This window comes from Neomonachus schauinslandi, chromosome 3 (assembly GCF_002201575.2).
Source record: "Neomonachus schauinslandi chromosome 3, ASM220157v2, whole genome shotgun sequence".
NCBI lineage: Eukaryota > Metazoa > Chordata > Mammalia > Carnivora > Phocidae > Neomonachus > Neomonachus schauinslandi.
The window spans coordinates 160,610,389-160,754,567 of NC_058405.1; the positions used below are offsets into that span (position 1 = coordinate 160,610,389).

The 144,179-nt window shown below is 37.3% G+C and overlaps 3 protein-coding genes across 4 annotated transcripts in view; 1 reads left to right on the forward strand and 2 right to left on the reverse strand.

Moving 5' to 3' along the window:
* Window positions 1-16,107: 16,107 nt before the first annotated feature.
* On the reverse strand, window positions 16,108-60,045 carry ICA1L (islet cell autoantigen 1 like). The gene is made up of 12 exons (XM_021703089.1): window positions 59,884-60,045; window positions 57,392-57,464; window positions 55,995-56,118; window positions 54,013-54,211; window positions 52,133-52,258; window positions 50,655-50,753; window positions 49,089-49,171; window positions 46,372-46,415; window positions 34,487-34,561; window positions 28,787-29,041; window positions 25,686-25,775; window positions 16,108-16,223 (listed from the first exon to the last, which is right to left on the reverse strand). The coding sequence occupies exons 1-12, from the start codon at window positions 60,043-60,045 to the stop codon at window positions 16,108-16,110; spliced, it is 1,446 nt and encodes a 481-aa protein (XP_021558764.1).
* A 29,386-nt stretch (window positions 60,046-89,431) lies between these two features.
* On the reverse strand, window positions 89,432-111,435 carry WDR12 (WD repeat domain 12). 2 transcript variants are annotated; one of them, XM_044913382.1, is made up of 14 exons: window positions 111,399-111,435; window positions 110,703-110,768; window positions 103,988-104,082; window positions 100,171-100,265; window positions 99,227-99,333; window positions 98,018-98,133; window positions 97,443-97,597; window positions 96,090-96,135; window positions 94,195-94,280; window positions 93,184-93,324; window positions 92,976-93,081; window positions 92,680-92,812; window positions 91,031-91,103; window positions 89,432-90,240 (listed from the first exon to the last, which is right to left on the reverse strand). In XM_044913382.1, exons 2-14 carry the CDS (start codon window positions 110,741-110,743, stop codon window positions 90,163-90,165), a joined length of 1,272 nt encoding a protein of 423 aa, XP_044769317.1. In that variant the 5' UTR covers window positions 110,744-110,768; window positions 111,399-111,435; the 3' UTR covers window positions 89,432-90,162. The 2 variants fall into 2 exon arrangements, with proteins under 2 accessions (XP_044769317.1, XP_044769316.1); XM_044913381.1 differs by lacking the exon at window positions 111,399-111,435 and having other exon boundaries at window positions 110,703-110,988.
* A 124-nt stretch (window positions 111,436-111,559) lies between these two features.
* The window catches only part of CARF (calcium responsive transcription factor), a 61,413-nt gene continuing 28,793 nt past the window's right edge, over window positions 111,560-144,179 (forward strand). Inside the window, 6 exon segments of the mRNA XM_044913383.1 lie at window positions 111,560-111,589; window positions 127,041-127,158; window positions 135,671-135,898; window positions 137,881-138,001; window positions 139,092-139,221; window positions 140,900-140,984. Coding sequence (XP_044769318.1) covers window positions 127,081-127,158; window positions 135,671-135,898; window positions 137,881-138,001; window positions 139,092-139,221; window positions 140,900-140,984 — 642 coding nt within the window. The 5' untranslated portion in view covers window positions 111,560-111,589; window positions 127,041-127,080.

Genomic DNA, 144,179 nt, shown 5'->3' on the forward strand with positions numbered 1-144,179 from the left:
CCAAGAGTCAGTTTCTTAACCGACTGCGCCACCAAGTCACCCCAAGAGGAGAAAATTTAGGTCTCAAGTTGGGTGTTCCTCTCTTCTCCCATTTATTTGATTTTTCTTTGACTCATTAAATATACCACACACACAAAACTTTTTAGGTCTATAATCTTTTCTCCTTCAATTGCTTTTCAGTGGTTGGGTGTGAGATACAGTATCCTCTTCATAGCAGTTCCCTGCCAATATATCAATATCAGTTGTTTTCCTTGCTAAGATAAGATGTGCTTTTAAAATAAATTTATTTTAGGGCGCCTGGGTGGCTCAGTCGTTAAGCGTCTGCCTTCGGCTCAGGTCATGATCCTGGAGTCCCAGGATCGAGTCCCGCATCAGGCTCCCTGCTCGGCGGGAAGCCTGCTTCTCCCTCTCCCACTCCCCCTGCTTGTGTTCCCTCTCTCGCTGTGTCTCTGTCAAATAAATAAATAAAAATAAATAAAAATAAAATAAATTTATTTTAAACTTCTACTAGAGCATGGTGCGATAATACAAATAGCCTTTTTATCTCTTTGGTTTAGTGTTTTTCAAACTGGGTCTTGAAATGAATGTAATGGGTCTAGCCAATATTTTGTTTTTTAATGAAGCAGAATAGGAAAAAATAAGTATTCATACATAAGGAGAGTATTATTTGTGTGTAAAACTTTTGCTAGACATAGATACACATTAGGTTGTAGAGTAAAATCAATTTTGTATGGTGAGTCGGAATCAAAATGATTTGAAAATACTGCTTTAGATACAGCTTTTGTTTTGTTTTTTTAAGATTTTATTTGTCAGAGAGAGCACAAGCAGGGTGGGCAGCAGGGAGGGAGAAGCAGACTCCCCGCTGAGCAGGGAGCCCGATGCGAGACTCGATCCCAGGGCCCTGGGATCATGACCTGAGCCAAAGGCAGAGGCTTAACCAACTGAGCCACCCAGGCGTCCCAATACAGCTTTTGTTTATATGCCTTTGGGTTGGTCTGGTATCTTAACACAGATGAGACTAGAGTCTTTAAGGCATTGTTTCTAATTCCCTTTAGTAAGTATCTCCAAATTGCTGGTTTTGTAGAAATAAAATACTAGTCTTTTCTGCAGCTCGCATCTTCCTCAAACTGAGAATTCACCTCCATATACTACTCCTTATTTGATTTTGTGCACTAGTATGGATTAGTCTTGCTAAGTCATTATGTTTTATAGACAACTCTCATGGAGTCTTCTCCATGTTATTTTTCTCCAAAGTTATTTTTGAGATCATTGGGATAATTCAGAGGAGGTGCAGAAAAAGCCTTGAATTTAGGGCCACAGTTTGGGTACCAGTTCTGGCTCAGCAGCTCAGGTCATGGGATCTTGAGCAAAGAAGTCACCTTTCTGAGCTTCAGTTTTCTTATTGGTGAGATGAAGGGAATAGTGCCACCCGGTAAATGACGACTGAATGGAAACAGCTTAACTTAAAAAACTGGAAGCAAACACTTGTCATCTCCTTTATATTTTGTTAGGTAAGTTTATTCATGCCGTAAGAAAGCCAAAACTTTTCAATCTTAGGAAATGGTCCCATGTAATTCATTTTAGCTTATAAAGTTATAATACAATTAACCCTTGAACAACACAGGTTTTTTCAATAAATATTGGAAAAATTTTTAAAGGTTTTTGACAGTTTGAAAAACAGATGAACTGCATAGCTTAGAATTATAAAAAAAATTAAGAAAGGTATCTGATGAGGGCGCCTGGGTGGCTCAGTTGGTTAAGCGACTGCCTTCGGCTCAGGTCATGATCCCGGAGTCCTGGGATCGAGTCCCACATCGGGCTCCCGGCTCGGCGGAGAGCCTGCTTCTCCCTCTGACCCTATCCCCTCTCATGCTGTTTCTCTCTCTCTCTCTCTCTAATAAATAAATAAATAATTTAAAAAAAAGGTATCTGATGAATGCATAAAATATATGTAGATAGTCTATCTACCATCAAATATGCACAAATTTATTGTAAGTTAAAATTTATCAAAACTTAGTTGCACACACAACCATACATGGTGCCATTTGTAGTCAAGACAAATGTAAACAAATGTAAAGATGCAGTATAAAATCATAACTGCATAAAATTACTTTAGTACATAGTGTATTGCTTTAGTAATTTCATTTATACCTGTTGCTATTGCAGTAAGCTCGTGTTGAAAGTATCCTCTTAAAATGCTGTGTGACACTAATCACGAGCAGTTCATCTTTCCAGTAAATTGTGTATGGCAGTAAAAAGTGCTCTTGCGGGCTCCTGGGTGGCTCAGTCGTTAAGCGTCTGCCTTCGGCTCAGGTCATGATCCCAGGGTCCTGAGATCGAGCCCCACATCGGGCTCCCTGCTCGGCGGGAAGCCTGCTTCTCCCTCTCCCACTCCCCCTGCTTGTGTTCCTGCTCTCGCTATCTCTCTCTCTGTCAAAAAAAAAAAAAAAAAAGTGCTCTTGCAGTTCTCATGTATTTTTCATGTTTAGTGCAATACCATAAACCTTGAGTAACACCATGGGACGCATACAAAGTGCCACTAGATATGCTGGAATTTCTCCCAAGCAGCAGAGAAAAAAAGTAGAATTGCTTGGTAATGTATCAGATTGAGATCTGAAGCTGCAGTAGCAACCATTTCAAGATAAATTAATCCAGTATATGGACCATTGGGGAAAAAAAAAAAAAAAGATGTGAAGCCATTGTAGCTACATCAGCAGGCATGAAAACCTTGCAAAACACCTTTTCATCTTGTATTGAAAATGCAGCTTTTATGTGGGTGCAGAATTGCTGTAAGAAAGGCATACCTATGGACTACTATGAGAAAACCTGAAGTTATTTTATGACAAAGCAAAAAGAAAATGAAGGATCCAAAGCTGGAGAATTTAATGGCAGGAAAGGATGGTTTGATAATTTTAGGAAGTGGTTTGGCTTAAAAAATGTCAAGATAACAGAACACTTCTGATGACCAACAGGCAGCAGATGAGTTCCCAGACATCATTAAAAAAATAATTGATGAGAAAGGATATCTGCCTGAACAGGTTTTTAATGCAGATGAAAGTCCCCTATTCTTGGTGGGGGAAATGCCATTAAAAGACATTTAATAGGAAGAAAAGTGAGCACCAGGATTGAAGACAGGAAGAGAGAAGCTAATTCCACTTTTTTGTGCAAATGTAGTTGGATTTATGATCAGGATTGCCCTTCTCTATAAAGCTGCTAATCCCCAATCAAGGGAAAAGATAAATATCAGCAGCCAGTCTTCCGGTTGTGCAACAAGAAGGTTTGGACAATGAGAACTCTTTTTGGATTGGTTCCACTGATGCTTCGTCCCTGAAGTCAGGAAGTCCCTTGCCAATGAGGTACTGTGTTTTAAAGTTCTTTTGATATTGGACAATGCCCTCGCCACCATAAGACCCCATGAGTTCAGCACCAAAGACATAAAAGTGGTCTACTTGCCTCCAAACACAGTGTCTCTAATTCAGCCTGCAGGTCAGGAGTCATAGGGACATTTTTTGTTAAGATTTTATTTGTCAGCAAGAGCACAAGCAGGGAGGGCAGCAGAGAGAGAGAGGGAGAAGCAGGCTCCCCACTGAGCAAGGAGCACGATGTGGGGCTTGATCCCAGGACACTGAGATCATGACCTGAGCCGAAGGCAGACGCTTAACCGACTGAGCCACCTGGGTGTCCCAAGGGACTTTTAAGGCTCATTACACACTGTACTGAATGGAAAACATTGTCAACACCATGGAAGAGAACCCCGACAGAACATCATGAAAGGCTTGAAGGGTTATACCACTGAAGATGGATGGTGTCACTGTTACAGAAAAAGCTGTGAAAGCCAGGAAACCCAAAAGAATAAATTCCTACTGGAGAAAATTGTGTCTGCCTGTTGCATATGACTTCACAGGACTTAGGACAGTCAATCAAGGAAATAATGAGAGATTGTGGATGTGGCAAAAAAGGTGTGTGTGTGAAGAGTTTCCACAGATGGGTCCTGGAGAAATTCAAGAGCTAACGGACACCATGCAAGAGGAATTGACGAAAGATCTGAGGGAGATGAGTGCCTCCGAACCAGTGCCGGACCATGAGGAAGTAGATGTAGAAGCAGCAGCGCCAGAAGACAAATCGACATTCGACCATGTGGCAGAAGGGTTCCGTTTATTCAAGACGACCTTTTATGATACAAGCACTGAAACTAAAGCAGAGGGTGGAAGGAGCCTTGATACCAAATAGAAATATTTTTAGAGAAACGGAAAAGCAAAATCAGAAATGACAGTGTATTTTCATAAAGTTGGCACTGAGTGCACCTGCCCCCCTTGCCTCGTTGCCCCTCCTCTGCCGCCCCCGAGACCTGAGATCAGCTGCCCTGTCAACGTGAGGGTGAGGATGAAGACCTTTATGATGCTTCTGCTTAAGGAATAGTAACTAATCAGTAGGCCATGCTGTTAGTAAACTTAACTGTTGTGTATGTTGTATCTTCATGTGAAAACCTAGTAATTGTTTTTTTTTTTTTTAAAGATTTTATTTATTTATTTGAGAGAGAGAATGAGATAGAGACAGAGCATGAGATGGGGGACCGTCAGAGGGAGAAGCAGACTTCCTGCTGAGCAGGGAGCCCGATGCGGGACTCGATCCAGGGACTCCAGGATCATGACCTGAGCTGAAGGCAGTCGCTTAACCAACGGAGCCACTCAGGCGCCCCGAAAACCTAGTAACTGTATGGCAGGAACCGCACGGGACATTTTTGTGGCATCGTCATATTGCCTAAGTATTCATTGTGTAGAACGTCATGTGCAAGACTTCAAGTGGTTAGCCTGTCCGTACGGAGGCAGAAGGTGAGTGATCTTTAATATAAAATTAATGTGTTAGTTTTGTTTTTTAACATTGTTTTCAAGAATTACATTACCGTACAGTATGCGTCTCATATAATTGGAGCAACTGTATCAGCCTGTCATCACAGGGAAGTGGTATTTTTTAAAAAGTAGTTTCCAATGCCATATTATGAGTGACACTCTTACTTAACTGTGTGCCATAAAAATGGAACAATCTGCTCGTTAGTGTACGGGCCAGGCCACTGTGGGGCAATCGTATGGATTATACGAGGCTACTGTGGAGCAATCAGACTGATGCTGCTTCATTATCCGTGCACGAATTGTTATGCCTTTGGGTAAATATGAATTTCTTTTTCACATTATCTTCATTTTTGATGTCTGGTGTTAGTAATACAGAGCATCTACAGTGTCTTGTATAAGACTATTGATGTAGGTGCTGACAGTTGATTGAACTTGTAAACACATGACATCAATAAATTATAGCACAGTACTATAAATGTATCTTATCTCAATGTTTTCATTTCTCTAGCTTCATTCTAAGAATGCAGTATATAATATACATACAGAGTGTGTTACTGGTAAGCCTTCTGGTCAATAGTAGGCTATTAGTAATTCAGTTTTGGGGGAATCAGAAGTTACACGCGGACTTTCAACTGTGTGTTGGGGGGATTGGATAACCACCCTGCACTGTTTGAGGGACAACTCTGTAGTCGAGGATATTGAGCCGAAATCATAATAAAAATAGGTAACACTATTGATAGCTTACCAAGTACCAGGCACCTTATATGATAACTGTTTACTCTATAAAGCCAAACACTGCTACTTTTACTATCTTATGGATGACCAGATTGGAATTAGATGAGCTCTTCATGGCCATGCGGGAAACGTCAAAGTCTGACCGTAGGACTCAAACACAAAGCCTTCCTGCTACTTCCTCCATAACAGTGACATTAAATTAGGTGTTCAGTACACTGCAGATTATGTGCCACTCAGCCAGTGCCTTGTTTCCTTTGCCATCCTCTTCATGACTTCAGCTACTGGCAGCTTGGTTCAGACAGTGAAGAGAAAGTACGCTAGTTAGACACCAGTTCCTTACCAGAGAAGTTACTGACACACATCCTCAAGCTGTTAGTTTTATGTTGCATAGCTGCAGAAGTTCCAGAGAAATATTTTAACTTGGGGAGCACAACTTTTAGAGAGGCAGAGCTGACTTCAGTCACATTTTTGGTGGATTTTCTTTTAACCTGATCTTTGAGGAAAAAACTTATTTATTTAATCAATCACAATACATGTACTCCTTAATCCCCACGCCCTATTCCCCCATTCTTCCCACCCACATTCCTTCTGGTAACCATCAGTTCTCTATAGTTAAGACCCTGTTTCTTGGTTTGTCTTTTCTCCCTCTTGATCATTTGTTTTGTTTCTTAAATTCCACGTATAAGGGAGATCGTATGGTATTTGTCTTTCTCTTACTGACTTATTTCACTTAGAATTATACTCTCTAGCTCCACGCATTGTTGTTGCAAATGGCGATTTAATTCTTTTTTTTATGGCTGAATAATGTTCCATTGTGTATACACACACACACATATATACCACATCTTCTTTATCCATTCATCTATTGTTGAATACTTGGACTGTTTCCATAGTTTGGCTATTGTTAATAAAGCTTGCTATAAACATTGGGATGTATGTATCTCTTTGAATTAGTGTTTTTGTATTTTTAGGGTAAATACACAGTAGTGTGATTACTGGATCATATGGTAGTTCTATTTTTAATTTTTTTTTTTAAAGATTTTATTTATTTATTTGACAGAGCGAGAGCACAAGTAGGCAGAATGGCAGGCAGAGGGAGAGACTGCTGAGCAGGGAGCCAGATGTGGGGCTCGATCCCAGGACCCCAGGATCCAGGCCTGCATCGGGCTCCCTGCTCAGCCAGGAGCCTGCTTCTCTCTGTCTTCCTCTCCCCCTCTCCCTGCTCATGCTCTCTAATAAATAAAATCTTTAAAAAAAAGAAAAAAGAAAAAAAATGTCCATTATGTGTCTGCCCATTTTTAAATTGGATTATTTGTGGGTATTGAGTTTTATAAGTTCTTTATATATTTTGGATACTAACCCTTTATCGGATATGACATTTGCAAATATCTTCTCCCATTCAGTAGGTTGCCTTTTAATTTTGTTGACTGTGTCCTGTCCTGTGTAGAAACTTTCTATTTTGATATAGTCCCAATAGTTTTGTTTTTATTTCCCTTGCCTCAGGAGATATATCTAGAAAAATGTTGCTATGATCAATGTCCTTGAGATTACTGCCTGTGTTCTTTTCAAGTATTTTTATGGCTTCAGGTCTCACATTTAGGTCTTTAATCCATTTTTAGTTTATTTTTGTGTATGGTGTAGAAAGTAGTCCCGTTTCTTTTTTGCGTGTTGCTACAAGTTTCCCCAAAACCATTTGTTGAAGAGACTGTCTTTTTCCCATTGTATATTCATTCCTCCTTTGTCAAAGATTAACTGACCAAATAATTGTGGGTTTATTTCTGGGTTTTCTGTTCTATTCCATTTATTTTTTTTATGTGAGTACCATATTGTTTTAATTACTACCACTTTGTAATGTAACTTGAAATTTGGAATTGTGATACCTCCAGTTTTTTCTTTTTCCAGATTACTTTGGCTATTCAAGGTCTTTTGTGGTTCCATACAAATTATAGGATTATTTGTTAGTTCTTTGAAAAAATGCTGTTGGTATTTTGATAGGGATTGCATAAAATCCCTTAGATTGCTTTGGGTAGTATAGACATTTTAACAATATTTGTTCTTCCAACCCATGAACATGGAATTTCTTTCATTAGTGTTTCATAGTTTTTAGAGTACAGGTCATTCACCTCTTTGTTTAAGTTTATTCCTAGATATTTTGTTGTTTTCAGTGCAATTTTAAATGGGATTTTTTTTTTTTTTTTAGATTTTATTTATTTGAGAGAGAGAGACAGAGATAGTGAAAGAGAGAGCACAAGTGGGGAGGAGAGGGAGAAGCAGGCTCCCCACAGAGCAGGGAGCCCGATGCAGGACTAGATCCCAGGACCCTGGGATCATGACCTGAGCCGAAGGCAGACGCCCAACCGACTGAGCCACCCAGGCGCCCCCTGGGATTGTTTTCTTAATTTCACTTCTTACTGTTTCATTATTAGTGTGTAGAAATGCAACAGATTTCTGTACATTGATTTTGTATCCTATGACTTTACCAAATTCATTTATCAGTTCTAATAGTTTTTTGGTGAAGTCTTTAGGGTTTTATATATATATTTAGTATCATGTTATCTGCAAATAGTGAAAGTTTTACTTTCTTACCAATTTGGATGCCTTTTCTAAAATTGTTGTCTGATTGCTGTGGCTAGTACTATGTTGAATTAAAGTGGTGACAGTGGACATCTTCGTCTTGTTGCTGGGCTTAGGGAAAAGTTGTTTTTCACCATTAAGTATGATTTTAACTGGGTTTTTCATATATGGCCTTTATTATTTTGAAGTATGTTCCCTCTACACTTTGTTCAGGGTTTTTGTCATGAATGGATGTTGTACTTTGTCAAATGCTTTTTCCTGCATCTGTTGAAATGACTATATCATTTTTATTCTTTCTCTTGTGTATGTGATGTATCATGTTGAGTGATTTGCAAATATTGAAACACCCTTGCAACCCAAGAATGAAATCCCACTTGATTGTGGTGTATGATTTTTTTAATGTATTGTTGCATTTGATTTGCTACTATTTGGTTGAGCATTTTTGCAACTATAATTCATGAGTGATATTGTTCCATAGTTATCTTCTTTGTGGTGTCTTTATCTAGTTTTGGTATCAGGGTGATACTGTCCTCATAGAATGAATTTGGAAGTTTTCCTTCCTCTTGTATTTTTTGGAATAGTTTGAGAAGAATAAGTATTAACTCTTCTTTAAATGTTTGTTAGAATTTGCCAGGGAAGGTATCTCGTCCTGGACCTTTGTTTTTTGGGAGACTTCAAATTACTGATTCAGTTTCATTGCTGGTAATTGGTCTGTTCAAATTTTCTACTTCTTCCTGCTTTAGTTTGGTAAGTATATGTTTCTAGAATTTTTTTTTTTTTAATTTAAATTCAGTTAGCCAACATATAGTGCATCCTTAGTTTCAGATGTAGAGTTCAGTAATTCATCAGTTGCGTATAACACCCAGTGCTCATCACATTATGTGCCCTCCTTAATTGCCCATCACCAAGTCACCCCATCCCCCCCACTCACCTCCCCTCCAGCAACCCTCAATTTGTTTCCTATAGTTAAGAATCTCTCATAGTTTGTCTACCTCTCTGATTTCTTCCCAGTTTTCCCTCCCTTCCCCTATGATCCTCTGCACCATTTCTTATATTCCACATGAGTGAAACCATATGATAATTGTCTTTCTCTGATTGACTATGTCGCTCAGCATAATACCCTCCAGTTTCATCCACATCGAAGTAAATGGTAAGTATTCATCCTTTTTGATAGCTGAGTAATATTCCATTGTATATATGAACCACATCTTCTTTATTCATTCATCTGTTGATGGACATTTAGGCTCTTTCCATAGTTTGGCTTTTGGATATTGCTGCTATAAACATTGGGGTGCATGTACCCCTTTGGATCACTACATTTGTATCTTTGGGGTAAACACCCAGTAGTGCAATTGCTGGGTCGTAGGGTAGCTCTATTTTCAACTTTTTGAGGAACCTCCATACTTCTTTTCAGAGTGGCTGCACCAGCTTGCATTCCCACCAACAGTGTAGGAGGGTTCCCCTTTCTTTCTCCGCATCCTCGCCTACATCTGTTGTTTCCTGACTTGTTAATTTTAGCCATTCTGACTGGTGTGAGGTGTTATCTCATTGAGGTTTTGATTTGGATTTCCCTGATGCCAAGTGATGTTGAGCACTTTTTCATGTGTCTATTGGCCATTTGGATGCCTTCTTTGCAGAAATGTTTGTTCATGTCTTCTGCCCATTTCTTGATTGGTGTTGAGTTTGATAAGTTGTTTATAGATTTTGGATACTAGCCCTTTATCTGATATGTCATTTGCAAATATCTTCTCCCATTCTGTCTGTTGTCTTTTGGTTTTGTTGACTGTGTCCTTTGCTGTGCAGAAGCTTTTTATCTTGATGAAGTCCCAATAGTTCATTTTTGCCCTTGCTTCTCTTCCCTTGGTGATGTTTCTAGAAAGAAGTTGCTGTGGCTGAGGTCGAAGAGGTTGCTGCCTGTGTTCTCCTCAAGGATTTTGATGGATTCCTGTCTCACATTTAGGTCTTTCATCCATTTTGAGTCTATTTTTGTGTGTGGTGTAAGGAAGTGGTCCAGTTTCATTGTTTTGCATGTGCTGTCCAATTTTCCCAACACCATTTGTTGAAGAGACTTTTTTCCATTGGATATACTTTCCTGCTTTGTCAAAGATTAGTTGACCATAGAGTTGAGGTACATTTGTACCTTTATTTTTCTAGAATTATCCATTTCTTCTAGGTTGTCTAATTTGTTGGCATACAGGTTTTCATAATATTCTGTTACAGTTGTTTGCATTTCTCTGGTGTTTGTTGTTATTTCTCCTCTTAGTGATTTTTATTTGGGTCCTCTTTCTATTTCCATGAGTCCTCCTAGAGTTTATCAATTTTGTGATCTTTTCAAATAAATAGCTCCTGGTTTCATTGATCTGTTCTATTGTTTTTTTAGTTTTTTTTTTTTAAGATTTTATTTATTTGAGAGTGTGTGTGTGTGTGTGTGCACAAGCAGGATGAGTGGCAGGCAGAGGGAGAGGGAGAAGCAGACTCCCTGCTGAGCAGGGAGCCCAACGCAGGGCTCGATCCTAGGACCCTGGGATCATGACCTGAGCCAAAGGCAGACAGTTAACCAACTGAGCCACCCAGATGCCCCTGTTTTTTTAGTTTTTATATCATTTATTTCTCCTCTAATCTTTATTTCCTTGCTTTTGCTGGGTTTGGGTTTTATTCTTATTTTTCTAGCTCCTTTAAATGTAAGGTTAGGTCATTTGGAGATTTTTTTCTTGCTTCTTGAGGTAGGGCCTGTATTGCTCTAAACTTCCCTTTTAGAGCCACTTTTGCTGCATCCCAAATATTTTGGACCATTGTGTTATTTTCATTTGTTTCCATGTAATTTTTTATTTCTTCTCTGATTTCCTGGTTGACACATTCATTGTTTTAGTAGCATGTTATTTAATCTCCATGTATTTGTGCTCTTTCCATATTTTTCTTGTGGTTGATTTCTGGTTGATTTCATAGCATGTGGTCAGAAAAGATGCATGGTATGACTTTAATTTTTTTGAATTTGTTGAGACTTGTTTTGTGGCCCTATTTGTGATCTCTTCTGGAGAATGTTCCATGTGCACTTGAAAAGAATGTATTCTTCTGTTTAGTATGGAATGTTCTGAATGTCTGTTAAATCCATCTGGTCCAGTGTGTCATTCAAAGCTACTGTTTCCTTGTTGATTTTCTGTTCGGATGCTCTGTCCATCGATGTGAGTGGGGTGTTAAAGTATTACTATTGTATCAGTGCTATTGTATTACTGTCAGTTATTTCCTTCATGTTTGTTATTAACTGTTTTATGTATTTATGTGCTCCCATGTTGGGTGCATAAATATTTACAATTGTACCTTTTTTTTTTAAAGATTTTATTTATTTGAGAGCAAAGAGAGAGTGCACAAGCAGGGGCAGGGGCAGAGGGAGAAGCAGGCTCCCCACTGAGCAGGGAGCCCAACTCAGGGCTCAATCCCAGGACCCTGGGATCATGACCTGAGCCGAAGGCAGATGCTTAACTGACTGAGCCACCCAGGTGCCCCCACCATTGTTCTTCTTGTTGGATTTTCCCCTTTATTATTACATAGTGTCCTTCTTGGTCTTGTTACAGTCTTTGTTTTAAAGTCTAGTTTGTCTGGGGGAGCCTGGCTGGCTCAGTGGGAAGAGCAAGTGACTCTTGATCCTTGGGGTCGTGAGCTTGAGCCCCATGTTGGGTGTAGAAATTACTTAAATAAACTAACTCAAAAAAAATTAAGCCTAGATGTTTGATAGAAGTACTACTACCCCAGCTTTGACATTCAGTTGCATGATAAATATTTCTCCATCCCCTCACTTTCAAAATTAGGTGTCTTTTAGTCTGAAATGAGTCTTCTGTAGGCAGTATATAGATGGATCTGGTCAAAAGTAATTTTTTAATCTTAATTTGGTATGCTCATTTCAGACAGAAGACAAAATAAAATCACCTGAATCACAATTTAATTTATATGTGAGGCCAAAGGCACTATAAAATAACAATATATAATGTTAATAGTGGTTATTTTGGGTGGTAGGGTTGTGGATGATTTTTCTTAAACAAGAGAGTATTACTCTGAAATGGGAAAAAGGAAACTTTTTTTCTTTAATGTAAAAACATGCACTTCAAAATCTTACCTATGAAAACCACCCAGGGGCTCCTGGGTGCCTCAGCCAGTTAAGCATCTGCCTTTGGCTCAGCCATGATCCCAGGGTCCTAGGATTGAGTCCCACATCGGGCTCCCTGCTTGGTGGGGAGTCTGCTTCTCCCTCTGCCCACCCCATTTGTGCTCTCACTCTCTCTCATGGTCTCTCAAAAAAAAAAAAAAAAAAAAAACCCTCCACCCAGATCTCCTTTTTTGTATTTTACTCTTTGGATGTTGATTGGTTATTTATACCACTGAATGAAGAACCATGTTTCAACTTTAAATGCCAAAGACAGTTTTTAATTCAACTTTTTAGTGTCTTTAAATGGCACATAAAAAAGGAGGAGATATTTTATGGTTGGCATATTAAGGTTGACCCATCCTGTTCAGTAGGTTTTTATTGCCATATTTAAACACCTTACCATTGTATGTGTTTTATGTGCATTACTTTCAATACTGCTGAATTAATATTTAAGTTTGTATTTCCTTCCTAGTTTAATTTCAGTATCCCAAGATTCTGGGGCTACTTCATTGCTCAAGGTAAGAAAACACAGGGCCCTGCCAATACTATGGCAGAAGATATAAACTAGATTGATTCTGGCTTCTTTTTATTCCTGCCTTCAGTAAATCAGGTTAAATACTATGCTTATATTTCATTGGTTATTGTTTCTAGGCTCAAATTTTTAATATTTGATGGTTTTTATTTTGTTAGTGTATTTACACAAAGAACACATTCTGTTATTTCCCATATGACGTCCCTTCTGTATGAAGTTAAAAAAAATCAGTTTTACAAAGATATTAATTGCCTTGGTTTTATTTTCATTCTGTGTTATCTGGATCAATTCAGACTACCTTTTACTACTATGGTCCTGAGGTAAAACCCAAATTTTTGAATACGTTAACAATAATTGGATTTGTATTGAGTACTTTAAGAAATCAACTTTTTTGTTTTATGCCATCTTGTAATCTTTATTAAAAGAGGCTCAGAAAAAGAGAGCACGAACTTCCTTTGTTCTTATGCTGTAAGACCTCTACATTTCCAGATGGTCTATAGTTATGTGAAGTAAATATCCATAGTTGAAATACAAACACTGAATTTCATTGTGCAAATACAGAAACCTATTTTTTTTAAAAAAATACAGTTCATTTCTAACCATATCAGAGCTATGTTTTACAATTAATGAAATATTTCAAAAAATACAAAGTTACACCAGTCTGATCTTAATATGCCCTGGTATTCCTGTCTCACTTGTAAAGTGGTCGTAAGAAAGATTAGACAAATTTTAGTTCTTGGGCTTTTCTAAGGTTAAATGCATTCTTATTTGGTAATAAAAAGTAGGAGATATTATTTTCCCCCATTTAATATAAAAACATCCGTTTACTTTGAAAGAGTTCTCAGCCTACCTTTGGTTAAGGTTATTTCTTATTGAATGTTTGTTTGATCTAGATTTAGACAAATAGCAACTGATCACCTTTCTGTTCTATGATGTTTATCATATCTTTCCTTCACTCCCTACTGAATAAGTGGTTTGTTTCCTCTATTAGCAGTCTATTTTATAATATAGCCAGATTTCTGTTTCTGGCCTCTAAATGACTGAACTTCAAATAATTAATCTTGAAAAAATATGGTTACCTTCATTTTAATAACAAAGTTTTCAATGTGCTCTTCAAAAGTGGAGTTGTTAGATTTGTTGAAATTATAACTTAACTTGCTAAGACAGTTAATGTGCTTTTGGATTAAATAGGCAACTACATACTCAGAAGAAATGTTAAGAGAATCTAAGAACTGAATAATAATAATCTATTGTGTGTTTCTATTTTTTTTTTTTCCCCCCGGACTTTTGTTCTTTGGAAATTGAGGGCAATGTGAATACACTGATAGTCTGGGATTCTGGCTTCTGGCTTGGAAAGATCAGTGGTTTTCCTCTGTGTTCAGGTTTTATTTATTTGTTTATTCGAGATAACAGGGACTACTTTGCATGCATGTGAAGGAGATATAGAAATATTTTGTGAACTAATGTATTAGTGAAAAAATTAATGAAAGAAAAATGGCACAAACTCAAGATACAAAGTTAGTTAGCATTATTTTCGAAGTATTCAAAGTTGAGAGCACAGAGTCACCATAGGTACAGAATTTAGATTGTAATTACGAATCACAATCCTTGGTGATTGACTCTTCTGGAGAATTTCACTGAATAAAAAGGAAGAGGTAAAAAATGCTTCTGACTGAAAAGATAACTAAATAAAGAAATAAATAGGAATAAGCATGAAAAGACTACATAACCTTTTCCTGAGTCAATGCTTCTGATCCTCAGATAAGGTCTTGCCAGCCTAGGTGGTACTGCCCCCCCACCAGTGATTTCCTGGAGGGCTCGGGGGCAGTTCCAATTATAGCTAGGCCAGAGTGCTGTGCATGGAGGTGGACTGCACTTTACCCAACTCTGGTGTAGTCCCCAAAAATGTTCTATTTACAGTGACTCGGACATTACAAGCCATTCTCTTATAAACAATAAATAAGCCTGTTGAAAACTGGGAGCACATGGAAACTGCTGTGAACACCTCAGTTAAAATGTTCCCTTATGGAGATGTAATGGACTGGATGACAAAAATAAGACACCTGGAGAACTGCCTCAAATCTGAAGGATGGTCAAGAAAAAAGAACAGGAAATTGAGTGATATGTATATACAGTGGCTATGGGTTCACTGGCTTACACTAACCTCCCTCCAGTAAGGGTAACAATTTTTCCTCAGTCATCAAATAGAGCCTTAGATGATGTCACCCACAGAAAAGGAAAAGTGGAAAAGTAAGACCCTTTCTGTTTGATCATGCGGAGCCTTCTATGACTGCCAGAAAAGTAATCTGGATTAAATCGTGTCAAGAAATAGGTTATAAGTGTACAAATATGTACAAGGATAAGCTTAGAATTTTTCCCTCATTCAGATAGAAGTTTCTGGGTAATTTCAGGAATACTATTGCCAGGTCTTAGGGATTGTCCTCCCCTTGCTTTCTTTTCAGAAAGAATATGAATACTGTACATTATGGTAACAATGTGTGAAAAACCAGGCCTGAAGACACCTGTACAACGTCTTGAATATTACTGGACATTCTTGTGGTTTAGGAGATGGGTTTATGAGCTTCTGCAGAGGATAGATTTAGCAATGAATCCTCCTGCTATTTTCCCATGAAAACTCAATAATGGAATTGAGGGGTATCCATGATTTTCTGTGAAGGAAAAAAACTAAGTAATATTACATTTTAGCCTCCAAGTGGAGAAAAGCACCAAGTTTCTCTGGGATTTCATTAAAGCAAACTGAGTTCTCAAATCTTACTCTACTTTTCTAACTAAAGACAAAACTGTTCTGGTTCTAGTGTTATTTTCCACAACAGAAAACTCCCCCTGCTATGGTTTTATTTAAAAACCAACCCCAAATCACAACCAAATTTACATGCTATCTTTATCCACATACAGAATTCTCACAGCCAGCAAGGCAACTTACACATAAAAGGCTTTCCAAAGAAATAAGCCCAATTCCTTATTTACAGAAGTATTCCTAATTATTATTTTGAAATAAATTTTGGTATCTATTTCCGACTCAGTGGTTCATAGTATTTTCCACATATTATCAACAGCTGCAAATCCAAGATATTAAAGAAATACTTGATCTATTCAAATGTAGTCCTTACCATCTCTTTAAAGTTGGCTGAAAAGTGTTAGATTCACAAACACGATGCTTTTGTGTATGGGTTACAATATAAACTCCTTTCCACAAAGGCAATATGTTGTAAAATTGATGTTTCAAGGCCACTGAAGTGACGACATAGTTTCAGTCAAGCATTAAGTAGTTCATCATCTGAGTGTCCAATAGCATCTGGGTTTGAAAGTGGATCCAAGTCTGCAAATAGATTGAACCAGGCTGACATGTCTTGGTTACCATTGTTGAGAGCTATTAAAGAAGAAAAGACACATTGAAGAGTCTCAGGTTTTTAAAATCACATTACTGTACAATTTGTTTTTTTTTTAAATGCCAGATACTTCTATTTGTTCTCCTGGGATGCTAGCTTTTATTTTTATTTATTTATTTATAAGATTTTATTTATTTGAAAGAGCACAAGTGAGGGCAGGGGAGTGACAGGCACAGGGAGAAGGAAAAGCAGACTCCCCGTGGAGCAGGGAGCCCAATGCGGGGCTTGATCCCAGGGTCCTGGGATCATGACCGGAGCCGAAGGCAGACGCTTAATGACTGAGCCAGCCAGGCGCCCCTCCTTGATAATTTTGAAAAGCTAATAATGTAGATACCTTGTGCTTTGCTGAGGCCCTTCTATGTAAGTAATTTTATGTTGCTCTGAGAAATGATTAAAAGTGAACAGGCAGGCAGTAATAGTATTAGAAACACAGATAATTTATAGAAGTCTCTCAGGTAAGTTTCAAAAGTAAAAGTAACCTTTGTTCCTACAAAGTAGGAACATTACATTTATAAACTTGGTGCTTAAAAATCTATATTTATTATAAAATATTAAATATGGGGGAAGAAAATCCTTCTATCACATTAACATACCCAACAGTTCTCATTTCAGTTTACAGTTGTCTTTTCCATGTGCATTTTACAAATTTTTGATATATATTTTATGGAGTGGATTGTGTCTCAGATATAACTTCCTGTTAACCAACTCCCTCTCACCTCCCTGTGGAGACTGGAAAATCACATGTATCAATAGTCTACAGGTTGTACTGTGCCAGAGATTTCAAGGATATACATTTAGGCTGAAGGCTGAAACTAGTAAAAGAATGCACAATGGCACAGTGAGTCATCTCAGAAGGCTAGGCTCTTGAGGGTTGAGGGGTCCAGTGGCAGCACTGAGACCCAGGGGACAATCTAAAGACCTAGATATGATATGAGAGACACAAGGGGCAGAGAATGGAAGGCAGTCATACTCAGAAGAATCTAAGGCAACCCTCTTTGACAAACATGGTTTCCCACTTTCTGCAGGTCAGAGGGCTGTAGTTTGGACTGTGGGGATTCCAAGCCTTAAAGAGCAGGGAGAATGAAAGGCTTCTGTGTGTGTCCACTTCTATTTCTAGGAGCCCCAGATTAGTGATACCCACACAAGTTGTGGCCTTGAGTCCTCAGCACACTACCTATTAATAAGTAATAATGGGCAAATCATTTAACCTCACAGGCTCTTATTTCCTCATCTGTAAAGTAATAATCATTTAGCATTAAACCAGAATACCTGAGAGGGAACAGGAGGCCTATTAATAATTATGCTGGGGGTGCCTGTGTGGTTCAGTTGGGTAAGCATCTGACTCTTGATTTTGGCTCAGGTCATGATCTCAGGCTTGTGAGATCCAACCCTGCATCAGGCTCCATGCTCAGCAGGGAGTCTGCTTCTCTCCCTCTTCTCCTTCTGCCTCGCCCCCACCCCTCCACCATGCTCACTTGCTTTCTCTCTCAAAATAAATAAATAAAATCTTTTTTTTAAAAAATTATGCTGGAAGAAGCAAAAATCTCAAACAACCTTACACCTAAAGGAGCTGGAAAATGAACTAACAATATCCCAAGTCAGTAGAAGGAAATACTGAAGATTAGACTAGAAATTAACAAAACAGAATCCAAAAAAACAATAAAACAGGTCAATCAAACCAGGAGCTGGTTCTTTGAAAAGATCACAAAATTGATAAACCTTTGGCCAGACTTATCAAAGGACTCCAAATCAGAAATGAAAGAGAATAACAAACACCACAGAAAGGATTCTAAGAGAACATTATGAAAAATTATATGCCGACAAACTGGACAACCTAGAAGAAATGGATAAATTTATAGAAACATATAATCTCCCAAAACTGAATCAGGAAGAAATAGGAAATTTTGAACAGACCAATTCCTAGAGATGAAATTGAATCAGTAACTTAAAAAAAAATCCCAACAAACAAAAAGTCCAGGACCAGATGCCTTCACTGGCAAAGAGTTAATACCTATTCATCTCAAACTGTTCCAAAAAATACGAAAGGAAGGGAATCTTCCAAATTCATTCTATGAAGCCAGCATTACCCTGATACCAAAACCAATACATCACCAAAAAGAGACAACTATAGGCCATTATCCCTGATGAACACAGATGCAAAAATCCTCAACAGAATACTAGCAAATCAAATCCAACAATACATTAAAAAAAAAAAATCACCGGGCGCCTGGGTGGCTCAGTTGGTTAAGCGACTGCCTTCGGCTCAGGTCATGATCCTGGAGTCCCTAGATCGAGTCCCGCATCGGGCTCCCTGCTCGGCAGGGAGTCTGCTTCTCCCTCTGACCCTCCGGACCCTCCCCCGTCTCATGCTCTCTCTCTCTCAGTCTCTCTCTCAAATAAATAAATAAAATCTTTAAAAAAAAAAAAAAATCACCATGACCAAGTGGGATTTATTCCTGGGATGCAAGGGTGAGTCAATATTTGCAAATCAATCAACGAGATACATCAACAAGAGAAAGGATAAAAGTCTTATCATTTCAATGGATGCAGAAAAAACATTTGACAAAGTATAACATCCATTCAGAATAAAAACCCTCAATAAAGCAGGTCTAGATAGAGGGAACATACCTCAACATAATAAAGGCCTTAAATACAAAACCCACAACTAACATCATACTCAATGGGGAAAAACTGAGAGCTTTTCCCCTAAGGTCAGGAACAAGACAAGGATGTCTACTCTCACCACTTTTATTCAACACAGTACTAGAAGCCCTAGCCAGAGCAATCAGACAACAAAAAGAAATAAAAGGCATCCAAATCGTTAAGGAAGAAGTAAAATTTTCATTATTTGCAGATGACATGTACTATATATAGAAAATCTGAAAGACTCTACACCAAAAAAACTGCTAGAACTGATAAATTCAGTAAAGTTGAAGGATACAGTATCAATGTACAGAAATTTGTTGCATTTCTATAGCTAGTAATGAAGCAGCAAAAAGTGAAATTAAAACAATCCCATTTACATTTGCACTAAAAATAGTAAAATACTCAGGAATAAACTTAACCAAGGAGGTCAAAGACCTGTACTCTGAAAACTATAAAACACTGATAGAAGAAACTGAAGATGACACAAACAAATGATACTCCCATGCTCATGGGCTGGGAGACCAAATACTGTTAAATGTCCATACTACCCAAAGCAACCTACAGATTTAATGTGATCACTATCAAAATACCAACAACATTTTTCACAGAACTTTGAACAAATAATGCTAAAATTTGTATGGAATCACCAAAGACCCTGAATAACCAAAGCAATCTTGAAAAAGAACAAAACTGGAGGTATCACAATCCCAGATTTCAAGATATATTACAAAGCTAGTAATCAAAGTAATCAAAACAGTATGGTACAAAAAAAAAAAAAGAAGAAAAAACCAGTATGGTACTGGCACAATAAACACATAGATCAGTGGAACAGAATACAGAACCCAGAAATAAACCCACAATCATATGGTCCATTATAACAAAGGAGGCAAAAAATGCAATGGGAAAAATTCTCTTCAACAAATAGTGCTGGGAAAACTGGACCACTTTTTTATACCATACATAAAAATAAACTCAAAATAGATTAAAAACCTAAATGTGAGACCTAAAGCAATAAAAATCCTAGAAGAGAGCACAGGCAGTAATTTCCCTGACATTGGTCATAGCACCTTCTTTCTAGACAGGCCTCCTGAGGCAAGAGAAACAAAAGCAAATATAAACTATTGGGGCTACATAAAAATAAATCTTCTGCACAGCAAAGGAAACAATCAACAAAACAAAAAGCCTACTGAATGGGATAAGATATGTGTCAATGACATATCTGATAAAGGGTTCGTATCCAGAATATATAAAAAAACTTACACAAATCAACACCCAAAAAACAAAGAATCTAATTAAAAATGGTCAGAAGACATGAATGGACATTTCTCCAAAGAAGACATCCAGATGGCCAACAGACACAAGAAGAGATGCTCAACCTCACTCATCATCAGGGAAATGCAAATCAAAACCACAATGAGGTATTACCTCACACCTGGCTAAAATCAAAAACACAAGAAAGAAGTGTTGACGAGGCTGTAGAGAAAAAGGAACTCTTGTACACTGTTGGTGGGAATGCAAACTGTTACAGCCACTGTGGGAAACAGTGTGGAGGTTCCTCAAACAATTAGAAATAGAATTAGTATATGATCCAGTAATTCCACTACCAGAAATTATTAGCCCAAAGAGTATGAAAACACTAAACTGAAAAGATACATGCACCCCTATGTTTACTGCAGCATTATCTGCAATAGCCAATGTGCGGAAACAGTCCCAAGTGTCCAAAAATAGATGAATGGATAAAGAAGATGTGGTGTGTGTGTATATATATATATATATATATATATATATATATATATACACACAATGGACTATCAGTCGGCCATAAAGAAGAATGAAATCTTGGGGCGCCTGGGTGGCTCAGTTGGTTAAGCATCTGCCTTTGGCTCAGGTCATGATCCCAGGGTCCTGGGATCGAGCCCCCTGCTCAGTGGAGAGCCTGTTTCTCCTTCTCCCTCTGCCCACCCCCCCCCCGCCCCGCTCATGCTCTCTCGCTCTATCTCAAATAAATAAAATCTTTAAAACAAAAAAAGAATGAAATCTTGCCATTTGCAACAACATTGATGGATATAGAGGGCATAATTCTAAGTGAAGTCAAGTCAGTCAGAGAAAGGTAAATACCATATAATTTTACTCACTGTGGAATTTAAGAAATAAAACAAACGAGCAAAGGAAAAAAGGGAACGAGAAAATAACAGACTCTTAAATATAGAGAACTGGTGGTTACCAGAGGGAGCATGTAGGGAGGATGGGTGAAATAGGTGAAGGGGATTAAGAGCACACTTATCATGATGAGCACTGAATGTTGTATGGAAGTGCTGAGCCACTATATTGTACACCTGAAACTAGTAACACTGGATGTTGACTATACTAGAATTTTTTTTAAAAAGTAACTGAAAAAATAATACTTATACTGGAAGAATAGATGTCAATGAGGATATGTCATTCCTGTGGTCATTCCAGTAATACCTGACCTTCTTGGTGCAGCTGTGGAGAGGTTCTGATGAGTATATGAAAATTCTACAGCATTTTACAAATGTGGGATGGTTTTATATTCATCTGTCACAATGGAAAATGCAGGTCTTAGTTACATTATTTTCATGGGGCTCTCCTTGTGTATATTTTTCTTGCCTCCAGAAACTCTTATGAAACAAACAGCAAATGAATTATACTGAAATGTAATAAATGTATAGAAAAAAGAGCCTAAGTTAACTATTAATAGTTTTCATAAAGTACAAGCAACTGTAAACAGTATCAGTTCAAGAAACAGAAAAGCCTACTCCTTAGAAGCTACCCTTGTGAGACCCTTCCAGCCACTGTTCCCCCCCCCCCCCAGCCAACACAGAGATAAATCCCATCTCAGGCTATTAGCAACAGTGTGGTGACAACATTCTTGTGTATATGTTTTGGTCAGCAAATGGATGCATTTCTCTTGGTTATGCACTTAGGAGTGGAAATGCTTGGTCTTGTGTGTTATATGTATGGATGTTCAGTTTTAGTAGCAATTACTAAACAGTTTTCCAAGTGGTGATGTGACTCTGCACACCCACGAGCAGTGTCCACAAACTTGTCATCACGTGGGGTTTTCTATTTTTCATTTAAGCCATTTTGGTAGGTGGATAATGGAACTGCATATTGTTTGTTTGTTTGTTTTTTAAGATTTTATTTAGTTATTTGACAGAGACACAGCGAGAGAGGGAACACAAGCAGGGGGAGTGGAAGAGGGAGAAGCAGGCTCTCCACTGAGCAGGGAGCCCGATGCGGGGCTTGATCCCAGGACCCTGGGATCATGACCTGAGCTGAAGGCAGACGCTTACCGACTGAGTCACCCAGGCGCCCTCTGCATATTGGTTTTAAATTGCATTTCCTTAATGATTAATGAAGTGGGGTAATGAATTTGGGGGGTAATGAATTTTAAAGCTGTTAGAATTTCAATTTTTATTACATTGAAGCCTCAACGATCATAGGCAAATAGCAGCTTTCCCAATACTTCTATTTCCCCACACTTCTTTCCCAGTGTTCACTTATGAAATTTATTTTATAGTCTCTATTTTAACTGATTAAACACAACTTTAGTTTTAGTGGGTTTTAGAAAAGAAAATTATAAATAGGCTGAATCCCAAAGGGACGGCTGTATTCTGAATTGGCTAGTGTGAATCTGTCATTTGCTTGGAGTTGATGGATTTTCCAATTGATTTATCCCAAAGTACCGGAAAGAATAGAATTCCAAGAGTCTACAATGATACATAGCAACAAATAAATAAAAAAATGAGGAACAAGAGAAAGCTGTTCCATACAGTTAGAATGTCAACTAATAAATGTAGAAAGAATGAGGAAAGAGAAAACCACCATTTGGCAACAACCAGAGTAATAAGTATTTCATGCAAAGAATTATCGATGAATGCTAAATTAGTGGGTGAAACTTTGACAGAAACAAGCCATTTACACAGTTTCAAAATATTTTCCCACAAGATCTTACAAAGGGAAAAATATAATTTTATAGTGCAGTCACCCGGGAGACACCATCTTAACCAACGGATCAAAGTTAACATCACAAGCAATGGGACATTCAGACATCATGTGCCTCCTGATATTAAGAAGGCACAACATCACTTCTGTTATGCTATTCCTGCCAAAATCCCTAACCTGAATCTAATTATGAAAAAACATCAGATAAACCCAACTCGAGGAATATTCTACAAAATTAATGGCCTCTCTGCTATAGAGAAGTCAAGATGATGAAAGACAAAGATTTAGGAACTCTTCCAGATTAAAAGCAATTGAAGAGACATGATACTAAATGCAATGTGGGAATCTGGATTGGATCCTGCATTAGGAAAGGAAGAAAAAAGTTCTCTTTTGTTATAAAAAACACCGGGGTGCCTGGGTTGCTCAATTGGTTAAGCACCTGCCTTCGGCCCAGGCTCAGGTCATGATCCTGGAGTCCCCAGGATCGAGCCCCAGGTCGGGCTCCCTGCTCAGCGGGAAGTCTGCTTCTCCCTCTGCCCCTCACCTGGCTCATGCTCTCTCACAAATAAATGAATAAAATCTTTAAAAAAAAAATTAGTGGTGCAACTGGCAAATCTGAATAAGGTCTATAAATTAGATAATAGCATTATGATGATATTAATTTCCTGTCACATGCTACAACATGGATGAACCGTGAGGACATTAGACTAAATGAAATAAGCCAGTCATGAAAAGATAAATACTGTATGAGGTACCTAGAGTAGTCAAATTCATAGAAACAGAAACTATAACGGTGGTTAGCAGAGGAAGGGGAAAGAGGATTTGTTGTTTAATGTTTAATAAAGTTGCAGATTTGCAAAATGAAAAAGCTCTGGAAATCTGTTTCACAACACTATGCATATACATAACATTACTGAACTGTTCACTTAAAAATGGTTAAGGTGGTAAATTTCGTTATGCGTTTCCTACTATAATAAAAATGCGGAGGGAGTGCTGTGGTTAGAAAATCATCATTTTTTTACCACCCATCATAGTAAAGACTGAATCAGGCCAAAAGCAACACTGGATGCTAAATGTAAGTAGAAATTCTGATGACGAGCTGGACTTGTGCACAAAATGTCTCCTCACGGACTGCTTAGTAATTGCAAGAGGATAAAATAACATAAACTAGTAATTATTTAGGAGAAAAATTGGACAATGCTTTGGATGGGTGGTCAGAATTAACATCAACAATGAGGGAGAAATGGCCAGCATCAACTTTCAGATGTGAAACCCTGAGAGAGGAGTGTCGCTGGTGCAGTACTCCAGGCAAGAATGAAGAACCTGAATTTAATCACAATAAAATTCAGATAAAACTAAAATAAGGAATATTCCATTAAAAACAAAGAAAAATGGAGCAGAGGGACTATATTCTATTGAAATGCCCATGTTCAAAAAATCAAAGAAAAGCTGTGGAAATGTTTCAGATTAAAAGAGGCTAAAGAGACATGACAACTGAATACAAGACCCTAGACTCGCTGTCCAGAGGGAGAAAGTGCTATAAGGGATATGACTGGGTCAGCTCACGACACTGGAAGACAAATACATGGTAGATTATGGGAAAAGTATTATGTTAATATTAAGTTTCCTGAAGTTTACAACCATACTGTGGTTATGCAAGAGAATATACCAGTTCTTAGGAAATACACACTGAAGTATTTTGGGGTAAATGGTCATGATGTATGTAACTCACCCTCAAGTGGTTTGGAATAAAATAACACACGCATTACACACATACACACGTTTACATAAAGCAAAATATTAACCGTAGATGAATCTGGATAAAGGGTATACAGGTGTTCTTTGTGTTATTTTCACTTATGCAACACTTCTGTACATTTGAAGTTCTTTCCAATTAAAATTTTTAAAAATCAGTATCAGTGACTAAGATTATTATGTATCTAAAATCCTGACAGAATGTCTGTTTTCTATGCATTACCATTACAACATGAACCAGTTCTGCAGTTAACAATATGGTGAGTACTCAATGTTAGCAATCACTATGTGCCAGGCCCTTTGCTAAATGCCTGAATGCACTGTTTGTCAACAGGCATCCTGTAATCAAAGAATACCTTCTATCCCTAATGGTATTATCCATTACCAACAAACCTTAACAGAAAATATAAAAAATTAAAGTACACAATTTAGTTGACTATGACAAGCTCACAAGTTCTATTTAATTTTTTCTATGATGAGAGATAGCCAGGTATAACTTACATTTTATTTATTTAGTTAAAGACTTTATTTTTAAATTTTTTAAAAAATTTTATTTATTTATTTGTCAGAGAGAGAGCACAAGCAGGGGAGCGGCAGGCAGAGCAGGCAGAGGGAGAAGCAGACTCCCTGCTGAGCAAGGAGCCTGATGCGGAACTGGACCCCAGGACCCTGGGATCATGACCTGAGCCGAAGGCAGACGCTTAACTGACTGAGCCACCCATGCATCCTTATATATTTATTTGAGAGAGAGAGAGCACACAAGCGCGCGCTCACACAAGTGGGGGGAGGGGCAGAAGGAGAGAAGAGAATCTCCCGCAGACTCCCCACTGAGAGCAGAGCCTGATGTAGGGCTTGATCTCACAATGCTGAGATCACGACCTGAGCCAAAATCAAGAGTTGGACGCTTAACCAACTGAGCCACCCAGGTGCCCCTATAACTTTCATTTTAATTTATTATTAACAAAATATTTTTCTGGACAATATGAGGCAAACACTATAAAATGATCCTATTCTAAATTTATCTGCATTCAACTGATTGTTAATATAATGGCAAAGAATATAAATAAATAACTTACACTTTGTTAATTTCTTTGGACTCTGTGAAGGCACTGGCTGGTTATCAGTGTGTGAAAGAGGAACTTCTAATCCCCCTTGCAAGGCCCAGCCTGGGGGAGGGAAGGAATTATCCATTGTTAGTCAAGTAGGAAGCAGCATCAGAAAAAATAAGAAAAGGTAAAAATAACTAATGAGTCCTCAATTCTATCAGGGTGAGATTCTACAATGTAAGACATAGAAGACACTTAAAATGTATCTGCAATTATGTATTTTAGTCAAATCATCTAAGTTTAGTTCCAGCTAGAATTAGACTTCCTTACAGTTTTCAAAGTGGTTTTGAAATAAATACGTAAGTTTTCTTTTCAAACAACTGCAAATAGATAAGGTATAGAAAGAATTTCTAAGGAGTTGGGAGAGAGGAAATAGACCTGCCAATTAGAATCTTGAAACCTTTAAGTATGTTTATACCCCTGGACTCAGTAATCCTATTTCTAGAAATTTATCTTAAGGAAATAATTTAAGTGAAGAAAAAAAAGTACATGTATGATAATGTTTATTGCAGCATTATCTATAAAATGAAAAACTCGAAACAGTAAGGAAGGAATTACGGGAGATAAACGTGACAAAATATTATGCGGTCATTAAAAAGTATCATTATGAATACTCTTAGTAATACTGTTATCACTAAGACATGAAATGTTTGCCCGTAACATGAGAAGTTATTTAGGCTATAATTAAAATACAGCACTAGAAATGAACTTAGATTATCCTGCCTTCCACCTTCCTTGTACAGAAGAGATCATGTGAAGCCCAAGTTCTTACTTAGGGTTCCTAGAACATAGCTCTTTTAACTCAGGGCAGCTCACTTTCCTGTTTACATTGCAGGGGAATAAGAAGGCGAGTGAAGGAGGAAGAGTCCTGTAGTAGGAGGCAGAAGACCAGATTTTGGTTCCCTCTTAATTGTTGACTGCCTGGTGATCTTAAGCAAGACACTCATTAAACAAGTATCAACTGCCTCAGCCATTGCCTGGGAACATCTGTCAGCCTGCAGGCGGGGACCAGAACAGATGCTCTGAGTGGTGAAGAAATACTGTTGATAATGTACTGCCAGGAAAGAAGAAAAGAATCCAGTGCTGCTAGAGATGTGGCACGTTAAGGAGAAAGAGCAGTAGGATTTCACGTGGAGAATGAATCTGTTTGTAAATCTGTGTAACTATTAGGCCAGTGATAATGCATATGAGAGTAATTGTCTTCTAAAATTTTATAGTAAAACATCTGAATTATCCTAGATAAAGTGCCTCTTTATCAAATAATACTGTATTCTTACTTCTAGGCTATTTAACAAATTCTTACTGAGTGCTTACTGAACTATTTATTTTTTGAGCTAAGTTTATGCTGCTGTCACAGAAAGAACAAAGATAAATCACCCCACAGATCGTGCCCTTGAGGTGCTTACAGATTGGATAAAGTATGATAGTCTTGCAGATATAGTATGAACATAGGTATTTTAATACAAAGTACAATGCATTAAGATACTGTTAGGTGTTGTGAGCCATTTTCTCAGGGATAAAATCTACTAGGGGATGGAAGACCCCTGTCTGGGACAGAAGGCAAGATGAACTATGATTATAGCCATGAAAACAGATAGAGCACTATGGGAGGCCAGAGGCTGGAGAAACCACGCAATGGGCAGTACTGAAGAAATAGTCAAGTGTTGGCTGCCATGGAGAAAACACTGGACTGGGAATCTAACACACAGGCTCAAGTCCACGCTCCATTACTGAACATCATAAGTAAAAGCAGCAACACAAGCAATGATGTCTCAGAGGGATCTAAAAATAGTCAATATAGTTACAGAAAATGCTAAGTATTTTGAAGTAAGCTAAGAGATAAGACTGGAAATACAGGCACAAGTTTTATCCTAGAGCCCATGGTCCTTTTTTTTTTTCCCCTCCCAAAGTATTTATTTTAAATCCTCTGCATGTGAAGTCAATAATTCCACCTGCAACAATGCACAACTTCAGGGGCATCATGCATTTTGTGCAACTCAATGATTCTGTGAGATATTATGCTACACATAGGGGATATAAGGACATGCAATAAAGGACATTCTCTGCCTTCATGATTCTTAAAACCTAATGGAAGAGCATAGACATAAATAAGGTCGCTATCAAATAAATGAAACACTGTAAAGATATAACCGGAAATGATGAGTGAGCCAGAAACTGAAGGATGAGGGAAAGATAAAGAGTTGAATAAAGGAGGATAAAAAGTCATGTGGGCAAATGTCTTGGGGCACAAGCACTGTGAAGCATATTTGTCACTGAAAGCAGAGTGCTGACATCAGAATCTGCCTCTTGGAGAAAGAACTCTGGGGGAAGCACGAAGGTGACCTGGGATTTGGGCGGCCTGGTAGGAGGACTCCTGCAGCAGCCCAGGAAACCAAATAAGTCTCTAAATGCCTCTGGGAATAGAGGTAGAAAGGAGGAATGTGAAACTGGAGACATGTTTTAGAAATAGAATTGACAGTACTTAGCAACCAGTGTGGAAGTGGCGAACAAAAGAACTCTGAAGGTGCTGGGTTGGACACAGGCTGGTGGGGCAGGTCAGTAGAGGGAGTCCCTGACATATAAACAAAGCAGGTGACCCTTAGGAAAACACCCTGCCCAGCTTTCTACCACCATCCTCCAGTCCTGCTGCCTTGCCCAGGACGCTGCCGTGGAACTATCCTTGTCTACGCAGAACCCATGGGAAGAGAACACACCAAGCTTGGCTAGATGGAAGAAACGGTATTGCCTGCCCTATGCAGGGGTAACTTAGCAGGGCAAGAGTTTAAAATAAGACCCTGATTTTCTATGTAGAGAAGACTTCTGGGCAAGTCAATGTACTAAGTGTGGGGTTTGGCAGAGGGAGCAGGACAGCAGCTCTTGTTTCACACCTGTCGATATACTCCAGTGGTAATATTTGTTATTTTTTCAGTTGATGGGAGAGACACAGATTTCATCTAGTAGTACTGAAGTTAAATCAATATCTTTGTTGATTTTTGCATCCACATATACATAGTTTTGCTTCACAAAGATAAAGTAAGTCATGAGTGTCTACATGTTCCATAGGCACTTACTGTTAAAAGCTCCAGCAGCATGAAGGCCAAGGTCAAAGAGCTGTGAAGGAAGGAATCGTGAGGAATGAGCAAGAGGCTGAGACCCCACAGCAGGCTCCCGCAACATGAAGCTGGTGCCAGGGCTCCCAAAGGCGGTCTGGCATTCTTGGGTAAATTCACCAGTACCTGAAGAACCAGGACTTAGGAGGTTGTTGAGAAATGAGAATTCCTTCTCAAAATCATCTTCCAGTGAATCTATAGGTAAATCTTTTGCAACTGTTGAGTGAAAATAAAAAGAGAATGGCTTTTTTCTTTTTGAGGAAATGAGAGTAGGACATGGGGCAAATCAAATTTGTTTCATTGTTCTCATACATTAATGTAATTTTTGAAAGTTTTTAAAACAATTTATAATGAACAATTAAACTGATTGGAAGTTTATGAGAAATTATTTCTAATTGCGTAGGTTAGTCTCTAGAAATTGTTCCAAGGACACACATGAGGAAACATTTACTCAAGACAATCTATTAAAATTCAGACTATGGTATTTGAACTAAGAATCACTCCCTTCCTACCACCCTCGCAATTCAGCACAATGGAAATTCAACTCTAGACCTGTGCAGCCAAAAACATAAGGCTCCCTTCTCCCCCCAGTTGTGTTCCCAGGAGGGGCAGGATGTCAGCATTTCCCATCCTGTCCTGAGTAACTTGTTGGCTAAGTCTGGGCAGTGCAGTCAAGAGGTGCAAGCTCCCATTTCCCACCCAGATAACAAGACCACAGTCATAAGATGGAGATTCTGATTTGAGTCTCAAAAGGATGGGGGAGAGGGGCAGAATTTGAAGAAAAAATGGATAATATTTCCCAAATTTCTTGAAAACATCAGTGTACTCATTCAACAAGCTTAATAAAACCCAAGTAGAATCAATATAAAGAGATCCATATCTAGATACATCATAGGCAAACCACTAAAAGTCAAAGAGAAAATCCCCACATTTACAGATTGGAAGAATCAATATTGTCCAGATGGCAATTAACTCCAAATTGATGTATGAATTCAACATAATACCTATCAAAATCCCAGTAGGCTTTTTTGGATAGAAATTGACAAGATGATTGTAAAATTTTTATGGAAATGCAAAGGAGTTAGAATAGCCAAAACAATTTGGGGGGGGAAAAAAAGAATAATGCTATGGGACTTATGCCACCTAATTTCAAAATTTCCTATAAAGCCACAATAATCAAGATAATATGGTACTGGCCAAGGACAGATATACAGATCAGTGGAACAGAAAAGAGAATCCAGAAACACAACCTTACATTTTTTTTTGGTCACTGGATTTTAACAAAAATGCCAAGAAAATTCAATGGAGAAAGGACTGTCCTTTCAATAAATGGTACTGCAACAACTGGATGTGCATATGCAATAAACATAAACAAAAATTAAGGGGTGCCTGGGTGGCTCAGTCGTTAAGCGTCTGCCTTTGGCTCAGGTCATGATCCCAGGGTCCTGGGATCGAGCCCCGCGTCGGGCTCCCTGCTGAACTTCTCCCTCTCCCAGTCCCCCTGCTTGTGTTCCCTCTCTCACTGTCTATCAAATAAATAAATAAAATCTTTAAAAAAAATTAAAAGACTTAACTACCTCACACCATAAACACCAATTAACTCAAAATGATCACAGTCCTACATATAAGAACTAAAATTATAAAACTTCAAGAGGAATACATAAGAAAAAATCTTCGTGACTTTGGGTAGGGAGAGTTTCTAGATATGATACCAAAAGAACATACAAGAAAAAAAATAAGTTGAACTTGATAAAATTTTTAAAATTTTGTGTTTCAAGAGGCAAAATTAAGAAAATAAGATGACTGGGATAAATATTTATGAGTCATATATCTGACAAAGAACTTGCACCAAGAATAAAGAAATCTTGCAACTTAATAATAAGGTAAATAACCCAAATCTGCCTTCGGCTTGGGTCATGGTCCTAAGGTCCTGGGATCAAGCCCCGCATCGGGCTCCCTGCTCCAAGGGAAGCCTGCTTCTCCCTCTCCCACTCCCCTGCTGTGTTCCCTCTCTCGCTGTGTCTCTCTCTGTCAAATAAATAAATAACAAATCTTTAAAAGAAAAAAAAAATAGGCAAATAGGTCTTCATAGATTTGTCAACAAAGAAGATATATGGATGGCCAATAGACACAGGAAAAGATACTCAACATCATAAATCACTGGAGAAATGCAATTAAAGCCACAAATTAAAAGCACTAGAATATACATGTTAAAAAGACAATACCAAATGTTGACAAAGACATGGAAAAACTATACACCTCATTCTTTGCTAGTGGGAATGAAATGGTAGTAGAGCCATTTTGAAAAAACAATTTGGAAGTTCCTTAAAAAGATAAACTCAAATTTACCACATAACCTAAAATTCCACTCCTAGGAATCTAACCAAGAAAAATGAAATCTTATGTCCATACTCGGATAAGTCTTTGAATGTTCACAGAAGCAACATTATAATAGCCAAAAACCGTAAATAAGCCAAATGCCCATCAACTGGTAAATGGATAAATATAATGTGGTATAATACAACCATGAATAAAAAGTAAGGAATCAGAGTTAGCAAAATGCAGCATATACATATAATGGAATATTATTCAGCCTTGTAAAGGAAGGAAATTCTGCAACATGCCACAATATGGACGAACCTTGAGGACATTATGCTAAGTGAAATAAGCCAGTCACAAAAAGACAAATATTATATGATTCCATGTACATGACGTACTTGGAATAGTCAAAATCACAGAGACAGAAAGGAGAATGTTGGGTGTCAGGGGCTGGGCAGAGATGGGGTGATGGGGAATTACTGTTTAATGAATACAGACTTTCAGTTTTATAAAGAAAAGAGTTACAGAGCTGGTTGGTGGTGATGGTTGAATATTATGCATTTAATACCACTGAATTGTACACTTAAAACAAGATGGTAAATTTTATGTGTATTTTACAATTAAAAATTTAAGGGAAAAAAAGTAATGAACTACTGCTATATGCAACACATGGATGAATCTAGAAAAACCTTAGGCTTAACAGAAGACATCTAAAGCCAAACACAAGACTACCTTTTGTACAATTTTGGTCTAGAAAAGGGAAATTTATAGAGACAGAAATCAGATTAATAACCTCCTAGGCCTGAGAGTTGAGAGTGAGGATTGTAAACAAGTATGAGAGAATTTGGGGAAATACTCTAATATTCAGTGTGGTGATTGATGCACAACTCTATAAATTTAATAAAATCACTGAATTTTACATTTAGGATAGGTGATTTTTTTTTAAAGATTTATTTATTTGAGAGAGCGAGAATGAGAGAGAGAGAGTACATGAGAGGGGGGAGGGTCAGAGGGAGAAGCAGGCTCCTCGCTGAGCAGGGAGCCTGATGCGGGACTCAATCCGGGACTCCGGGATCATGACCTGAGCCAAAGGCAGTCGCTTAACCAACTGAGCCACCCAGGCAACCCTAGAATAGGTAATTTTTTAAACTTATATCTCAATAAAGCTCTTAAAAAATCAAGAGATTTTTATACAAGTCTACGCAAATAAATCTGACAATCTAGACAAAATGAGTAATTTGAGAAAAATAAAATTTACTAAAATTGATCCCAGTACATATAGAAAGGTTAAACAGACCAATTTCCGTAAATATTTATCCCAGTCATCTTATTTTCTTAATTTTGCCTCTTGAAACACAAAATTTTTAAAATCTCTCTATTTTTTTGATACAATTTCCATAGAGAAGAAAACACAAAAAAAAGTACCAGGCCTAAATGTTTTCACAGGGAAATCAACAGCAATGCAAAAATAGTAAATAAAATATCAACAAATTAATGCACAGTGACAAAGCGGGACTTATAGCTGGAATGCAAAGATGGTGTAATGTCAGGAAGCCTATTAATACAGTTCATATTAATACGTTTAAGAAAAATCAAATAATTGCTGGCATAGATACTGAAAAAGCTGTTGGCAAAATTCAACAACCATTCCTAATAAAAACTCTTCAGAAATTAGAAATGTATGGATACTTCTTTAACATGACAAAATATATACCGCATATCAAAAGCCAACATCCTAATTAATTCAGAAACATTACAGGAACTCGCACTAAAATCAGGAAATGCCCACCACTATTTAACATTGTTCTGGTGGTAGTAACTAATGCAATTAAACCAAAGAAATCAATTACAGTAACAAGAATTGGTAAAGAAAGAACAGGATTATCTCTATTTGCAAATGACATGTTGGTATACCTGGAAAACCCTAGACAATCAATGATAAAACTAACTCAAACTAAAAAAAATTCAGCAAGGTAGCAGCATATAATATTAACATGCAAAAAATCAATAGCAATTATATACACAAAATAATAACCAGTTAAAAATACAATGGAAAAGGGGCACCTGGCTGTCTCAGTTGGTACACAACATGCAACTCTTGATCTCATGATCGTGAGTTCGAGCCCCATGTTGGGCATAAAGATTACTTAAAATAGATATATATTACACATATATATGTAATGTAAGACATATATATACATATATATGTATAAGAAATATAAATATGCATATAAAAAAACCTCATTTATAATGGCAACAAAAAAATAAAATACTTAGAAATAATAAGAACTGCTCAAATCCTCTATGAAAAAAAAACCATATAAAAGATATACAAGGAAATTTTAACAAATAGAAAAATGTCCCTTGTTTCTGGTCAGGATGTCTAAGCACCCATCAAGCTGTCAGTTTTTCACATTTAATGTGATCACCATAAAAGTAACAATGAGCCTTTTTATGGAGCTAGACAATATGATATAAAGTTTATATTGAAAAATAAACATGCAAGAATAGCTAAGAAAATAAGGGAAAGGATACTAGCCTTACCAGATATAAAAACACAAAAAAAAGTTTCTGTAATTAAAACCACATGGCACTGGTGCATGCACGCATCAATGAAATATAAAGAAAGTCCACAAACAGACCCAAGTACATATAGAAACCTTGTATATGACTGGAAGTTATCTCAAATTCCTATGGCAAAGATAGCATTTAAAAAAATGATAATAAAAGGATGGCCACTTGCAAAACGATAACATTTAAGCCACTGCTAGTACCATATGGCTAAATAAACTCCAAGTGAATTGGAGATCTAAATGTAAAAAATAAAAGTATACAAATACTAGAAAACAGCATAAATGAACTCTTCTAACCTGGGTTTTGCATATGACAAAAATCAAGATCCAATAAAAGAAAAGATTAATAAATTTGACTATATAAAATTAGTTTTAAAATTTACATGCAAGAAACAACTACATGAAAAGTCAAAAGACAAGTGACAAAATGGGGGAAAATATTTGCAACATAAGTGATTGGGAAAGATATTCAAAATAGTATTTACTGAGTGTCTACAACTGCTGGATGGTGGAGGTACACCAGACAGTGAGACAGACACTGTCCTACCAGTCCTCACAGTTACACAGACACGTTTGGACAAGGGCCCAAACATATAAAACAAATAATGACTTCATTTCCATTGTGATGTGCTACAAAATAGAAATAAAGGGTTGTATCCCTGTGTAGAGACCTATACAGGTTTTAATGTTAAGGAAATAATTATTAAATTAAAACTAAAGAATTTTAAATAATAAATTATCCATATATAATGAAATTATAATTTCTTACCATTTTCAGAATTAGAAAACTGAGGTGCTCCAAATTCTCTTATTTGAAAATGCTTTTCCTTGTGATCTTCGGCTGCTGAAACAAAAGCACATAAATGATAAGCTGAATAAGGAGAAATCTAGCATGCATATTTACTGTAATATTTTATAATAATTCGGCCTGGGGCACCTGAGTGGCTCAGTCGTTAAGCGTCTGCCTTCGGCTCAGGTCATGATCCCAGGGTCCTGAGATCAAGACCCGCGTCGGGCTCTCTGCTCAGCGGGAAGCCTGCTTCTCCCTCTCCCACTCCCCCTGCTTGTGTTCCCGCTCTCACTATCTCTCTCTCTGTCAAATAAATAAATAAAATCTTAAATAAATAAAAATCACTCTTTCATATTAAAAATAATAATAATTCGGCCTAAGTGTGCAGTTGACCAAATCAGTTTATAATACATATAAAATGGAGATGTAAAAATTTAAAGAATTACTTTTTAAAAAATCACACTTGTGTGTATGTGTATATATATGTGTATATTTGTACATGTGTATACATGTATATTTGTGTGCACAGATGGTCCCCTACTTATACTGGTTTGACTTACAATTTTTTGACTTTATAATGACGCAAAAGAGATACACATTCAGTAGAAACTGTACTTCAGATTTTGAATTTGATATTTTCCCAGGGTAGTGAGACGTAATACAATACTTTCTTGTGATGCTGGGCAGCAGCAACAAGCCACAGCTCCCAGTCAGCCATGTGCTCACAGGATAAACAACTGATATACTTACAACCTGCTGTACCCATAAAAACATTCTGTTCTCAGTTTCAGCATTCAATAAATTACATGAGATATTCAATACCTAACTATAAAATAGGCTTTGTGTTAGATCATTTTGCCCACCTGCAGGCCAATGTAAGTGTCTGAGCACGTTTAACAGAGGCCAGGATAAGCTATGGTGTTCTTATGTTAGATATATTAAATGCATCTCGACTTACGATATTTGCTCTTTTTTTTTTGGTATAGAAAGAAAATACCTTTTTTATTTTTTTGATTTAAAAAATTTTTTAAATTTTTTATTTTAATTCCAGTATAGTTAACATACAGGTGTTGTATTAGTTTCAGGGGTTCAACTTAATGATATTTTCAATTTACGATGGGTTTATCAGGATGTAACCCCATCTAAAGTTGAGAAAGATCTGTAATACAATATATATAATTTATATATATGTGTGTGTGTGTGTGTGCATACACACACAAATAACTTTATAATACGCATAGGTATTCAGGTCCTTTGTTACATCTATGTCCCCTTGAAAGTTAAGTTTTCACATTCCATGTAAATTGGTACAGCTACTATGGAAAAAAGTATGGAGGTTCCCCCCAAAATTAAAAATAGAACCACCAAATGATCCAGCAATGCCGCGTCTGGGTATTTTATCTGAAAAAACAAAACAAACAAACAAACCAAAACCCACTACCTCGAAAAGATATATGCACCCCCACATTCACTATGGTATTATTTATAATAACCAAGACATGGAAACAACCTAAGTGCAACAATGGATAAACAGGTAAAGAAAAAATATATATATATATACACATACACACACACACAATGGAATATTAATCAGTCATTAAAAAAATGAAATCTTGCCATTTTTAACAACATGGATGGACCTTATAGACATTATGCCATGTGAAATAACACAGAGAAAGACAAATACTGTATGATTTTGCTTATATGTAGAATTTAAAAAACAAAAAGACAAACAAAAACCAAGCTCACAGACCAGATTTGGTGGTTGCAAAAAAAAAATTCTTCCAAAGAAGAATTTACCTAGACCTGAAGAACAGAAGGAAAGGAGATGGAAAATATGAAAGAGAGGCTGGGGATGGGGGGGGGGGGGGGCGCGGGGGGGGCAAAATAGGTAAAGGGGGTCAAAAGGTATAAACTTCTGGTTATAAAATGAGTAATAGGTATGTAATATAGCATGGTGACTAGTTAATAATACTGTATTGCATATTTGAAAGTTGCTGAAAAAATAAATCTCATCACAAGAAAAAAATTTTCTGTGTATGGTGATGGGTATTAACTAGACTTATTGTGGTGATCCTTCTACATTATATACAAATATCAAATCATTATGTTGCAAATCTGAAACTAGTATGTCATTTATACCTCAATTAAAAAAAAGTTTTCACATTCAGAAGCCTATCCCTTCCCTGGTGGACTTGTGTCTAATTCTGTATTCTCTGAAAGTCCATTTTATGTTTTATTCTGCTTGATCTCCGTGTCTCTGCACAATAGATACTTATTTTACGTGCATAGTTGTAAGCAGCTTCTCTGCATTCCTCACCTCCACCAAAGTGAGAGTAGTAGTAATTTCATATGAAGGGAAAGATCAAACATATGTGCTAAAAGACAGCATACTCCCAAAGCTCCCCAGGCAAAAAAATGTTTAAAAAAAAAAAACAAAACTATCTCCAAGGTTGGGGTGTATACTGAGACAAATTATGCCCTATCATTAATTTGGGATCCAGTTGCCCACATAATTTACCTGTACCTCATTTACTACCCAGTATAAACACACAGACCAGAAAAAAAAAGCAAAGAAAAACAAAAACAAAAAGCCCAAGATTTTGACATCTTCAACTATTATCAAGGACACTTTTTAAAGAGATAATGAAATGTAAATGTCTCCTATGTAAAACATGAATAGTGTTGCTGTATAGTGAGCTTAGAGGGTGTAATATGTCTAAAGACAAGGTAGTAATATCTCTACTACACTTTTCTTAAAATTTGATGCTCAATTTGGGATACTACAAAAGAAAATGGAAAAAGTTAAATAAACCAAAGCAATCAAAAGAAAAACAAAATCAAAAGAAAGGTATAAGGAATTCAGTGTTATTTAGCTTTAAGATAAAGAAGCAAAGGATAAATTAAGTTCAAATAGTATAAAGCTGGTTTAAAACTACAAAGGATAAAAAATAGACTATCAGTAAAGATTTCAGTTGAACTTTGGAAAAATCTGAGTATGGGAAAGAGATTCTGGAGGTGGCTAGAGAAGGAAGTGATAGAGGAGAATAAGAATTTGAGGGCAGGGAAAGAATGGGTGACAGACAGTCACACACCATGGAAATTTTGGTAAGCTACAGAAACAGTTTGGGGAATGGAGAGGTACTAAAGGATCTTTAAGGAGATGTTGCTGTATAAGACACAGGCTAATCTCCCTCCTCTCTCTTCCCCAGAAACCTTTAATAATGATCTGCTTTACTCCACATTGCTTTTGGTACTTATGTGGGGTTTGGTTTTCTTTCTTTCTTTCTTTTAAGATTTATTTATTTCTTTAAAAGAGAGAGGGCATATGAGTGTGTGGGGAGGGGCAGAGGGAGAGGGAGAGGGAGAGAAGCAGACTCTGCTAAGCACGGAGCCTAACATAGGGCTCAATCCCATGGCCCCGAGAACAAAATTAAGAGTCAGACACCTAACCAAATTGAGAGAAACCAATAAATAATAAAGACACCCAACCAAGGACTTCAAATATGTGTATTTTTAGATATAGATATGAGACAAAAGGTGAGAAAGAACAAAATACTATAATAACCAACAAGGCAGAGATTTGTAAAAGAAACAAACAGGACTCTTAGAAATAAAAAGTAAGCTTGCTGGGGAGGTGGGAAACTCATATAGATTAAACAGATTAAATGCAAGAAGAGAAAATTAGTGGAAAAACAGACCTGAAGAATTTACCTAGACCTGAAGAACAGAAGGAAAGGAGATGGAAAATATGAAAGAGAGGACAAAAGATATGAAAGATGAATGAAAAGTCCAACATAAGCTTACTGAGGTTCCAGAGGAGGAAACAGAGAAAACAGAGGAGAAGCAATATTTTAAAAGATAATGGTGGAGGTATGTATATTTAGCATATAAGAAAAAAAAGATAATGGCTGAACATTTTCCAGAATTGGTAAAAGACACAGACACAGGAAATACAACTTATACTATGAAAGATGAAAAAAACAAAAAAACCCCTGCACATTTAGACACATTGTACTGAAACAGCAAGAACACCAAAAAACAAACAGCATATCCTAAAAGCAGCCAGAAAGAAAAACCAAATTCACTAAATAATTAGACTAACAGAAGATTTCTCAACAGCCCAGGGAAAGCAGAAAACAATACAACAATATTCACAAGATGGTGAAAGAAAATACCAACCAACCTAAAATTGTTTACCGAGCAAAACTGTCTTTCAAAAATGAGAAATAACAATTATTTCCAGACAAACATAAGCCAAGTTCACCACCATGGCATCTTTAGTTACAGAAAAGGAAAATGAGATCACAATGAAGATCTGAAATATATGAAGAAATAGTAACAAAGGAAAAATACTGGTAATATATAAATAACATTTCTTCATAAAAAGATACTTTTTATTGATTTGTGGGAAGTCACAAAAAGAAATAAAACATTGAAGACTAATAGTTGGTGAAGTGAGATGGGAGTGACTGGGTTTAGTTTAAGATCTTTGTAATATTTTGGGAATACTGAGATAGTCATAAACCTAGCCTTTATTTCAAGTATGTATGATATGGGCACCTGGGTGGCTCAGTCGGTTAAAGTATGCATGATCAAATTCAAGGGAAATCACCAAAAACAGAAATAAGATGTGTAACTTCCAAACTAGTACATGGGAAAAAGGACTAAGAAATCTTTAATAACAAATGAAAAAACCTTAATCAATCCAAATAAGGCAAAACGGGACAAAATAATGGGGTGGAAGAACAAAACAAAGAGAAAACAGAAAATACAAGTCCAAATATAAATCATGACAATAAATGTAAATGGACTAAATTCATCAAACAAAGGAATGACAAACTGATATATGGGGCCTTTAAAACAAAAATCCAGCTTAATTTTATTTACAAGAGCCACACCCTAAGATATAAGAACATGGGAAAGTTGAAAGTAAAAGTGCAGGAAACGGTATACAAAGCAGATACTAACAAAAATAAAACTACTTAAGCTAAGCTAATGTCATACAAAGGAAACTATAAGCCAAGAAGTAGTATTAGGGACAGAAGGGGTCATTATATTGATAACAGATTAATTTGCTAAACAGATATAAGAATTCTAAACTGGAGTGCCTGGGTGGCTCAGTCAGTTGAGTGTCCAACTCTTGGTTTCAGCTCAGGTCATGATCTCAGGGTTGTGAGTTTGGGCCCTGTGTCAGCACAGAGTCTTCTTGCATTCTCTCTCTCTGCCCCTACCCCCACTTGTGCTTCCTCTCTCTCTCTAAAATAAATAAATAAGGGGCTCCTGGGTGGCTCAGTCAGTTAGGTGGCTGCCTTCAGCTCAGGTCATGATCTAAGGGTTCTGGGATTGAGCCCCACACTGGGATCCCTGCTCAGCAGGAGGTCTGCTTCTCCTTCTCCCTCTGCTGCTCCTCCTGCTTGTGTTCTCTTGCTCGCGTGCTCTCTCTCTCTCTCCCTCAAATAAATAAAATCTTTAAAAAAAATAAGTGGATAAAATAAGTAAAATCTTTAACAAAAACATTAAAAAAAAAATTAAAAACAAAAACATTTAAACTTATATACAACCATCACTCCAAAATCCTCAAAGTATATAAAGAGAAAAACTGCAGGAAGAATGAAAATCCACCTCAATAGCAGAGATTTCAAAACACATTTCTCAATTATTGATACATCAAGTAAATTAAAAATTAGTAAAGATACAAACGACTTAAAGCAGCACAAATAATTAGCTTGATGTAATACTTATATAGGCTCCTGCATTCAACAGTTAGAAAACACATCAAGCATATGGAATATTTAGAAAATTCGTCCACTTCTTAGTCCATAGAGAGTGTCCCAATAATTTAAAGAATCAGTATGACAAGGTTACATTCTCCGACCATAATGGTTTAAGTTTAAAAATCAATGACAGGGCGCCTGGGTGGCTCAGTTGGTTAAGCGACTGCCTTCGGCTCAGGTCATGATCCTGGAGTCCCTGGATCAAGTCCCGCATCGGGCTCCCTGCTCGGCGGGGAGCCTGCTTCTCCCTCTGACCCTCCCCACTCTCATGTGCTCTCTCTCTCATTCTCTCTCTGTCAAATAAATAAAATCTTAAAAAAAAAAAATTAAAAAAAAAATCAATGACAAAAAGATTAATTTCAGTATCTCCTTAATTTGGCAATTTCAGAAACACAATTTAAAATCACTCATGGCCATAGATGACAGAAGATATAATGAAAAGTTTAAAACAATTTAAACCAGATTATAATGAAAATACTATATATCAAAGTTTATGGACATCCATACAATGGATTAAGCAATAAAAAGGAAGTACCAACACAAGTTGTGTCATGGATGAAGCTCAGAAGTGTTATATGAAGTGAAAAAAATCAGATACAAGAAGAACACATATTACATGATTCTAGCTATATGAAACGTCCAAAAAAGGATTAGGAGTGAAAATGGGGATTACAGCAAACGAGTGTGAGGGATCTTATTACTGAAAGGATGAAAATGTTCTAAATCTGACTTACAGAGATGGTTGCAATGCTCCATAGTAACTAAAAATTACTGACTTATACAACTGAATGAGTTTCATGATAAAGAAAATATACCTCAATAAAGTTTTTTAAAAAAAACTTGTGGGAGGGGCGCCTGGGTGGCTCAGTCAGTTAAGCGGCTGCCTTTGGCTCAGGTCATGATCTCAGGGTCCTGGGATCGAGCCCCGCATCAGGCTCCTTGCTCAGTGGGGAGCCTCCCTCCCCCTCTGCCTGCCACTCTCCCTGCTTGTGCTCTCTCTCTCGCTATCTCTCTCTCTGTGTCAAATAAAAATAAATAAAAATAATAATAATAAATAAATAAAAACTTGTGGGATACAGAAAAAGGGAAATTTTTAGACTTAAAAAAACAAAAATAATAGAGGAAGAAAATAATGAAGATAAGAACTAAAAATTAATGAAACAAAGATTCAATAGACAGGTTTAACAAAACCAAAAGCTGATTTGTTGAAAGAATAAATAAACCTTTAGCAAGATTAATTAAGAAAAAAAGAGAGAAGGAACAAATATTTGGAAATAAAAAGTAGACATAACGGGGCACCTGGGTGGCTCAGTTGGATGAGCATCTGACTCTTGATTTTGGCTCAGGTCATGATCTCAGGGTTGTGAGACTGAGCCCTGCATTAGGCTCCAAGCTCAGTGAGTAGTTTGCTTGGGATTCTCCCTTCCCCTCTCCCTCTGCCCCTCCTCCCACTTGTGCTCTTTCTCTCTCTCTCTCAAATAGATAAATAAATAAAATCTTTTTTAAAAAAAGTAGACATGGGGTGCCTGGGTGGCTCAGTCGTTAAGCGTCTGCCTTTGGCTAAGGTCATGGTCCCAGGGTCCTGGGATCGAGCCCTGTGTTGGGCTCCCTGCTCCGCGGGGCGGGAAGCCTGCTTCTCCCTCTCCCACTCCCCATGCTTGGGTTCCTTCTCTCACTTTGTCTCTCTCTGTCAAATAAATAAATAAAATCTTTAAAAAAATAAAATAAAATAAATTCTAAAAAAGTAGACATAATTACTGATACAGCAGTTTTTAAAGATTGAATAATGCTACAAATGAATGGTGAAACTACAACAATATCCATTATATTTCATCTGGGCCTTTTAAAAATATGCCCTCTACTTGAGTATGGGATTATATATGCACAAGAAGCTAACCTTTTGAACATATACTTGAAGCTATGTTAGGTATACAAGTCCATGATTATTATGGTTTATCAACATGGTCTGTATCTATGTGTACACTTAAAAATGCCTCTTGCATTAACAGTACACCTATTGTGTAGTTTATGTAGTTTATAAGTATCTCTAGTTTTGATATCTCTGTAAGGTAGGAGTATATGACTCATATTTCAGATGAGAAAAATGAGAGAGGTAAATGACTTGTTTTTAAAAGCTGGCATTCAAACCCTGATTTTCCTGGCTCCAAAGCTGCACTGATTGAATATATACTGATTGTATACATAATATGTATTTATAAAAAAAAAATAAGAACATTTATTGAAGTGTGAGGAAAAGCTTGAAACTTAATCATACCACCCTGTGAAATAAATGTCTACATTAAAAGCCCTTATCTTAGAGAAAATCAAAATTCCCTAAAGAAAATAAGTAGACCTTTTAATTAGGTACTGCTAGAAAGCTAACTCATTGCTGAGTATAGCCTCCAGTCCCACCTGACCAGGAAGCCTGGACTGAGACCCTGGGAAGTTACAGAGCATATCCTACCACCCAACCAGAAAGAGAGACAAGTCAGCAGCCCCAGCCAAGTATGAAGCATAACCTCCTGCCTAGCTCACCAGGAAGCCCTAACAGTGACCCTGGGGAGCATCACAGCCCAGCTTACGGTGCTGCCTAGCAGCAAACTCCAGTCTATAGCCCTGCCTGGCACTGAAGCCACGCGGATGGCCATGCTCAATTGTTGAGCACAGCCTGCAGTCTCACCCAAGCAGGGAGCCCAGTCAGTGATCCCACTCAGTTGTAAAACACAGTCTCAAGCCCTGCCCAATCATGCAGTAAAGCATGAGGCCCACTCAACTAGGAAGTATGGCCAGCAATCTTGCTCAACAGCAGAGCACAGCCACCGTCCCACCTGATTTAGAACCCAGCCTCTGCAGTCCTGCTAGTTGCAAAGCATAGGCTGAGGCCATATCAGACCATGAAGCCCTGCCTGAAAAAAGAGGCTTGGCAGTGGCATCATTTGATCAGAGATGACTGTGAAGCCCAGCTAGTGACCCTGCCTGACCTCAGAGCACAGCCCTTTCCCAGGGATCCCAGCCGACAGCACCACTTAAACACAAAATACAGCCAGTGGGCCTCCCCCAACCTCAGAGCATGAGCAGCAGCTTTGTCCAGTCACATACAACAACACATTGTAATCACATTGTCAAAAGACAAAGACAGAATTTTTAAAGCAGCAAGAAAAAAGTGACTTCTAACATATGAGGGAGCCCCTATAAGACTGTAAGCAGATTTCTCAGGAGAAACTTTGTAGGCCAGGAGAGAGCAGTATGATATATTCAAAATACTGAAAGAAAAAAACTCAGTGAAGAATACTATACCCGGCAAAGCTGTCCTTCAGAAAGGAAAGAGAGAGAAAGCCCTTCCCAAACAAATGAAAGTTGAGAAAGTTCATCACCACTAGACCTCCCTTACAAGGAAGGCTAAAGGACATTCTACAAGCTGAAATGAAAGGATGTTAAATAACCTCATAAAACTGCACAAATGTGTACAACTCATCAGTAAAGGTAAATATATACTCAAAGTCAGATTCTATAATATTGGAAGAGTGGTGCATAAATCACTTTCAACTCTAGTTTAAAAGTTAAAAAAAACAAACATTAAAAATAACTATAACTACAATAATTTGTTACTGGATACACAATAAAAAATATGTAAATGATAACATTAATAACCTAAAATGTGAGGGGGAGGAAAGTGTAGAGTTTCCATATGCTATTGAAGTTCTTATCAGCTTAAAATAGGACATTATAAATATAGATCATAAATGCATACAGAATTACTCAACCATAAAAAAGAATGAAATCTTGCCATTCATGACATGATGGACCTAGAGGGTATTACAATAAGTGAAACAAGTCAGAGAAAGACAAATACTGTATGATTCCCCTTATATCTGGACTCTAAAAAAAAAAAAAAAAAAAAGACAAAACAAAACAAACAACAACAAAAAGAAACACACATGAATATAGAGAACCAGTGGTCGCCAGAGCAGAGTGGGGTGGAGGCAGAGGCAACATACATATCCAGTACAAACTTCCAGTCATAAAATAGATAAATCACGAGAATGGGAAGTACAGCACAGGGAATACAAATAGTAATATTGTAATAACTTTGCAGGATGACAGATGGTGACTACACTTATCATGGTGAACATTTTGTAATGTCCATAACTGTCAAATCTCTGTGTTGTGTACCTGAAACTAATATAGACTTTTATTTATTTATTTATTTGACAGAGAGAGAGAGAGAGAGAGAGAGAACAAGCAGGGAGAGTGGCAGGCAGAGAGAGCAGGAGAAGCAGGCTCCCCACTGAGCAGGGCTCAATCCCAGGAACCTGGGATCATGACCTGAGCCAAAGGCAGATGCTTAACTGACTGAGCCATCCAGGCGCCCCCAATACCTGAAACTAATATATGTTAACTATCCTTCAATTAAAAAAAATACTAGGGAAAAAACTCCTTGACATTGGTGTTGGCAATGATTTTTTTGCATTGGACACCAAAAGCACAAGAAACAAAAGCAAAAATAAAGAAGACTACATCAAACTAAAAATCCTCTGCACAGCAAAAAAATAACAACAAAACAATCAACAATCAAAAATCCCAATCACACTGGCCTACAGAATGAGTAAAATACTTGCAAATCATCTATATGATAAGGGGTTCCTATCCAAATCTGTAAGGAACTCATAACTTAATAGCAAAAACAAACAAAATAACCTGATTAAAAATGGGCAAAGAACCTAGGTACACATTTTTCCAACCAAAGAAGACATATACACAACACCACTCATCAGGGAAATAGAAATCAAAACCACAGTGAGCTATCACCTCACACTTGTTAGGATGCTGGTATCAAAAAGATAAGAGATAGCAAATGTGGGATAGGATGTGGAGAAAAGGGAACACTTGTGCCCTGTTGGTGGGAATATAAATTGGTGTAGCCATTATGGAAAGCAGTATGGAGGTTCCTCAAAAAATTAAAAACAGGGGCGCCTGGGTGGGCTCAGTCATTAAGCGTCTGCCTTCGGCTCAGGTCATGATCCCAGGGTCCTGGGATCGAGCCCCACAAGGGGCTCCCTGCTCAGCGGGAAGCCTGCTTCTCCCTTTCCCACTCCCACGCCCCCCTGCTTGTGTTCCCACTCTCACTGTGTCTCTCTCTGTCAAATAAATAAATAAAATCTTTAAAAAAAAAAAAAAATTAAAAACAGAACTACCATATGCTCCAGCACTTCCACATCTGGGTACATATATCCAAAGGAAATAAAATTACTATCTTGAAGAGATATCCGCATCCCCATGTTCACTGCAATATTATTTACAATGGCCAAGACATGGAAACAACTGAAATGTCCATCACAGATAAATGGATAAAGAAAATGTTATATATATACATATATAAAATAGAATAGAATTGAATATTATTTACTCATAAAAAAGAAGGAAATATTATTTACTCATAAAAAAGAAGGAAATCCTACTATTTGCAATAACATGGATGAGTCTGGAGGACATTACACTAAGTGAAATAAGTCAGAGAAAGACAAATACTATATGATCTCACTGAAATGTTACATCTTAAAAAGTCAAACTCAGAAAGAGAAAGTAGATTGGTGGTTAATAGGGCCTGGGAGGCAGGAAAAAACGGTGGAATTTGGTCAAAGGGTATAAACTTCCAGCTAAAGATGATTAAGTTCTGGGGATCTAATGTATAGCATGGTGACTATAGTTAACAATACTGTATTACATACTTGACAGTTGCTAAGAGAATAAATTTTAAATGTTCTTGCCGCCAAAAGATACATAGTAACTATGTGCAGTGATGCATGTATTAACTATGTTTATAGTGATAATCATTTAGCAATATGTACGTATATCCTCACACTGTACACCTTAAACGTACAGTGTTGTATGTCAATTGTAACTCAGTAAAGCTGGGGGGAAAAGAAATCTAACTCAAAAGTGTTTATATAGAAGAGATTTATAAATTGACTTAACATGTTTTTTAAATGAATGGATATTCATACAATCTGTTTTAAAAGGTTGTGACAAACTGTTTTGACATTTCAAATGTGATCATTTCACATTTTAATGAATTTACCATCTTACCTGGTTCATTTCCCAAGCTCACTTCCTCATCTGACAAAACTAACCTAAAGTAAAAACCAAAAACGCAAAGATTTTGGTTAAAATATACTTGGGACTCATATTCTACAGTTGTATATGGTTAAAAAATATTTTTAACTGAGATGACATATAAAATAGTTGTCTTGTAGATAGATCTAAAATCTGAGACAGAGCGCCTGGCTGGCTCAGTTGGTTAAGCGACTGCCTTCAGCTCAGGTCATGATCCTGGAGTCCCGGGATTGAGTCCCACATCGGGCTCCCTGCTCAGCAGGGAGTCTGCTTCTCCCTCTGACCCTCCTCCCTCTCGTGCTCTCTCTCATTCTCTCTCTCGCAAATAAAAAAAAAAAAATTTATAAAAATAAAATCTGAGACAAATGTCACTTCTTCTCTAGATCTACATAGACTATGAAAATGATCCTTCATCCCTTATTCTTTCAACAACAGTTACTGAGTACTGATGAAGCACCAGGTACCGTGTTCAGTATTATAGCCACCGTGTTAAGTACCACATCATAGAGAACATCTGTCACCAAAGTCACGGAGTATGAGGTTTAGTTTTCAAGCACTGAAGCATTTGCTCAATAATACCTGGGATCTAAATAGAGGGAATGAAGAATTGCAGAAAAAATGGAGTACTCTATTTTGAACAGCAAGGTGACATTTGCAAAAGAAGATACATTTGCCTAAAATATTCTCAGTCAATACTAACTTTGGATATTTATATCATCCATGTGCAAGAAAAATTTGACAAAGAAGTTGAACATAGATTTAGGCATTATTCCTGGGGTGTAACCTCACAATTCTAGTATTAGAGGCTGTTTTTAATAAATCTTTAAAGATATGTAAAAAGCAATACAGGTAATCCCCTGCTTTTCAAAAGCTTGCATTATGCTTCTACAGAAGACCTACGTTAGTACCCACCTTTGCTAACTGAAAGAAGCCCAAAGGGGATTTTCACTTTTACAAAAAAGGCAAAAAGCAAAAACAGCGTTAAGTGTTTGTTTTGCAAGGAGCCCTTTTAGAGGCAGCGTGCACACTGAGCAGCGACAGCGGCCCCACCAAGCTCCTTCCCTGGGAGCGACACTTGGCATCTCCGCGCTAAGCCGCTACAGCTCTGAAGTGTGTCTGTGCGCATCTGTGCTTTATCTCCATTTATTTTGTGCATACATTAGCAAGATGTGTGCTACGGTGTCAGAAAAACCTGAGAGAGGTTATTTTTTGGGTCTAGGAATACTAAAAAAAATTTTCACAAAAATTAATGGTAATTGCTTCTTTGCCTTACACTGTACTGGCTTATGAAATATTTCATTGGGACCTTCACTTTCAGATAGCAGGGGAAACCCATACAGTATTTATTTGCAAAAAACACAAAAATAAACCTACAGAGCAAATAGATACTAATGACTTGGAATGAAATTTCCAATGACAGCATATATACATGGGTTTTTAAACAACTTAGATGGAAGAGAAAGTAAAGTGCTTTGGACTCTGTTGGTTAACTCAAAAGGTAGTTCTCATAATGCTGAAGATGCATGAGAGGATTTTGAATAAAACTTACATGAAATGTGATAATGGAAAAAATTTACTAAAATGAATATATTTCATGTAACAGGATTGTAAATGTCAATGGATAAGTTTCATTTATAACTATACATTTGATTAATCTACATCTAAATTGTTTACATATTCAAGTTAGCCAAAAAATTTGTTTGGATTTCCCCATAGAGAAAAGAGGGACATGCTTATATCCTGAATCACCTTCCACTCAGCAATATATGGTTTGTCACAGTTCAAGTCTTATTTCTGGGTTTGTTACTACACTCAGTGCAATCTAGTTAAAATGAGAAGTGGCAGCTCTGAAAGGAAAACAAGGGTACGATATAATAAAATGGAAAGAGGCAACATAAAGGATGTGCATGGCAAGAACCCCCATTTTCAGGTAACCAGCCCCAGTCCCATTTGTGTTGCTCTAGAGACAGATTTTCAATAGCTTCTGTTTCATAGCTGCTGGCACTTGTCCCTTTCTCTTTCAAGCTGGCCCTTCTGGGATTCGCTAGGTAGAGGCTCTTACTACAAAGCTCACTCTCCCAAACTATAGAATTTGGAGTTATCACCCCAATCTGTTCTGTACTCTTATCATCAACTTTGCCTGCCGTGTTTAAAATAGGGGGAAAAATAAGGCTTCAAAACAAATGTTTAATATTAACTGGAAAAATGGGGCACCTCGCTGGCTCAGTCGGTAGAGCACCTGATTCTTGATCTCGTGAGTTCAAGCCCCATTCTGGGCACAGAGCTCACTTTAAAAAAAAAAATCCCTTAAAAATACTAATTGGGAAAATGACATAGAAATAAATATTCAGGGGCGCCTGGGTGGCTCAGTTGGTTAAGCGTCTGCCTTTGGCTCAGGTCATGATCCCAGGGTCCTGGGATCAAGCCCCACATTGGGCTCCTGGCTGAGTGAGGAGCCTGCTTCTCCCTCTCTCTCTGCCTCTCTCCCTGCTCATGCTCTCTCTGTCTCTGTATCTCTGTGTCTCAAATGAATAAATAAAAAATCTTTAAAAAAAAAAAAGAAAGAAATATTCAGTAAGTCAGAAAAGAAACAACTCTTTCCAAGTATATTCTGTATTAGTATCCACAGTTTCCAAATATATCATATATCATGTATCATTATCCATAACACCATACTTCTGCCTGCTTACTTATTGAGGTTTTCAGTGAGAGAATTGTTTTCTATTTGTTCTTTGTGGTCTTCGGTAAGCTTGCTTGGAGTGTCTTGTAGTTGCTAAGGACAAGAAATTCAATGTTAAGTAGATGGAATCTGTTTCTCTCTTTGTGCAAACAAAATGAAAATAAAAATTTTAAAGAACAACATAAAATAGGGATAATTATGAAGGAGACTAGAGAGTGAGAGATATGGGAAAAATATGCTAATGTAATTTGAACTAAGCCCTGTGTCCCTGTTTATCCTGGTGTCTATGGCAACCATACAGCCTGTGACACGGGCTAGCCACAGGGTTTCCAAGTCTGTCATATGCCAAGGAAGACACACTGTGTTTCTGGCTTTGACTGCAATGCTCTAAATACGGCTAAAGATTTTCAACTTCATCTGAACAGAAATTAGATATTAAATTTGCCTAAAAACACAGTATGCTATCCAGTGAAACACTGATATAGAAAAAAATAAAAAACCAAAACATACACACAACAAAAAACATAAAGACTAATACAAGGGTATCTATTAGACTAGAAGATGCTATGTCAGAACATAACTTAAAAATCCATACCAAGCCCCAGGAATACACAGGTGCAAGATATGAATCTATCACAGATAACACATACAGTTTGAGTAATCTCAACAATAACATTTTCAAGCTCTATTTAAAATAAGGCAGAGGGGCGCCTGGGTGGCTCAGTTGGTTAAGCGACTGCCTTCGGCTCAGGTCATGATCCTGGAGTCCCGGGATCGAGTCCCGCATCGGGCTCCCTGCTCGGCAGGGAGTCTGCTTCTCCCTCTGACCCTCCTCCCTCTCATGCTCTCTGTCTCTCATTCTCTCTGTCTCAAATAAATAAATAAAAAATCTTTAAAAAAATAAAAATAAAAAAAATAAGGCAGAATGATAAGTTCAAAGGCACTGAAACCTAGCCTACCCAAATTAGAGAAATGATTACCATGGTGTGACTCTGCTAGATAAGCCATATGCAAAGGCTGACAGGAAGATATGCAAATGTTAAAAACCTGAGAGTACCTTTTACATGTAGGCATTACAGAAAAAGCTGATCTAATACAGTACAGTAGTCTCTTAAGCTGGAATCACCCATAATTTTTGCACCATGAATCACATCTACAACATGAGTATAAAAGTAAAGCAAGGAAATTTTTAACTTCTAAAACTGTCAGGTAGGTAGGTACTCTGGTTGTTTTTGAAAACCAATAACCATTTTCCATTGCTTGTTCCTCCGAAGTTTTTCTTTTCCATAACTTTTTCTTATCTCGTTTCCATTTTAATTTTCTTTTCTCTTGCTCGCTCTTTTACTCCCCGCCAACCCCACCCAATATCTTGAGCCCACCAGCAGTATTCTCATATTTGTTTAGTGTTGCTGGTAGCACTTGGAATCAGGGAAGTACAGAAAAACGACTGGTTGAAGGAATGTAGAAAAATGTTTCCCAATATTTTGTAAATTCAAAGTTAGGCTTAGTACAAAGTAGTTTCAATATCCAAATGAAGTATAATATATCTAACAAAAGAGCATGGAAAGAAATGTACCTTGAGAGCTACAAAATCATATGGATGGAAGCCAGTACAGGCCCCATGGATCTGGGACATCAATCGGGCTGTTTTCTCCCAGAATCCAAGCAGTGTCCTCTGCAGAAAAAGAAAGGTTGTCACTACAGTTATGATTTTTTTCCCTGCTATTTTTCCTCACTAGTGTAGATAGATGAATGGTTGCTGAATAATAAGCAGTAGGAAGTAAAATCAATTTCCAAGTTTGAGGAACCAGAAAGCAGTGTAAATAGTAATTCTGCATAAGAACCGGCATCTATCAGCATATATATGTGCCTATCTGTATACAGCACTGGAATGTACACTGGAGTCAGCCAGAGAGTAATGCTAGTAGATTAGAACACCTTCTGAAGAGTCCAAAAGAGAAATGTTAAAAGCACAAAAATACCATATTTATATTAGGGGTATATATGTAGATCTTTATGTTGGTAAGCATATATAAACCTTTATTAATTGGGAAAAATAGTATGTACCACTAACTTTAGTCTTTCATTTAGGGCACGAGAAAGACCAAAAAAAAAAAAAAAAATGTGTTCTCAAGCCAACTCAAATAATTGGACACTTCCCTTGGTGCTTCAAAGTTTGTATTCAAAGTGGGCTGAGTGGAGAGAATAAAGGAGAACTGAACTAACAGCTATTGTGTTTCAGGTGTATGCTACATGGGTTTGCAGATACTTTTATTTTTAAGTGCATCCTTTCTTGACTCCTGAATTCCACAGGACTGAACCAAAGCAGGTAGATTTCCTACAAGGCCCAGTGAATGTCCATTCCCTGTAGTTTATTATTCTTATCTTATGTAAATACAGTTGATTCTGTTTTGCCATTCACGAATACATGTTAAAATCAGTCACTGCTACTAATTAACATCTGCCTTACTCACTGCATGCTGTTTATGTGTGATTTGGGGTAGCAGAAGCACAGGTGAGACCGCTGACGTTAAAGTGGTGGGAGACGGCGACTTGGCAGAACGAAAACATGGGACCCAGCATGAGAAAACTTAAGTTTTTAGCCCAACACTGTCATTTACTTTAATTCTCCTAGGTTTCATTTCCCTGAGCTACAAAATGACAGAAACGGTTTAAACTATTGGGCCACAGCATCTCTGCTTCAAATGAAACTGTGTGTAGAAGTTCAAAGTGGAGTAGTTCTGGGTGAACCAGGGTTAGTGAGCTGTGAATTCTGCCTCAACACCCCCCACTCAAACCTAGATGGCCCCAAAGTCTCCCTCTCCTAGGACACCAAGGAGAATAACATGAAGATACAGGACTAGGCAATCCCGAAGGTCTTTTTCAGTCTAGAATTCTATGATTCTCTGACTGTCATAACCTCAATAAATCCATTTTCAAAGTCAAAAGAATCTGATTAATTATGCAATTTTTAACACCCTTTAGACAACTTTTAAAAAGGAATCTCACCACTCATCTTTACTTCAAGGACATGCTGACCATGGAGGTGGGTACCTGGTAGGTAGTGAGGGAGTGAGATAACATATTGCAGCGACTAGCTCCAAGTAAATCCACTTTCTGACAAACATCCATCTTTAACTTGTCAAAAGAAGCTTTGCTATTTCTCACTTGGATCTGTACCTGCAACCACAATAATATTTATTATTATTACTGATAATACAGACATACCATACAGGCTCATGATACATATTTTCAGACAAATGAAATTGTAATAAAGAAGACTAATTCTCTTTCCTTGTATTATTATTTCATGATTAATGGTAAAGATTTTGGCTATTTTTAGTAATTGTAGGAGATTCTTTCTAGCAGATATCTTTATGCTGAGAAAGTATGCAGTGATAAATGGAAAGTATATAGTTAAGAAGAAAAAACCCCACAGATTCCAAATAAAAAGAAATATCCAAAACCACTGATGGGTAATATTTAGCTAATAGAAGAATGAATGGAAAGGGGACATAGTTAAAGTGTTGAGAAGCAGTAATAATAATTCTGAATCATGGAGATACATTTATAAATTTAAATATAGGTCTATCATATTTCTTACACTTAAGGTAAGTCATATGTCACCAAGTGGCATGAATATTCAACTTTTAAATATACTTATTCAGTCATTCAACAAGTATTTATAAGGTATCTATTATGTGCCAGGCACCGGGATATTGTGGTGAAGAAAACAATGTTCTTTCCCACCATCCCTGAGTGGGGAGGCACAGGAAAAAACAGTAGTAAATAAATACATAAGATAATCTCAAGTTGCAAAGATAACATATAAGTGAAAAGAAATGACTGCTTTTGGTAAGATGATCAGGAAGCCTTTGATGAGCTCATGCAAGATGTTTGAACTGGGACAGAAAGATGATAAGCGAGCCATGCCAGGATTCTGAGAAGAGCATTCCAGGCTCAGGGAAAAGCAAGGACAAAAGTACTGGGCGTGGGAGGTGGGTGAAGAGCTTAATATGTTTGCAGAACAATACGGAATAGGCTAGAACATATTCCTTCCTGGGGCACGGAAAGGGCTAGAGTATAGGAAGTGCAAGATGTGGCTGCACAGGGACCAGAAACCAGACTGTGCAGGGCTACCTGGGTCCAGATAAGTTTAGAATCCATTCTTTTTTTTATTAAAATTTAGGTGAAATTCAGATAATATAAACTTAACCATTTAAAAAATATATAATTCAGTGACATTAGTGTATTCACAATGTTGTCTGACAACTCCCTTGGATTGTATTCTAATTGTCATGGACTATAAAGGGGAAAGAATAACAGGTTTCTGTGGCGTATACGGCTGGTAGAGAGGCTCCATCAATAAATATGATTTGTATTATATGTACTCTAAATATTTATGAAGTGAAGGAGTGAATTTTATTATTTATATATTGTAAATTTAGGGGATACAATTCATAAGTAGTTTATTTAGCAAAAACATAAGTCCATACATACTTTAAAGGTCTGTGGTCAAACTATGTATTGTAGCAAAAGAAGAATCTGATAATCTTCACTTTTTCTTATAATAATCGAGTTACCTGAATTTTTACTTAAATTATTTTTTCCTCACTAATAAATTATTTCCCCCTCCTGCAAACAAATCCCAGAGGCCAGGGAAACAACATTTAAAGGGTAGTGACAGCTACTGTGAGAGGGATTAAAAAAAAAAAATTAATAGAAAAGGTTGATGGGGTGGGGATGTCACTCAAAGAACTAAAAAAGAAAAAGTGTAATAACCTTTTGTACTTCAAAGATCTCCAAGCAACCAAGAATTTATAATATAATGTGTTTCAAAATTAGCCTGATATTTTATGATCTTGATTCAATTATTCTGTGTAAGTTCAATAGGTTTATATATCAAGAAAAGGAAAGGGAAGGGATTTTCATACTTTTCTGAACTTTTCCATTTGTTTTAGGGTGTCTGGGTCCAGTTCTTGGGACACATCCTTCATCCACAGCAGGGCTCCTCTGTATTCTGTGCGCGCTTGTTCCATACGATTGATTGTCATCAAGGTATCAGATACCGCCCTTTGACTGAATGTTTCTACTTCTTGCTTAAGACGAGACAGAGGAGTATACAGGGCCAATCTAATGGCAGAGAGGTAAAAACCAGAGGGATGTACATCCCATAAACAAAACAAAATAAAAACAAAGGTTTAAAACCATAAAGCATATCTGCTGTCAAGATGAGTCTAGGGGCGCCTGGGTGGCTCAGTCATTAAGCGTCTGCCTTCGGCTCAGGTCATGATCCCAGGCTCCTGGGATCAAGCCCCGCACCGGGCTCTCTGCTCAGCAGGGAGCCTGTTTCTCCCTCTCCCACTCCCCCTGCTTGTGTTCCCTCTCTCACTGTGTCTCTCTCTGTCAAATAAATAAATAAAATCTTAAAAAAAAAAAAAAAGATGAGTCTATAAAATAGGAAATTATTAAGATGCCTAAGGAACTTTAGAAAGCAAATAAAGATCATATAGCCAACTTTGAATTGCTAATAATGATGTGTCTATCTCTCTCCCTTTTCTTATTTTAAGAAATATATTATTTTTGCAACATTTTGGATGTTAATCCATGTATAAATAACCTGCCAAGTAAATCTGCCATTTAGAAAAGAGTTCCATGGGTAAAAGAGACCCTGTATTCACAAAACATAATCCCATAAATAGAAAGCCTTTCATGTGACAAATTGAGGTAAAACCTAAGCATAGAAAAGCAGATAAAATGCTAGAAGAACTAACGAGTGTTGAGTTCTCAGCAGCTGAGGATGAGGACAAAAAAATCAAGAATTTAAAAAACAAATCAAACCCAGCTCCTCTAGTCTGCGTTTTTGACTTAGTGGCACTGAAGGGCCTTGTACTGAGTGTTCCTTAATGATGGGCTTTTGCACTGATGTGGTGTTTCAGAATAAAGCCACTTAATTTATACGTTGTCATTACAGGTCTGATAAGACCTGTTTTTATTTTTCTTCTGAAAATGCAAAGATTTTGGCTGTATTTAGTAAATGTAGGAGATTCTTTGCAACAGGTATCTTTATCTTAAAAATCTGTAAAAGTGATAAATGCCAAATAATTAAGAAAAAATGCTCTCTGCTTAAAAAGAAGAAAAGTTCTAGGGGTGCCTGGGTGGCTCAGTCGTTAAGCGTCTGCCTTCAGCTCAGGTCATGGTCCCAGGGTCCTGGGATCGAGCCCCGCATCGGGCTCCCTGCTTGGTGGGAAACCTGTTTCTCCATCTCCCATTCCCCCTGCTTGTGTTCCCTCTCTCGCTGTGTCTCTCTCTGTCAAATAAATAAATAAAATCTTTAAAAAAAAAGAAGAAGAAGAAAAGTTCTAATGTAATCCTAGATAGTAAAGTATCCAAAAAAAGAAAGAAAATAATTAAAATATACATATTTTTATATGTATGTACCTGTTATATTAGACCATATAAGAAATTTAAATGTAGGCTTAAAGCCTATTTCTAGGAATTAAGCAACCTACAATGTCCATTTTTAAGTAATTCTTTTACATACACAATAAATAAGAGTTAGGCATCAAAACAATTATATGCTGTAATATATCTCTCTTTTAACCCTATACTGGAATGATCAGTAATCTTTACAGATATTAGAAACATAGGTCAAGGGGTGCCTGGGTGGCTCAGTCATTAAGTGTCTGCCTTCGGCTCAGGTCATGATCCCAGGGTCCTGGGATCAAGCCCCCATCAGGCTCCCTGCTCGGCGGGAAGGCTGCTTCTCCCTCTCCCACTCCCCCTACTTGTGTTCCCTCTCTCGCTGTGTCTCTCTCTGTCAAACAAATAAAATCTTTAAAAAAAAAAAAAAGAAACATAGGTCAAAACTATCATGTTGACTATAGATTTAAGGACGATGTAAAACATAGTAAACCTTTGCTTGGCTGAAGAACAGAGTGCCTTGCCAGTAGCATCCATCATTTTACCAGCTTGTGTTGTATCCCGTTCTGCTTGAAACTTTAAAAAGAGCCCCAGTTCATTTTCTTCCTCTGATATAACTAGGAAAAAATTACAGTATAGTTAATTGTTTCATTTCATCATTTGTTTAAAACACACAACTAAAACTCTCACAGCAATAATTCTCTATATGTAAGAATTACTTGGGGGAAGGAGAGGCTTATTTTAAAAATGCAAATTCCTGGGGCTCTACTTCCAGAGATTCTGATTATATAGGTCTTGGGATCTGCTTCCTCCCACCTACAAGTGCTCCAGATGGTTTTGATGTAGTGAATTCATGGACCTTGCTTTTGGGAAAGGCTGATCTTTAGTGGAAAAAAAAAAAAAAAAAAGATTCCAAAATCACAAAACCACAAATGATGCATTAGCAATTGTGCAGACATGCATTTTAGGATCATTGCCTCTTACAAAGTATTTGTATCCTATTTAAACTTAACTTAATCTTGACTCCCACCCTGGCTCAGTATCCCAGGCCCACAGACATCCACAATTTTACTGAAACCCTAAGTTGTCATGTAGTATACTGCTACTCCGAGTGTGGTCCACTGACCAGTTCCAACCCAGAACCATTTGTTACCAGCCTGTAACAAGTACCAAAACTAAGAAGCTGTTTAGAAACTTACTAATTTGACTGAGTATTTTATTTTATATCTGTTGAATCTAATAATAATAAAAAAGTGTGTTTATATTTTGCATGTCTTCTTTAATTTCATTTTTCTAGAAATCAATTTTTATTGTATATTATAAAAGTGTCAGTTTACAACAGATTGAAAGTAAAACACGGAACAAAAGTGGTCTTTGACCACAAAGTTTTAGAAGTCTGACCCTCTAATCACAATAAGACTAATAAGAGGGGGAGCCCATAAAGTGTTCAAATTATAAGCTTAAAGTGACAAATGACTAACATCATGCCTAATTTCACCCCGGTTTACTGTTGGAAAAGCTGAAGTTAAAAACTGAAAGGGGAAGGGGTGCTGGCTGGCTCAGTCCGTAGAGTATGTGACTCTTGATCTTGGGGTCATGAGTTCAAGCCCCACGTTGGGCATAGAGCCTACTTAAAAAAAACAAGCAAACACAAAACAAACTGAAAGGGAAGTCCCTCAAGACCCCTGAGGCAGCAGCAGAACTCAAACCCACTCACATGCTAGCTCCCCATTCCCACTGCTCCTCACTGTCACTTCTTTGTCATAAGGAACCATTCACAAAATAGTTCAGTGAACTATTGTTTTTACATTAAATATCTCATTCTCAAAAATGCAAGTGAATTATTTATTTTAAATGAGAATTATTGGATAGATATCTAGGATTTCATACCATTGAGTCTTAGCTGATATTTCTCAACTATCTTCAGAAGTTCAGTGCATGTCTCTTGAATGGAGTGAAAAACCTTTGAAATATAAATTTTATTAGGACAATCTAAAGAACCACAAATATAACATATCTGTTATAAGCACTTCAAAAGCACAACATTTTCTTATAAGTGTTGTCTGTTTTCCTTGACTTTGATGTACTTCAGTATTGGTTTTATCTTTGATATAGAAAATTTAGATTCCCCCATTTAGATTCCCCCCATGAGGGTTGGAAAAAATGGTGATAAATACATGGGGACTAATAAAAATTTATAACTGTGGAGTTTGTCCTCCCCTCAGCTCCAAACTATCTAAATAGCAAAAATGTAAATCCAATATAAACTGTATCAAATATTGCCAATTACAGATGAAAATAGTATAGATAACTTTAGAAAATGTTAACTCTCGATCTGGCTTTTCGACAGTATTATTTTAAGCATAACATGTGAGTGAATTACCAAAAAAATTAAGTAATGTATTACAACATCAAAAATAAATTACTTTTGGATTGTTTTTGTTTGAAATTTTCCCTTCATTACTACTGTTGCTAATAGCTAACAGAAAAACAAAACATCCAGTAGACACCCATTTCAAAGTAAGCACATGAAAATTTGAGATTTGGACATATTATACACATGAGGTAACTCTTCACACACATCTAAAAATTTAGGTTTTCCCAAGGAAATGAGGTGGCATAGGTTTTAGGGTATAGCCTTCTTCCCACAAAGTCCTTTGTTGAAGAATTGTTACAAGACTTTAGTTCAAAAAGACCTTGGCACTGTAGCATAGTATTAGGCACTAACCCTTTGAGTATCAAATAAATTTCCAATACCACCACTGAGCCTGAGTATTCCCTCTCTGAAACAGTTTTGTTATTATTCTGATATGTGATCAGACCTAAGGAAGATCATTGATAGACACTAAAATCTAAATGGAGGAGCAACCATCAACTTTTCACATAAGTTTAGGTATGTTTGAAATGAATTTGGTATATGGACTTGGCAATTTAAAAAGCTGCTTTAAAATCATATGGAAGACTAGTAAAAGATATAAAAATGATTGTTCTACTAAGATGAAATGGTTATAGTTGGTTTTTCCCCCATGGGTCTTTGAAAGATTTATATATAATTGCTTTTTATTTTTACAATGAAAGTTTTTTAACCTTAACTATTTTACAATGAAAGTTTTTTAACTGAGGGAAAAATCTGTGTTATTACAAAATTGTAATATATTTAAAGCATACAACATGATGATTTAAGTATACATAAAATGAAAAATTTTCTCATTCTTAAAAAATATACTACAAATGCAGGAAAAAGTACTTGGGTGATTTCAAATATTTGTCTAATGGACAAAAATATAAAATAGGTCACACAGATTACCTAACAATGTAAAAGACAGGAAAATTTACTTCTGTGGGAATATACGTGGAAACAGTAAACAGTTCCTTTAGCGTTAAAACATTTATTACTAATAATCAAGTCCCTTCATTTATTCCACATTTGTCATTGAATCATAAGAAGAATACTTTTCAACACAAATAGTAAAAGCTTGTTAATTTGTTATCTATTTCCATATTTGTTATGGCCATGACATAAGTTTACATTTTGTAGAATAAAGATACTTAGTAGATTATGACCTGTTTAATGGGACCTATACTTTTAAGGATTGCAACAAATGATTATATTCCAAGCATAATAGAACTCCTGCTTGGAAATATTTTTAAAAGGTATCTTCAATTAGTATACATACATGGAATTAGTAAACCTGCATTTAAAAACCCAGAAATTTTTGTATATATAGGAGACAGTTTAATTACTTAAAAATGTAAAACACTTACAGGTTTAAAGTAGTTTCATGGTAATTGCTTTTTTTATTTAAAATGAAAAACACAGCCAAAAAACACATTACAACACACTTCAATAACTCTATCCCTTAATTGTAGAAACAAAAACTCTAACATAAAAATCCTCACTCGGGGCCATTGGCTGTCTCAGTCGGTGGAGCATGTAACTCTTGATCTCAGGATTGTGTGAGCCCCACGTTGGGTGCAGAGTTTATTTAAATAAAGAAATAAACTTAAAAAAATAATAAAAAATAAAAAACCTCACTATTTGATTTCAATTAATTTCAGTGAGATATAAGACTTCACATAAAAGTGGTACAAAATATTACAACATGATATATAATGAATATATGGTTTTAATTAGGAATATAATTAATTTATTAATATTTAGCTTAAAAACTAATACTTGTGCCAGAGAAATTAAATTATTCTTTCTCTAATTTATGAATACCAGTTCTGCCAATTCTCAATTTGTGAGAATTGTGACCTCCTACCTAGAAGATCTGATTGACACATGAATACAATTAAACATTCTATTATCAAATCTGCAAGTTCTTCATAGTCCCAAAGAATAACCACTTATATGCAATATAAAGAATCCTCAAATTTACCTCGAGTTTAGCATCCAGTTCAGCATCAGATGCCACCACGTGCTCATCCTCCTTTTTTCCCGTTGCTTTGATAAAGACCTGTTTAGTTTTCCAGTATTTCTTTTGCATTCTGCTAACTACTGACTGATTATCTTCTGGTCTGGGTTGTCCAAAGGAATCCATGGAGTGACTACAAGGAACAGATTAAAATTTCTTAAATTTTTTCAATAATATATATCTAGTCAGTGAGTATTTAATCCAATTGAAAAAGTGAAAAAGATACTAAATGGAATATTAATGTTAATAGCTATACATACTAATATTTGCTCTGTATGGTCTAAACTTATGCTACAACTTGCACAAGTAACAGGCAGAAAGATTAATGATATTTATGTTAATTTCAGTTAGGAGACAAAGATGATAAAACTATTATAATATTGCAATAATGACTGGAAATAATTTTATTTTATTTAACCAATCTACTTACAGACATCTATTAGTTTCTAATTTTTGCTTTGTAATAATACCGCAAATGAACTTATACACACATCTTTGCATACTACTATCATTTCCTTAAAAAAGTTTGCTATAGTTATAACTGCTGTGTCAGAATACACATTTAATAAATATTCTTAGATATGCAAAGATTCAGATACATACTCTTCTTTAAAACTCAAAGAAATACTTTGGTATCTGAAAAAAAAAAAAACAAAAATAAAGATCTTAAGTATAGGAGAGATATGTTAGCAATAAAGATGGGGGGGGGTGCCTGGCTGGCTCAATCAGAAGAACACGTGACTCTTGATCCTGGGGTCATGAGTTTGAGCCCCATGTGGGGTTTAAAAAATTATAGAAAAAAAAAAAGATGGAAATTGTAACCTGTCGATTTGAAAATTAATATCTAAGTAATTCTTAATATGGTTAACATGGCTATATAAGGAAATGCAAATGTAAAAAGTATTCCTTAAGGAGATGTAAAAAAGGAAATAATAATAATAGTTTTAAAAGCCTAAATTATTCCAATAACCGGTGGGAGGCAGGACCACAGGGAGGTACTAAAGTATGTGATTCATTCATCATTTTCAGGGGAATCAACAGATATTGATGTATTACTGTTAGTAAAGAAAAAAGTTTCGGGGGCGCCTGGGTGGCTCAGTCGTTAAGTGTCTGCCTTTGGCTCAGGTTGTGATTCCAGGGTCCTGAGATCAAGTCCCACATCCGGCTCCCTGCTCAGCGGGAGGCCTGCTTCTTCCTCTCCCACTCCCCCTACTTGTGTTCCCTCTCTTGTTGTCTCTCTGTCAAACAAATAAAAAAAAATCTTTTAAAAAAAAGAAAGTTTTATTTTTTTGAAGTAATTACAAATTAAATAAAAATAGAATGTCTACTTTCTAAATTACTAGGTGCAAAATAAAAAAGCAAAAAACCATCAAAAGCAAAAGCAGGGTAGGAAAAACAAGATTAAGAACAGTTACACTATTTAGTATGATAAATGCAAACCTCCTCTCAGATATAAACAATTTCAAACCATAAAAAACAAAAAACTATATCCAACTACATACTATTTGGGGTCTACCTCAAACAAAATGACATAGAAAGATATACACAAACAAAATTAAAGCAGGAATAGCCATATTAATATCAGACCAAGTAGGTTTAAATAAAATGTATTAAATAAAACAAAGATAAAATGTAAAATCCCCAGATGGCCACTTTCTAGACATTCTCTGAATATTCTGCTTTGGATATCCTCCTGGATTCCTAGAGTTTAGATTAGTTACCAATTAATTGCAGAACCTCTCATATGCGATGCTGGATAACGTGGCTGGACATAAATTGAGACAGAAAATAGAAAGAGAATTTAATCTTGTTACAGAGTCAAATTGGATTTGATATAATCATTATACTGTTCCAACACATAAAGAGTCTTGAGGGAAAACTTGCAGTTCATCTTTCCCACCCAATTTCTGTCTGCTTTTGGTTGCTCTTGACTGCTTCCAATTAGTTTTTCCCCCAGACTGTTATTAGCATGAGGGTCAGCCCAATTGTATGATGAACTGCTGATTTCTTCTACTAAGCTGACTGCAAGCTTAGGCCCAATCAGTTAAGAGAACAAAATTCCAGGGAGTATCAGAAGAGAACATCTTTTCCCTGCCTCAACTTCAATGCTGACAGAGCTCAAACAGTATATTCCTTGCCTCTCTCCACTCCCTCACTATCTCCTTGGTGGAGGAGAAAACGTAACTTACTGGATTAGACTTGAGAGACATAAACTCAGTCCTCCCTTTTCTCTCTGGAAGCTATCCTGCCTGCAGAGAACACATATTACCTGGCAAGGGGAGGACAGTGGCTGGGGGGTAAATCTGCAAAAGATGAGATTTGCAATTTGTAGCTTTTTTTTTGACAAGGGTACTGCTGAATCTGATTGCCACTGGAGGTAGGTTGAATAGAAAGCAAAATTTTATTGGCTTGAGATATCAAGTTCAAGGCTGACGAACTATAGAAATTCAGGAAGGATATTCTAGAAGAGAGGGAGCCAAAGAGATGATCTCCAAAATCTGTATACAAAGTCCTCCCAAGACCTGTGCTAATCACTAAACTAACCATGAAGTGAGGGAAGGGACCCCAAGGGTGCCGGCAGAAAATTCAGTTTCCAGCAGCTGGAAACTGAAGTAACTGAAGTAACTAGTAAAGATTCAAGCTGCTATCACTACAGAGGAGACAGAGTCTGGAATTTGAGTTCAGCCAAGTCAACTGCCTTCTAGAATAAAAATTATTCTTCAGAAAAGCAAAACAGAATCCAGAATCTCTAAAACTCATCATTTAAAATGCCAAGTAACCAATCAAAAACCACTAGACATGCAAAGAACTACAAAAATGTGACCCATACTGAAGGGGAAAAAAGCAGTCAATAAAAACAAATTCCAAAGATTTCCTGGATATTACAACAATCACACAAGTACTTTAAAGCAGCTATTATAAATATGTACAAAGACTAAAAGTAGGATATGTGCACAATAAACAGAAAAAAGTCAGAGTCTCTAGTTGCAAAGTTCAATGACTACAGTTAAAAACTAATTGGATAGGGGCACCTGGGTGGCTCAGATGATTAAGCGTCTGCCTTCGACTCAGGTCATGATCCCAGGGTCCTGGGATCGAGCCTCACGTCGGGCTCCTGGCTCAGCGGGGAGCCTGCTTCTCCCTCTCCCTCTGCCTCTCTCCCTGCTCATGCTCTCTCTCTCCCTCTCTGTATCTCTGTGTGTCAAATGAATAAATAAAATCTTTAAAAAAAAAAAAAAAAAAAACTAATTGGATAGACTTAAGAACAAATCAAAGATGGAAGATAAGAAGCGAAGTTGAAGATGAATCAAAAATTACATAATCTAAAAAACAACAAGAAAAAAAAAAAAGACCAAGAAGGAGGGGAGAGATAGAATGGAGAATGGGGCAAAAAAAAAAAAAAAAAAGAAAAAAGGAATAAAACATCCCAGATTTTGTAAATGACTTTAACTTATAGATCAATAAATACAAGGAAAACCACAAATAGGCATATCATAAATAAACTGCTTAAATCCAAAGATAAAGAGAAAATTTATCTTAAAAGCAGAGCAAAATGGCAATATTATATACAGGGCAGTTTTTCAACAGAAACAACAAAAGCCAGACTACAACAGAGGAATATATTTAAGGTATTGAATGAAAGAAAACAAACTATCAACCCATAATCTGTATCTATCAAAACTATTCTTTAAAAATGAAAGCAAAATACATTTTAAGATAAAGAACTGAGAGAATTCATGGCTGGGGGACTTACAGAAATGCTACCAAATTTTTCAGGCTGAAGGAAAATTACAACAGTAATTTGGATCCACAGGAAATAATGAAGATAACTGGGGGTGGCTAGGTGGCTCAGTCGTTAAGCGTCTGCCTTCGCCTCAGGTCATGATCCCAGGGTCCTGGGATCGAGCCCTGCATCGGGCTCCCTGCTCAGCAGGAAGCCAGCTTCTCCGTCTCCCACTCACCCCTGCCCCGCTTGTGTTCCCTCTCTCCCTGTGTCTCTCTGTCAAATAAATGAATAAAGTCTTTAAAAAAAAAAAGAAGATAACTGGAATTGGTAAATTTCTGGGTAAATATGAGTTTTTTTCTTTAATTTCTTTAAAAGTCTGGATGCCTGAGTGTCTCAGTTGGTTAAGCAGCTGCCTTCGGCTCAGGTCATGATCTCAGAGTCCTGGGATCAAGCCCCGCCTCAGGCTCCCTGCTGAGCAGGGAGCCTGACGTGGGACTCGATCCCGGGACTCCAGGATCATGACCTGAGCTGAAGGCAGTCGCTTAACCAACTGAGCCACCCAGGCACCCCAAAATAAATAATCTTTTAAAAAAATTTCTTTCAAAGTTATAGTTCAACATATGCAGACAAAAATAAAATAAGAGCTCATCTGTCAACATTCTGCCATTTAAAAAATTTGGCGGGGGGGGGGGCGCCTGGATGGCTCAGTCGTTAAGCGTCTGCCTTCGGCTCAGGTCATGGTCCGAGGGTCCTAGGATCGAGCCCTACATCGGGCTCCCTGCTCCGCGGGAAGCCTGCTTCTTCCTCTCCCACTCCCCCTGCTTGTGTTCCCTCTCTCGCTGTGTCTCTCTCTGTCAAATAAATAAAATCTTTAAAAAAAAATTTTTTTTTTTAACTTTTTTTAAAGATTTATTCATCTTAGAGGGAAAGAGCGGAAGGGGCAGAAGGAGAGGGAGAGAGAACTACAAGCAGACCCCACGCTGAATGCATGATGGGGGGGTCTCGATCCCAGGACCCCAAGATCATGACCTGAGCTGAAACCAAGAGTCAGACACTTAACCGACTGCACCACCCAGGTACCCCAATATTCTGCCATTTTTATATCATTTATACTTTCACCTACTCCCTACCACCTCATTCTATCATCATCATCAATACATGGTTCTTTTTGGTAATATTTACGTACATTGAAGTGTACAATTTTTAGCTGTGTACTTCTGACAAATGGATATTATAGTATAGAACATTTCCAAGGCCCCAGAAAGTACCCTTGTATCCTTTCTCAGCCAATGCTTAGCCTATAAGAAATAGTAACTGTTGTAATTTTTTCACCTTAGTTTTTCTTTCTCTAGTGTTTTTTTTTTTATTATTGCTGAATAGTAATCCATTGTGTGAATGTAACACCAGGTTTTCATTTTTTACTACTGTAAATAAAGCTGCTATGAACGTGGCTATACAAGTCTTTTTGTGGACAAATGTTTTTTTCTTTTGGATAAAGACATAGAAAAGGATTCTGTCAAGTAATTGGCATATACTTAACTTTATAAGAAATTGCCTTTTTACATTCCCATTAGCAATGTATGAAAGTCCCAATTGTTCCACATCCTCACTCACATGTAATGTTAGCAGTCTTACTAGTTTTATTTGTTCTAGTCATTGTGTAGAGGTATTTCCTTATGGTTTTAATGTGAATTTTACTGATGACTTATGATGATGAGCACTTTTTCATGTGTTAATTGGCCATTTGTATACACTCCATTGTTAAGTATTTGTCTTTGCCCATTTTTATTTTTTTTTTTTAAATTTTTTTTTTTAAAGATTTTATTTATTTATTTGAGAGAGAGAGACTGAGAGAGAGCACATGAGAGAGGGGAGGGTCAGAGGGAGAAGCAGACTCCCTGTTGAGCAGGGAGCCCGATGTGGGACTCGATCCCGGAACTCCAGGATCATGACCTGAGCCGAAGGCAGTTGCCCAACCAACTGAGCCACCCAGGCGCCCTTTGAGCCACCCAGGCGCCCTTATCTTTGCCCATTTTTAAATTGAGTTATCTTTTTTACTATTAAGTTGTACAGCTCTGGGATTTAGATAGGAGTGGCAATGAACCTACAGAGGTATTTGTGGAGGACTGGAATCTTAACAATACTGAGTCTTTCAATGCAAAAATGATAATATGCATCTCCATTTATTTAGGTCTTCTTTAATTTCGCTCAGTAGTGCTCTGGAGTTTTTAATATAGAGGCATTGCACATCTTTTGTTTAATCCTAAGTATTTTGTGTTTATTGATGTATATTCTACTGTGTATTTTACTACACCAAATTCCACACTTTTCTCAATGTTCTCATTACTTGAAATGTTTGAGTCTCTGAGGGGACCCAATAAATGGCATCCCTTTTCTCTGCATTAGGTCTAAACAAGTTAATAAATAAATAATATAAGGTGTAGTAGCTGAAGGCCCAAATCCCATTTTTTGTTACTAACAGTGGCAAAGTTTGTGGATATAGCTTAGTGTGAGATCTAAATGGTCCTCCTCACTGAGCATCAGGACTAAATAAATTTGTCAACCAGTCAGAGGTAACTGGATTAGGGCAGGTTTTCCCATATGGGAAGAGGAAGAAGGATGGCTAACCATTATTTCTTATTTCCTTTCCTTCTTTGCTCTTGAAAAGGTCCCTTCTTTAATAGTTCTTCTAGTGAATCCTGTGGGTAAAAAATGCTTGATCTTGATATCTATGAAACTCTGTTTTGCCTTCATTCATGTTTCCTTTTTTTTCAAGATAGATTTATTTGACAGAGAGAGCGCACAGGGGGAGGGGCAGACGGAGAGGGAGAGAATCCTCAGGCTGACTACCTCCTGAGCTCAGAGCCTGAGGTGGGGCTTGATCCAGGGACCCCGAAATCATGACCCACATGAAAACCAAGTGTCAGGCGCTCAACCGACTTGAGCCACCCAGGCACCACCATTCATGTTTCTTGTATATAAAAATCTAGACTACCAATTTCTTGTATTTTTCCTTTTTTTTTTTTTTAGTTATCATTATTGGTCCATGCAAGACTCATATTTTTGTTTGTTCATTTACTTGTATATTGATCCTTTTTTAACTTCTTCCTCATTTCCATCTCTCCTCACAATCATTCTAATGTGCTTGAATGTGTACTTTTTAATTTGAATGTATTCTTGTAAAATGGGTTATGTACACATCCTAATATATAAAAATGATATGGTGTTGTAGATTTTATTTCTGAGTTTTTGGGTGTTTTTCACTCAGCCCTTTGTTTTCAGGTTCTATATATGTTGCTATGTATGCATCTGTTCTGTTGTTTGATTACACATCATTCTTTAGTGTTTAATTCTTTGAAGACAGAATCCCCATGTCTTAGGGCATCTATTGTAGTCAATGAGAAGTCTGGGGACAAACTATCTCTCCTTTCTGAGGAAGCTTTATGGTCTTTTGAATCTTTCAGAGTGTTCTATTTACCCTTGATGCCCTCAGGCTCTCTAAGATGTGTTTTGGTAGAGTATTGTCATTCTGGAGATTCATGTCTTCCCTCAGTTCTAGAAAATTTTAAGCTATTATCCCTTCAAATATTTCTTTTAAGCCATAATTTCTTCTTTTTATCTGTTTCTTCTATTGGGTGTTATTCTTTATAGGTCTTAATGGCTCATTTTTATATCTGTTTTTCTGTGCTATCTTTTCAGTAAATTCCTCAGTACAATCTTCCAATTTATGAATTCTCTTTTCAGTTTTGTCTAGAGTTCATCCCAGCTATTGAGATTTGTTTTTTAATATCCAGTGACTCTTTCTTTCTTTCTTTCTTTTGTAATTTCCAAGATTTCTAATTGGTTCTTCTTCATAGTCTCCTAACTTCTTGTCCTTTTTAACAGTTACCATTCTATAATTTTTCTCTTTGGCACCCTAAATGTATATAATTATTATACTTTTCTATAAAATCATTTTTTTTAAAGATTTTATTTATTTATTTGACAGAGAGAGACACAACAAGAGGGGCAATACAAGCAGGGGGAGCGGGAGAGGGAGAAGCAGGCTTCCCGCTGAGCAGGGAGCCCAATGTGGGACTCGATCCCAGGACCCTGGGATCATGACCTGAGCCGAAGGCAGTCGCTCAACCGACTGAGCCACCCAGGCGCCCTGTATAAAATCATTTTTATCTGGAATGAATTCATGTTCCAAATGTTGATTTTGTTGGTTGAATTTTATAGGCTCATTGTGAGTACAGAATCTTTAATTCTAAAGGAAGCAAAACAGACTGATGGTAATATGCAGACTGATGGAAGCACTAAAATCTTCCTGAGAAAAATAATCTGTAAAGACTTTTGACTAAATATAACATAATTGCTTGATGCAATTAAGAAAATACATTAGACAAGTTTGCTGTTTAATATTAATGTAGTACTCCTGATTACTCTGGCTCCCAATCTATAACTTTTCTTACAAACACAATCAACATGTCCTCAAAGAATCAGAGTTTGTTAATGATTTCAACTAATGATATGAAACAGTCCAAAATGTCAACAAATTTTTTCTCTGCAGTGGGATAAAGGGTGATAATTTTCTGTAGTTTCCAAATTTACTAAAAGTAACATGTATAACTAGCTTTTGCATAACTATTATTATTTTGAAAAATGTTTACTTGATTATTAAGCCCATTTATATCTTTTTGGTTTTGTCTTTTTCGTATTTCATTTATTATTATTATGCAGCACCAGCAAGCCCTTATCCAAAGGTGAGAGTCATTCATTCATTCATTGTTAAAGTACACATTAAGTAGTTATACTTTTATATGTCAATTTTACTTATGAATTAGTAAATGTATAAAAGAAGTCTGAGAAGTTAAAAGTTATTACAAGAACCATGTATTAATATCACATGTACATTATTTACAAGGGAGCTCCTATTCCCCTCTTGCCAACAATCTCACACCTATTAATAACAGAAATAAGATTAGAATTCAGGTGTGCTAGGTCCACAAGTGAAATATTGAAGAAAAACAGAGATCTTAACAGCATGAGACAAGGAAATGTCATTCCAAAAATAGGCTGAAGAAGGAAAAGGTAGATTGGTGATAGATTGTAGAGGTCTCTATATTTTATTTAATAGGTAATGTGGAGCCAATAAAGGTTTTTGAGCAACAGAAAGATTAAACAGACAGCTCATAACAATCTTTCCACATTCCAGACATAATCAAATAAGAATGAGGACCAAGGATTTGAAGGAAGAAGGCCCTGGCTGGCTCAGTCAGTAGGGCGTGTGACCCTTGATCTCAGGGTCGTGAGTTCAAGACCCATATTGGGTGTAGAGATTACTTAAATTTGTTTAATTAAAAAATAAAAAATAATAGTAACTAAAGGGGTGCCTGGCTGGCTCAGTCAGTGGAGCATGTGACTCTTGATCTCGGAGTCATGAGTTTGAGCCCCACATTGGATGTGGAGATTACTTAAAAAATACATTAAGGAAAAGGAAGTGAACTACAGAAGAAATTATATTTTTGAAAGAATGGCTGAAAACTATATTTCAAATCCTTTTAATTAAAGTATCAAACACTAAATTTTTACATTAAAAAGATATTAAAGCTAATCTCCTATGAAATTTAAGAATATTTCCAACTTCACTGCATACTTCAGGCGAGCACCTCTTCCAGTCCTCTGCTATGCCCAACCTTCCCAAGTGCACAGCCTTTCATATTATGAGGATCAAATGGGATAACATATGCAAAATTGCTTTGAAAAATATAAAGTTGTGGGGTGTCTGGCTGGCTCATTCAGTAGAGCATGCAACTCTTGATCTCAGGGTTGTGAGTTGAAGCCCCACATTAGGCACAGAGCTTACTTAAAAAAAGAATAAAGTTGAATGCAAGTATAAGACATTCTTTTAATTATTACATATGGCCTATAAATATACGTGATCTTAGCCAAAAGGCTGAGAAGTGATTACATATAGCCTATAAATAAACAAAACTATATAGGATATAAATTTTTAAAACCTGAAACTCTTATTTATTTAACTGACATAATTTTAAAACTCAACATTGAGAAATAACCTGGAAGAGGTTATTCAGATATTAAAAAACAAGGTGTTCTGTTAAAAATGCAGATTGACCTCATGCATATATCTGCTTTTCCTTCCCTAACCCACTAAAATAACAGTAAAAGTATAAAACAGAAATGTAAGCAATTAACTCATAAGTATAGGGAGAGTAAGTATAAAGACAAGAGCAGATGAGAGACTTCAGTACATATTTGGAGAGAAAGTTGTCCGCTAAGCAACTAACAGAGGAATACTAATAAGCAATGAGTTAATTACCTTGCAGAATATCTGAAAGACTTACCATTTGGAAGTGGAAGAAGGATTCATTGAAGTCTGTATACAGCTGGCTGGACCCTGAGGCCCCTTTCCAATCTGTGTCACTCAATGGGAGTTGAAGGAATTGAACCCAGAGAGTTCTGGACTTGGGCAAGAAAACACAGCAGAAGACTTGGCCTAAAAACAAAATGATAAAGTGAAAGTCCACATACTAAACTGTTGAATGTCAAGCGCTTTTCCCATTCTTTGCTCACCAGTAGCAAAGCATTCTCTCTCTCTCTCTCTCTCTCTCACACACACACACACACACACCCCTCTCCATTCCTCAGAAAAGACTGTAACATTCTTTTTTCTGGAAAGAATTAAAAGCTCCAGAGAAAAGGAATATGTCATTTGGACATTATAGAAGGATGACTCTTTGCCTATTCACTGTAGAACAAAATTCGCCAGTTGACAAGCTCACTCATACATACAAAGCTTCTGATTAGTTTTGTTATAGTCTTCCTCTTAAATATAAATGGAAACCCAAAGATCAACAGATATGAGGAAAGTCTCCATCAAGAAAGACCTCTGACCTAAACCAACAAATAGAAAAAAGAAAATAGCTGAGGGAAATTAAGACAATATAGAAAGGAAACAAAACAAAACACAACCCTCTAATACTCTCAAAGAGGAATAATAAAAGAATAAGAAAGGGGTCTCTGGGTGGCATGGTCGGTTGAGCATCTGACTCTTGGTTTTGGCTCAGGTCATAACCTCAGGGTTGTGAGATTGAGCCCCATGTCAGGCTCTGAGCTCAGCATGGAGTCTGCTTGAGATTCTCTCTCCCTCTGCCCCTCCCCCTGCTCACACACACTCTCTCTCTCAAATAAATTAATCTTTAAAAAAAGAATAAGAAAGAACCCTTGAGGAAAAGATAGGATAGCTGAAATTTTTTAAAAATTTAATAAAAATGTTGAAAAATAACTGAAGGACCTAAATTTCCATCCAAAAAGAGATTTACTCCAAAAATGCATCATTGTGAACTTTCAGGAAACTGGGTGTAAAAAGATCCTAGAAGCTTTAAGAGAAAAAGTAGATTATGTACAAAGTATTGGGAGTCAGGAAAAGAAATTTCTCAAAAGTAGCAATGCAATATAGAAGACCAAAATCCAACCCAGAAGAGCAAAGATGGAAAGGCTCAGGATGACAGCTGCATAGAACAAGTAGCTCAGGGGCACCTGGCTGGCTCAGCTAGGAGCATATTTAACTCTTGATCTTGGGGTTGTGAGTTTGAGCACCACGCTGGGTGTAGATATTACTTAAAAATAAAATCTTTAGGGGCGCCTGGGTGGCTCAGTCATTAAGCATCTGTCTTTGGCTCAGGTGATGATCCCAGGATCCTGGGATCGAGGCCCACATCAGGCTTCCGGCTCGGTGGGAGGCCTGCTGCTCCCTCTCCCACTTCTCCTGTTTGTGTTCCCTCTCTCGATGTCTCTCTCTCTGTTAAATAAATAAATAAAACCTTTAAAAAAATAAATAAAATCTTAAAAAACAGAAAAAAAGGAACAAGCAGCCCAAATTTAAGCAGGAAGATGGACTCTGGAAAAGAGACCTCTAGGTGGGCTTCTGGGTGGCTCAGTTGGTTAAATGTCTGCCTTCTGTAAAATGTCTTATTTATTCACTTGAGAGAGAGAGCACAGAGGGAGAGGGAGAAGCAGACCCCCACTGAGCAGGGAGCCCAATGTAGGGCTTGATCCCAGGACCCTGGGATCATGACCCAAGCAGAAGGCAGCTGCTTAGCTGACTGAGCCATCCAGGAGCCCCATTATCTTTAAATTAGAGAACTCATAAGTGAAAAGACAAACTCACCATTTGAAAGATAAGGACAAAACAAGAATAGGCAATTCACAAAAGAACTTCAAAGATCCAATGAATACACAAAGATGTTATTTAATCTCTTTTGTAACTCAAGAAGCACAAATGAAAGAAAAATATGTTTATCTGTTAGATGAGCAATGATTTTAAAGGTTAACAGCTTCTGGGAAAGAGGGGGCAATCCATGCACGTTTGCATAATTCCTTTCGCTGACCAAAACAGAACCAAAATTAGAGAAGGAAACCCCTGTGCAAATAGCCACATCTCACAGCACTGATGCCAACGAATAAGTCTCAGATACAATGAGGTTTGCATCATCGTTAAAGAGGATGTCCAAATCTGCCATGCATCTCCTCTAATCTCAAACAGATTCAGTTTCGGCAAATTGAGTGGGTCCTGAAGAACAATTCCATAATCGATCACTAACTTGAAAACATGAGTCCTTAAAGGCATAGCAGTCAGACTTATGGAGGAAGCAGACAGCATTCTACTTGGTACATATCTCCCTATCACAGTCTGGCAAAGAAGACTTATAAAGAAAAGCTCATGATGTTTAAGGTGGGGGATATTTCTTCTAGTTTCCATGAGGACAGAGTTTCCGTAAATCTTCCTAGCATCTTGCCCCTTTACCCCTTAAGTGAGAAACCTGACTGGCAAGTTCACCATGGTCCACATTTTTTGATTGGGCAGAGCTAATTTACCGAAAGTCTTAGGTAAGTATGTCTATTACAAAGACCCAAAGTTTCCCTTGGTTGGGTTATTCCAGGTCTGGGCTGGGGAACAGACATATTAGAAGACCACCTATACCATAAATATCTTCCAACAGCTCTCTCAACAGTAAAGCTGATATTTTATCTCCATCTGCCTAAGCTCCTTTGACCACATCTGAATTGGTTCCAATCTCAGGAGAGAACAAAAGAGCCAAGAGGTATCATGCACTTGGCTCCCTAAAACTTACAGTTGCCATGACATTTTTTATTTTCCTTGCCAGGAGCCAAAGCATGGCTGTAGAGAAACAGAAAGAGTAAGCTAGTGGTCAACCCTGCATAGCAGACTGAAGTAGATCAATCAGAGATATGTCAGCATTGATCTGCCTCCAGAATGAATGTTTACCATATGCTGTGGGAACCTGCTTAGAGAGAGCATATGACAACTGTGTCACCAAGCAGCCAGTTTAAAGAAGAGAGATCACATCAATGTGTTCAGTCTCTTGTCTCAGCCTCTAGGCAGCTATTCCAATGGCTTATGCCATTCTTGGGTAAAGAGCAGGCCAGAACACAACTTTTCAACAATAAATAACATAAAAAAGTAGGACTGCAAAAAAGGAGGAGGGATCATAATGTGGAAGAGAGAAAATAACCCACACATTTGGAGAACTGCTTCATAAAATAGAATTTTAAAGAAAAACTGCTTTGCATCAAATAAATAGAACATAACTCCATAAAACAGATTTTTAAAAAGAGCTGAAAGAAACAAAAGATAAAAAGAAAAAGAGAGAAAAAATACCACAGTACTTGAAATCATGTTAGAAACAACTCCAAGTAGAGAAGATACTTCAGAAAACCAAGTTAATAATATGGATGACAAGCCAGGGAAAATCATTCAGAATGAACATGACAAAGGTGGTTAAGAGTCTAACAAAGTAGTTAGAACAAAGATAGATTTCTAAGATAAACAACTGAAATCTAACATAAGTAATATTCTTAGACAAACAATATGGAACAGCCAAAATATTCAAGGATTTAGAGGTGAAAAACTGAAAGGTCTTGTCATGTATCAGGAAAAATTAACAGGAAATGATCAAGATTTAAGATATATTATGGAGTGTTGCCAAATATTAAGGATAAAAAAAAGATGCTTTTAGCATCTAGAAGAAACAGGGCCACCTACAAATTAAATAATTTATGCTGGCCTCAGACATCTCCTCAGCAACATTAGACAATGGATACAAGTGATTTCTGTGTATAATGTGAAGTGAAAAAGAATATGACATGGGGGCTCCTGGGTGGCTCAGTTAAGCATATGCCTTCGGCTCAGGTCATTATCCCAGGGTCCTGGGATGGAGCCCCATGTCGGGCTCCCTGCTCAGTGGGGAGCCTGCTACTCCCTCTCCTTCTGCTGCTTCCCCTGCTTGTGATCTCTTACTCTCTCTGTTAAATACCTAAAATATTAAAAAAAAAAAAAAAAAACGAATATGACATGTAATTTTCTACTTAGTGAAATATAATTTTAATGGATATTTAAAATTCCATTTAATGGATGTATTATAATTTACTAAAATGGTCTACTATTGATGGATATTTAGATGGTTTCTGGAATATTATTAAACCATGCTGAATAAAAAATAAGAATAAACATATGTGTATTATTTAAAATACACGCAAGTTTATCTATAAGATAAAATCCTGCAAGTATATTGGCTGAATCAAAGGGTATATACATTTAACATTTTTCATTTTCCTAAATTGTCCTCCATAAAGATTATACTGATTTTTATGCCCACCAGTAATGGAGGAAGTGCTTGTTCACTGCAACTCAGCACACTGTTATTAAATTTCTGATCTTCCTCAACCTTATAGATAAAAATTATTTTACGGTAACCTAATAATTTGGAATTATCTTACCATATTTTTAAAAAGATTTATTTATTTATTTGAGAGAGAGCATGCACATGAGCGGGGGCAGAGCCAGAGAGAGGAGAGAGAAAATCCTTAAGCCCTGACTCCCCAGTGAGTGCAGAGCCTGACATGGGGCTGCAACTCACAACTCCAAGATCATGACCTGAGAGTCACAACCAAGAATCGGACGCTTAACTGACTGAGCCACCTGGGCACCCCATCTTACCATATTTCATCCATTGAAGACACCATCATTTGAAAGGTACACCATTATTTTATATACCTCTATTTAAGAAAAAGATCTATAAAGTAAACTGTTTCAAATCATTAATTTTCAAATACATAAAAAATTCAGACTTCAGAAATAATTTCAGAGATGTGAAAATATGAACAGGTGCTTCTTAGAATCAATGAGATATGATATATAAGAAAGGCTGAGTATCTGGAAAGGTCTTTTAAATATGCAAGGATCAGGAATATAGCACATACAAATGCCTCCCAGAACAAATAAAGCAAAACAACTAAATTATTTGAAGCCACAATCCATACAACTAAAATGTATTTTTTTAAAGTTCTTTTTTAAGATTTTATTTATTTATTTGAGAGAAAGAGAGAGAGAGAGCACAAGTGGCGGAGAGGCAGGTAGAGAGGGAAAAGCAGACTCCCCACTGAGCAGGGAGCCTGACATGAGGCTCGATCCCAGGACCTGAGCTGAAGGCAGATGCTTAACCAACTGAGCCATGCAGAAGCCCCTAAAATGTCTTTAAAAATGAAGAATTTATGGGATGCCTGGGTGGCTCAATCCGTTAAGCCGCTGACTCTTGATTTGGGCTCAGGTCATGATCTCAGGGCTGTGGGATGGAGCCCTGTGTCCAGCTCCACTCATCATGGAGTCTCTCTGCCCCTCCCCCTGCTGGTGCTCTCTCTCTCCCAAATAAATAAAATTAAATCTTTAAAAAAAAAAACACTACTAAATCAGACAAAAGACTTCAAAAAGATAGGGCTTGTTCTCGGATAGGAAGACTCAATAAAACAAAGAGTTCATTTTTCTCTAGATTAATCTATGCATTCAATGTAATCTAAATCATTACCAAGAGGTTGTCTGCAATTCTTTTTAAAAGACAAACGGAGTCTAAAATTCACTGGGAAGGGACGCCTGGGTGGCTCAGTCAGTTGGGCGTCTGCCTTCGGCTCAGGTCATGATCCCGGAGTCCTGGGATCGAGTCCCGCATCGGGCTCCCTGCTCTGCGGGGGGCCTGCTTCTCGCTCTGCCTCTGTCTCTCTCTCTGTCTCTCATGAATAAATAAATAAAATCTTTAAAAAAATAAAAAAAATAAAAAAAAATAAAATTCACTGGGAAAACAACTGTAAGAATACCAGAAAAAAAATCTGGAAAATAAGAATAATAAAAATCTTTTTAAGCAGTATTAATTCAGTCAGCATTATACTGGTCTTCCATATCCACTTCAGAAAGTTGCAAGAGAACATTAATTCCATCCTAACAATGAGAATAAGCTAGATAACCTACAAAATTTAGTGTTTTTTTAAAGCCCATCAGAGGGCTGAGGATGCAGGAAAGCTAATGATCTAAAATCCAGAAAAGGACTAGCCTTACCTAGGACTGCAGAGACCCCTGGCTGCTTTCATCTTTTTTTTTTTTTTTTTTTAAGATTTTATTTATTTATTTATTTGACAGAGAGAGAGAGAGCGAACAAGCAGTGGGAGCGGCAGGCAGGAGAGGGAGAAGCAGGCTCCCCACTGAGCAGAGAGCCTGACATGGGGCTCAATCCCAGGACCCTGATATCATGACCTGAGCCAAAGGCAAATGCTTAATGACTGAGCCACCCAGGCGCCCCCCCGGCTGCTTTCATCTTTGGCAGAGCACCAGGAGGAAGAGGCGGCTGCTTCACAAAATAATGGAAGGCAAAAGATAAGCAAACTGTATCTTTAAATCCTGAAATAAAAGTTGGCCAACAATTCTATATCCAATAAAAATATCCTTCAAAAATGAAAGCAAAATAAAATTTCATACAAAGAAAGATGAAAGAATTTGTGCCACATTGACCTGCACTACAAACAAATCTAAATATTCTTTAGAGTAAAGGAAAATAACACATTGAATCTCAGTTCTACAGGACGCAAGAGAGAAATCAAAAAGGGTAAATAGGATTTCTCTTTCTGCTACTTCATTATTGGTGTACAGAAATGCAAAAGACTTCTGTGCATTGATTTTTATATCCTACGACTTTGCTGAATTCCTGTATCAATTCTAGCAATTTTTTGGTGGAGTCTTTCAGTTTTTCTACATAGATGTCATCTACAAAGAATGAAAGTTTGACTTCTTCCTTGCTGATTTGGGTATCTTTTATTTCCTTTTGTTGTCTGATTGCTGAGGCTAGGACTTCCAGTACTGTTATTAACAACAGTGGTGAGAGTGAACATTTCAGTCTTGTTCCTGACCTTAGGGGAAAAGCTCTCAGTTTTTCCCCATTGAGGATGATATTAGCTGTGGGTCTTTCATATATGGCCTTTATGATGTTGAGTTATGTTCTTTCTATCCCTACTTTCTTGAGGACTTTTTAAAAAGATTTTATTTATTTATTTGAGAAAGAGATAGTGACAGAGATATGAGAAAGAGCACGAGCAGGGGTGAGGAGAGGGAGAAACAGGCTCCCCACCCAGCAGGGAGTGGGATGTGGGGCTCAGGACCCTGGGATCATGACCTTAAGCCCAAGTCAGACACTTAACCGACTGAGCCACCCAGGTGCCCCCTCCCCCTTTTTAAAGATTTTATTTATTTGAGAGAGACAGATATCGAATGAGAACACGAGCAGGGAGAAGAGGGAGAAGCATTTTCTTGAGGATTTTTTATCAAGAAAGGATGGTATTTTGTCAAATGCTTTTTCTTCATCTATTAAGAGGATCATATGATTCTTATCCTTTCTTTTATTAATGTGGTGTTTCACACTGATTGATTTGTGGATATTGAAACACCCCTGCAGCCCAGGAATAAATCCCACTTAGTCAGGTTGAAAAGATGTGCTATATATACACAACAGAATATTACTCAGCCATCGAAAAGAATGAAATCTTGCCATCTGCAGTGACGTGGATGGAAACTAGAGTATATTATGCTGAGTGAAATAAGTCAGTCAGAGAAAGACAAATACCATATGATTTCACTCCTATGTGGAATTTAAGAAACAAAACAGATGAGCATAGGGGAAGGAAAGGAAAAATAAAATAAGATAAAAACAGAGAGGGAGGCAAACCATAAGAGACTCTTAAATATAGGGAAAAAACTGAGGGCTGCTGGAGGGGAGATGGATGGAGGGATGGGGTGATTGGGTGATGGGCATTAAGGAGGGCACTTGATGTAATAATGAGCACTGGGTATTATATGCAACTGATGAATCACGAAATTCTACCCCTGAAACTAATACTACACTATATGTGAACTAACTTGAATTTAAATAAAATCTTGAAAAAACAAAAAGGGTAAATATGTTGATAAATACACAGGAATTTTTAAACATTTTAAACATTACATATACACATGCATCTTTAAATTTCACTAAAAGATTGGTTCTTTAAATTAAAAGTAATAAAAATATAGAGCACATGTAGAAGTAAAATATATAGACTATATAATAAGCAGAATATATAGAAGTAAAATAAGAGCACAAAAGGTGAGAAGATGGTATTGCAAGTATAAAGGGTAATATTCTTACGCTGTTCATGAAGTACTAGAATATGTTTGAAAATCAGCCATGATAAATTCAAGACACATATGTAATCAATCTCTAATACCACCAATAAAAAAATAACACGAAGGGACAAAACTAAAAAGATAGGTGAAAAAATGTTTTTCTAAAAACTCAATTCACCCAAAAAGAAGGCAGGGCAAGAGGACCAAAGAGTAAATGAAAAAATGGAAAAAGAACACCAATATGCTTAATCCAAACACAGAAAAAAGTTATAAAACTATAAATGGACTATATACCACTATTAAAACACAGAGATTGTTGTGAGACTGGATAAACAACTTCAGCCCAATGTATGTAGTCTATAAGAAACACATTTTAAACATAAACACACAGATGAGTTAAAAGGAAAAAGCAAGGGGCAAACATCAAGCTTATATTAACGTCAGACAGAAAAGGCTTCCATGTAAAAAGTATTTTCAGGATAGAATGGGCATCTCATAATGATAAAAGGGTCAATTTGGCAAAAAAGACAAAGGTATCTTAAAAGTGTATCTGATGAATAACACTACCAAATAGAAGGAAAAAAACCTGACAGAGCTGAAGGGAGAAACAGACAAATCTACAATAATAGAGACTTGAGACATAGCACTTCTCCCAGAGTAACTGACAGAATAAGGAGACATTAAAAATGTGAAGATAAAAGGCTTGAGCAACACTCTCAACCAGCTTCCCTAACTGACATTTAGACTACTCCACCCACCACCAGAAGAATACACATTTTTCCCAGCGGGTAAATGGAACATTGACCAAGAAAGACCATAGGTTAGGCAAGGAAAAAAAAAAACAAACAAAAACTCAATAAATTTAAAGGTATTGAAATAATACATGTTTTCTGACCACAACATCACTAATTTAGGAATCAACAGCAATGATATACCTAAAAAATTCTAAAATATTTGGAAATAAAATAACACACCTAAATAATGGATCAAAGAAATCACAAAGATTTTAAAATATCTTTAAATGATAATGAAAACATTCCAAATTTGTGGGATCTAGCTAAGCATGCTTAGAGGAAAACTTACAGCTTTAAATGCTTATATAAAAGGAAAAGAAGATAGAAAATCAATTATTTATGTTTCCAACTTAACAAGTTAGAAAAAGAGGAGCAAATTTTTTTTTAAAGATTTTATTTATTTATTTGAGAGAGAATGAGAGAATGAGAGAGAGCCCATGAGAGGGGGGAGGGTCAGAGGGAGAAGCAGACTCCCTGCCGAGCAGGGAGCCCGATGCGGGACTCGATCCCGGGACTCCAGGATCATGACCTGAGCCGAAGGCAGTCGCTCAACCAGTTGGTTGAGCGCCCAAAGAGGAGCAAATTAAACCCAAATTAAAAGAAACAAAATTAGAGTAGAAATCTGAAACAGAAAACAGACATATAGAGAAAATCAACAAAGCCAAAAATTTTAAATATAGGACGTAGCACACATGAAATCACAAAGTCAGACAGTGTAAACAAAACAATTTATATCATGTTTTATATCTGATAAATTTTGATATTTGGTACTAGTTCAGTCACTGGTATAAATTTTATTAATTGCTTTATGATAAATATTTCTAATAAAAATGTGGTTTCCTAGTTTTTCCACCAGCCTCATGTTGGCACCAGCCTCATGCTTGCAGCTTTCCCACTTTGGACTGGCTGAGCTCTGAACACTCATTTAACTCTGAAATTATAATGATTTGTCTGGCAATTATAATCACTTATAATTAGAGCAATGTCTTGCACGTAGTTATTTCAATGGCTAGATGCACAATCATTCTGCACTATTAAATACAGAAATTTCAAAGAACATTGGTAATGCTGGGCACAGATAAATATAAAACGATTAAAATTTTTCATCATATAAAAAGTATATACATACCATTAGTTGTTTATTTGGCCAATACATGTGTAATTAACTCCTACTAAAGGATGAGGCACCTGTGGCTACTCCATAAATATTGATGTTAAGATGATGAAAGTAATATCGCCTTACAGTAAGTTGCCTAAGTCTAAACCAAATAAATCAATACATAAATGCTTAGAGAAAATCCAAAACCATGGATAAACGTGATCTTCCCAATAAGCTATTTTACAGTGACCCATAGTTTATAAGAGGGTTTATGCTCTGTGCATTAACAACATCTATTACATGAAAAATAATCCCACCCCCTCTACTGGCAAACCCACAGTATCGCGGGTTGGTTGCCAGGTCGGATTTTTTTCCCCCTCTCCATCTTTCTCAGGGCATCAGGTATCTGACCATTGACATCATCTGGGCACCCGACCAGGTGACCCGCGTTTCCACGAGCCGGATCGGTGCACGGGGCTGGGTTCATGGCCTCAGGCCGCCGGATTTGTGCGCGGAAGCCCTCGGGAGCTCGGCCATTCCGCAGTTCGCCTCAAACCGCACATTTACTTATGTTTTGTTTTTAGCAAACGCTTGCCACTTCGTTTCTAAAGAAGGCATTTCCATTACTAAATAATGACATAAAAATAAGCACAACAGAAAAAAGGAGGTCAGCAGGGAAAGCACCTAAGGGCTGGGAACATCTGCTTCTAATGGAAGCGAGCTCCACCTTCGGAAGAAATCACCCAAACAAGCCTCAGGCTACTGCGCACGTTCGCTAGCGGGGCCAGCGTGAAGGGAAGCTCCTTTGGTTAGAAGAGGACCCAGCCTCCCTAAAAACCACTCATTGCCCGTTCTGCCCCGGGGAGCTCGGACCCGGACCTCGTCCGGGAGGGAGGCCGCAGGGAGCGGCGAGGCCCTGAGAGACCGCGTGCGCGCGTGGCGTGCGCCTCCCGCCGCGCCTCCACCTCAGGGCGTCGCCACGGGAACCAAGGGTTTGGCCTCCGGCCCGGGAGGCCGGGGCAGGGCGCGGCCCGGCCGCCGCCCGGAGGGAGGGGGGCCGCGGGAGGCCGCAGACTCTCACCGCGACGCTGAAGCCGCGACGCACCGGTCCTCCGCCACCTCGGGTCGCGCTTGGCTGCGCGGAGGTCCGTCCCGGCACCCGTTCCTGCCGCCGCCGGGCCACTCCCGCAGCCCGTGCCCCTCCGCACCCGTGCGTGGAGGTGTTGGGCTCCGGCTGCGGGAGGCGGGAGATTTAAACCCGGCGGCCTGGCGCGCGCGGAAGCCGCGCTGCCCTCGGCGTCTCGGTCTGGCGTCCGCGTTCTCGCCCTTTCGGGCTCTAGCCTAACCCCACCGAGGCCTGGCCCTCGGTCCGTTTTCTGCTGAACTCCGGGACCCATTCTGTTCTTCCTTTACCAAATGCCAGGTTATTAAACACGAAAACGGTCAGAACATCAGAATTAAGGAACTGTGTGTGAGACCCCTGAGGCATTCTCGGTTTCCTTTTCTAAGCCCAGCGCCCTCGGCCCGGGTCCCTCCCTGCCTCCTCCGAGCCCGCACCGCACCTGCCAGGCCTTCCGGTGTCACCTCTACCAGGCTAGGAGCTTCTGAGCCTCAGTCATGCCTGAATCCTGGGGCGCTTCTCGGGACCAGTGCCCGCACGCGGTAACTGTACACGTGCTATATTTAACTCTTATCGTAAGGGTTTAAAGAGGATTAAGTTAACAACTGTTAATAACTGACCTCAAATGCACATATACATAACCATAATTTGTGTTCATAAATGAGTCTTCAAGAGTAAAAGGCAAAATTTGAGCCTAAAAACTAAAGAAAAAAATGGAAATAAGACAAAAGTAAATTGTTCCTGGTGGAAGATAATTTAAATTCAAAGAACTTTCTTTTTAAAGGTGATTCAAAATATCCTATCACTTTACTAAAGCTTTACAGAATATTAATTACAACTGTGACACAGCCTAGTAAGGAAAAAAGCTTACACTCCAGGTAGTAACTAAGTCTGTAAGATCGTGAAAGATGGAGTGAGATTCTAGAATATTATTACAAAGTACTTAACCTTAAAAACCTGAAAGTAGTCTTAGAATAGAAAAAGGAATAGGCTATTTATACTAGAGTTAATATGGACTGAAAATAGTGAGAGGTCTTTAGGCCGGGGATTCTTACCCTGAAATTTTTGGTGTTTCAAAGGATGAATACCTAAAATAATATGCAAAATTTTGGCATGGGTCTTCTAAAAATATTTTCTGGAAATGTAACTAAACCCAAGTTCCACTGTCCAAAGCACAGCAAAGCCAATCACTGAGACATCATGTATGAAAGAGAAGGGTTTATTCTAGAGGCAGCCAAAGAAAGATAATAGGGCAAGCTTCAAATCTGCCACTTAGAAGGGGGAGAGAAGTTTTTTTATAACCACAGGGGTTGGGATTACATATATATTGATGAAAAGGATGGTGAAAACTTGTGGTTATTCATGAGGAAAGATGGAGCATGTTTATTGAGCAAACATGTAACATACATCCCATACTCACCTGTGTGGAGACTTAAAATGAGGCAAAATTCAGCCCCTGCTGTCAGGCATCTTAGGACAAGGAAAGGGACTATGGGTTTTCTCCGAGAGCCCAGATAAACGGGAGGGGCTTTTGGGCTCATTATCTAGGGTAAGGAAGACAGGGCCTTGCTGTTCATAGGCTGGAACCTTATCACTGACTTCTAGCCCAGGTCTCCCTAGTGGATTTGTAAACACACAATAGCTGATTAGGGTCTCTGAAAAATAAGCTTTAGATTTCTTAATTTCAACCTCAATCCTATAGGGAACAACCTCAGAAAGAGTCCACAGCTTTCCTCAGATTCAAGTCCAGATCCTTAGAAGGGTAAGAATTAGCATTTGGCAATAAGGATGACTTCTGTACTTCCTCAGATCTTTCCTCACTCATGATAGGTTTGGCATCCCTCCTAAGGACATACTTCTACTCAACAAATGTAATTATTTTTCTGCCTGCCTTCCTCACTGGATGCTGAGCTCCTCCAAAGTAAACATTTATTCATTTCAGTAGCTTTATCTCTTGAACACAGTGCCTAATACATATTGCATTCTGAATGAGTTTATTCAATAAGTGAACAGAAGCAAAGACAGCTCATTGACAACTGAAGGATACTGTATAAAATATCTAAAAAGAACTGAACACCTTTCTTCCCAAAGAATAAATGATTCTAATATAGTAAGAAAATGACTTTCAGAATGTTACCATGCACACGTTAAGTTTCTTGGGGTATTTTAGAAAATGCTTCTTCCAACAGGATGAAGTTTTGTTTTTTTTTTTCAAAGATTTTATTTGTCCATTTGACAGAGCACAAGCAGGGTAAGCTGCAGAGGGAGAGAGAGAGAGAAGCAGGCTCCCTAGTGAGCAGGGAGCCCGATGAGGGGCTCCATGTGGGGCTTGATCCCAGGACCATGGGATCACGACGCAAGCCAAAGGCAGAGGCCCAACCGACTGAGCCACCCAGGTGCCCCCCCCAACAGGATGAAGTTTAAGTCAAGAGGATATTAAACATCAGCTCAATCTGAAGCAGAGAAAGGTCCTCCAAGAAATATACCAGAAAGTCGGAGTGACTGTGGGCAAGGCCTGTTGGTTTTGTTCACTTAACTGGGGAAAATTACTGGAGATACACAATGTCTCCAAGCCACCATATAATGTAGCATTTATACATAACCACATTTCCTTGACAGGTGACTAACAAAGGTGGGCAAATGGTGGCAAGGTATAAAAATTGTTTCAGCAAACAAGGTCGAGCTACTGACACTCCTGGGCAGGAATCAGGTTTTCTTAATCAGGTATTTGATATATGTTTGTAGAATGAATCAATGACCTTGTTAGCTGTTGGATTGATAAGAAAATACTTCAATGCCTGTACTAGTCCCTTAACAGATAAATGAGGCACCCAGAGTAGTTAAAATGTCGTGTTTCATAAATAAGCTTTTTTTAGGAAACAAGAATTTAACACTATTAAAATGCTTTTATATGGGAGGATATAATTTCATCTAGAAGTGCAAATATTTATAGAAGTGTTTAATTTTCTATCAACAGGTTTATCCTAATATAAAGTGTTTCCCTCCACTGTAGGCTTCTACAAGTGAACTAGAAAAGACAATTAGATGACTTGGAATGTGGGGCTCCACAAATCTGGGACCCAAAGCAATAAACAGCAATGATCTTTTGTACTATCAAGCAAACCTCTTGTTAATCTAAATAAAACTTCAATTGATATTAAAAAACATACTAAGAATTCTACACTTTTTGTGTTATTTTACTTTTTTTTTTTTAATTTTATTTATTTATTTCACAGAGACAGCGAGAGCAGGAACACAAGCAGGGGGAGCAGGAGAGGGAGAAGCAGGCTTCCCACCGAGCAGGGAGCCCGATGTGGGACTCGATCCCAGGACACTGGGATCATGACCTGAGCCGAAGGCAGACGCTTAACGACTGAGCCACCCAGGAGCCCCTTGTGTTATTTTACTCTTATTAGGTGTTCCACTTTCCTTGTAATCTCTTTGATCTTATCAAGGAAGTCAGAAGTAACAGGTCAGTGGCAGTTAGTAAGGGTATGGAGAGCTATCTTCCCAGATGCCTACACTAGTACTTACATATGGCAAGCCAAACATGCTCTCTACCATACTGTATTTTTGTTGACTCTAGTAAGGCTAGAATTAGAGACAGTATTATTAGGATGATTCTTTTAAAATGAAATGTTATAGACCTATAAAAAAAATATTTCCTCCCCCTGAAACCACTGAACTGAATTTGGTATTAATAATTCCCCAGCATTTGTCTGTACTTTTACTATCCATACAGATTATTTGACAGATTGTACCTAACAAGATCATTTCTCTGTATCTCTAATTACTGACGAATGTATCCTATCTCCGTCATTAATTGGCTGTACACCTTCACACAAGGTATTTAAGCTGTCTGGGTTGTGGTTTCCTTTAATAACATGAATAATGTGATAATTCAAATGATATGAATGAGTAACAGGATAATTTCTAAAGTTACCTTTTGCTCATATACAATTCCTATATGAAAAGAAATGGGTCTTTAAAAAAGAAGACTATATATTATTATGCTAATACACTTAGTAATATACTAAAATTGAAATTAATTTTAAGGCAAAAACATGCAAAGCTGAACATAACATTATGGTAATTTGGTAACAATGAATGCCACTTAAATTTATATACAACCTTTCTTTTATGTAGGTGAATACATCTTCAAACTTACTCTTCACATTTATAAAAATATCATTCTTATGAATGACTTAAGAATTGGCAGAATATATATGTAGTAAAGAGCTTGAGCTCTAGACTCAGATACATCCAAATTCAAATCCTGACCCTGCTATTTACTGGCTACATGAAATCTAGTCAAATAACTTGACTCCTATAACACATATATTCCTCCTTTAAAATAAAGGTCATTAGGCATCTGCCTTGGGCTCAGGGTCACGATCCCAGGCTCTTGGGATCGAGCCCCACATCAGGTTCTGCTCCGCGGGAAGCCTGCTTCTCCCTCTCCCACTCCCCCTGCTTGTGTTCCCTCTCTCGCTGTGTCTCTGTCAAATAAATAAATAAAATCTTTAAAAAATAAGTAAATAATAAAGATCACTTAGTCATTTTAATGTCAAAGGATTGCTATGGCAGCATACAGGTGGATTTTTTTTTTCTTTTTTGCCATTTTAGTAAACACTGCCAGAAAATAATTTACTTTGGGGAGCCTGGGTTGCTCAGTCGTTGGGCGTCTGCCTTTGGCTCAGGTCATGATCCCATGGTCCTGGGATCGAGCCCCGTGTCGGGCTCCCTGCTCCGCGGGAAGCCTGCTTCTCCCTCTCCCACTCCCCCTGCTTGTTCCCTCTCTCGCTGTATTTCTCTCTGTCAAATAAATAAATAAAATCTTAAAAAAAAATAATTTACTTCTTCAGATCTGTGAATATCAGTGGATATTGTAACAAAGATAGCCTATCTAACCCTATGAACTCCCCCCAAAATTCAAAGTTACATTAAAGACATTATCTAGTTTAAAATCAGAACCACAAGAAACTGGGACTCCTGGGTGGCTCAGTTGGTTAAGTGTCTACCTTCGGCTCAGGTTGTATCACGGACCTACATCGACCTGCTCAGTGGGGAGCCTGCTTCACCCTCTGCCTGCCACTCTCCCTGCTTGTGCTCTCTCTCTCTGACAAATAAAATCTTTAAAAAACCCACAAGAAACAGCAAGTGTTGGCGAGGATGCGGAGAAAAAGGAACCCTCTTGCACTGTTGGTGGGAATGCAAACTTGTGCAGTCACTGTGGAAAATGGTATGGAGGTCCCTCAAAAAGTTAAAAATAGAACTACCCTAAAATTCAGTAATTGCACTACTGGCATTTACCCCTAAAATACAAAAACCCTAATGCAAAGGGATACATGCAACCCCTATGTTTGTTGCAGCATTATTTACAATATCCAAACTATGGAAACAGCCCAAGTGTCCATCAATAGATGAATGGATAAAGAAGATATGGTATATATATATACACAATGGAATATTATTCGGCCATAAAAAATGAAATTTTGCCATTTGCAATGACATGGATGGAACTAGAGAATAATGCTTAGTGAAGTAAGTCAGAGAGACAAACACCATATGATTTCATTCATGTGGAATTTAAGAAACAAAACAAAGGAAAAAGATAAACCAAGAAACAGCCTCTTAACTAGACAGAACAAACTGATGGTTACCAGAGGGGAGGTGGATGGGGGGAATGAGTGAAATAGGTGATGGGGATTAAGGGGTGCACTTGCTGTGATGAGCACTGGGTGATGTATGGAATTGCTGAATCACTATATTGTATAACTGAAACTAATATCACACATTATGTTAACTCTATCAGCATTAAAATGAAAATCTTAAAAAAAAGAAAAAAGGTAAATTTAGCTTATATAACAAAATACTAATTAACATAGTGGTTTTTTTTTTTTTTTTTTACAGCTCACACCCCCATCCTCTACCTCTTATTAGTATGTTTGATACTGGAAGTCTATGATAGTCTAAAACTCTCAGTATTAAAGTAAATAAAAATTCCTTTTATTAGCAGTTTCTCATTAGCAAAATTTGGATTTCACTTGCCTTTTGAAACCTGATTCCAATTAGTGGCTTTTTAAATAGAAGCAATAATTGAATATTGCTTACATATGCAGAGTCTCAAATGTCATTTTTTTCCTTTTAGAAGTTACAGTAGTATAAAGATTATTTCTCCTTATATTTGCTTTATATAAGCAAATGACTTTTCAAGATTAGAATACAGAAGAATTTTTGTGAAAAGATTTCAATGTTATTATCAGAAATTCCCAGATAGTATTTGGTTTGCTGGGTTGTTTGTTCAATTATGCAATTATGTGTATTTTATATCGATTTAAACTTTCATTTGTTCTTTTCCCCAATAATGCTAGGAAGCATTTTGATATATTATTATGCATCGATGACAATAGTTCCAAAATGGCCAATCGAAATTCAAAGGACAAAGCAAATACCAGTCATCTATTCATAGAAAATCTATTATGTTTTTCTGCATTCTATGCAGAATTAAAAATCTTACGTAACTCAAGTTTCTACCTAATAATCTCTAGGTAATTGTCACAGCCAGGTTTTGTTTTCATGGTTTCCAATATAAAAAGATCATCATGTCTTAGATAAGACCCGGAGGCAGCTTTATCTAAGAGGAAAACAAAACTGAGCTACTTAGCGTATGAAGAAATATGCTTTCTTCCTTCCTCATGGTATTTCTGAACTATCATTTCTGCCAGAGGTAACAGCTCCACCTTTCCCAACCTGTATCTGTCCAGATCTGGCTAAAGCATCACTCTACTACAATGCTTTTCTTGACATCCAACTTGCTTCCCACAAAGCTAATTGGTTCCTTCTCTATGCCACCTTTCTACCTTACATTTACATCTTTTATGCATTTAAGTCACTGTTATAACTAACTATTAAATGAGTGTTTCTATGCAAGCTTATCTTTTTGGAGGTAGTGTCCATGTCATACATTTTTCTGCGTTTTTTTCCCTTTCCCTACATCTCCAGAGACGCTGGTACATGGTAGAAGTTCAGCCTTTGTTCTTGAACTGACAATTAGGTATACTTTGAGTCTAATTTTTAATATTAGCAAGATTATCGTTAAACAGTAAGAAAGGAATTTCTTAAAACTGTGTTCGATGAGGTAAAAGCAAGTATCAACATGGTTAGGAACGTCATAATTTGTATCTTCTAGGCTTTGGTTGGCCTCTCATATTTTTCCTGTTTGAGGAGTAATCTAATCACCTGAGTTACACAAGGAGAGAAATTTGGCAGAGATTGATCCCAGAAACTTGATCACTAATGTTACACCCATCCCAAGGGAGAATGCCTGAAGCATGAATGTATCCTCCTTGGAACCAGGGTTGAGAATAAGTGAGGGACCAATACTTGATGCTACTTCCTTCTTTGTCCACTACATCTAATAAATAAGCCTCTTTACCTTTGCTTCAACTACCTAGTGTATGCATACTACAACTGAGCCCAGACTGGGTGAGTTAAGAAAAACATTTAGATAACTCTGACAAAGGCTCATTCAGAGAACATTTAAAACAAGAAATTCTTCTTTGTCCTATAAAAGTTAGACTTCCAGACACTACAGATATGATGAAATTTATACCAGTCTACACTAAATGATAAAAACAGACTGGTATATTTTCTAGCTAACTTGATATTCACTTTTTTTTAAAAGATTTTATTTACTGGAAAGAGAGCAAGAGAGGGAGAGAAAGCACCAAGGGAGAGGGAGCAGAATCTGCTGAGCAGAGAGCCAGATGCGAGGCTTTATCCCAGGACCCCTAGATCATGACCTGACACTTAACTGACTGAGCTATCCAGGCACCCCTGTTTTTTTGGCATTAAAATGCACTTTCTTTTAAGAAATTATATAATAACTGTAGCTCTAGCTCTTTGTGAAGATGAGGACCATATCCTAGGGATTGACGAAGCCTGGGTCCCTAAGAGTGTGGAACAAAACCACTCTCTCCCAGCCCTGGACTGCCTCGATTTCAACTTGTAAGACAACTAAACTCCTAACTGGCTTAATCCACTGTTAACTTGGCTCTCAATTGCAGCCAGGTATACATATTACTTCCTAGACCTCTGTGATAGGAACATTTTTTGACATATACTGCATTACAGTCTAGTGATGAGACCAACCTTATTTTCCATATATTAGAGGCTGAAGTGCTCTGCCTGAGGAATACCAATCCATTAAAGATGGAAGTCACACTTTAAGAAGACATTTACTTTAAATATTTGGTATATAACATATGTAGTAAGATAAATGCTAACGATATAAAATTTATAGAATGTTTACTATCTAATACTGACTGAAAGTTTTTGTCTAAAGATTCTATTCTATACAAGGATAGGTTGGGGAAAAAGATTCCTGGTTACCATGAAATCTGTATGCAATTTCTAAAGGATTCTAACATAGCTTTAATACAAAGTACTTCACTTAAAATATTTCAACAAACTCTTAATTGGCAGCATCTATATGTTTTAATGTTCTGAATACCCACAAAGTCTTATTAGACATCACTATTTTACCTAAAGCAAATTGTATTTCTAATTTTTTCTCTATTAGAATTTATTACTTTCCTTAAGATACTTTTTTTAAACAGCTAACATTGGAAAACTTAAGTTTCCCCATCAGAAATAAAAATCTGGACAATTATTGTATTTTTAATATATGCTTTTACAGCATTTCAAAAGCAAATCTTAATTCAAACCAATACCTATAAAAGGAAATAAAAAAAACTCAGTTTACTTTCAGAGTTTGCATATGGCAGAGAGAGGTCACATTTAAATTTTAACAACATAAACTATTGTATAATAAATATAAAATAAAGAAATAGACAGTGATAGCTATTATCAAGGGTGAAAACATTATATAAACTTAAAGAGGCTGCTTTCTGAACCGTCACTGATGTAATCTGAGGCTTCTTTATCAATTTCATTTACAGAAACAATCTCTGGAGTCAAATTTATCATTCACTTTCATGCCCCCACATGAGAAGTAGTAGGTGAATATCTGTAGGAATACAATTTATTGTCTGCTCCTCCACTCAGAAGTAACTGTGTAAAGGGAGAGGAAAAAAAAAAACATTTAAGTAAACATAATTATAAACATAAATACTGACTGATTACAGAAGGAATTATGGATGAGCAGTTAACTCGCATTTAGAGCTAATACTTAAATGGACCAATTACATCAATTTTCACTACCATATTATAATACACTCTATTAATACTTTAAAAGTGATCATTTAAATTTGGTTGAGGCATGATATGCTATTGTACTCTCTATGAAGTATTTGTTAAGAAATATAATAAAATTTAAAAGTCTAAGGGGTGATATAGTTTTACCTATTTAAGAAAATTAAGTTTTATAGGAGAGTATCTTAACTGTTTGCAGGTAAATGGATATTACAAATTATTCAAGTAGCCCTAGGACCTGTATTTGGAAAGAATTCTTTAGCAATAACAGCTAATATACATAAAAATAAGTAAATTGTAATTCTTTAAGCACATTTTATAGTCTAGACTTATTCTGCAAGATTTTTTTAAGGGGGAAATACTTAGAACTAACTGGACTAGTGGAGCAAATTTATGAATTTAAAACATTTCATTAAAATACTTGAAGAAAAAACCGCTTCAAAATTTTCAAATTTTACTACTCCTAATTATAAAGAACAAATTTGTTTCTTCTTTGAAAGTAATGTGAGATTTTTATGACTAATATTAAGGGAAACTTAGAATACAGAATTATAATTATCAGCCACATTGAAACTAGTAACTCCCTAAATACACACACCAGATTTATTCTCTATTTTTCCTCTTTACCAAATAACTAATAAATTCTTACCCCTGTGTCTGTCCAGTCTACACTCAGAACTTTGTCTTCATGAGCAGCCAGATCATAGAGAGGAGCTTTACAACTAAAAGATCAAAGTATTACCATGTTATATGCATTTCACAATATTAAAAAAAATTTATGACTAATCATATTTTTCTGAAAACTTCACAGACTTTTACCATCCTTGCCCCAATAACCAGTTTCTTAAGATTCTGAGTATTTACTTGACCATCTCTCCTGATATTCCCCTATCATTAGCAGAATACAGAGATTTACTACAACAAATATTCAGGAAAAATGCTATTTATTTATAAATATTTATTCATAATTAGGCCCATTTTCACACTTCCTTGACCCTCAAATCATAGCTTTATATATCCTTTGTCCATCCATGTATATGCTGATAACTCTCAAGTTTATATCTTTAGTCCAAACTTCTTCCCTGATTTTGATATGCATATTCAATTGCCCATCATCTGGATGTCTCATGGCCCTACAAATTTAAAACAACCCAAACAAAACTCTTGATGTTCCCTCATAAATCTGTTTCTCTACTCTTTTCCATCATAGTAAATTGTACCAGTAATGGTGCAATTGCTCAGGCAGAAAATAATGGGCATTATCCTTTGATTTCTATGTCCATATTCTGTCCATGAGCTAATAGAGCTGTCTTCAAAATATACCTAGAATCCAACCTAGAACCTCCCTGCTTCCATTCTTCCTACCCTCTTTAGAGCCTGCACAAAGCCTTCCCCATTATACTTAGAATGGAACCCAAATTCCTTACCATGGCCCATAGGGTCATACTCAGTGTAACTACTACCTGCTTCATCTCCAGCCACTCTTTTCCTTGCTTACTCCATTCCATCAACACGGGCCCTCTTGCTATTTTGCCAAGATTTTCACCACCTTATCTGTTGTTCCCTCTAACCATGATTTGTGCATGGCTAATACCTTCCCATTGTTCAGTTCACTGGGAAATCACTTTCCAAGAGCCCATTCCTAAAGAAGTATCCCTTTTACTCTGCTTTACTTTCTTCACATCACTTACTACTATTAGCAGAAACTATACGCTAATTGCTACATAAAGTATCCAAGTAAAATGTAAACAAACTTCTAGATATTAACAAATCATGCATCATAAGGATGTCAGAATACAGATTTAGGTAAACAACAAACAGGTATTTGGTTAATGCTTCTCCATTCTACTTGTAAAAATATTTAAGTAAGTTGTGTATGAAATTCATTGGGGGTACTCTGTATATACTAGTATCAAAAAAGAAAACTTTAATATCTAGTTAGCTTTTAAAATACATATTTTATTTATTTATTTATTTTTCTATTAACATATAATTTATTATTTGATTACAGTTCCATTTATTTAGAGACCATTGGCCTTCTATATCATATTTATATTAAGGTTCAAGATAATAAGATAATTTTTTTCAGAATGCAAAAAATAACCTATCAACATGAAGAAAATCCCTTTGACCCTGGCTTTTCTTTCTGACACCAATATTTATCATCTCAGGTCATATAACCAAAAACTTTTCTTTTACCCTTCTGCTTCTGGATAATCTTTTCAGCATTCATTTCATTTTCTCTGTATATGATAAGTAATCGATGTATTTTCTTTGTAGATTATAAATAGGATATACCTTCTTGTATCCCACAGTTTGACGATATTATCTAAAGAACCTGAAATCAGCTGCTGCTCGTGGGTAGGAGACCACTTTAATGATGTGACCCAGCCTGTATGTGAGGTTAGGGACAGCGACACCAAAGAACCATCTGAACAAAATAAAAAAGATAATAATTATTGAATTTTAGAAGAGAAGTATGCAGAACCCAAAACAATGTTTGTAGAAAATTGTCTTTTTATACACATCTCTAGTGAGAGGAGAAACTGATGTTATTTACACATATTTCCCCTCCAGTGATTTACACAACTCACCTTTAGTTCGGGGATCCCACAGTCTGATATGCCTATCTGTGCTTCCAGATGCTAAACGTTTACAAAGTGGAGAATAGGAGATACAATTAAACACCTTATTTCCTGTCTGAAAAACAAACAGGAAAGAACATTTAACCATGGTGGGCTAGAAATAACCATCTTTAGATGGCTCAAAATTAAACAGAGAATCACGGAATTTATGTCTTACCAAAGTTGACTTAAGACTGCCAGACTCTACATCCCACACCCTAATTGTGTGGTCCCAAGATGCACTGCAGATTTCTTCAGCATCTGACCATAGAACCGAAGAAATTGCTTCCTTGTGGCCAGAGAGGGTCACTATGGGAGTCTAGAAATGAAAGATACCCAAAAGGAAAAGCGAAAAGCATTTTCAGTTTAGAATAAATGAAACAGTAACAGTAGTTATTTACTTCTGAAGCCCATATGCCAGATGCTTTAGCTTTCATATCCTGCCTTATTTCTTCTTTACAACAATCCTCCAAAACAGGTATGTATTTTTATTTTATAGATGAAGACAATGAAGCTGAGAAAGAGAACTTGCTCAAGGTCATACAGCTTACACATGTCAGATTTAAGTTTGAACACAAATATTACTCCAAAGTTTGTAGTCTTTCCTCTATAGCCTGCTGCTTTCCCATTTGTTCTACTTTTTATTTTGAAAAGTATTAATATTAACCCTAACCTGGGGCGCCTGGGTGGCTCAGTCATTAGACGTCTGCCTTCGGCTCAGGTCATGATCCCAGAGTCCTGAGATCGAGCCCCGCGTCGGGCTTCCCGCTCAGCGGGAAGCCTGCTTCTCCCTCTCCCACTCCCCCTGCTTGTGTTCCCTCTCTCTCTGTGTCTCTCTCTGTCAAATAAATAAATAAAAATCTTTAAAAAAAAAAATATTAACCCTAACTTAACTCTCTCATATGTACATGTTATATGTAGAAGTTAGCTGAAAAAGTGCTGGGGTCAGGGAGATCTAGGTTTGAGTCAAGGTGCTGCCTTGTAGACATTAATCTACTTTTATTAACTTTGTTAATTTTAACCTCCTTAAATATTATCACCTCATCTGTAACGTGAGGGGCTTATATCAGATCATAGATCAGCAAAGGTTCTCATAAAGGTCCAGAAAGTATTTTAGCCTCTCTAGTCTCTGTTGTTCGTTTTTTAAACCCCTTAAAAATCATGCTCTCTGTAGTACAAAAATACTTACCCTTGTTAGTCCCAACTGCTCTGTTTTCTGTTTCTTTCTTGGTCGATTTGTGGATTCCTCCATTTCATCTTCTTCATCTGTAGGAACTGTATCACAAAAAATTAGATTTGATATGTTAAAAATTTATGATAAATATTAATTGCAAATGATTATTTATTTATTCATTTAAAGTAATCCCTACACTCAACATGGGGCTTGCACTCATGATCCCAAGATCAGGAGTTAGATGCACTACCAAGCCAGCCAGGCGCCCCCTGATTGCAAATAGTCTTAAAAGAATTCTTATTTTTCTGGGTGTATGTTTTCTCCATGTTATCTCAACTGGTTAGGGAATGGATATTCTTCCTTATTCTGGTTAACAGAAATTTATATATAAAAACTATACCTGGGTTAGCAATCTTCCAAAAGGAGAAAGCAAAAACCAGAGTACACTAAAATCCTAAAGTCTAACCAGTTTGATATTTTGCTATATCTTTAAGAGCATCATTATGAATATTCATCACCTTACCATATCTATGAAAAACTGCTTACTCTTAGTTGTTGGAGAGTTCGCCCACATTGCATTTGTATTATAAAGGAATGACAAGGTTAAACAAACACATTAAAAGAAGATACAATCCAGTCATGTTTATTTTTCTTGACTATTTCACTTTTCTGACAATGAATTAAAAGTATTTCATACAATAAAATATTCCACAAAAGGAAAATTATCCAAATAAACCAGAAACTTTCTGCCTCAAAACTGTTTGCTTTAAGGGGCGCCTGCATGGCTCAGTCGGTTAAGTGTCCAACTCCTGATTTCAGCTCAGGTCATGATCTCAGGGTCATGAGGTCAAGCCCCAAGCTTCAGCCTCCACACGTGGCAGGAAGTCTGCCTGAGATTCTTTCTCTCTCCCCCTCTGCCTTGCACTCTCTCTCTCTAAAATAAACCTTAAAAAACAAAACAAAACTATTTGCTTTAAGCATTACTGGGAAATCTACTGGACTGACTTCTATATTTCTCGCCATCTGACACTGCTCAGGCTTTTCTTGATCTCCCCAACTCTACTTTGTGAACTGTATTTAGGGTATTATACTATAATACAGCAATTCCCTCAAGTAACAGGGATTCTGTTCTGTTTACCTGTTTAAATAATTCTAGACTACCAGTTCTTTTTAATTTAAATATCTGTGGGTCTTCCCCCTCTTTTCTCCTATTATCAAGGCACCTTCCTCTAAGAGTCCTCCCTCCTCCAACTCTTTCTCTTCTAATTGTTCCTTCTATGTTTTCAAAGTAAAAAAATTAAGTTTGGTAAAACTGCATTAAAAAATTTTTTTAGGGCGCCTGGGTGGCTCAGTTGGTTAAGCGACTGCCTTCGGGTCAGGTCATGATCCTGGAGTCCCGGGATCGAATCCCACATCAGGCTCCCTGCTCAGCAGGGAGTCTGCTTCTCCTCTGACCCTCCTCCCTCTCATGCTCTCTGTCTCTCTCTCATTCTCTCTTTCTCGAATAAATAAAATCTTAAAAAAAAAAAAAAAAATTTTTTTAAGTAAATCAACTTAACTAAGAAATTTCTCTAACAGTGGAGTATATCAAAATGACTCAGAAAGTATTTTTATTTCCAGGTTCCGGAATAAGAGAACTCCGAGAACTAAGGCAGTTATGTCCTATTACATCAATCATGTTATTGGTTACTTGCAGCAATTCAGTGACATGGTTCAATAAATAAGAGGGCGGTAGATAGAAACACATTTTTAAACACAAAGAAGTATATTAATTTTTCTCTATATGCTCCTTTGTTTGTATCCTCAAAAGCTCTGGTTCATTTTTATGGAAAAATGTGTGTTAAATAGTCTTTCACTGAAATTCTTGAAACACCACTAGTAAGTCAAAGTACAATAAATATTTAATTTACCTGTAGACCAGATCTTTAGCATCTTATCCCAGGAGCCACTGCAAAACTAAAAAGATATACATAAAGAGAAAAAGAGTATGTAATATAACCTACCATATTATTTGCCTTGTTTTTTCTATTGTAACTTTTAAAACCTTTACTTTGTTCTGAAATCCTTTACTACTATGGTATCTACATGGCTTCCTAGTTTCCTAGAAGTTTTATCCTCAATCTCAAGGCAACTGAAGGAGCTTCCATTCTTATATGGCCCTGTGCCCTGGCTGTGGTTGCTTAGATTGAGGTGGACAACTGGTCTACACTGTGCACACAGGTCCCTTCCTCCTTCAGGACCTTTTTTTTGAAAACTTGTGTTCCAGAGAGTTGAAGTTAGTCTTTTTCAGGGACTGATGGTATAGGATGTAAAACCTAGGAATACTGAAAGCCAGACTGCTTTTTTTACTGCCATGTGGAAAAAGCCAGTTTGAGGTAAAAGAGAATCAAGTCAATTTAGGGAGATGAGTGGCGGAGGGGGGGTGTTGGCCACATTCAAGCTCAATTCCTTTGGTTCCTGAGACCCAAATGCTGGTGATGTGATTGTTCACTCTTCCTGGATCTCACAATCTTTTAAGCTGAAAAAAGTTCAAGATGAGTTTCTGTTTCTTACGGCCAAAGGATAGGGTATGATTAATTCATTTAAGTTTTGACTTGACAATAGGAAAACCTTATTTATGGCTCAATATGAATAATTATAAATCTTTACCTCTGAATGCATGAAATATCCTCTGTTATGCTAACTGGCAAGGAAATGCTGAAGAAACACTCTTAAATCCAGAATTTTCAATGTGCTTTTAGGGAACTTTCAAATGGCAAGAGAATTTGTAATCCCTCATAAGTCAACAAAGTGTTGTACTCAGGTTTGTTTCTTTTTAACTAACGTGGACCATTCTGTCATGATAGAGTAAATCAGCAATACTAGTAAAACAACCTCTATTAACACTAACCTTAGTGTATGCTAAGGCTTAGATGATCAACTAGACATTTTCAATTGATGACAGCACTGAGAAGCTCGAAGATTGAAAATGTCAATCACTATGATTAAAGAATGTTACACTGCTTGTTTACCTGATTTCGTAAAATTTCTGCAGTTTAATATAAAGTCTAAACCAGAGAAACCCAGACTGAGGAGGTGAATCTTTCTCTTATTTTAAGACTATTTACTTTGGGTTCAAAATCATATTCTTTAATTATCAACTGTTACGAAAGTAGGACAATCACAATGAATACATGAAGAAAAAGTTGTTTGCATAAGAAGCTCAAACTCTAATTCAACAGTACTAGTACTAGTACAACTAGTACAACACACCAGCTACTTACTTTAGTTCCCGTGCTATCAACAGCTATAGAATCCACACTTCCGGCATGGCCTCTGCAGCAATGCAGGGCTTTCACTTTGTTTCTCTCCACGTTCCACTCCCATAAGAGAATCGTCTGATCCATAGAAGCACTCAGTAGTAGGCAAGACAAACTATCTGAAGAAAGGAGAACAGAAGAATAAGAACAAATTAGTATAAAAATTTAAAATACATTGTGTTCTGAAACTGAAGAACTGAATTTTTTGTTGTTGAGAAAGACATTAGCCAGCTTTGAAAAAGAAGTAACTTATGGTATAAAAGGATGATTCTTCAAAAATACTATAAAATAGGAGTTTGACCCAGTATTAACTTGAAAGTATATTTTATCTGTTATAACTTAGTAAGGATTTAACTCTACCACTTACAGATTTTCTTACTTAGTCTTTTTCTTCTTGAACACTACATGTTTGAAAGACCTCACAAAAACTGAGGTATGAGGCCCTTCCTACACTGTCCCCATTCTGCCCCAGCAGTGAAAATGGCTTATTTCCAATTGCCTATGCAGGATTCCTTTCAGTTTAGGCAAAGAGTCCTAACCTTTTTTCACCCAGGCCACATCTTTTACAACGTCTGTATGTCCCACAATTGTCATTATTGACTTTCCTTCCAAGGACCAGATCCGAGAAGTCTTATCATAAGAACCAGTCAAGATCCTATCAAGAGAAAAAAAAACTGTATGAAATAGAAAAAGCAGCTTTTTCAAAACCTGAAATCAATTATATTTCTAAAGCAATGACAAAGTAAACCTTCAGGATTATACTTAAAAAAATTTTTTTAACATGAAGACTAAGATTTCAAAACACACTAGAATAGATCAGAAGAGGTTATATTTGACTTTTCCTGACCTCCTAAAAATGAAAATGTAACTGAAAAACCCTAGATTTCATTTTTACTACTGTTGTAAACATTACAACTCTCAGGGAATTTGCTTGTAAGGCTTAACAGTCCTTTGTACTGAACTAGTTAAAACCTTTTAATAGAAAAACAGTAAAGGGCACCTGGGTGGCTCAGTTGGTTAAGTGACTGCCTTCGGCTCGGGTCATGATCCTGGAGTCCCGGGATCGAGTCCCGCATCGGGCTCCCTGCTCGGCGGGGAGCCTGCTTCTCCCTCTGACCCTCCCCCTCTCATGTGCTCTCTGTCTCTCTCATTCTCTCTGTCTCAAATAAATAAATAAAATCTTTAAAAAAAAAAAACAAACAGTAAAATCATCTAAAGTAAAAGTAAAACCAGTAAAAACATCACTTGGGTAACAACTCCAGGAAGATAGTCTTTGAAAGAAGTAAGCCTGTACTATGATCCACTCTCAAAGGGCTTTTCTACAAGTAAGGCCAGTGAGGGTTTGCTCTGGGCCATCCATACCTGCTCGAATCTAGTCTGCCCTTTTTAGTCCTAAAATAGTATGATCTGCATCTTCATGGTAGTAGGCTAGGAGATCTGTGGCTATAAAAAGGTTTTTTTCCCCTCTATGAAACAAATTTATCTTTGGTCTTATAAGCAACACACAAATGCCCTAAGACACTTGTCTTATCCAACAGACAAATGCCACTACAACATCTTGAGACAGAAAAGAAAACCTATTAATAGATATGTTTCTTAAATAAACTGAAGAGAAAGATCTTTGGTATGGTCACCGATACATACAAAATTACTTTTACAAAGAACACAGAGTCAATCAGAAAAATATTCACATAGTACACTTAAAAAAGACTAATAAAATGGATAGAAGAACATTCATATGGCAATACCATTCCTCTGCCCCTCGGACAGAACTGATCCAGTCATCGTGGAACACGCATTGCTCTGGCTGAGGGGCAGTGTACTTCTCCACATATTCCAATTCCACAACCTCTTCCTAGTCAAAGAGAAAAACCAGAAATCAATCAGGCGGGACAGTTTTAAAATAGTACACTATGAAAATAAAGGACTCCCAGTTTAATAGGTCTCCTTCATGTCAGTCCCCTCCATAACTCAGAAAATTTGGAGCCATGCAAAAGGTGAAAAACTTTATCTGACCTAAAAGTAGTATTAAGAAACACTAATGACCTTGGAAAATTTATGCCAAAAGTGGGGGAGAGGGGAGAAAATAAAAGAAACTTAAAAAATAAAATCATAAAAGCATTCTGTTTAATGAGGATGATGAAAAAGTTCTGGATATGGACAGTAGTGATGCATGCATAATATTGTGAATGTACTTATTGCCACTGAATTATACACTTAAAGATGGTTAAAATGATAAATTGCAGTACATTTTATCACAGTTCTAAAACCTGCCTAAAAGTATAAAAGCAATTATAAATTTTATTTTAAATTATAAAAGCAATATTAAAGAAATTAAATATTAGAGGAAAGGGGAACCACTATAAATCACAATAACCTAACCCATAAGTTTTTTATGTGCATAATCCTTTTGTATACCTTTATTAGTAAACATATATTTGTTATTCCCTTTTTTGACAATTCTTTCACAAATACGAAAATTCCTTCCCATATCCGTTCATCTGCATTTCTTAATACACCTTCAGAAGAGGGGATTTCAAAATTTAATACACAAAAACTAAAGTTCAAATTTCTAGAAAAAAAAACAATAATCAAAAAAATCTTGGTTGCTAAAGATTCAGGTGATTCTAAAAGTTTTCCACATTATCTGAGAACACCGGACATAAAACAACAGGTAAACATTTGAACTTACCGATGAGATGTTTTCCAGTTCCATGTGTTTGAGCAAGGGCATTCGCAGAAACTGGCCCTTGATAAGGAAATCGAACTCCACATGTTTGTGGAACTCTAAAGAAAATGCATAATAAAATGATCACAACAGCAAAGGTATATGAGAAACCCCCAAACCTATTTTCCCTATTATCCCCAGTGTGGCCTCTGAGTTTCTCCGGAATTTCTTCGTGGTATAATCAGGCCATGTATTCCAATACACTATGATTTTTAAGAACAGAGTACTTTCTTCTGTTGGTGTAATTTTTTATTGGTGGTACTGGTATTTAAACAAACTTTTTATTCAATGGATAATTCCAAATATATATAAAAGTAGAAATAACATTATGAATCCCCATCTCCATCACATATTATGACAATTACCAACTTATGGGCAATCATCTATACACCTCATTCCACGCCTCTGCTGGTTTATTTTAAATCAAACCCTAGAAATGCTATCATTTTATCTGTAAATGCTTTAGTAAGTATTTCTAAAATATAAAGACTTAAAAAAATAGTGGTGATGATTAAAAATTTAATCATTATTCCTTTTAATATCGAATAGCCAATGTTCATATTTCCTTGTTTTATAAATGTCTTTTCACAGTGAGTTTTTTAGAATTAGCATCCAAAGTCCACACATATTTGATTAATATGTCTTATTTAATCTTTAACAGTTCCCCCGCCTCCTTTTTCTCCCTTGCCATTTATTTGTAAAAGACACTAGGTCATCTGTCTTCTAAATATTTCTACATTCTGGATTTGATTACATCTCCAAGGCGTCCCTTAACATGTTTCCTCTACCACCTACATGTCCTGTACACTAAGCAGACCTAAACACTTGATTAGAGTTCAGGTTTGCTTTTTTTTTTTTTGGTAAGAATATTTACACACAGTATTATGTGTTTCCTATTGCATCACATCAGGAAGTGCATTATCTTGTTGTATCTCTTTCTGTGATGTGAAAATCTGTATCTGGGCTCTGATGATGTCAGTCTTATCCCATCCATCATAATATTCTGTCAGCCTTTTAACTAATTAATAGTTTTATCAGCTATTGATAATTACTACTTAACCCCATTATTTCACTTGGATTTACAAAATGCTAAAAATTCTTCATTCTTTCTGCATTTATTAGCTAGGATATTTCTGAAAGAACTCTCATTGGATTATTTGGATTGTTAATTTTTATTTATTTATTTATTTATTTATTTGAGAGAGAGAGAATGATCAACAGAGAGCATGAGAGGGAGGAGGGTCAGAGGGAGAAGCAGACTCCCTGCCGAGCAGGGAGCCCGATGCGGGACTTGATCCCGGGACTCCAGGATCATGACCTGAGCCGAAGGCAGTCACTTAACCAACTGAGCCACCCAGGCGCCCCTGGATTGTTAATTTTTAAAAATCTGAATCATTTATATCTTTAACTCAAGAGCAATGACTTTATTATTTAATTTATAAAAAAGAAACCAATGTTCATTCTACAAATTTAGAAAAATATGCAACTGTTTGGGCAACAACAAACATCCATATACTGGTAATGCAAAACATCTATTTCAAGAATAATTTTTTTTTTTTTTTTAAGAGCGAAAGAGTGCGAGTGGGGGGGAGAGGCAGAGGGAGAGAGAGAATCCCAAGCAGGTTCCACACCCAGCAAGGAGCCCAACGTGGGGCTCAATCTCACGACCCCTGAGATCATGACCCTAGCTGAAATCAAGAATTGGAGGTTTAATGGACTGAGCCACCAGGGCGCTCCTATTATGTATTTGAATAATTCTTATTCCAGTTCAGAGACTTTTTTTTTTCTTTTTTTAAAGATTTTATTTATTTATTTGTCAGAGAGAGAGAGAGCCCAAGCAGGGGGAGTGGTAGGCAGACCAGGCAGAATAGGCAGAGGGAGAAGCAGGCTCCCCGCAGAGCACAGAGCCCAATGTGGGACTTGATCCCAGGACCCTGGGATCATGACCTGAGCCGAAGGAGTCGCTTAACCAACTGAGCCACCCAGGGGTCCCTCCCAGAGACTTTTTCAATAAGAAGAATATATGATAGTCTGGTAATTTAGAAGTAACTATGTATCAAAATCTCTATACATCAACAGATGAAGTAAAGATAAGGACCTATGAGAAATGCTTTGTGAATATCTCTGAATGAAGAACAATAGCTTGTTAGTAATGAAAAAATTGCAGACCCTGCCACCCACCCCACCAAAAAAAAAAAAAAAAATTGTTCAAAAACATCTCAGGGGCGCCTAGCTGGTTCAGTTGGAAAACCATGAGACTCTTGTTCTTGCGGTCATGAATTCAAGTCCCAACAATGGGTGTACAGATTACTAAAAAAAAAAAAAAAAATCATCTTAACAAATCAAACTTAACAAAAAAATTATGCAATTACTTGAAGATGAAGAAGGGGAAAATATTAGGCATTAGTTTATAACTCTCACCTCTCCATTCCTCCAACTAGGGTAGAATCAAAAGAACTCTGAAGCATCAGAAACATCTGTTTAAAAATATGCTTGCTTTGGGGTACCTGGGTGGCTCAGTAGGTGAAGTGTCTGCCTTCGGCTCAGGACAATCCTGGAGTTCCCAGGATCGAGCCCCGCATCAGGCACCCCCCCTTCATCGGGGAGTCTGCTTCTCCCTCTCCCTCCCTCTCTCTCCCTCAAATAAATAAAATCTTTTAAAAAATAAAATAAAATAAAAACAAAACTTGTCAATGACATCACCATTTGGAAGCAAGCATATTTTAATTTTTTTAAAATTTATTTTATCTTTTTAAAAGATTTTATTTACTTATTTGACAGAGAGAGATTGAGAGAGAGGGAGAAAGAGAGCATGCACAAGCAGGGGGAGTGGGAGAGGGAGAAGCAGGGTCCCTGCTGAGCAGGGTGCCTGAGGCGGAGCTCGATCCTAGGAGCCTGGGATCACGACCCGAGCTGAGGCAGACATTCAACCAACTAAGCCACCCAGGTGCCCCAACAAGTTTTGTTTTTAGAGATCATGCTTTATGTTATTCTCCACTTTTGCTTATGTTTGACATTTTCTGTAATAAGACTTTTTAAAAAAATTAATGAAACCATACAAAAAATAGAAGATTTAAACAGAAACATTGAGAATAACATAATAAACCTTCATAATACCTCTCACCCAATTTCAACAACTATCAACTCATGGGCAATCTTGTTTCAGTATTTTTGCATACTCTGTTCATATTAATTTTATGGGCTAATAATTTATTTTCATACAACAGCATATGTTTTAATATTTATATCTTTTAAGTGTTTTACTTGATACCCTATATAAACCTTTATCCATTAATTTTTCAATGAATTCTAAATACTTAAAAAAATACCAGTAATAATACTGGCATCTGTTATTACACAAAATAAATACTCAAATAGCGACACTGTCATTTTGCTTTGTAGAAGTGTAGCAAGTAAGACCCAAGCACCTAGATGCCTGTTCTATGCCTACCCATCCCAGCCCTCCCTAGCACAATCACAATGTCATAACTATTACACTAAAATATTATTCCTAAATCTCAACCACCTTACCTCCATATTGCCTTAAAAGCAGATTAAACTGAAATAATTTTTTCTGAAAACTTCTATTTCAAAGCACTTAAAAAAGTATCATGCAGCAGGGAAACCCATGTTACAGTTTATAAATTTTACCATTACAAAATGCATACAGTATCATTAAAATAAGGCCAAAAGAGGGGGAAATTAAATACAAATGTGATGTCTTTTAGTGTAGTTAGTGGCACCGCACCCTCTCCTAACTTCTCAAAGCCTTTATACCCACCATTTTTGGCCTCCAGCAATTTATTGATGATGTTACTAAGGTCAGCAATTTCAGAGGCTGCAGGAATTGAGAAGGGAACATCATCTACCGCATATCTGTAAAAAGGAAATGATATGTCAAAGTCAAGTCTACAGATATTTTAACAAATGTGCATTTATTCATTCAACAAGTATTTACTGGGTATTTAATATATGCCAGACATTTTGCTATGTCGGGTTAACAAAAACCAATTAGCACATGATCTCTGTTCTCAGAAAGGGTCAGATAATCAAAATACAATAAAAGTATATAAGAACAATGTCTTTTTTATTATGTTAATCCCCATACATTACATCATTAGTTTTTGATGTAGTGTTCCATGATTCATCGTTTGCGTATAACCCCCAGTGCTCCATTCCATACGTGCCCTCCTTAATACCCATCACCAGGCTAACCCATCCCCCAACCCCTCTCCCCTCTAGAACCCTCAGTTTGTTTCTCAGAGTCCATAGTCTCTCATGGTTCGTCTCCCGTCTCCGATTTCCCCGCCTTCATTTTTCCCTTCCTGCTATCTTCTTCTTTTTTTTTTTTTTTTAACATATAATGTATTATTTGTTTCAGAGGTACAGGTCTGTGATTCAACAGTCTTACACAATTCACAGCAATGTCTTAAGTGATATACAGAATGGGAGAACAAAGAAGCTGTAGATCATTTCAACCAAAGGATAGAAAAACAGGGTGTAAAAGAATGCACAAGAAAGATCATTCTTAAGTTTTATCTGGGAAGTGACTTTGTCAGGTAACGGGGGTAGACAGAAAGGGTGCAGAAAAGCAAGAGCAGCAACCAATAGCTAAGAATTATTAAACTGCCCACTCAGCCTATTCCACAAAGTGTGATTTTGCTCTAGACAGTGACCAAAGGTAAGGTTAAGGAGATGTGCACAGAGTGGTTAATCTACTACATGAAGTAATTTTTACTTCTTTCCCTAGGCAATGAGGTACCACTGTAGTAGTCCTAATTAAAGAATAATATCATCGGAATTTTGTTTCATTAGATCTTCTTGGCAGCACTGTTGAGACCGGATTAGAGGAACACACAACAAGGGTCAAATTAGAAAACTCTTGTAAGAGAGAATGGGAGAAAATATGTGCAAATCACATTTCTGATAAAGAACTTGTATCTAGAATATATAAAGTACACTTACAACTCAATAATAAAAAGACAACTTAATTTAAAAAATGGGCAAAGAATTAAAAGACATTTCTCCAAAGAAGATATACAAATGGCCAACAGGCACATGAAAAAGATGCTCCACATCATTATTCACCAAGGAAACGTAAATCAAACCACACAAGATCAGCTTGCAGTCACTATAACGACTATAATAAAAAAGAACGAAATGTTGGTAAGGAAGTAGAGAAATTCGAACCCTTATTCATTACTGATGGGAATGTAAAATGGTGCAGTTGCTTTGGGAAAACCTGGCAGTTCTTCAAAAAGTTAAACATGGAACTACCATTTGACCCAGCAACTCCACTTCTAAGTATATACCCAAGAGAAATGAAAATACATGTCCACACAAAACCTTGTACACAGGGGCGCCTGGGTGGCTCAGATGGTTAAGCAAGAGACTCTTGGTTTCAGCTCAGGTCATGATCTCAGGGTCTTTCTGATGACCTTCCCCAATAGGAAGAAGGAAGGGAGACGAAAGAAGGAACAGAAGAATAAGAGGCCATCACAATTCAAACCACAAATGGCAAATTTTAGTCACCACATAGAGTGATATATGGAGTGATTCCAGAGAAGATGGCTAGCTAGCTACCTACATACATACATACACACATACATAGATTTAAACCTGTTGCATTGACCCACAATACACAAATATCTCCAAAAGAGGGAAAATTAGCATTCCTTTATTTTTAAAGATGTATCAGTAAATGAGAGACACACAATCTGAGCCCTTCCTCATACCGAAGATCAGCAGATAAACTGAATAAAAATCATTGTAAATACGCTGTTTGTCAGCAACCAGTCAGGAAAAATGGAAGGCAACAGCGGAGAGATGAAAAGAATAACTAATAAACAACCACAGAAATAGTCTGCCACACATTGGGCTTTACTGTGAATTCGGCAGACCTGATCATATTTAAGAGGAGGTAACACATCTGTGAGCCAAGACAGGACTCTAGCCCAGAAAGCACACTGGGTATCTTAACAATGTTTTCCGCAACATTGTATGAAAAAACAATGACAACAAGGAAGTTTGCTTCCCTGAACCACACTTTGACCCCACATTTTCTTTAATAACTAGCCTGAATTAAGGTAACTTGTTGGGGTTAATGCAGAGCATGAAATCAGTCATAATACCTGGCTTGCTAAAATGTAACAGAGGCCCCTGAGGGCGAGGGAGGTTTTCGGAGAAGGGCGTAGGCCTTTGGAATGCCGAGGCCCGGAGGCCCGGAGGCCCGCGTGACCACTCTGCCGTAGGAATGCCCCGGGGAGTTACCTTCCAGAAGCTCTCTTAGCCCAAACAGCCACCCTGTGATCTAAGAGATGTGTGCATTGTCCCTTAGGCTATGTTTAGTAGAACATGCAGATTAGCATATCTTATCTTTCCTGTAAATCCTCTCAGTTTCAGTAAGACCCCCTGTCACACATCATGTGCTTGAGAAACAGTGATAAGAATATCCTGAAGGACCAATAAAAGTGGAAGACAAGAAGAGCAAAGGGTCTTCGGCTCTGAGCGCCGACCCCCGACTTCTCCTCTCTTTCACAGAGAAGTTTGGAGTCACCTTTCATCTGTCGGTACAGGGATTGCTGGCCATTCCCAGCAGTAACTCCATTAAAAAATTAGTAATTATAACAAGAAAGTTTTGTGTGATAGTACAAAATTAGTTACGGAAACAAAATACCCCAATAATTGCTTCATGGGGAAAAAAAAGGACAGTATGCTTCTTTATGAGTCCAGTGAAATTCAAGAAATCTGCTGCTTTTAAATAAAACAACAAAATCACAAAATAATAGTAATGGCTAACTCTAGATGCCAAGAAATGATCTCAATTTATTGCTCAACCCTATGATGCAGGTGTGATTATATCTGAATTTACAGATGAGAAAACCAAGAAGCAGAGAATTGCATAATCTGTGCAGTCACACATCTAACAAGTGGGAGATCCAGGATTCATATTTGGGCAATCTAGGTCCACAGTCTGCTGTCTGCACCATTATGTGATGCTGTCTTTATGGATACCAAAATCAACTTTTAAGTCATTTAAGAAAGAAATGGAATTCAAAAAATAAATTTAATAATGAAGACTACTTTAAAAGCAGGACATAGAATTTAAATAAAAATTTGAATTAAAAAAAATAGCAGCACAGGCAGTGGCTTCCTTTGCTACAGCTTGTGGACAGGATTTGCTATTTCATTCTGGGTATATTCAGAGTAAAATATCTCTGAATCATTCTCTTCAGTTCTAATATTCTTATAACCTTAAAGCTTTGCCATGTTTTAAAAAGTAACTAATACAGGAGCTTCTGGGTGGCTCAGTTGGCTTGATTTCGGCTCAGGTCATGATCTCAGGGTCATGAGATTGAGCCCCACATCAGGTTCCAGGCTTAGCTCTGAGTCTGCTAGGGACTCTCTCCCCTCCTTCTGCCCCTCTCCCCTGCTCACTCTCTGTCTCCCCCCTCTAAAATAAATAAATCTTTAAAACAAGAACAACAATAAAACCTTGTAAAAAGTTCACATCACCACAACTCATAATAGCCAAAAAGTGGAAACAATCCAAACATCCATCAACTTAAAAATTGGAAACAAAATTTGGTATCCCATATATCCATATAATGGAATATTATTTAGCCATAAAAAAGAATGAGTACTGATATGTATTACAATATGGATGAATATTGTAAACATCATCCTAAGTGAAAGAAGCCAGTCACAAAAGACTACATATTATATAATTACATTTATTTTTTTAAGATTTTATTTATTTGAGAGAGAGTGAAAGCTAGAGAGAGAGAAGCAGACTCCCCACTGAACAGGGAGCCTGACGTGGGGCTCCATCCCAGGACTCCAGGACCCTGACCTGAGCCGAAGACAGTTGCTTAACCAACTGAGCCACCCAGGTGCCCCTATATAATTACACTTATACGAAATGTCCATAACAGACAAATCCACAGAGACAGAAAGTAGATTAGTGGTTGTCAAGGGCTGGGGTTGGAAGGATTAGGGGATAATAGCTAAATGGTGGTGGAAAATGTTCTAAAACTATAGTGATGGTTGTACAATTTTGCAAAAACTGGACACTTTATTTCTATTTTATTTTTTAATTAAAAGATTTTTTTTTATTTATTTGACAAAGAGACAGAGAGCACAAGCTCAGGGAGCGGGAGAGGGAGAGGGAGAAGGACCCTGGGATCATGACCTGAGTCAAAGGCAGATGCTTAACTGACTGAGCCACTCAGGTACCCCAATATTGCACACTTTAATGTGTGAATTCTGTTGTATGTGAATTATATTTCAAGAAAGTTGTTACTACAAAAAAAAAAGTCTAAAGCCTGATTTAAAGCCCTAGCTGTGGGGAATGGAAAAGTTTCAAAAGATGTTAAGGTAGAATCCAGGGGCTCATCAAGACATGATACAATAAATCTCTTTTTGCCACAATGAGGGAGGGGGCTTCAGATCTTGTTAAAATATAGATTTTCAATCAGTAGGTCTGAGGTGGAGTCTGAGATTCTGCTTTTTCTAATAAGCTCCCAAGTGATGCTGATTCTGCTGATCTTCAAACTACACTTTTAGTAGTAAGGCTACAGTTATATGTATCAAACCTAAAAAAAAAAAAAAGCAATAATTTAGGTTCTCCAAAAGGTAACAAAACCTAGGTTTTTCTGGGGGTGCCTGGGTGGCTCATTTGGTTGAGTGTTCAACTCTTGGTTTTGGCTCAAGTCCTGATCTCATGGGTGGTGAGATCAAACCCTATGTTGGGCTCAACACTCAGTGGGGAGTCCACTTGGAATTCTCTCCCTCTCTCTCTCTCTCTCTCTCTCTCTCTCTCTCTCCCCCCCTGCCCCTCCCCCCACTTGCACATAGGTGCTCTCGCTCTCCAAAATAAATAAATAAATCTTACAAAAACCCAAAGCACTCCCAAAGTTTTTGGCTTTTCCTTTCACTTACTATTTGGTCAGTAAAATGAGGGGGAGAAAGCATAATTCATATACATGTATATGTAATTTATATACATATATGTGAAAAAAACTAGTCACCCCCCCATTTTACTCACCAGAACATATTATGTATAAGAAGCAAAAACTTAATTTTTAGGTTTTGTTACCTTTTTGAAGAATTTAAACACACACACACACACACACACATATATAATGTTTATCCATTTATCTCAGGGGTTAAAACATAATGGTCTATTATTTCTTAAAAATTCATGTGAATCAACAATTATCTCAATAAAAATTTCAATTAGAAAAAATACAGTGGTCATGTTATTGTACCACATTCCTTGAAAAGTATCTAGACCAAGTATAAATACTCATGTGCACTGATAATACAATTTATGTATCCTGTAAGCAACAAGAGGAGTGAATATGATTTACCCCATCAACTCATAAAACTACAAAGAATCAAAGACATCATCTTAATTGAGGTGGGAGTTTTCTAGTTTACCACTGACATTAGCTTGTTAATACAACAAATATTCATTATATATTATCAGTACAGGAAGAACTTGACAAACATTTGTTGACTCAGTCAATCCAAGAACTGTAATACACAGTCCCCTACCATCAAAAGACTTACACTATACCTGAAGAGACACTAAGAAAAATTAATAGTGTAATATACACCGCAAGACTGAATACAATTAGGTTTCAAATGAATGCTACTGACCTAGGGACCATTAGTAAAAGTGCTCATATATACATATACACACGCATATATATATACACATACATGTGTAAGCATGTATATAAATACACAAACCTGTAACTGAATTGACTTTATCAAAATACTCCTAAATACTCTTTATCAAAAACCAGTTCTACCAACCCTACCAATCTACCTGGTTTAGAAAAACATCGTCTGGGAGCCTGGGTGGCTCAGTCGTTAAGCGTCTGCCTTCGGCTCAGGTCATGATCCCAGGGTCCTGGGATCGAGCCCCGCATCCGGCGTCCTGCTCTGCGGGAAGCCCGCTTCTCTCTCTCCCACTCCCCCTGCTTGTGTTCCCTCTCTCGCTGTGTCTCTCTCTGTCAAATAAATAAATAAAAAATCTTAAAAAAAAAAAAAAGAAAAACATCGTCTCACCTACTTAAAAAGAAAATAAACCTGTGTTTTCTTAAACTGTGAAACACCACTAGCAGGCAGCCTGTAACGACTAGGTCCATTGTTCACTTTTTAAAATTACGTATGTGCTTCATTCAGGAAGCAAACTTGAAGCCCTTCAGATCCCTCTACACTCGCAGTTCAAATTATACACAGCCTAGGAAGCTAGGCAAATAGGATCTGTGATCTCAGAGGTCGATCCCGGAGAAATCCTGGCAAGGTATAGCTTCCGATTGAGCGGAAAACTCGCTCAAGCCAGGAATTCCGGGGGGGGGGAGGGGGGAAAGAGGGGAGACATTGAGAGCAAAGACAACCGAGGCTCCACAAAGTCATACGGAAGGAGTTCTTGGGAAGGATCCTAGGGAGGCGAGAGGAGAGGAAAGAAAAGGACGCTTACTTACTTCTTGTTGTGAGTGAAGAAGCGTGTCTGGAGCTGAGCCATGGCCAGGAGTACACACAAGGCTTGTCTACAGAAACGTAAGGGGTAATAGTCAGACAACAGGCTCTCTGGTCTCTTAAGACTACAAAAAGAGGCAGCTCAAAATTAGCTTGCACAGATACGCGAGAAGATGCAGTCTTCTGAGCTTCCGCTTTCCTTCCTCCGGCCTCCACAGCAACGAGACAACCACGAGGCTGCTCTTACACAGAGACCCAGCCCACAAACATCAACTACCTATTCCTAGATTTAGGAATCATCGATTAGTGAAGCATAGTTTTAAAGGCGGAGTGTCCCTAATTTTTAAAATTTCTTTTAATATATTTAGGCCTGTGGTCGATTATGAAGATACGGAAAGGCCCAATTCAAACTGTTTCTATCTCTTTTTAATTTTAAGAGGTTGTCTTCCGAACCTATACTTCAAACACAGTTCCTAGACACTACCACTCCCAGAAAGCAGCGCTTCTCAGACGCTGTAACCACTGGGAATCGTAGTCTTTTTTGCCATGCTGTCCTCAGGATATCTTATTTGCTCCAGTCAGATATCTATTATATTTCCTCTGCCTACACCTTTAATTTACTAAAGGCTTTTCGGCTTTATTTTCTTACGCATACTCCCAATCATAACCTCACTCTACCGAGACTTTCGGAGGGCTCCCACCTCTAGCTTCAGGCTTTAGATCCAGGTGAGAGTCAGGGATACGAAAAAAAAAAAAAAGAACGAATCAAAAAGGAAACGGACGACGGTGGCCGATAGTGGTCTAGTCTCACAGTACTGCACTGCGCGCTCTCAGAAGGATGCGCCTGCGCATTGTGCTGGTCTCCATGGCAGGGCCTCGGAGCCAAGACGAGGTTGAGTAGACTCGTTTTGAATTTTCTCCCCTCTGCTCCGGCACCTTGTGAACTTCCCTCCTCGCCCTGTAGGGCTCTCGGAAGCGGCGGGACTAGGGGAGTTGGGGGTTTGACCGAGTTGTCGGCGCCCACGAATGGGACACTACCTCCCAACCCCCATTTCTTTCCTCCTGCCTCCTCCTCCCGTCACGTCCTGACCAGCCTGCTCCCTGAGCAACCGCTGGTCCCCGCCCCCATCTTGCAGTCGGGTCCGGGTGGTGCCTTCCGCGCCCAGCCTCGGCGCCTTTTCGGGGCCCCACACGATGAGGCCCACTATTCCCCTCCCGGGGCCGCGCTGGGGCGGGGGGGTGGGGTGGGGGGAGGCGCTCGGGAAGGCAGGCTGGAGAAGGTGGAGATTAAGTGTCTGGAGGAGGGTTGCTGAGCCTCAGGACGCGCCACCGCCGCGGAGAAGGACCCGGACCCCCTTGGGCGGGAGCGCCTAGTGTGTGGTCCTTCGGGCAGCCAAGAGCCCCGCTTTTCAGATTTTGTGTTTTTTGTTTTGTTTTGTTTTCACCTTATGAGCGCATTTATATCTTCTGGTTAGAAGGGGAAAGGCGTCCTCCCCCACATTCTCCTGCAATTTTTGACTTTTTTTTTTGGTCTTGAAGTTACCTAAAGGCCTATGCCTTAATCTAAATGGTCCGGAGAGTTATTCTAATTGAATTTAGTTATTTCTCTGTGAGAGGATGGATGGAGAGATACTATCTAGATCTCAAAGTCAAATTTTAAGTCGTTCGCCAAAACTGCAAGAGGAGGACTTCAAGAGACAGCAGTTTAGAATCAGGCTAAACTGGATTGCAGAATTTGTGGGCAGAGCGGTGTGTGTGCAGGTGAAAACAACTAAAGCTTTCCTTTACGTTGTTTAAAGATGCGCTGCAATTAAGTAGGCACCTGGTATTTAAACCATAGCCTATGGGAAAGTATTTAAACAATTGTAAGCGGAAAAATAATCTTTTATTGGAAAGCAATGATAATGAAAGTAGGACAATTTTCAATTCACTCACCTTTCTAGAATGCGGGCTCTTGAACCTGAATGCCTCAACTACTTATTAACCGCTCTGTGCCACACTTGGGTCACTGTGAGAATTAAATGCCACAAGTAAATGTTAAATTTATCACCATCATTATCATTTAGATGTCTCTTGGCTAGAACCTTTGCCAACCTGAACAAATAAGAGAGAATAGCTTCATGGTTAGAGGAATAAAAAGAAAATCTCTGCTGAAGTCCTAGGAAAGGAAGGACTGGGCTTGCAAATAGAACCTGTGGTCATTTAACCATGTGACTCATTGTAATGGTGAGAATTGTATGCCTTAGACCACCTGAAGCTTGAAACACTTTCTTAACTGAAGTCTTGCTATTTAATCCATATTTTCTGAATTTGGTAGACGTGGAAAGAAATTTAACAGTTTTAAACATTTTCCTGTAATCATAAGTGATTTTTTAGTTACAGCAGTAAAATTGACTGAATTAACATTCATAGAGCTGGAAATAATCTTCAAATAATTAGGTTCTTTTTCAGATTATTTTTTTACTATTGATAAAATATTATTGGTTAAAATATCTTTTAAAAATTTATAGTTAGAGGGGTGCCTGGCTGGCTCAGTCAGTGGACCATGCATCTCTTGATCTCTGGGTAAATTCAAGACCAAAATTGGGGGGGGGGTGGAGATTACTTAAAAATAAAATCTTAAAAATAACAAAAAAGGTATGGTTAGTTTAATAAATTTTAGCGATCATTAATTTGACATTTAAGAAAATACAATACCTGATAATCACTATAGGTTGATCTTAATTTGAATTGAGAAGTATGACCAGTAAGATACAGAACCTAAATATGTACTTAATAAGATAAAACTTCAATTTGCAAAGCAGAGATGTTGAATTCACTAAAGTACATTTTTCATTTGAGACCTTCTTTTAGTTAAGGAAAATTGTAAGTGTTCTAGAGTAACTGAACACCCACTATGATGGCTTTGGTGTTTTTTCAGTAGTGACTCGTGTCATATTTGGTGTTCTCTCCATGCAGTACTTAGGGTAGTACTTTTGAGTGTTTTTCTTAGAACATTAACTTCAAGCTTTTTGTTCTTGATGATTTCGTACGTGATTCATTTACTGTGGTCTTCATGAAGACACATTGTTATCTGGAAAATCACAGCTTGGAAGATACGTGTTTCTATTAAAGGTTTCTTTTTTTCTGCATGTAATGGCATGGTATGGTATGATCTGAAGACTATGCATGGGCTTCAGAGTTCTGTTGTTTTGGGTTTTTTTTTTTCCAGCTTAGTTTTGAATCTGAGCTCTAATGCTCTCTCTGATCTTAGGTAAGTTACTTGACAGCTTTGGTTTTCTTATCTACAGAGATAAGATCCAACTCGGTGAATGTGAGGATTAAATGAAATAATCTGTATAGCTCTCAAAGAGCAAAGAGGTAAAATGAGGTATGTATTTACAGGGTAAGAAATGGATAGAAACCAAGATTATAGGGAAGCTTATAGACAGGGCAAACCTTAGATTAAAGAGACAGTGTGAACACTAGCCTTAAATTTTTTTCAGTGAAAAGTTAAAATAAGTTATTATTTATATATATTTGCATACATTTAAAATTTTGATGTTGACTTAACACATTATAACTTTCCAAACCCATCATTAAAAAAAATAAATTTTTTTTTTTTTTTTTAAGATTTTATTTATTTATTTGACAGAGAGAGACACAGCGAGAGAGGGAACACAAGCAGGGGGAGTGGGAGAGGGAGAAGCAGGCCCCCCACTGAGCAGGGAGCCTGATGTGGGGCTCGATCCCAGGACCCCGGGACCATGACCTGAGCCGAAGGCAGACCCTTAACAACTGAGCCACCCAGGCGCCCCAAAAATAAATTGTTCTATCAAATACTTGTGAACTAGGAGTCTTGATTTAATTTTTGACACCACTGATTGATAATAATTTTGTATACATCATAAAAGGAATATTGTGTCATTTACCTACCCTAAAAGATGAGAGAAATTTTATTTTCTAAAGTACTTTTGAGCAACATTTTTTTAATGTTAATAAGTTAAAATATCTGGCCCTGATATTTAATATATTTCAAGATCCTTTAAATCTTAGGACACTAACAAGGGACCTAGAATTAGGAGAATCTCTAAGACTAAACTAAAAGTGGCTTCATCATTCAGTTACCCTGTTTGGGGATTTATTCTCAGGTAATTGGTTTTAACAGATACATTTTACCACACAAAAGTCTGTAGAGGAAACTCAACAAAATAATCAGATGTTAAGATAATTACCTGTAAAGTTTTGAACAAATAAAATTTGCTATTGAACAAAAGCAAAACAGCAGTAGCCCAAATATGGTCCACAGAGATATGAGTGAATACAGCCTGAATAGTCAGTCTTTTCCTTTCTGCCATGCATTAAATATGTATAAACAATAAAAAGCCCTTTTTCCCTATAAAACATGAAACTTCTATTTTAACAGTTTCTTCCTAATCTTTGCTTTTGATATAAGGTAAAATCCACTTTTTTAAGTGATGTGAAATATTCTAGAAAGCAATTTGACAGCAAAATGTAATGCTTTAGTGTGTGTTGTGAACTCCAATCATTAGCTGTCTATGCATGTAATACGTTCTTCTTTCTGTTTTATGTAATTCCAGTATGATTTGCTTAAAAACTAACCTTGTCAAACCAGTTCCAGGATTTTTTACAGGGTGTACAGGTTTAGGGAGGGCAGTCTTTGTTCTCAAGCTTCTGTGGTTCCAAAAAAAAATGCCCTGTTAGTAAATATTTCATGAGAGATGCAATTTACTGGGGAGGTCTTTGTTTCAGTAGTAGTTAAAGAATGTGAGTTGCAACAAAACCATAGTCCAAACACCTAATTTTAGATAAGGAGACTGACACAGAGAGATTAAGTCACCTACTCCTGGACACATGCAGTTATCTATAAAGTCAGTCCTAATCTTTAGTTTTCTTCAACTGAGTTAGTTGATGGATCTACTGTACTTGGATGGTAATGGCTATTTTATAATAAAACCTGGATAACAAAATCTAGTAGTTTTCTTTATGTGTAGGAAAAGAAAATATACATTGAATACCTTCTCATTACAGAAAAAATGCTGCTGTGAAGACATAATTATAGCTCTCATGCAAATGAAGCCACAACTATCATGATTTAGTGCCCCCCCCAAAGGAAGAACTTAAGTGAACAAGAGAGGGCATTTCTGGGAATGGTAGAATGCTTGAGGCCTGAATTGAAATTTGAGCTACTACCTGAAGGTAATACTTTTATTTTTAACTAATTGAAAGTAACAGCTCTATAAAAGTTAACTATTACCTATTATATATTAATGAAAAATCAGATTACACTTTGTATATAGGTACTTTGTTCTGTTTATGTTTACCAGTTGGAAGAAAATACCTAGATACTTAATATCTTCATTCTTAAAAATTTCACTTTGACATAGTTAATTGAAAGTTAGGGGGCGCCTGGGTGGCTCAGTCATTAAGCATCTACCTTCGGCTCAGGTCATGATCCGAGGGTCCTGGGGTTGAGTCCCGCATCATGCTCCTTGCTCAGCGGGGAGCCTGCTTCTCCCTCTGCCTGCCACTCCCCCTGTTTGTGCTTTCTCTCTCTCTATCTCAATCTCTCTCTTTCTCTGACAAAAAAATAAAATCTTTTAAAAAAAAATGTTAGATATAATAATTTCTAGCATGTACTGACATTGAGGTTAGATGGGAAAATTGGATATTTTAAGTCACCCTGCATTTGTCAGGATTGAAAAGCGTAATGCAAATTGATGGGGGAATTAAGGGAGGAAGGAGTAATGCTTTTCTTTTCGCTTCATATTTTTTTTTTAAAGGATGTTTGTAACATAGGAATGTACTTTGAACTTCCAATTAAACAATGGGTTAGTCAATAGATACCGAAACCCATTTTTCCATATAGAAACTAAGTAGTATTTACCCAGTGTAACCATAAAAAACTTCTTTAACCTGTAGTATAGATGTACATACTGAAAAGAAAATTTTGAGGTTTCAGTTCCCAAAAGACAGCAGAAAAAGAAATTATCTTTGAGTGGTAAAATCCCAGTCTGAACAAAGTCCTGAAGTAGGTGTTTTTCTGTAAACAGCATCCTCATCATCTTTGCTGGTACAATTCCCTGGGGCATCCATCCTGTCCTCTTCATTGCAGCATAGCTCAGGCCTCTGCTGAAGCCCTTTTAAGTGTTCTGAGCTTCAAGTGTACTTGCTTTCTCACCTCCAAATTAAACATCCCAGGGTAGCTATTCTGAACTCTTCTTAAATGAAGAAAGTGATTTAAATTTACACAAATTTGTTAATGACTGATAGTCTGTCCAGAGTTTTTTCTTTTTTAGGAGAAAATGCTTATTATCTCCAGTGAAAATTTCAGCTAGGGTAAGAGAAAGTAAATAAAATGAAAAAGATTTAGGCCAGTAGGGATAATTTGTAATGGGATCAGGGCAGCTATTAGGAAACTGGGAGTAAGATTTTAGAATTCTTTCCCCTAAGCTATTTGCACTTTTCACTTCTTCTCAAGCTCCACTTTTGAATCTATTTGCAGAATGTTTTCTCAATGACTACAGTGCCTGCAAGATTAGAACTCTAGCTTTTTCAAGAGATCAGAGATGTTTAAATTGTTTGCAGGAGGGCTTTGGTGCTTTAGGGACTGCCTCTAATTTGAACCAGGAGAAGTGGAGAACAAAAATGAACGAAGAATTTTCTTTTAGCATCTATAATTTGTTAACCTATCAAAAAAAAAAAAAATTAAAGCCATGACTAATGAAGGAAGGAGGGAGTTTTTTTCTGTTACTTTGAAAGCGTTCCTATTGTAATAATGAAGAGTAGGCTTTGGGATCAGTACATGTACCTTGCTCAGCCACTTAGTATATTTGTAATCTTGAGAAAGTTACTTAATTGCCTGAGTCTTATTTCCTTACACGTAAATTGGAGCAAGTAACTGAATCACAGGGTTGTTGAAAGGATTATATAAAATGACATATATAAAACACTTTTAGGTGCACCTGGGGGGCTCAGTCGGTTAAACCTCTGACTCCTGATTTCAGCTTTCATCACGATCTCAGGGTTGTGAGATCCAGCCCTGTGCTGTGCTCCATGTTCACTGGGTAGTCTGCTTCTGTCCCTCTCCCTCTGCCCTAACCCCCACTCACACTGTCTTTCTCTCTCAAATAAACAAATAAATCTTAAAAAAAAAAAACAAAAAACTTTTAGCATAGTGCTTTACCATAGTACTCAATAATTGATAACCTTATAACCTTGAGCAATGAGCCTCAGTTTCCTTTTCTGTAAAATGGTGGTAATAGGTTCTGTATCACAGAATATAGTGATTATTAATAATTCTAGCTAATATTAAGTATAATAAATATTAAGTTATATAGCTATGACAAATTCATAATCTTCATCTATTTTGTCATAATAGTGTTTATATTTAAAACTCAAAGGGCTCTCAAAAATATATATATATATTTTTAGAGATTTATTTATTTTAGAGAGAGAGAGAGGGAGAGTGGGGGGGGGCAGGGAGGAGCAGAGGGAGAGAGAGTCCTAAGCAGACTCACACTGAGCATGGAGCCGGACGTGGGACTTGATCTCACAATGCTGAGAACGCAACCTGAGCCAAAACCAAGAATCGGAGGCTTAAACAACTGCCCTACCCAGGTGCCCCTCAAAAATATTTCTTAATCTTGGGGTGCCTGGGTGGCTCAGTTGGTTAAGCGGCTGCCTTTGGCTCAGGTCATGATCCTGGAGTCCCTGGATCGAGTCCCGCATCAGGCTCCCTGCTTGCAGGGAGTCTGCTTCTCCCTCTGACCCTCCCCCCTCTCATGTGCTCTCTCTCATTCTCTCGCTCTCAAATAAATAAATAAAATCTTAAAAAAAAAATTTCTTAATCTTGATGTCATCATGTTTAGACAGTGAACATTTCAGTGTAATTAATTTACTTTAAAAAATTGAATTGTAGGGACGCCTGGGTGGCTCAGTTGGTTAAGCAACTGCCTTCGGCTCAGGTCATGATCCTGGAGTCTCGGGATCGAGTCCCACATCGGGCTCCCTGCTCGGCAGGAAGTCTGCTTCTCCCTCTGACCCTACCCCCTCTCATTCTCTCTCTCAAATAAATAAATAAAAATATTTTTAAAAAAATTGAATTGTATTCTTGACAGCAATTATTTCAGTTTTAATACATCCCTCAGTAGTTGAATCTAACTTCGTAAGACTTTTCTTTTTGAATAGTGTTCTTTTATTTTTCTACTCTGGACATTGGAAGATTTACAGAAAAATCAATAGATTTACAGAAAAATCGAGCAGGGGCACGTAGGTGGTGCAGTCAGTTAAGTGTCCGACTTGGTTTCAGCTTGGGGTGTGGTCTCGGGTGGTGGAATCAAGCTCTGCCTCCAGCTCCACACACAGCACGGAGTTGGCTTGAGATTCTCTCTCCCTCTTCCTGCCCCTCCCACTGTGCGTGCGCTCTCTCTAAAATAAATCTTTTTTTTTTTTTAAAGATTTTATTTATTTGAGAGAGAGAGAATGAGAGACAGAGAGCAGGAGAGGGAGGAGGGTCAGAGGGAGGAGAAGCAGACTCCCCTACAAGCAGGGAGCCCGATGCGGGACTCGATCCCGGGACTCCAGGATCATGACCTGAGCTGAAGGCAGACGCCTAACCATCTGAGCCACCCAGGCGCCCTAAAATAAATCTTAAAAAAAAAAAAAAAAAAAGAATCAAACAGGGAATACAAAGATTTCCATATTCCCCCCCACACACATTTCTTCCTCTATCTGCTAGCACACAGTTTTCCCTTTATTAACATTTTGCATTAGTGTGGTATGTTTCTTTTTTTTTTAAATATTTATTTATTTCGTAAGTTCTATGCCCAGGACAGGACTAGAACTCACAACCCTAAGATCAAGAGCTGCATGCTCCACAGACTGAGCCAACCAGGTGTGGCATATTTCTTAAAATTAATAAACCAATATTGATAGATTATTGTGAACAAAAGTCTATAGTTTGCATTAAGGTTCACTATTTGTGTTGTATAATTATATGGATTTTCACAAAACCCATATCAAAATGTCATGTATCCACCATTACGGTATCAGAAAGAATTGTTTCATCACAATAAAAATCTCTCAACCTGGGGCAACTATTGATCTTGTTACTGAGTCTATAGTTTTGCCTTTTCAAGAATGTCGTATATTTGAAATTATATAGTATGTAGCCTTTTCAGAGTGACTTCTTTCACTTATCAGTACGCACTTAAGGTTTCCCTTGTCTTTTGTGGCTTAATAGCCTTTTTCTAAAAATTGAAGTTCACATATAATAGCAGTTTCAGGTGTACAACATAGTGATTTGACAATTATAAACATTATGAAATGCTTACCGTGATAAGTGTAGATGCCATCTGTCGTCATAAAAAGTTATTACAATACTATTGACTATATTCTATGTGCTGTGCTTTTTATCTTTGTGACTTACTATTTTTTTGAGAGAGAGCAAGCAAGCAGGGAGGAGGGGCAGGGGGAGAGAATCTTTTTTTTTTTTTAAGATTTATTTATTTATTATTTTAGAGAGGGGGGGAGAGGGAAGGAAGAAGAGGGAGAGAGAGAATCTCAAATAGACTCTGCACTGAGCACAGAACCTGACATGGGGCTCAATCTCAAGACCCTGAGACCATGTCCTGAACTGAAACCAAGAGTTGGACACTTAACTGATAGAGCCACCCAGGCACCACATGACTTGCTTATTTTATAACTGGAAGTTTGTATCTCAGTTCCACATGTAAGAGATCATGTGGTATTTGCCTTTCTCTAGCTGGCTGCATATCTTCTTTAGTAAAGTGTTTGTTCAAATATTTTGCCCACTTTTTGTTTGGTTGTTGTCTTATAATTGAGTTGAAACAGTTCTTTACAGAGCTGGGATACAAATTCCTGTATCAGGAATATGTTTTGCAAATATTTTCTCCCAAACTGTAATGAATAAAACTTTTTAATTTTGATGATGTCCATTTTATAGACTTATATTTTCATGCTTTTTGTGTCATGTTTAAGATATTTTTTGCCAAACCCACAGTCACAAAGATTTTCTCCTATGATTTCTTCTAGAAGTTTTATAGTTTTACAGGCCGTGATCTGTTTCAAGTTAATTTTTTTTTATGGTTTGAGGTAAGGGTCATTTACTGTTTTGCATATAGCTATTGTTTCAGCTCCATTTGTTGAAAAGACTATCCCTTTTTTCTTAATTGCCTTGGCACCTTTATCGAAAAGCAGTTGACAAGGGGCGCCTAATCTCGCTTGAGATTCTCTCTCCCTCTGCCCCTCCCCCTGCTCACTGTCTCTCTCTCTCTCTCAAATAAATAAATCTTTTGTTTGTTTTAATTTTATTTTATTATGTTATGTTAATCACCATATATTACATCATTAGTTTTTGATGTAGTGTTCCATGATTCATTGCTTGCCTATAACAGCCAGTGCTCCATTCAATACGTGCCTTCTTTTTGTGTGTGTGTGTGTGTGTTTTCATCTATTCATTTTTTATTATTATGTTGTTAATCACCATACATTACATCATTAGTTCTTGATGTAGTGTTCCATGATTCATGCCTTCTTTAATACCCATCACCAGGTTATCCCCTACCCCCACCCCTCTAGAAGCCTCAGTTTGTTTCTCAGAGTCCATGGTCTCTCATGGTTCATCTCCCCCTCTGATTCCCCCCCTTCATTTTTCCCTTCCTACTTTTTTTTTTTTTAAACATATATAATGTTTTATTTGTTTCAGAGGTACAGGTCTGTGATTCATCAGTCTTACACAACTCACAGCACTCACCATAGCACATACCCTGCCCAATGTCTATCACCCAGCCACCCCATCCCTCCCACCCCCCACCGCTCTAGCAACCCTCAGTTTGTTTCCTGAGATTAAGAATTCCTGGTATCAGTGAGATCATATGATACATGTCTTTCTCTGATTGACTTATTTCACTTAGCATAATACCCTCTAGTTCCATCCACATCGTTGCAAATGGCAAGATTTTTTTTTTTGATGACTGCATAATATTCCATTGTATATATATAAACCACAACTTCTTTATCCATTCATCTGTTGATGGACATCTTGGCTCTTTCCATAGTGTGGCTATTGTGGACATTGCTGCTATAAACATTGGGGTGCACGTACCCCTTCGGATCACTATATTTGTATCTTTGGGATAAATATCCAGTAGTGCAATTGCTGGGTTGTACGGTAGCTCTATTTTCAACTTTTTGAGGAACCTCTATCCTGTTTTCCAGAGTGGCTGCACCAGCTTGCATTCCCACCAACAGGGTAGGAGGGTTCCCCTTTCTCCGCATCCTCGCCAACATCTGTCGTTTCCTGACGTTAATTTTAGCCATTCTGACTGGTGTGAGGTGGTATCTCATTGAGGCTTTGATATGGATTTCCCTGATGCCGAGCGATGTTGAGCACTTTTTCATGTGTCTGTTGGCCATTTGGATGTCTTCTTTGGAAAAATGTCTGTTCATGTCTTCTGCCCATTTCTTGATTAGATTAGTTGTTCTTTGGGTGTTGAGTTTGATAAGTTCTTTATAGATTTTGGATACTAGCCCTTTATCTGATATGTCATTTGCAGATATCTTCTCCCATTCTGTCAGTTGTCTTTTGGTTTTGTTGACTGTTTCATTTGCTCTGCAAAAGCTTTTTATCTTGATCAAGTCCCAATAGTTCATTTTTGCCCTTGCTTCCCTTGCCTTTGGCGATGTTTCTAGGAAGAAGTTGCTATGGCTGAGGTCGAAGAGGTTGCTGCCTGTGTTCTCCTCTAGGATTTTGATGGATTCCTGTGTCACATTTAGGTCTTTCAACCATTTTGAGTCTATTTTTGTGTGTCATGTAAGGAAATGATCCAGTTTCATTCTTTTGCAAGTGGCTGTCCAATTTTCCCAACACCATTTGTTGAAGAGACTGTCTCTTTTCCATTGGACATTCTTTCTGCTTTGTCGAAGATGAGTTGACCATAGAGTTGAGGGTCCATTTCTGGGCTCTCTATTCTGTTCCATTGATCTATGTGTCGGTTTTTATGCCAGTACCATACTGTCTTGATGATTACAGCTTTGTAATAGAGCTTTTGAGTATTGTAGCTTTGTAGTAAGTTTTGAAATTGCAAAGAATGAGTCCTCCAACTTTGTTCTTTTTCAAGATTGTTTTGGCTATTCAGGTTCCTTGAAATTCGATATGAGTTTGGCTTTTCCATGACTAAAAAAAAAGGCATTGGGATTTTGATAAGGATTGCATTGAATCTATACATTGCTTTGGGTAGTATTACCATATTCATGTCTTCCAATTCCAGGAGCAGTTTATCCATTTATTTAGATCTTTAATTTTATTCAGCAGTATTTTGTAGTTTTAATGTACAAGTCTTATACTTCTTTGCTTAAATTTATTCATCAGTATTTTATTCCTATTGATAAAATTGTAAATGAATCATTTTCTTAATTTCATTTTTGCTTTGTTCATTGCTAGTATAGAAATACAATGGAATTTTGCATATTGATCTTATATCCTGTAACTTTGTTGAATTTATTAACTCTGATGGTGTTTTTGGGAATTATTCAGGATTTTCTATATATAAGACCATATGCAAATAGAGATAGTTGTACCTTTGTTCTTAGTATTTTCTCATCATCCTTTTAGTTTCTGCAATATTTTATACTCATGTCCCACTTTGATTTCTGATTTTAGTTGTGTCTTTCTTTTTTTATTGTCAGTCTAGATAAAGGTTTGTCAATTTTGTCAATCTTCTTGAAGAACCAACTTTTAGATTCATAAATTCTTTTGTTTTTCTATTCCTGATTTTGCTTATCTCTTCTCTAATCTGTATTATTTTCTTCCTTCCGCTAGATTTCAGTTTAGTTGGCTCTTAAATTTGTTTTTGAGGAATTAAGTCAAGTGATTGTTTTGAGATTTTTTTTTTAATATAGGCATTTTTGCTCTATATTTCCCTCTGAGCACCACTTTCCCTGCATTCCATAAGTTTTGATATACTGTGTTCATCTGTCATTACCCCCTCCTGAGTTATGTGTATTTTTAGTTCTTCAGTATTTTATTTCTATTCTTAAAACACACATACACAAAATTATAATAGCATTATTGTTATTTATACAGACAGTGTTTATTTAGATTTTTCATAGAGTTATTAACTTACTAGCTTACCATTTTGTTAGCATCTCAGGACTTCCTTCTGGTATCATTTTTATTTTATGTATTTAGAAATTTCTTTCATGTAGGATCTGTTCATTGTAAACTCTGAGTTTTTTATTTTTATTATTTATTTTTACTTTTTTTAAAAGATTTTATTTATTTGTTTGACAGAGAAAGACACAGTGAGAGAGGAAACACAAGCGGGGGAGTGGGAGAGGGAGAAGCAGGCTTCCCACTGAGCAGGTAGCCTGATTTGGGCTCGATCCCAGGGCCCTGGGATCATGACCTGAGCCAAAGGCAGACGCTTAACGACTGAGTCACCCAGGCGCCCCTAAACTCTGAGTTTTTTAAAATCTTAAAGTATCTTTTCTCACCCTGTTTTGTGAAAAAAATGGTCTTGAGCATATGTAATCATATACTGATAATTACTTTTTTTTTTATTCCCATGACTTCTGCCATTGTTGCTATTGAGTAGACTGCCGTATATCTAATGTCAGTACCCCATGGGTGATCTTACCTCTCTGGCTACATTTTTAGATTTTCCTTTCTCTTTAGAATTTTGTAGTTCTACTACACTGGGTATGGATTTCTTTTGATTTATTTTGGTATATTTTGTAGTTTATCTGTGGATTCACTTTTGAAAAATTGTTAACCATTATCTCCTCAAATACTTGTCTCTCATCCATTTTCTCTTTTCTTCTGAGATTCCAATTATAAGTATGTTGTACTTTATTTTTCCTAGTTTTAAGTCTCTTCATATTTTTTTTATCTTCTGCTTTTCATATGGTGCATTCTGAGTAATTTTTTAAAAATCTGACTTTTAATTTAGTAGTTCTTTCTTCTGCATTTATTTAATGTATCCATTGACTTACAGTTTTTATTTCTGAAAGTTCTGTTTGGTTTTCTTTCAGATTAAACTTTTCAGTCTTGTTGCTTGCTTATTCCTGTGGTTCATTCATGTTTATTTCTTTGAGTTTTAAATGATTTTTATATTCACTGTTAGATGGTTCCAATATTGAAGTCTGTAGGAGGTGTCTAAATTTGCTGGCTCTTTCTTTTGATGGTTTATTTCCTTGTGTTTTTGACACTCTGATTATAAGCTTATATTTAATCTTACATGTAAGGTAACTAATGCCTTAACTGGGTTTGTGTTCCTTCAAATAATAGCTCCATTTTTTCTTACTAAACTATTGTCTCAGGATCTTTCAGGTTCCTAGTCTTGGGAACTTTAAGTTCCCCTCCCCTGAGAGCTGCTTATCCAAGCCGTGGTTTCCCAACCATAAAATTTGTGTATTAGTAATGCTCTTGCAGAAATTTTCCTCTTTGCTTGTGCTTATCACTTGGGTTTTGGCTCACATCTTTTGCTTTTCTTTTGTGGTGGGTAGGAGATATGGAGGGCAGGGAATGGCCTTTGATTTTTGTTACTTCCTGTAGCAGCTCCCAGTCACAAAATATTTTGTTTTAGATAAACTTTCTGGGTTTTTTTGTTTTGTTTTGTTTTCTAGCAAGAGAGCCTTCTATATTATCTAATCTGCCATATTTCCATTAGTGGAACTTTCTTTTTATTTTTTAAACCATATATAAAACATTATTCCTAAGTTTTATATGTAAATTAAATTAGAATACAAGTGGTAATTTAAAATCTTAGAAGCAATTTTAAGATATTTTAAAATTATATATTAAAAATAAGATTGATTTTAACTTATTATAATTTATATTTGAGTAGAAGTATTTATAATATTTTGGAGATATGAAGTGGCAAACCTTGTAGATTTTCTGAAATGGTTAATTTTACAAATGTATGTGTGGATGCTATCACAGAAAAATAAGTTTTCAGTGTGTTCTTTTTTTTTTTTTAAAGATTTCATTTATTTATTTATTTGACAGAGACATAGAGAGAGAGTACAAGTAGGCAGAGAGGCAGGCAGAAGGAGAGGGAGAAGCAGGCTCTCCGCTGAGCAGGGAGCCCAGTGCGGGGCTCAATCCCAGGACCCTGGGATCATGACCTGAGCTGAAGGCAGCTGCTTAACTGACTGAGCCACCCAGGTACCCCCAGTGTGTTCAAATATATATACCAACTGAGTACAAGGTATAAATTTAGGGCATAGGATGATTTCATTATTGTATATCCTGACTGTGATGTGGTTACATGTGTTAAAATCCATAGAACTATACAGCAAAAACAAAAAAAGGAAGTTCAATTTAATACATGTTAATTTAAAGATAAAATTTTCAGGATTTTTAAAAAACAATTATGCTGTCTTATGAAAAATAAAATGTGTGGGTTCTATGAAGTTTATATTATAAATTTTTCAGTGGTATTCTTCAACAGTTTTGTTTTGACTTTACTCCAATTTTGAGACTTAAATCATCATTCCTTTCAGATAATGCAGAATCCAGTATTCACTATAATATATTAGGCCAGGGTTTCTGAACCTCAGTACCACTGACATCTTTGTTTTGGGGGCTGCTGTGAGCATTCCAAAATACTTAGCAGCACCCCCAGCTTCTCCCCATTAGATTCTAGTAGCACTTCCCTCTCAGTTCTGACAACCAAAAATATTTCCAGACATTGCCAAATATCCCCAGGGGGCAGTGTGCGTGCGTGTGTGTGTGCATGCACATGTGTGTGTAAAGACAAAATTACCACCAAAGCTAATCACTTCACTAGGCCTAAGTGGCTCAAACTTTTTGGAATACATATTTCTTCATTTTCAAAGTTTGTCAACCCAGTATTAGTGGTATGATGTGTATTATGATAAGAGCTATGTGTATATAATTTCTGTCTACACCAAAATATCTTTTCTTAAATTATCTAATGCTACAATAGTGCATGCCCAACTCATAAAATTAAGAACCTTTATTTGCATTAAATCTTTGTAAAATAAGAATTTTAGAAGTATTTGAAAGGGTGAAAAGTACCTGTCCCATAACAACAATCTTAATTAACCAGTACAGGAGTGTAATTAAGGGTAGGATGAGGGAACTACATAATGGTAGTCTCTTTTTTGCTTTGAATGTATTCTGGTGCCTTGGCAAGTCATTTTAAAAAAATGTTTATTTTCTTAATCTGTAGAATGGAAATGATTTAACCTGAATTGTATTGGGTAACACAGTAGGAGAAATGTGAGATTTGTTTAAGACAAACATTCCATAAAAATGTTAAGTGCTTTAATCAGATACTTAAATTTTTTTTCAGCTATTAAATAATAGAAGAAAATGGAATTGAATATACCAGCATGGAACAATCTAATGATTCACTAAGAGTCAACCATAATGATTCTGAAGAATCAAAAACAGATTCTCAGGTATTTGAGGTAGGAATTCAACTGGGAACTTTTTTCCATTCCATTTAACAACTTTTTTTTTTTTTTTTAAGATTTTATTTAATTATTTGACAGAGAAAGAGCATAAGCAGGGGGAGTGGCAGGCAGAAGGAGAGGGAGAAATAAGCTCCCTGCTGAGCAGGGAGACCAATGTGGGGCTCAATCCTAGGACCCTGGGATCATGACCTGAGCCAAAGGCAGACGCTTAACCAACTGAGCCACCCAGGCACCCCCATTTAATAACTTTTTAACATATAAGAAATAGTATTATATTTAATGTACTTAAGACTATTACAATTTATCCACAATTCTATCATATATTTAATTTTATAATATAGAGCTTTACTTTTAATTAATATAGAGCTTTATTTTTAAGTAAAGCTCTATATTATAAAATTCTATATTCATAAAAATCTATATATAAAGAAAAATCTATTTTGAATTACATATCATGATTTCATGTTATGTTCCCATGGACAACTTTATTTCAATAAAATTGAAATAAAATATAAAAAATCAACAATTTCACTTAAGAACTGCTTTTTGTCTATATCAGTCTGTGTGAATTGACAACTCTTACAAAAAGTGAGGTGAATAACTGAAAAATGAATCTTTCCATTTTTATTATAGAATTCTATATATTTTATTTTAAATTCCAGTATAGTTAACAAATTATATTAGTTTCAGGTGTATAATATATGGATTCAACAGTTTCATACATAACCTGGTGTTCATCAAAAGTGCACTCCTGGGGCGCCTGGATGACTCAGTCTAAGGTTAGGCGTCTGACTGTTGATCTCAGCTCAGGTCTTGATCTCAGAGTTGTTAGTTTGGGCCCTGGATTGGGCATGCAGCCTACTTTAAAAAATTGTAAAAACAAAACAAAAAAACAAAAACAAACCCAAAAACAAGCGCATTCCTTAATCCCCATCTCCTATTTAACCCATCTGCCCATGGTCCCCCCCCCCCCCCTGCAACCTCCCTCCTCTCACTGCTCTGGTAACCATCAGTATATTCTCTATTATCAAGAGTCTATGTCTTGGTTTCTCTCTTTCTCTCTCTTTTTCCCTTTGCTCATTTGTTTTGTTTCTTCCATATATGAGTGAAATCATGGTATTTGTCTTTCTCTGACTGACTTCACTTAGTATTATACTCTTTAGCTCCATCCATGTTGTTGCAAATGGCAAGATTTCATTCTTTTTATATGGCTGAGTAATATTCCATTGTGTCTTATACCACATCTTTATCCATTCATCAATCAGTGGTCACTTGGGCTGTTTCCATAATTTGGCTATTGTAAATAATGCTGCTATAAACATAGAGGTTCGTGTATCCCTTTGAATTAGTGTTTTTGTATTTTTGGGTAAATACCCAGTAGCGTGATTACTGGATCATAGGGTAGTTCTATTTTTAATTTTTTGAGGAACCTCCATACTGTTTCCCACAGTGGCTGATAAACATTCTTTTTTTTTTTAAATTGTAACATTAGGGGCACTGGGCTGGTTTAGTTGGTAGAGCATGCTACTCTTGATCTTGAGGTTGTGAGTTCGAGCCACATTGGGGTGTAGAGATTACTTAAAAATAAAATATTTTGAGGGGGACAAGATGGCAGAGAAGTAGGGGACCCTGTTTCAACTGGTCCCCTGAATTTAGCTGGATACCTACCAAACCATTCTGAACACCCACGAAATCAGCCTGAGATGTAAGAATATATATCTGGATCTCTACAAGCAGAAAAATGCTGCCTCTCGCAAGGTAGGAAGGGCAGAGTCATGAATATGCAGGCAAAAGTGTCTTGTGCCGGAGCCGGCAAAAACTCACAGAGTGGTAATGGCTGGGAAAGGGCTTTAGAGCAGCACTCAGACAGAATCCAGGCGCTGCGGGTGCACACGCATGGACCTAGGACCACTTGTGGTTTTAGAAGCGGAAAGGGCAGAGACAAGCCCAGGCCCTTGGGTCGACCACTGAGAAGGTTGCTGTGGGTGCGCACCCCTTACGGGAGGCTGCAGTTTTCAGCAGCACCTACAGAAAGGGAGATGTGTATTCGGAGGGTTCAGAGAAGAGCAGACTGTGATTTCTCTGCTCTGGGACAGAGATCTGGGTGTGGCCATTTTTGCTCTGACCCTCAGAAGAGGCACAGAAAGCTGCCAGAGAACAAAAGCTTAAAAAACCAGTTTCTATGGAGCCTAGCTGCCCCCCCTCCCCGCCCCGACAAGGGGCAGGGCAACTCTCCCCAAGCAGGGTTCCTGAGAAACAGCGTGTCAGGCCCCTCCCCCAGAAGACAGGCTGGAAGAACAAGAGGCGACAACCCTAGGGCCCCCATAAAACTGTAAAACCCCCATAAAACTGTAAAACCCCAACATCAGGGGAAAATAGTATATTGAGCTCCAGGCATTGCCTCACAGCTTGTGTATTTTTCAGATACAACTCCCTTTTTCTTTTTATTCTTTCTCTTATACTTCTTCTCTGTTTTTTCTTTTTACCTTTTTCTCATTTCAACCAGATTTTCAATATATCAACTTATAATTCATAGTAGCTTTTTAGCTTATATTTTTTCACACCTATATATTTTAATATAGATATATGCTTTAATGTAGTCTTTTTTTCCCTATTCAATATTACCTTTATATATATATACCAGTTTTACTTTCCCTGTAATTTTGGGAAGTAGTGCCCTTTAGCAAACAGAACAAAATACACCCGGGAAGAACTTAAACACCCTACTTTGTCCACACTGAGGGATTATATCCCCCTTTCCTTCACTCCCCCCCCTTTTTTTAAATTTTTAATTAAAAAAATTTTTTTTAATTCTATAAATTTTATTCTTCGGTTTCATTTTGGCTTTGTTTTTTCGGTGGTGGCTTCCGACTGCTCTAGATTTTCCTAGGCTGCATCTTGCTTGGGTCGTGGTTGATATTTTGGACTCTGTACATTCCCTGAACCATCCCTCAACAGAATGACTAGGAGGAGGAACTCCCAACAAAGAAAAGAACCAGAGACAATGGTGTCTGCTGCAGACCTAATGGATATGGATATAAGCAAGGTGTCAGAGATAGACTTCAGGGTAGCAGTTTTGAAGGCAATAGCTAGTCTTGAGAAAACCATTAGCAACAATATAGAATCTCTTAGGGCAGAAATGAAATCTAATCAGGCCGAACTTAAAAATGCTATGAATGGAAAAAAAAAAAATGCTATGAATGAGATGCAGTCTAAACTGGATATTCTTTTTTTTTTTTTTTTAAAGATTTTATTTTATTTATTTATTTGACACAGAGAGAGAGGGAACACAAGCAGGGGGAGCAGGAGAGGGAGAAGCAGGCTTCCCGCCAAGCAGGGAGCCCGATGCGGGGCTCAGTCCCAGGACCGTGGGATCATGACCTGAGCCGAAGGCAGACGCTTAACAACTGAGCCACCCAGGCGCCCCTAAACTGGATATTCTAATGGCCAGGGTAAATGAGGCAGGAGAACAAATTAGTGATCTAGAAGATAAGCTGATAGAAAGGAAGGAAGCTGAGGAAGACTGGGATAAACAACTAGAAGCCCAGAATAGATTTAGAGAGATCAATGATGCCATGAAATGTTCCATTGTCAGAATTATTGGGATCCCTGAGGGGGTGGAGAGAGAGAGGACTAGAAGATATATTTGAGCAAATCATAGCTGAAAACTTCCCTAATCTGGGGAAAGAAACAAGCATTCGTGTCCAAGAGGCAGAGAGGACCCCTCCCAAGATCAATAAAAATAGACCGACACCCTGGCATGTAATAGTAAAACTTGCTAATCTTAGAGCCAAGGAAGCTATCCTGAGAGCAGCTCGGGGGAAGAGATTTCTTACGTATAGAGGGAGGAACATCAGAATAATGTCAGACCTATCTACAGAGACCTAGAAAACCAGAGAGGGCTGGCAAGAGATATTCAAGGTCCTAAATGAGAAGAACATGCAGCCAAGAATACGTTATCCAGCAAGGCTCTCATTCAGAACGGATGGAGAGACAAAGAACTTCCAGGACCAGCAGAAATTGAAAGAATATGTGACCACCAAGCCAGCCCTGCAAGAAATATTAAGGGGGATTCTATAAAAGAAGAAAGACCCCAAGAGTAATATAGACCAGAAATCTACAGAGGCAATCTATAGAAACAGGGACTGTACAGGCAATATGATGGCACTAAATTCATACCTTTCAGTAGTTACTCTCAACATGAACAGCCTAAATACTCCCATGAAACGGCACAGGGTTTCAGATTGGATACAAAGACAGGACCCATCCACATGCTGTCTACAAGAGACTCATTTTGAACTTAAAGACACCTCCAGATTGAAAGTGAGGGGATGGAGAACCATTTATCATGCCAACGGACCTCAAAAGAAAGCTGGGGTAACAATTCTCATATCAGACAAATTAGATTTTAAACCAAAGACTATAGTAAGAGATGTAGAGAGGCACTATATCATACTTAAAGGATCTATCCAACAAGAAAATCTAACAATTGTAAATATCTATGCCCTCAACATAGGAGCAGCCAACTACATAAGCCAGCTGTTAACCAAAATAAAGAATCATATTGATAATAATACATTAATAGTAGGAGACCTTAATACTCCACTCTCAGCAATGGACAGATCATCTAAGCAGAAAATCAACAAAGAAACAAGAGCTTTGAATGACACATTGGACCAGATGGACTTCGTAGATATATATAAAACATTCCACCCTAAAACAACAGAATACTCATTCTTCTCGAATGCACATGGAACTTTCTCCAGAATAGACAACATGCTGGGTCACAAATCAGGTCTCAACCAATACCAAAAGATTGAGATTATTCCCTGCATGTTATCAGATCACAGTGCTTTGAAACTGGAACTTAATCACAAGAAAAAATTTGGAAGGAATTCAAACACTTGGAAGTTAAGAACATCTTGCTAAAGAATGGCTGGGTCAGTCAGGAAATTAAAGAAGAACTTAAACAATTCATGGAAACTAATGAGAACGAAAACACATCTCCAAAACCTGTGGGATACTACAAAGGCAGTCCTAAAGGGAAATACCTAGCCATCCAAGCCTCTCTCAAAAAAGTAGAAAAATCCCAATTGCACAAACTAACCTTATACCTAAAGGAGCTGAAGAGAGAACAGCAAATAAAACCTAAACCAAGTAGGAGAAGAGAAGTAATAAAGATTAGAGCAGAGATCAATGAAATAGAAAACAGAAAAACAGTAGAACAGATCAACGAAACTAGAAGCTGGCTCTTTGAAAGAATTAATAAGATCGATAAACTTCTCGCCAGACTTATCCAAAAGAAAAGAGAAAGGAGGGGCGCCTGGGTGGCTCAGTTGGTTGGGCGGCTGCCTTCGGCTCAGGTCATGATCCCAGGGTCCTGGGATCGAGCGCCACATCGGGCTCTCTGCTCCACCGGAAGCCTGCTTCTCCCTCTCCCACTCCCCCTGCTTGTGTTCCTTCTCTCGCTGTGTCTCTCTCTGTCAAATAAATAAAATCTTTAAAAAAGAAAAGAGAAAGGACCCAAATTAATAAAATCATGAATGAAAGGGGAGAGATCACGAGTAACACCAAGGAAATAGAAACAATTATTAGAAATTATTACCAGCAACTATATGCCAAAAAATTAAGCAACATGGAAGAAATGGATGCCTTCCTGGAAACTTACAAACTACCAAGACTGAGGGGTGCCTGGGTGGCTCAGTCGTTAAGCGTCTGCCTTTGGCTTGGGTCATGATCCCAGGGTCCTGGGATCTAGCCCTGTATCAGGTCCCCTGCTCAGTGGGAAGCCTGCTTCTCCCTTTCCCACTCCTTCTCCTTGTGTTCCCGCTCTCCCTGTCTCTCTCTCTCTGTCAAATAAATAAAATCTTAAAAAAAAAAAAACTACCAAGACTGAAACAGGAAGAAATAGACAATCTCAATAGACCAATAATCAGTAATGAAATTGAAGCAGTAATCTAAACCCTCCCAAAAAACAAGAGTCCAGGGCCAGATGGATCCCCAGGGGAATTCTACCAAACATTTAAAGAAGTAATAATACCTATTCTACTGATGCTGTCTCAAAAAATAAAAACAGAAGGAAAACTTCCAAATTCATTCTATGAAGCCAGCATTACCCTGATCCCAAAACACTCCACTCCCAAAACCAGGCAAAGACCCCATCAAAAAGGAGAATTATAGACCAATATCCCTGATGAACTTGGATGCCAAAATTCTCAACAGGATCCTAGCCAATAGGATCCAACAGTACATTAAAAGGATTATTCACCATGACCAAGTGGGATTTATTCCTGGGATACAAAGGTGGCTCAACATTCGCAAATCAATCAACGTGATAGAGCACATTAATAAAAGAAAAGACAAGAACCATGTGATCCTCTCAATTTTTGCAGAAAAAGAATTTGACAAAATACAGCATCCTTTCCTGATTAAAACTATTCAAAATATAGAGATAGAGGGAACATATCTCAATATCATAAAAGCCATCTATGAAAAGCCCACAGTGATTATCATTCTCAGTGGGGGAAAAAACTAAGAGCTTTTCCCTTAAGGTCAGGAACACTACATCAAAAGCTAATGATGTACTATACAGTAGCTAACTGAACATGATGACAGGGATGCCCACTCTCACCACCTTTGTTCAACATAGTACTAGAAGTCTTGGCCTCAGCAATCAGACAACAAAAAAGAAATAAAAGGCATTCAAATTGGCAAGGAAGAAATGAAACTCTCTTCGCAGACGACATGATCCTTTATGTGGAAACCGAAAAGACTCCACCCCCAAATTACTAGAACTCATACTGCAATTGAGTTGCAACATGGCAGGATACAAAATCAATGCACAGAAATCAGTTGCATTTCTATACACTAACAGTGTGACTGAAGAAAGAGAAATTAAGGAATTGATTCCATTTACAATAGCACCAAACCCCATAAGATACTTAGGAATAAACCTAATCAAAGAGGTAAAGGATCTGTAGTCTAGAAATTACAGAACACTTATGAAAGAAATTGAGGAAGACACAAAGAGATGGAAAAACATTCCATTCTCATGGATTGGAAGAATAAACATTGTGAAAATGTCTATGCTGCCCAGAGTAATCTACATTTTCAGTGCAATCCCTTTCAAAATACTATCGACATTTTTCACAGAGCTGGAACAAACAATTCTAAAATTTATATGGAACCAGAAAAGACCCCAAATCGCCAGGGGATTGTTGAAAAAGAAAGCCAAAGCTGGGGGCATCACAATGCCTGACTTCAAGCTATATGATCATCAAGACAGCATGGTATAGGCACAAAAACAGACACATAGACCAGTAGAACAGAATAGAGACCCCAGAAATGGACCCTCAACTCTATGGTCAACTCATCTTCAACAAATCAGGAAAGAATATCCAGTGGAAAAAAGACAGTCTCTTCGATAAATGATGCTGGGAAAATCCAACAGCCACATGCAGAAGAATGAAACTGGACCATTCTCTTATACCTTAAACAAAGATAAACTCAAAATGAATGAAAGATCTAAATGAGACAATCCATCAAAATCCTAGAGGAGAACACAGGCAGTAACCTCTTTGACACTGGCCACAGCAACTTCTTTCAAGACACGTCTCCAAAGGCAAGGGAAACAAAAGCAAAAATGAACTTTTGAGACTTCATCAAGATAAAAAGCTTCTGCACAGCAAAGGAAACAATCAACAAAACTAAGAGGCAACCCACGGAACGGGAGAAGATATTTGCAAATGACATTATGGATAAAGGGCTTGTATCCAAGATCTATAAAGAACTTCTCAAACTCAACACCCAAAAAACAAATAATCCAGTCAAAAAATGGGCAGAAGACATGAACAGACATTTCTCCAAAGAAGACATACAAATGGCTAACAAACACATGAGAAAATGTTCACCATCACTAGCCATCAGGGAAATATAAATCAAAACCACAATGTGATACCACCTTACACCAATTAGAATGGCAAAAATTAACAAAACAAGCAACAACAAATGTTAGTGAGGATGTGGAGAAAGGGGAACCCTCCTACACTGTTGGTGGGCAAGCTGGTACAGCCACTTTGGAAAACAGTATGGAGGCTCCTCAAGATGTTAAAAATAGAGCTACCCTACGAACCAGCAATTGTACTAAGTATTTACCCCAAAGATACAGATGTAGTGAAAAGAAGGGGCACATGCACCCCAATGTTCATAGCAGCAATGTCCACAATAGCCAAACTGTGGAAGGAGCCGAGATGCCCTTCATCTCGGGGGATGAGGTAGCCGGGTGATGGGTATTAAGGAGGGCACCTGTTGTGATGAGCCCGGGTGTTATATGCAACTAATGAATCATTGAACACTACATCAAAAGCTAATGATGTACTATACAGTAGCTAACTGAACATAATAAAAATAAAAAATCTTTTTAAAAATTTTTTTAAAAATTTAAAAAGTACAAATTGTGACATATTTTACAAACACCCAAGTGCTTTTTTTTTTTTCTTTGTAAAAGCATCTAACCTGTATGGACTCCAGGGATCCTTCCTTTGGACAGAATGGTTCTCCTAGAGTTTTACCCATCACCTCTCATGAAGCAGATAATTCACTCACATCACAGAATATACCAGGGGCCCTGACTCAGACACAGACTCTTTCTGCAGAACAGTTCCATCTAGTGGACCAAAATGAGCAGCCTATTCAATATGAACTCCAGTCATTGGGGGATTCTAATGCACAAATGGTGAGTGTATTTTATAAATAGCCAGTTTTATGCCATTTAGCAAAATATATTAACCTTACTAGACCTTAATTTCTTGAAACTGTTGACTTGCATTGCTTTGAAAATACTGTTTCTGTGACGTTCATTTTGTTATGCGAAGATTTCAAAAGATTTTCTTTCAGGACTACTAATAGAACGTTAAACCACTGCTTACCAGTCACTTCGTCTAGGTACACTGTCACTTTAAGATCAATTGGAAATGTATCATAATCCATACTAGTGCCAGAGTTTATATGTAACTTATGTTTATTTTGGTGTATACATTTGACTGAACTCAAAGTTATTGCTTTATCTACCTCTCAGTCACTCACTTGCTTGCCACAGGCTGGTATGCCTTCTTGAAGCAAAAGAAAGCAGTGGAGGTACCAGAGGTATACTGGCAGTTAGACATACTTGCTGATGGGTAGATATGTATGTGTCACGTATGTGTCATGCATATAAAGGTATATGTATATGTCACATATGTGTCGTGCATATAAAGGTGAGAATGCTGCTTTAAACTGTTAGCTGAAGTATTCATGGCCAAGTTTATAGTTTGAATAGAAGAAATGAAAGATGGTTTTGATTGAAATTAAATGTAAAGCAATTATCATCATCAGGGTTTACAGTTGCTTTTTCATGATGAAGTGATAAGAGGTAGGCAAGATATTTTTATCTCAAGAAACTTGATAAGCATTGGGGGAGGGAAACAATTCCTACTCTTAATTTCTAGGAAATGTTTACAATTATGCTTAAAGCATCTACTTTGTTGAAGTTTTTTTCAAATTTAATTTTTTTTTTCAAATTAAAATTTTCTCAAATGACCCTCTTAAAACTAGGACTGCAGTCTCTGTCAGGCATCAGTAATGTTTTCATGTTTCACATAGCAAAAAGGCAGTCTTGGAAAGTGGGTTGGAAGGATTGCAAAAAATTATTTGAGGGAGAACTGAGGCTAGCCGACTTTGGGTAAACAGTAACACTGTGTCAATAGAAGAGTAGTATATTAGGTAATAAAGTTTAAAGGGTGTCTGAAAAGTCTGGAAATTTAGGATAAATTTATTTTCAAATAATACATTCGTTTTATTTTTCAAATGATAGGCTTAAAATTGTTTTTCTTCAGCTTCAGACACCCTTTTAATTGACAGTTCTCTAAATTTAAGGTAATGGATTCAATTGTTAAACTGAAGGAAAAAAAGGAAATAATAAACAAATGATTTTTCTTATATTTTCAGACTTTTTAGGCATTCTGTGGTATTCCTTATGTACCAACACAGGAAATATATAAATTCAGAGATATAAAAATAAATTCTGTTTAATTAGACATCTAACAAGGTACTGTTTTTTAAACTAATGAAAGTGACTTAAAATATGGAACAAGTGATTACCGCACAAATAATTCAAACACATAGGGATATAATATAGTAAGTAGAAGAAAATAAATATATTAAGTCCAGTCAGAGCCTTGTTCACATTATTAAGTAATTAGACCTCATACATGTGTAATGATTAAGACCATAGGTGGTTGGGCGCCTGGGTGGCTCAGTTGGTTAAGCGACTGCCTTCGGCTCAGGTCATGATCCTGGAGTCCCTGGATCGAGTCCCACATTGGGCTCCCTGCTCGGCAGGGAGTCTGCTTCTCCCTCTGACCCTCCCCCCTCTCATGTGCTCTCTCTCATTCTCTCTCAAATAAATAAATAAAATCTTTAAAAAAAAAAAAGACCATAGGTGGTTAAGATCATAGGACATAGGGTCAAACTGCTTTTTTTGAATCCTAGCTTTACCACTTACCAGTTCCGAAACTTTGGAAAAAAATGTTTAAGTACCTCAGTGTTTTCATCTACAAAATGAGGGAAATGATAGTATCTACCATACAGATAGGCATGTCTTTAATCATCTATTTAAGTAATAATTCTGTTAAATCATTGTTGGCTTATGCATTTGATTTCTTTTTTAATGCTTCCAAGATGATTGTTGCCAACCCGTCAGAAAATGGACAGGTGCTGCGTGTAATTCCATCTACCCAGACAGGAATGGCACAAGTGATTATACCTCAGGGGCAGCTTGTGGATGTGAATAGTCCTCGGGGTGAGTAATCATGGCATATAGGGGATTTGAGAATGTTTTAAAGAACAAATGTATATTTCAGAAAATCACCTCATGAAAGTCAGTGCTAAAATTGATCTCTTTGGGTAAGATTGTGAACTGAATAATTAGAAAAAGTTTCTTAGCCCAAATAAATTTCAAGTTCATTTTTCAACTCCTGTCTAGGTTAGCTGTCTATTTCATTTTGGAATTCTATGAAGCTGGTTGACTCTTGCTTCCTCCCAAATGACCAGTGAGCATAAAATAAATTCTTCTTTATTACAATAACAGTAATAATAACAGCAACAATAACAAGAATATAGTGCTAATAGCTTTGGAGAAATTTTTACATTTATATTTTTATCAATATTGTTAGCCATGTGACTCATTACTCTTTTATTTAACTATTCTTTTCATCCTCTTTGCTCTTTTCCTCTTTTCTTTTTCCTTCAGATTCAGAAAGGAGAATTATGCTCCCCATTTTTTTACTCTTTCTTAACCTATTAGATAATATCCCTGCTAGTTCTCTTCTTTTACTTCCCTTCCTTTTCCATCTGTTTCAATCTCTTTTCTAACACCATAGCTACACTGTTTTCATCGTTCATTCATAGCTAATGATTTAGAGTAGATATTTTTACCTTAGTTATATGATTCTTCGCCTTTGTTAATAGTTAAAACTTAAGAAGTTTGCAGACAAAATGATAAACATGGTATAGAAATGAAAAAGTCTGAAACTAATGATGTATTATATGTTCGCTAATTGAATTTAAATTTAAAAAATTCAAAAAAAGAAATGAAAAAGTTTTACATTTACATTATATATTATGAAACTATTAACATAACAATTCTACCAGTTTTATATCCTAGCTGTTCAATATAAGCTTCAAAAATTTAATTACAAAATTTCAGTAGTCAGTATTATAATTTGAAACTAAACAAGTGTATTAAGGAAATTCTCAAAGCATTATAAGTTTAACTATCTTTAGAATATATCTTGACTTTCCTATTTCAAATGTATGAGTCCTAGTTAGTTACATTCTCGTGGTCTTATTCAAGATACTGATGTCGCTTTGTTCTTGTTACTGCTGTTAAGATGTCTCTGAAGAGAAACCCAGTGATAGAAATTTACCAACTGTAAGAGTGGATGTTCTAGCGGATAATACCAGTAATTACACTGTTCATCCACAAGCATCTGTCACATTACCCAAAAAGACAGTGGCCAGGTGAGTCAGTGGGAAAGAGGAGTTCATGTTTTGAAATTATTGTGGAAATCTTTTTTTTAATTATCATATCTAAAGTGGGCTGACTATAGAAAAGATCGGAAATCCAGGAAATAGAATAAACTCATCAAATTATCAAATAGCTTTAATTATTTTAATGGCATCTTGGCAACTGGGAGACCATCCTAGAAGCCCTAATGTCTAAAGTGCTACTTTTCCTCAGTGACACTTGCCTGTTATCTTTTTTTTATATATATATTTTTATTTATTTATTTGAGAGAGAGAGAGAGCACAAGCAGGGAGAGCAGCAGAGGGAGAAGGAGAAGCAGGCTCCCCACTGGGCAGGGAGCCCAATGCAGGGTGAGATCCCAGGACCCCAGGATCATGACCGGAGCTGAAGGCAGACGCTTAACCAACTGAGCCACTAGGCACCCCTTGCCTGTTATCTTTTGAAGCAATTTGAAAACATCTAACACTAATAGGGTTTTTATTTTTTAATTTTTTTAAAGATTTTTATTTATTTATTTGACAGAGAGAGACACAGCAAGAGAGGGAACACAAGCAGGGGGAGTGGGAGAGGGAGAAGCAGGTTTCCCACGGAGCAGGGAGCCCAACGCGGGGCTCGATCCCAGAACACTGGGATCATGACCTGAGCTGAAGGCAGATGCTTAACAACTGAGCCACCCAGGCGCCCCACTAATAGGGTTTTTAGAATAAAGAAATATCCATTCTAGTTCCTAAAATGTTTAATGGTTCATCATCTTTTTATGCATTTAATTCCTCTGTGGTAAAGTATTTAAGTGTTTTTTGTTAACATGTTTCAGCTTTTATTTTTGCCTTAACATTGTTTATAATAATTTAGGCAAATATAGACATAGATTTTGAATTATTTATATTCTTTTAACTGTTTAAGAAAATATTTAAAAATTAACACAGTATTTATGACATTTAGTCTTAGAGTTTGACATAATATGTTAACTTAACAAGTCACCTGAAGATGTTTTATTGGCTCATTTTTTTGTTAAATGAAAAACAATTATATAATGAGAAGACTACAAAATAAGCTTTGAGGGAGATATATAAAACACTTAAATTTGTTGGGGCTACAGATATTTGGAAGAAGAAACTTAGGCCTTTGCTTTAGCAGTTAATAAAATAGTGATGTTTAAAGAAAATTATAATTAATACACCCACCAACTCTATTATTATTATTACCATTAAGATTTCATTTATTTATGGGGCACCTGGGTGGCTCAGTTGTTAAGCATCTGCCTTCAGCTCAGGTCACGATCACAGGGTCCTGGGATCGAGCCCCGCATCGGGCTCCCTGCTCAGCGGGAAACCTGCTTCTCCCTCTCCCGCTCCCCCTGCTTGTGTTCCCTCTCTTGCTGTCTCTCTCTCTGTCAAATAAATAAAATCTTAAAGAAAAAAAGATTTTATTTATTTTTTTAAGTAAACTCTACACCCAGCTTGGGGCTTGAACTCATGACTCCAAGATCAAGAGTCGCACGCTATACCATTTGAGCCAGCTAGGTGCCCCTATTATTACAGTTTCTTATTGATGACTTCAGTATCTTGTCTGTAACACTGGCTAAGGGGATAAAACAGTTGAATGTTGTATGTGTGTTTGTGTGTGTGTAACTTGTAATATATATTTATGTTTATTCCTCCCTTGTCCCAGAATGCTTGAAGAACCCTTTCTGGCTCCTCTCCAGCCACTTTCTTCTAATACACCTATGTGGGCCTGCCGTCTTAGGAGCTGTGAGGTGAGTTAAAAATAATCCTTACCTAGAATCACTAAATTGATTATCACTATAATACATCCCAATATGTCCACTTTTGAGTACAACTAATATAGACTGTATCTGTAATACTTTATGTTTGTGCTAACTCTGATCTCATCTATTATTTTATTCCTTAGAGATTGTAAGCTCTGTTAAAGCAGAGATCATATAAATCCCTTCATACTTCACTGTCATTTCTTCTCTTACAGCTCTTTTCTATTGTCTTCCATGAAACTTCATTATCATGTTTTTCTACTTTTTATTTTTTGACCATTACTTCTCTTTACTTGTACTTACTTCTTTTCATATTCTCAATGGAAACTCTTTAAGTTTTGCTATTTGACCTTGTCTTATTTCTCTACATTTTATCCCTTGGAGAGCTGATCAACTTTGTTAACTTTCACCTCTCACTTTTATAAAAATGATTTCCAAATCAATATCACTGGTTCTTTAATTATGCCCTTGTCTTGCCCCAGATCTCAAGCTACTTACTTGAAGCTTTACTTGAATTTCACCTCAAATTCACCACGTGCTAAACAGAAATTACCATGTCACAACTAGCTCTACTTCCTAAATTCCTTGTCTGTTTAATGACAAATACCTTTTCCTTAGACATTCAGGCACAGTGTTTTATTTTTTAAAGATTTTTTTTTTATTGAGAGAGAATGATACAGAACATGAGAGGGAGGAGGGTCAAAGGGAGAAGCAGACTCCCCGCTGAGCAGGGAGCCCGATGCGGGACTCGATCCTGGGACTCCAGGATCATGACCTGAGCTGAAGGCAGTCGCCCAACCAACTGAGCCACCCAGGCACCCCATAGCACAGTGTTTTAGATTAATTTCTTCCTTCCCCATACTAAGGTAGTCACCTGATTCTTTTAGTTTTTCATTTAAAGTATCTCTTTTTTTGTGAGGTGGTTGGGCTACCTCTTCCACAGACTTGTGTTACCTTGAACTTTTTTTTTTTTTAACAGTTTATTTATTTGACAGAGAGAGAGACAGCAAGAGGGAATGCAAGCACGGGTGGGGGGGTGGGAGAGGGAGAAGCAGGCTTCCCACTGATCAGGGAGCCCAATGCCAGGCTCGATCCCAGGACCCTGGGATCATGACCTGAGCTGAAGGCAGCCACTTAACGAGTGAGCCACCCAGGCGCTCCATCTTGAACTTAATTATAGTGACAACCTTCCCTCTAATCTCTTTGACTCTTCCGTTTCTGGGCCCTACTATCTAGTTTTCTAAAACTACTTGTCTTTAAATATTGCTTTCATTATTTTTTTCTCATTGCCCAGTAAGTTCAGTGTTATTTTTTCCATATCATTTACCACTATACATAGCTTTCAAGATCTTGCATAATCTGGTATTACTTTATCCTATTTTATTTACTACTTTTCTCCAGCTCATCATTCATTCTTGTTAGCCTTATCTTCCTACTTTGTACAAACACTTCAGAATCTTCTCTTATCTCTGCCTTGACTTGTTTTTATTTCCATTTCCTAATACATTTTATTTTCTTTTGCTTACCTTTCTAACTATTCTTTAAATCCTAATGCAAGTCCTATATAGCTTTTCTGTAAATAATGATTATTTTAGCTTTTACCTATTTATCTCTTTAAGTTCTTTGGTATTTATTGTCATTACTGTTGTAAATGATTTGCTTAATTTTTTGTTCATCATTACATAGCATTTAGACTATACACTTTTTGATGGAAGGGACCATGCTCCTGTACATGTAGACCATATGTGATGATGACTAATTATTAAAATGCCTCATTGTTGGTCGCTTGGGTGGCTCAGACTGTTGAGCGTCTGCCTTCGGCTCGGGTCATGGTCCCAGGGTCCTGGGATCGAGTCCCGCATCGGGCTCCCTGCTCCTTGGGAGCCTGCTTCTCCCTCTGCTTCTCTCTCTCTCTCTTTCTCTCTCTGTCTCTCATGAATAAATAAATAAAATCTTTAAAAAAATTAATAAATAAAATAAAATGCCTCATTGTTTTAAACAAATTTTCAAAATAGAAAGGGAAAACATTATTTCAGTTTTAATATTTTGTGAAAAATTCTAATAATAAAGTCTAATGATGTGATGTATTGCACTGAGTAGGACATTTTTACTATTGTTGCTTTTCTAAGTCATATTTATGAAAGTCTGTATGTCTGTATGTATAGGTAGGTAGATAGATTTTTTCCCTCACACTTTTTGTTACAGTTTTTCACTGGTTTCCAAAAGGAACTATTATTGTTGTTTGATAAAGGTTTTTTTTTTAAAGATTTATTTATTATTTTATTTTATTTTATTTTATTTTTTAAAGATTTTATTTATTTATTTGACAGAGAGAGACACAGCGAGAGAGGGAACACAAGCAGGGGGAGTGGGAGAGGGAGAAGCAGGCTTCCCGCAGAGCAGGGAGCCCGATGCGGGGCTTGATCCCAGGACCCTGAGATCATGACCTGAGCCGAAGGCAGACGCTTAACGACTGAGCCACCCAGGCGCTCCTAAAGATTTATTTATTATTTTAAAGAAAGAGAGCGTGAGCAGGGTGAGGGGTAGAGGGAAAGAGAATCTCAAGCCGACTCCCTGCTGAACACAGAGCTGTTGCAGGGCTCAATCCCAGGACCCTGAGATCATGACCTGAGCTGAAATCAAGAGTCAGATGCTCAACCTATTGAGCCACCCAGGTGTCCCTGATGAGGGTTTTTATTTATTTATTTATTTATTTATTAAGATTTTTTTTCTTTATTTGACAAAGAGAGACACAGCGAGAGAGGGAACACAAACAGGGGGAGTGGGAGAGGGAGAAGCAGGCTCCCCCTGGAGCAGGGAGCCCGATATGGGGCTCGATCCCAGGACCCTGGGATCATGACCCTAAGTCAAAGGCAGACGCTTAACAACTGAGCCACCCAGGCGCCCCTGATGAGGGTTTTTAAAATTGTTATTATAAACTTTACAGAATGCTATAGACATTAAAGCATTAGCAATTATGTAGTCAAATCACTTTGTTTTACAACCATTTGCATTGTGTGGCTTACCTCATGTCATACATCTTATAAGAAACTAATAGTTAAAATCTCTTCTAGTTTCATTCTGTCCAACAGAATGAATATCTCCATCAGTGAAGGAGTCTTTCTTCTCTCCTAAGCTGTATCAATAGTGAAAAACAATTTTGGTTAATGGCTGAAGAAATGT

What these genes read in the sequence shown, in the direction of transcription:
- ICA1L (XM_021703089.1), bottom strand. Translation starts at nt 60,045, where the DNA reads ATGGATTCCTTTGGACAACCCAGACCAGAAGATAATCAGTCAGTAGTT. An exon ending in TGTTCTTCAGCCAAGCAAAG is followed by an intron (nt 54,212 to 55,994) that starts GTTTACTATGTT and finishes CTCTGCCATTAG; the next exon opens with ATTGGCCCTGTATACTCCTC. An exon ending in GTTTTCTAATTCTGAAAATG is followed by an intron (nt 29,042 to 34,486) that starts GTAAGAAATTAT and finishes TTCACTCAACAG; the next exon opens with TTGCAAAAGATTTACCTATA.
- WDR12 (XM_044913382.1), bottom strand. Translation starts at nt 110,743, where the DNA reads ATGGCTCAGCTCCAGACACGCTTCTTCACTCACAACAAGAA. An exon ending in GTCCGAGGGGCAGAGGAATG is followed by an intron (nt 98,134 to 99,226) that starts GTATTGCCATAT and finishes TTCTCTTGATAG; the next exon opens with GATCTTGACTGGTTCTTATG. An exon ending in TAGACTGGACAGACACAGGG is followed by an intron (nt 90,241 to 91,030) that starts GTAAGAATTTAT and finishes CCCTTTACACAG; the next exon opens with TTACTTCTGAGTGGAGGAGC.